Source organism: Piliocolobus tephrosceles, chromosome 17 (assembly GCF_002776525.5).
Source record: "Piliocolobus tephrosceles isolate RC106 chromosome 17, ASM277652v3, whole genome shotgun sequence".
NCBI classification, from domain to species: domain Eukaryota; kingdom Metazoa; phylum Chordata; class Mammalia; order Primates; family Cercopithecidae; genus Piliocolobus; species Piliocolobus tephrosceles.
The window spans coordinates 40,266,993-40,400,577 of record NC_045450.1 but is presented as its reverse complement, the minus strand read 5'-3'; the positions used below and the strand labels follow the sequence as shown (position 1 = coordinate 40,400,577).

General features: G+C 40.4%; 3 protein-coding genes and 1 long non-coding RNA gene across 10 annotated transcripts; all 4 read right to left on the bottom strand.

Annotated features, from left to right (window-relative positions):
• Nucleotides 1-12,041: 12,041 nt before the first annotated feature.
• On the bottom strand, nucleotides 12,042-18,584 carry LOC111541255. 4 transcript variants are annotated; one of them, XR_002731234.2, is made up of 3 exons: nucleotides 13,582-18,584; nucleotides 12,613-12,938; nucleotides 12,042-12,334 (listed from the first exon to the last, which is right to left on the bottom strand). It is a non-coding gene; the product is annotated as an uncharacterized LOC111541255 (long non-coding RNA). The 4 variants fall into 4 exon arrangements; XR_002731233.2 differs by having other exon boundaries at nucleotides 12,042-12,938; nucleotides 13,582-13,741; nucleotides 16,416-18,584; XR_002731235.2 differs by having other exon boundaries at nucleotides 12,042-12,938; nucleotides 13,582-16,442; nucleotides 16,571-18,584.
• Nucleotides 18,585-19,145: 561 nt separating this feature from the next.
• On the bottom strand, nucleotides 19,146-95,513 carry LPCAT2 (lysophosphatidylcholine acyltransferase 2). The gene is made up of 14 exons (XM_023209959.1): nucleotides 95,159-95,513; nucleotides 79,174-79,313; nucleotides 75,919-76,136; nucleotides 74,545-74,657; nucleotides 72,532-72,592; nucleotides 71,634-71,692; nucleotides 70,036-70,070; nucleotides 66,851-66,905; nucleotides 58,669-58,751; nucleotides 55,012-55,137; nucleotides 53,477-53,630; nucleotides 30,024-30,122; nucleotides 25,196-25,331; nucleotides 19,146-21,539 (listed from the first exon to the last, which is right to left on the bottom strand). The coding sequence occupies exons 1-14, from the start codon at nucleotides 95,327-95,329 to the stop codon at nucleotides 21,355-21,357; spliced, it is 1,635 nt and encodes a 544-aa protein (XP_023065727.1). The 5' UTR covers nucleotides 95,330-95,513; the 3' UTR covers nucleotides 19,146-21,354.
• CAPNS2 (calpain small subunit 2) lies at nucleotides 37,114-38,344 on the bottom strand. Of its 2 annotated transcripts, XM_023209961.1 has the most exons (2): nucleotides 38,150-38,344; nucleotides 37,115-38,023 (listed from the first exon to the last, which is right to left on the bottom strand). In XM_023209961.1, the coding sequence occupies exon 2, from the start codon at nucleotides 37,760-37,762 to the stop codon at nucleotides 37,292-37,294; it is 471 nt and encodes a 156-aa protein (XP_023065729.1). In that variant the 5' UTR covers nucleotides 37,763-38,023; nucleotides 38,150-38,344; the 3' UTR covers nucleotides 37,115-37,291. The 2 variants fall into 2 exon arrangements, with proteins under 2 accessions (XP_023065728.1, XP_023065729.1); XM_023209960.1 differs by having other exon boundaries at nucleotides 37,114-38,344.
• Nucleotides 95,514-97,780: 2,267 nt separating the features above from the next.
• On the bottom strand, nucleotides 97,781-125,472 carry MMP2 (matrix metallopeptidase 2). 3 transcript variants are annotated; one of them, XM_023209957.1, is made up of 13 exons: nucleotides 124,608-124,665; nucleotides 121,532-121,758; nucleotides 120,503-120,651; nucleotides 119,252-119,380; nucleotides 118,902-119,075; nucleotides 115,994-116,167; nucleotides 114,883-115,056; nucleotides 112,468-112,623; nucleotides 110,836-110,971; nucleotides 107,071-107,207; nucleotides 105,667-105,826; nucleotides 101,308-101,417; nucleotides 97,781-99,142 (listed from the first exon to the last, which is right to left on the bottom strand). In XM_023209957.1, the coding sequence occupies exons 2-13, from the start codon at nucleotides 121,681-121,683 to the stop codon at nucleotides 99,039-99,041; spliced, it is 1,755 nt and encodes a 584-aa protein (XP_023065725.1). In that variant the 5' UTR covers nucleotides 121,684-121,758; nucleotides 124,608-124,665; the 3' UTR covers nucleotides 97,781-99,038. The 3 variants fall into 3 exon arrangements, with proteins under 3 accessions (XP_023065725.1, XP_023065724.1, XP_023065723.1); XM_023209956.1 differs by lacking the exon at nucleotides 124,608-124,665 and adding an exon at nucleotides 122,782-123,097; XM_023209955.2 differs by lacking the exon at nucleotides 124,608-124,665 and adding an exon at nucleotides 125,026-125,472 and having other exon boundaries at nucleotides 98,241-99,142.
• Nucleotides 125,473-133,585: the final 8,113 nt, after the last annotated feature.

Here is a 133,585-nt window from a genome sequence, read left to right as displayed (position 1 = left end):
CTTCCTCTTCCTCCTCCTCCTCTTCTTCCTTTCTCTCTCTCTTGTTCTTCTCTCTTTCTTTTTCTTTCTTTCTCTCTCCCTCCCTCTACCCTCCCTCCTCTCTCTCTTTCTCTCTCGCTCCCTCTTCCCTCCCTTCCTCCTTCCCTCCCTCCTTCCTTCCTTCCTTCCTTCCTTCCTTCCTTCCTTCCTTTCTTCCTTTTAGTATAGATGGGGTATTGTTATATTGCCCAGGCTGGTCTCATACTCCTGGGTTCAAGCAATTCACCTGTCTCAGCCTCTTGAAATGCTTGGATTACTGGCATGAACCACCAGGCCTGGCCTCAGTTTCTTCATCCGTGAAATGGGTAAGATGATGATGAGGATAAGGGCATTTAGCTCATAGAACTGCTGAGAGAATTAAATGAGTAAATACATGTAAAGCACCTAGACAGTGCCTGTATCACATACATGTTACTTCTTATTGTTGTTGTTATCAAAACATTTAATTTCTCTGTGTCTGTGGGAGGCAGGGATCTTCTCCAGAATTTTAATTTAGATTTGTCTAACTTCAAATGACAAGACTGGGTATAACTATTACAAGTGTGGCCTTTGGACTTACAAAACAAAAACTGGGTTGAAAGCCTGATTTCATTACTTGCTGGCTAGGTGACTTTTAGCTTCTAAGCCTTAGCGTTCCCACCTATAAAATGGGGATGACAACACCTGTGAAGATAATTAGTGGGTAGCACTGTATGAAGGGTCACATTTCTTAAGGCTCTACGATGCAATGGTAGTTGTGTCCTCAAAGGTCACTGTTTCTTCCTAGTGACCTTTTGCCTCTTTTCTGCTTTTCCAGCTCAAGCCTCTGGCAGATTTGTTAAAAGTGCAGATTCCTGGGCCCCACCCCAGAAATTTGAATTTAGTGGGTCTGCAGTGGGAGCCAGGAATCTGCGTGTTAGTGGCATGTTTATTCCTGTTAAAAAAATAACTTGAGCTTTCAGATAGTTGAACATGGGGAGGTTCCTGGAGGGTGGTGCACCAGGGAGAGCATGGAAACTCCAACCCTCTTCCCCCAAAAGCCACCCTACTCATCTCTTCATCCATATCCTTTGCAATATCCTCTATAATAAAATGGAAATGTGAAATCACAACAGAATCTATTCAGTAAGGTAATGCCCAAAGCAAAGAAATCATATAGCCAGCACCCACGATGGCTCCTCAGTGATCTGCACTTCCCAATACTCAGGCCCCTGTGGAATGCCCTCCCACACCGAGTCAGGGTTGGCCTTGTGTGAATAGTGGAATGTGTTAGGAATAATGCTCTGGGACTTTCCAAGTGAGGTAAGTAAAATAAGCCTTGCAGCTCTGCCCACAACTCTCTTGGAACCTTCAGTCTCCATGTGTGAAGTCCAACTTCCCTGAGGGTGCCATGCTGGAGAGATCACAGAGAGAGGCTCTGAGACCACAGAAAGAGAAAGAAATGTCCAGCCAGCCCCCAGTCATTCTAGCTTCAGCCAACCAAGTTATCCCAGTTGAGACCCTTGACATCATGGAATATCAACGAGTCATTCCCTTTAAGCCCTGCCCCGAATGAAGACTCATGAGTAAAATAAATAATTGCTACTCTTTAAAAAAATAGTAAATCCAGTATTAGTGACGTGTTTCATAACCTTTGTCCCAAGTTGAGAGTGACTGTGGCAATTTGTGGGCAATTCAGCTCCCTCAGACTGGTGTGTCCTCCTTTTGCTCTGACCACTTGGCAAAAAACAGCCATTTCCTGCCTGGGCTCTCTATTCCATGAAGACATGAATGGGTCCCTTCTGAAACATGGAAGGGAAAAAAGCTGCCTCACGTTCACTGTCTAGGGGACCATCTAGGAGGTAGCAGGAGTATCCATCAACCCCCTAGAACAGGGGCATGGAAGGGTGAAGGGACAGAGGTGTGAACTGCACCTCAAGGGAATCATGAGGCCTTAGCTCAGGGTTTTCTGCAATGAAGCCAAGGCCTGGGGGATGCACCTAGTCTGGGCTGGTCCTGCTCTGCATTCGTGCCCAGGACCCTGAACCTACTAAATTATTTAGTGATGGTGGTACACGCAGTAGTTCACCCTCTGTGGACTACATACAGAGAACACCTGCCTGAAACATGTTCTTAAGGAGTCTGCCTCCTTCTCTGTATTCTTAGCCCTCAAAATGAAAGCTGGGTAGTATTTGGGTAAGGACAGGGGAACTAAGAGGTAGGGTACAGGGTAACGATTTGCTACCCCTCTTTCTGGTAAATACCACCACCCTCCCTTCCTAGTTTTTTAGGAGGCCCTTGATCTCTGGATCCCTTAATGTGATCAGCAGGAATAGTGGCACTCAACTTCTGTACTGCCTGGGAGTTCAAATCCTGGCTTTCACTTAGCAGCTTTGCTACCTGGAGCTGATGTGTGCCTCAGTTTTCTCACTTATCAAATGGGGCTTAGGGCTGGGTGTGGTGGTTCTCGCCTGTAATCGCAGCACTTTGGGAGGCTGAAGCAAGTAGATTGCCTAAGCCCAGGAGTTTGAGACCAGCCTAAGCAACATGGCAAGACACTGTCTCTACAAAAAATACAAAAATTGCAAAAATTAGCCAGGCGTGGTGGTGCACACCTGTAGTACCAGCTACTCAGGAAGGCTGACATGAGAGGAACGCTTGAGCATGAGAGGTCAAGGCTGCAGTGAGCCATGATCGCGCCACTGCACTCCAGCCTGGGTAACAGAGTGAGACCCTGTCTCAATAATAATAATGATAATAAAATTGGGCTCATTATAGTATCTATCTATTGGGGGAGTTGGAGGGCTTAATTGCATCAGCAACTGCAAAGTGCATCAGCAGTGGTGAGCACGTACTATAAACACGATAGACATTTGCTATACACTTGGCAGTTCTATTCACTTAACAAAATGGGTGAGGGTACTATGCTAAGTATCATTTCATACGAGACGATCATTGTTCTCATTTTGCAGATTGAAGACAATGCTGAAAGTGGTTAGATGTCCTGTCCTGGACTGCATGGCTAGAGTGGGACAGAGGGTGGGGTTTAAGCCCCGATCCCGGCAGGCTCCAGGACACACACTCTCCACCCCTGTTCTATCTCCATGGCTCAGCGGTTGCCAGTTTGGGCCTCACTTGCCTCACTCCATCTCTCTGCTTGAGCTCCCTGTTCTCAGCAGGGCTGCTCACCCTTTTTGGCTGGGAAACTTGAGGCCATGGCCGATGCATTTCTGAACCCAGACATTGTGGTTTGTCAACCACCATCTCCTTTGACCCTTTCCCCTCAAGCAGCTAGAGTCCTTCCCTCTTCAAGGCTCACCTCCCACCTCAAGCTCTTAGATCCACCCCTCCCAGCAGTTCTGGGATCTGCCCCAACCCCATTTTGTTTCTCTTCTATTTTTCTTCTCTGCCCCCTCTGCCTTTGTCCTGCCCACCTTCCAGGTCTTCAGCATCTGCTGCCAGTCTCCCCTTACTGCTGTGTGTCATGAACTTTGCCCTTCCTCCCAGGTAGCTGGCAGAAGAACCCTCCACTTCTTTGCCCCACTTTGTACCTCCCTGCCTCACTTCCATGCCTGAAATTACACGGGGTAGTAGCAAAGCAAGAGGTCAGACCTGACTCCAACACGTGGTCCCAGGGTCTTCCCACACCTACGTCCTCTCTATGGAATATTTCTCAGAGCAGGTAGTTGAACATTGCTCTGGCATCACTCTGAAGGAAGGAGATGTACAAAAGATAGTTTTGATGAGGAGGCTGGGAAGAGTTGGAAGTCCAGGTAGGGGTGGCAGTGAGGGGAAGGTCCAGGCTGGAAAGGATCTTTGGTGATAACAGAGGTGGGGAGAGGTCATCATGAGGCCACTCTGCCTGTTCCAAGTGCCACAGGAATCCTCACTGAGTCCTCCAGCACACGCTGGAGGGAACTCTTGTAAGGGGACTGGCAGCTGGTCTACACTGCCCACGTGTGGATGCGAGCCATGGAGCTGAAGCTGAAGTGCATGTCCTGGGGAGAGTTAGGTCAGGAGTTGGTGGAGAGACTTAGGCCTTAGGAGAAGACTAAGGGATAGACCTGCTGGCCTCAGGAATGGACATGCAGTCACCAGGGGGTGCTACACATATATTCTGTGTGGCCCAAGAGCAGACCCAGAGCCACAAACATGTGCTTCAAGGAATCAGATCCCAGCTCAATGTAGCCCAGGAGGGAGGTGGAATGGCTGTGTCTGGGAAGGCTGGGGGCTGCCCTCCGAGGATGGAGTGCCTGCCTGCCCCTGCCTCAGGCTCAGGGAGAACCAGTCCGGGTAGCTGGAGAATGGAATGGGGCTTTGTTTCAAACTTTTCCAATTTTGCTAATAGTGTCCCTCCCTTTTTTTCTCCCTATCCTCCAGCCCACCTGTAACAAGACCTCTCGCCATGCCCCCATCCCTTAGAGACCATGATGGTCAGAGCTTAGAGGGACTTTGCAGATCTCTCCTGAAGTAGAGAAGTGCAGCCCCAAGGAAAAGGGGCAATGGCTCAGGGCTGTGCAGGCCCTGCTTTGAGTGACTTTGAATCACAGAGGGAGAAAGTTCCACTGCTTTTCATGCGTTTTTAGCCCTGATTACGAAAGGAGTGAGTTTCAATCTGGTGTTCATGTGTCTGTAACGACTTTCACTTACTAATCGCCAGTTCAACAGAGGGAAGTCAGGCTTTGGGTCAGAACTTTCAGGCCCAAACCACATCAAACTAGAATCTCCTATCAGTGATTTCTTTTCATTGCTTTATTTTTACAGTTATCTATTTATGGCATGTGATGTTAGTGTTTTATTTATTATACGATGACAATATAAAATTTCTTTATTTCTTACTGTTAACTTAAAAAATATGGATTATTCCCAAGCATGTCTCTACACTGTCGCTATAGAGTATTTCTGCTGTCACTAGATACCTGCTCTGTAGTGTTCATAGATGCCAGATAGTGAAAGCTTAGATACACGTTTGGGAATAATTTGTCTTATCTACATACATAATACTTACCTAATAGCATATATTAAATATACGGTATACATATATATAATGCATAATTATACAACAATATGTATTTATTATTAAATGTAAATATATATTATTAGGAATAATCGATATACATACCATATACACACAAACACACATATTCAATATATACACATACTGTATATGTACCTATGTATGCACTATAGGTATATATTATTACTTACAATTACACATATACATTTACATATAACTAAAATGTTGTGTATATCCCTAAAATTTTATACATATAAACTATACATGAAAACATATATATAAATTTTTATATATAAAACATATATATCTTTGCATGAGGCTTAACACACAGAAAATTGAAGTAATTATAAATGCACTTTTTACATAGTGAAAACACCCACGAAACCATATCCAGGACATTAAAAAAAAGAAGAAGAAAAATTACCCAGAATCTGAGGAGTCCCCCTGGTTGCCCCTCCCTGTCAACATCTCCCTCCTCCCCAAAGGTAACTGCTATCTGGACCTTGAACCTCATAGATTTATTTTGCCTGTCTAAACCATTTTATGCATCACTTTTGTGCATGTTTAAAGTTTATACAGTTGGCCTTATTCCGCATGAATCCTCCTGCAAATATTCTTGAGGTTTTTCCATGTTGATACTTGAGCTTCCTTTTTAAAACAAATGTATTTAATTAAGAAGAATGAGTTGATTTAAAGGAAACATCGAATTCATACTAGGACAAGTTGATCAGGGAGTGCCAGAATTCAGGCAACACTGGCTCTAAGCCCAGTATCTTCCCCTTTTACAGGCGTGCAAACCGAGGTCAAGGACCATAAGAGCTGTACCGCAGGTCAGTCTGCATGTTCACGACACAACTGGGATGAGGTTCCAGCCCAAGTGCCTGAGGCCAGAGATCTTTCCTACTACGTCATGTTGGCAAGAACATTCCCCTCCGCCTTACCCTACCCCACAGCTCTATTTCCTAGCCAACGTTGGCTCTTAACCTTGAACTGCAGAAAGTAAGCTGTTTTTGTTGTGTTTTATTGATCATTTTAGAATTAAGCCGAGAGTCAGGGTGGTGTGTTATTGGGGGACCAAGTCCCACCAAGGCAGCTGTCCAGCCTTCAAAGTTATGACAGGCCTTCCACTTGGCAGCCCACCTCGGTGACCTATATTTTAATATGTGCTATTAGATTATTGCTAATGAGACATCTTAGGGATAAAAGAATTATGCTCGCTGCCGGGCTATGGTAAAAGTACAATTGAATTAAAGGCTGAAATCGTTTAGGACTCTGCTAGACAACCTGTCCCCCAGGCTGGGCCTGAATGGAGATATTAAGCTTTGGAAATTACACAGGAAAAATAAGTATAATTGATCTAAGGTAACTTCACTCGTCTAAATTAAATAATGTGATTGTTACAGGCAGAAAGGCTCAGGATGAGGAGCCGGGCGGAAAAGGCTTGCTATCTGCAAACAAAGTTATAAGTGAAAGCCCCAGGGAATTGACTTTCCCCTGATGAGCCGAGCACCCTCCTGATGGCTTCTGAGAGTCCACTTGGGCATCAGCAGGAAATGGACCTGGTCTGAATGTTATAGAATCTGAGGTTTACCAGGCGCCTCTGACCACCATCCTCACCAGCCCCTTCCCAGTGCCCTAGCGAGCTCATGTCCCACCCGGCAAATTGTCCAGTGCTGTGTGCACAACTCTCTTGCTTAGAAGAGATTTCTCTATCCCAGCACTTTGGGAGACCATGGTGGGCAGATCATCTGAGGTCAGGAGTTCGAGACCAGCCTGGCCAACATGGTGAAACCCCCGTCTCTACTAAAAATACAAAAAAATTAGCCAGGCGTGGTGGCAGGTGCCTGTAATCCCAGCTATTTGGGAGGCTGAGGCAGGAGAATTGCTTGAACCCAGGAGGCAGTGGTTGCAGTGAGCCGAGACCATGCCATTTCGCCCCAGCCTGGGCAACAGAAACGAAACTTTGTTTCAAACAAAACAAAACAAACAAACAAACAAAACAAGAAGAGATTTCTCTGCTGGTGGCTATAGCTGCTTTTGTTTCCATCCACAGGAGTCTTGTGCTCTGCAAAGCCTAAGGTCCGTGCACCCTCATCTCCCTGGAACCGGCCTCCAGAACCCCATGCCATCATCTATAAATTGCACAATTGTGTGCAGAGTGCCAATTACAGACCAGTCTTTAAATGAAGATATTGTATTTGCAGAACTTCAGAGCTCTGTCTCCAAGGCGCTCCCTTTCTCTGGCCCAAATATTTGCACTCCACCAACCCTCTCATTGATTCCCGGTTCTTTGGGGCAATGCTAGTCCTGATGCTGTTCATTGAAAGGCAGATGCTGGAGTCTCCCAGGCAGGAAGAGGTCCTGCAAACCTATGAGGGCTGAGATTTCCCAGGTCCTCCACTGATTTCCTTCTGCCCCCACTGGTGGCTCCCTTTGCTTTCACTAGCATCTGTCTGTCCCACCCCTAGGCAACACAGCTGACTGCCAGCAAGGTGAGACTTGGGGGTTCCCCAGCTATTCTTACCTTGTCCCAAGCATTGCTGTTCTTAGGCCATAAAGCCCGTAGTTAAGCCTCATGTTTTAAGTATCACCCTTCTCTGGCTAAAAACCAACTAGAATATGTTAAAAAAAAAAAAAAAAAAAAAAGAGAGAGAGAGAGAGATTTCCTCTCTCCCTCCAGTCTTTCTTTTTACCTCCTTCCCTTCCTCCCTCCTTTCTTTCTCCCTTCTTTCTTCCCTCCTTCTCTCCCTTCCTTCCTTGCCTCTCTTAAACATTTCTTGAGTCATCCCTATGTATCAGGAACAATTCTATGAGCCAGGTTTATAGTGGTAAACAAGACAGGTGAGTTTCCTGCTTAAAGTCAAGCCAGGAGAAAAGTCTAGAAACAAATAAACAAGGAAATAAGTAAGATGTGGATAGATCTTGACAAGTTCCCAGAGTGGTAAGTTAGACTCAGACTGTATGGGAAGGACCTGCTGCCGGGTGCTCAGAAATGTCCTCTTCAAGGTCTCTTGGGTTGAGCCCAGCCCTGCAGAGAGCCACGGAGGAGTGAGTTAGGAAGAGGCAGCACCAAGTTCAAAAGCACTGGGGAGAGCTGGAGGGAGGCTGAGCAGAGAAAGAAGGGCAGTGCCATCCAAGTTGTGAGTAAAGGGAGATGAGAGTGAATGAAGCAGTGGGAGTGACCTGATTTTTAAGTCACCTTTTGACCACTGTAAGGAGGGTGGCTTTTACTCTGAACACAGTGGGAAAGCCATTGAAGGCTTCATAGCTCAGTAGTGTGATCAAGTTTGTATTTTAAAGGGTCTGTCCTACTGCTGTGTATAGAGTGGTGGGCAGGGGTGAAGCAGGGACTGGTCAGGAGGCCCTGGAGCCACCCAAGAGGGGAGAGGGTGAGAAGAGTTGAGGCTCTTCATCCAGGCAGGAGGAGAAAGATTGGCCGGAAAACAGAAGTGGTTGTAATGACTTTCTAAAGTCCATCACACAAGGACCGTCTGGGGACATTTTCTGATTCTAAAAAAATATAAAGAAATAAATTTAAAGACTAAATGAACATTCTCTCTCTAGTTCTTTACAGATACAATTGCCCTGGCTCAGAAACTTGCTAACTTGTCCCATCCTGCTGGGAAACCATCTTTGGGCCTTTCTCTGCCTTTTAAAATCGGACAAACAGAAGCAGCTTCAAAGGCCGCTGGCTCTCTTGATCAGTCTGTGAATAGGACAGAACACAGATTATGGTGGTTCTTAAGTACATCCTCAAACCTCACCCTGTCAATGAAAAGGTGGGTTTTTAGAATGTGGAACATGAGAAGTCTCTGTTTCTTAAAAGCCAGTTATTGAGTTCGAGAGACTGTCCACATTCATCCCTAGAGATGATGCTTTTTAAAGCAGAAGCACAAGCTACAGCTCTAACTTTCCCAGTATGGGCCTTTTCTGTTAATTCAGGAGGGAAAAATGAATGGAATCTCATATACCTCAATCCTCCCCATTGCACTTTGCACAGGATCCACTCTGGGCCTCAACTTTTCCCTCTGTATAATGGGTGAAACAGTTCCCAGCATTCACACCTGCTCTGACTTTCTTTGTCAGGGGGAGACAGATTCTTACCAAGAGGGAGTGAGTGGTCATGATGGACTTATGGACCCTGTCACTGGCAGCACTACCCGAGAATGCTTTGAGTGAATGGTGACCCCCCACCCCTCTAATTGTGTCCTGGGGCGGGGAGCTGCTACTGACCAGGCAGAACTCGAGTGAGAGGGGAGGGCCAGAGGCAGGATGGTCTGGCTCAAAGGGCTCACATCAGTGTTGTAATTACGTTTTCCAGACTTCTCCTGTTGTTTTGGCCACCTGGGGTCTTTACAAAACCTTCATTACTTTCCAATTGTCTGATTTTCTGTTTTTCTGTTACCTTCAGACTTTGAAATTAGTTCAGTGACTCAGCCATTTGACTTCTTATTAATTCCAGGCTCCTGTATCCCATCTGTCCATTCCCCTTCCCGTTTTTCAGAAGCCTGGCTTGATAATACTTTAACTCTTCCCAGGCAGACACAGATGAAGCCACTGCCAGTCACTCCCTGGTACCTGTGCCTCTGAAGTATCATGGTTCTGGGTTACCTCCCACTTGTTATATTTTATGTGCAGAGAGTCTCATTTCCAGAGTAGAAATTCTGAAGTTTCTGCACATTTTCTTAAAATAAAAAGTCAAGACCCCAAATAAACGGGTCAGTTGAATAGCACAAAATATTGCTAATAAGATAAATCACAAAATTTCTAGGATAGAAAGGACTTCAGAGTTTATCCAAAACAACCCTTCTCTTTACCATTCAGTCCCAAGGGTGGTCATTTCCCATGTGCTTGAAGTCGTCCCATGACGAAGTGTTTGCTACTTCCAAACACAACTGATTCCACCTTCAGACATCTCTCATTGTTAGGGAGTTCTTTAGGTCAAGATCTGCCTCCCTGTAGCTTCCATCGGCTGGCCCTGGGTTTAGCTCCTGGATTCACACAAAATAAGTTTGTCCTCACCCTTCTACATAGTAACTCTGCAGACATTGAGGACAGGAACGACCACTCCCTCTCCCCACCCCCATCACCACCACCCACCCTGGGTTTGCTCTTCTCTGGGTACTCCCTGCCTTTAGGTGGGTCTTAAGAGACTGGCTTCAAATCAAAGCCACTAGAATTGCCTTTGGAATTCAACAGCTGCCAGGGACATCAAAGCTAATTGCTTAAGAGGCCACAGGGACACATTTCATCCCTGCCTCAGCCACTGACTTTCTCTGGTTTCATTTATCTGGTTTATATGGATTGCATCCCTGAGAAATGCAAACATTTGTACTGCTTCACTACCCTCAAGAGACCTGCCCCTCCTCTCTCACCAAGGACAGGTCATAACTATTTGGAATCACTCAAGAAGGTGCCTCCCAAGGGTCACTAGGGAAGCTGTGGCATTGCAGAGCCCAATGTTCAGGGCAGATCATGGAAGGAGTTACCTCTATTACCGGGAGTCACCACCAACCAGCGCGTTGTAGGCCAGCTACAGCCCCCAGTGGTGTTTGTTTGGTACACCCAGTGCTTTGCAATCCAGGAAATTTCACATAAAACCTCTGCAATTCTGGCTCCTCATAAAGCATCAGGAGCTCTGACCACTGTGTGTGTGTGTGTGTGTGTGTGTGTGTGTGTGTGTGTGTGTGTGTGTATGTGTGTGTGTGTGTGTGAGAGAGAGAGAGAGAGACAGGGTCTCCCAGGCTGGAGTGCAATGGTGCAATCTTGGCTTCCTGCAACCTCTGCCTCCCCATTTCAAGTGATTCTCCTGCCTCAGGCTCCCAAGTAGTTGGGATTACAGTCATGTGCTACCCATACCCAGCTAATTTTTGCATTTTTAGTAGACACCGAGTTTTGCCAGGTTGATCAGGCTGGTCTCAAACTCCTGACCTCAAATGATCTGCCTGCCTCGGCCTCCCAAAGTGCTGAGATTACAGGTGTGAGTCACTGTGCCTGGCTGTCTGGCCACTCTTGAGTTAGGAGAGGGCACAAGCTCTTCTGGTGGGCCCCAGGCTCCTTATTTCCTACCTGCCTTATGTTTCTGACCAGCCTCTGTGATGTTTGGAGGTTTGTAATCCCTGCCCTGGACACTTCCACCTCTTTGCACCAGCACTGGCCTGATGGTGGTGGAAAGGGCTATCACTGTCTGGGAAAGGGCTATCACTTTGCCTCTATATGAACACCCAGGATTCTCCATTCCCACCAACCTCCTTAGCCTTTGCTGGCCATCCACCTGAACTCCTACCTGTGGGAGTGTTGCCATTCATCTTTGCGCATACCATTCTCTCCACCTAGGACACTCTTTCCCACCCCCGCAACCTTACCCCACTGCCTACCCCATTGTCTGATAAAGGAGTATCCATCCTGCAGGATGTTTCTTTCTCTGAGTGCATGGTGTTGTGGTGTGAACCTTCATTTCCCTGGGCTCCTTTAGCATACTTTTTTGTTTGTTTGTTTTTATGCGTTTGCATCTTTTTATGCTTTAGCATCTTTCCCATGGGAAAGAAGAAAAAGCAGAGCTCCTGCAGGCAGTATGATCTCAGATCTACACACGTGAAACAGAAGATTATGTAATCTGATAAAATCATGGTTATTGTTACTCTCAAAGGACTGTAGAATCTCAATGTGTGTTCACATTTATGGTGTCCTAGATGAACCAGAAATAAACTCCAGAGTGACACCACTCAGGGTGGGGGCATTGTACATCACTGTACAAACACCAGGCAAACCTGGTGTTTGGAGTGTAAACCAAAAATAAAATTCTAAGCCTCCCAAACTACTAAATAGAGCCCCCACTCTTGGCCAAGGAGATTCCTAAGTAAATCTGAAAAACTAGTTTGGGCCGTGATGGGAAGGCAGGGGTCAGGCATGTTTTATCATGTTAGCAGCAGTGAATCTGTACAGGTCTGCAGCAACCTCAATTCTTGCCTCCTCAGAAGAAAGAATTCAACTGAGGGGCATAAAGCAAAATAAGAGACCAAGGCAAGTTTTAGAGCAGAAGTGAAAGTTTATGTTAGAGCAAGAACAATAGGAAATAAAGTACACTTATAAGAGGGCCACACAGGCAACTTGAGAGACTCAAGTGCATGGTTTGACCTTTGACTTGGAGTTTTATACATTGGCATGCTTTCAGGGGGTCACATCTTTTCTCCCCTGATTCTTCCTCTGGGCTGGGCAGTCTGGCCTGGCAGCACTTGGGAGGGACCATATGCACAGTGCATTTAATAAACTTGTGTGCATGCTCACTTGAGGTGTTCTTCCTTCACGAGTTGAGTGTTCCTAGAGGAAAGTCATATACCAGGTTAGCTCTGCAATTTTGCCTGTTAGTGTGCATGCTTAAGTCCACTTGTCCAGCTCCTGAGATCTTATCAGAAGCTGCCAATCAGCAGCTTCATGTGTTTTCTATCTATTGGGAAACTGCCTTTCCCTGGCTCCAGCTGCAACCAATTATTATTCTGGAAAAACAGTTTAACAATCACCTGACTATCACCTGATGATCACCTGACATTCCTGGTAGGGAGAGGACTCCCTTGCCCTGCTCATGTCTGACTACCTACCTAATGAAACATTTCCCTTTTCAAGAGTCCAAGACCCCAGTGCTTTGGGGAAAATGGATAAAGATCACTTTTCTGTAATTGCTTCCTGGTGATGGAGGGATAGTGGTGGTTGTTTTGTGGGTCTTGGCCTCTTGCTAGGTGTCAGGGCAGGGTGGCTCTGTAGGTTGGTGGAAGTGGTATCCATTCAGGTCCAACGCAGACAAGGGCAGGATTTCACCTTTGTCATGTTCCTCTGATGGGCAGTCTAGGAATTCTCTGTAGAAGAATGACTCTTGAATATTGAGAGTATGGCATCCCTCACTGAGGATCATCTAGAGCTTGATGGCCTGAAGGTGAGAGGCAAAATAAAATAAGGGGTTGAGGACAGCTCCAAAAAATCCTGAGGCTGCCGACATGCCCAGGTAGCTGGTGACTATAGTCACGCTTGCTAAGACTTGGGTGCGTGGGGTTGCTAGCCAATTCCAATATGTGCCCAGAATTAGAATATTGATCCCTCTTGTTTCATCTGAGCTGCAACCAGAGATCACTGGTAGGTTCCAGGAATAAGCAAGGTTAATCTAAATTAGAGACAAAAACTCAAAAACAACTGATGAGGTTAGAATCTAATAACAGGCATACCGTGGTCATTAAAAAATAATTTTTCTCTCTCCAGTCCTCATTTTTATTAAAAACAAATTATGATAAGACTGATTTGTTTGCAAAATAAGCTTTCATCTTGTTATACTTGGCCCAATTATTTGCATAAAGGGCAGCAAGAATAATTATCTGCCATATAGGCTCCTTTTTAAATTGGCTTTGATGGAATTTCATTTCATAGGACATCTTAGATAAGATTTCTTTAAATCCTTAAATCCAGCCATTGGACTGTGCCATCAAATATCTGTATAAATTGGGTAAATTTCTCTTCTCTTGAGGGCCCAAGATAACTTGGCCTCCTGGGCCTGTAAAAAACTGACATTCTTTACTTACCACGAGTCAGGAATTCTGCACAGGGAGTGTATAGGCAAGGTATGAGGCCAGTTTTCCCAAGGGGCTTTATTGGCGCTATAAGTCAAATTTGATTCTTTAATGGAAAGCATGTCATTCCACTTAAAGCCTTGGTAAAATAACCAGTGTCTCCAACTGTGTCCTGCCACAAAAGAAAACAGATTCTTTCTGCACTTATGCAAATAACTATATTGCCATAAGTTAAGAATACTCATAAATAGTTTCCAAATTTTGGAGAAATTTCTCCAAATTTTGTTTATAGGAGTACACTTTACTCTATTGTTAAAAGCTGTAAAAAGCTCAAAAGAAAAGTTTTCTTGGTTTTGAAAAACAAAGGATTACCAACATTTTAAGCAAAAATTCATGAAAGTGTTATTTTAGTCTTCTATTATTTAGTCTTGATAGTCATAAACATTTCAGCTCTCCATGAGGGTCCTGAAAATTTTTCCCCTATTCTGATGTCACAGTCTCCAAAATTATCAGAAACCTGCATTTAAGAGTACCTGTTCGAGTCCTATAGCTGATTAGAAAACCAGCTTTTAAAGAGGATGAAAACATCACAATTGTTCATGGATGACAAAAAGTCTTAGGGTAGCCATAGTCAAAGATAAAATTGACAAGGAAATTTGTTACCTCGGTATCACATAATAATTTAACATTGACAATTATAATTATTATTGGTAATGTATACTAAGTCATATCAGAATTATAGGAGTTTTTCATAATTTTGGAATGTATACCAATAACACATTTATACCAATACAATCCTAAGAAAGCCAAATTTTACCTTTGCATTCGTGTACTATTGATGTCAAACCCAGTTCTTAATAAAATCTTATAGAGAAATCTATCCAATCTTAACCAGTTTGACCATAAGGTAAGATTCTCATAAGCCTCTTACAATTTTATGTTAAAGAGTAGAATAATGCTTTAAGAAAAATCAAGTTGTGCTTTTATTTCAATGTTCAATTTATGGATAGGCTACATAATGCTCCTTTAATTTTAGCTAGTATGTTCACACACATAATTTCTTTTAGAAGATTAATCTTTTATAAATCTTTCACAACTTCCTCAAATCTTCAGCTTTATCCTATCTAACTTAAAACAATCCTTTAACCCTCTAAACTAGGCCAAAAAATTTATATTCCATGCCTTTTTATTATCTTTTGCCAAAAGCACAGTCTACTTTCCTTACATGCCTTGCATGTAAAACTGTTTTTCCAGTAGCCTCAAGTACATGTTACACTGTTAACTCTTAACCAATTTAACTTTTGGTGAAAACTTGGTAAGTAAATAATTCTAATTATGTACTAGGTTTGGAGCCAAGGACACCAGATAAAGTGCAGATAAACTCTGACTCTTTCCAGCATAGCTAAGGGGCATGGCTAACTCTGTATGTTCTTAGGTCTTACCTAGCTTTAAAGCAGGCGAGTTGTACAGTTAAGAGTCATAGTAGCAGTTTATGACCGTAAAGCAGTTAGTAGAACTAATAACCTTTAAAATTGTATAACATTTACTTTATAAATTCCTTTTCACAAACCTTTTTATTACTATCTATGGCATACTTGGACTTTCTTATTCTAAACATCTCTCTTTTTTTAAAAAACAGTCATTTTTACTTTAGGACAAGAACTTATCATTTTAATATTATATCGATTTTCTTTATAACCTTCCTTACCAAAACTATCTCTTTACCTTTATAACCTCTGGATTAGACAAGTCATTTTCCTTCTGTTAGAAAGTCAAGATTTGTATTGCATGTTGCTGTGTGAGTCCTGTGAAGGGGGTGCAGATGAGGAGGTTGTGTGTATACTGTGAAAGTTATCCCCCTCTCAAAAGATTGTTCAGTTAGTTTTGCTAGAGTTTGTCTGAACAAGTGTGGGCTATTTCTAAACCCTTGAGGTAGGACTGTCTAGGCTGAAGTTATTGGTTAAAGATTTAGGTAGCTTTCCCAGGACAAATAGGACTATTAGAAGGAAAGATGAATTCAAATGTTGGGTAAATGTTAAGTAGGTATCCATCTTGAAAGTATATTTTTGCCTCAAAGAGGTGTGTATAGACTTTACCAGGGACTGGTGGGAGAATGTTAATTGGTCCCTTAAGTAATATAAAGGGGGTGTGAATCTTTTTTTTGAAGGGAAGGTATGACATTTGCCCCCATTACCCAATAGGATTTGGAGGAGAGTTGCTTAGAGAAGGAGATTAGCAAAGATTAAGTAGCACATGAGCCCAAAAGGGAAATTTATCATATTACTTGCTGACTCCAGAGTTGCCCTTGTCCTGTTAATGACAATGTCTGATTTGGAAGCCTGCTGGAGTGCAGAGCACCTTCAGCTCAAGGCCACCAGGGGTTGGGATTCTGTCCTGGAGAACATTCAGCCTTCAGGACAGTGCTGATTTCTATGTCCAAGCTTGTGGCACAGGGGGCAAGCCTTGTGGGCCTTTCTCCCATTTATCCCACTGGGGCAGTTTGCTTTCCAGTGGCTTGGCTTCCTGCACTGATGGCAGTTACCTGGGAGGGTATTCTGAGGCCAACCTGGAGGGGGTTGGTAGGTTTGCAGAGAAGCCAATAGTTGAGCCTTCCTCTTGTTCCTGCATTTCTCCTTTTTCTTAGCCCTGTTCTGCTTTTCCTGATCTTGGTTATAAAAGACTGAGGAGGCTAATTTGAGGATTTCCAACACTAAATTCTAAGGCTGACTATAATTTTCTCCCTGTTAATTTTTAGGCCAAACAGTATTACAAAGGAAACCTAGTTTTTTAAGACTTTGGGGATCAAACTTTTCCCAGTTCTTCAGGATGCACCCAAGGGGCATTACCTGTGGCAGGGAGACATGGTTATCCATCTGCAAAAAAAGAGAACAGAAGAGAAAAAAAGGAAAAAGGAGAAGATGACATTCCCTCTTACTTTCCTATGATCCTGAACAGGGCATCCCCCATTCATCCTTAGGGTTATAGAATGAACTGATCTTACCATGTACTTAACCTAGGTCCCATCTCGTCACAATTACCCACCTGAGAACAGAGGAGATACTGGAGTGAACAGGAAGGCCCCTATTCATCATTGGGGTTCTGGAATGAACTGGTATTGCCATATACCCCTAATCTTGCCTCCATCTCTGTTCAAATAGTAATCTGTTAGCCTGGGCTCAAACTTCATCTCTGTCCTATAGGTCTCTTGTACCTGAAGCCTTAGGCCAGCCTATATCCTTATCTTCATGACATTACAGTGACTCTCACATGGAGCATTCTTGCAACAAAATGATTATCTCTTTTCTCAGATTCCCATTTCTCATGTTCTTTGGGTAAACAAGAAGCCTGTTTCTCAGCTAACTGCTGCAAGAGGCATGGACTTCCCTCCCTTTGAATATGATCTTGAAGATCTTGATGCATAATGAGAAGGGCGTGGAATTGATTAGAGAAATAGAGGCTACAGGAGGAAGTGGGAGGAAGCAAGAGGAATGCTCATGAAAAGCCTTCATATACTTATAAAAATAGCAGCCCTTGGATTCCAGAGGGTAACATTTATTTACCCTGTTGACATCAAGAAGGAACCTCCAGAGGACTTAGGCCCTGGGATAAGGGCTCACAAATGGCAAAGGAAGAATACCCCTTCTCCCAAAGGAGTGGGTGCTAACTCAAAAAATCCAGGTGGGGGTCCTCAAAGGACCCAGAGTGAGGCCCTATTCAGTCATACAAACTGCTTCGAAAGCCGCAGGAGAACTCAGCCCTGATGTGTAACAGAACAAAAAACATATGGTAAGTAAGTCATAAGGAGCTGGCAGAGCTGGGCTTCTGATGAGTATCTGTCCCAGCAATATGCCAGCAGACAGGTGAAGGGTTGGAGGTCATCTGAGCTAGGGTAAAAATAGTACAAGTCTCAGGGGATATCTGCAAGGGAGCCCACGTCTTTGCTGCCATGCAAATGCAGCAAGAGCCATAAGCGCAAGCATAACAGAGAGTGTTTTTAGGGCAGAGAAGGAAGTCATGCAGCATGCGAAGTGAAAACAGAAAAGGCAGACTTGCCCCTGAGGTGGACAGTCTGGTGGGTGTGCAAGGCCATTTCGGAATATATTCAGAGAAAACAAGAGAATAGGCAAGGCAGGTTTTTGGGAAAGAGCTGATTTCAGCTGAAAAAGCAAGGGGAAACCCCACACATTGAACAGTTTTAGGCTTTAGCTCTGTCATTTGTACAAGCCTCCTGTACAGGAGGGCCATTAGTGTCTCCGGTCTACTTGGTGCAGATTCCAAGGTCATTCCCACCCTTGTGAGCCACCCATCAGAGTGAGCTGAGAGATCAGCTGGGGGAAGCAGAGCCACTGGGGTTGAGAGGAATCATTCTGGGGGTTGGTTAGTAAGCAGGAGAGTGACTAGGGAGAATGAAACTGCATACAAGGGTTGAATGCCTCCAGACATGTATGGGCAACTTGAGAGATTCAAGTGTGTGGTTTGACCTTTGACTTGGGTTTTATGAATGGGCATGCTTCCAGGTGGAAGGGGTTACATCTCTTCTTCCCTGATTCTTTCTTTGGGGTGGCCTGTCCACATGCGTGTGTGTTACTGAAGTTGTGCACATCTCACTTGAGGTGTTCTTCCCTTACCCGTTGAGTATTCCTAGAGGAAGGTCATATACCGGTGAACTTCACCATTTTGCCTCTTGGTGTGCATGCTCCAGCTGAAGAAGGTGAGGCATAGAGGTATCTTACCACCAGGAAATACATCCAAGTCATGCAACACCAAAGTATGTTAGCAGTGGTGAGTCTGTAGGAGTCTGCAGCAACCTCAATTCTTTCCTCCTCAGAAAAATGAATCTGACTGAGGGGCATAAAGCAAAGTGAGAGACCAAGGCAAGTTTTAGAGCAGAAATGAAAATGTATTAAAAAGTTTTAGACAGGACTGATAGGAAGTAAAGTACACTTGGAAGAGGGCCATGAGGGCTACTTGAAAGATTCAAGTATGTGGTCCAATTTTTTTTTTTTTTTTTTTTTTTTTTTGAGACGGAGTCTCGCTCTGTCGCCCAGGCTGGAGTGCAGTGGCTGGATCTCAGCTCACTGCAAGCTCCGCCTCCCGGGTTTACGCCATTCTCCTGCCTCAGCCTCCTGAGTAGCTGAGACTACAGGCGCCCGCCACCACGCCCGGCTAGTTTTCTGTATTTTTTTAGTAGAGACGAGGTTTCACCGTGTTAGCCAGGATAGTCTCGATCTCCTGACCTTGTGATCCACCCGTCTTGGCCTCCCAAAGTGCTGAGATTACAGGCTTGAGCCACCGTGTCCGGTCAAGTATTTTTTTTATATTATTATATGAAACCATGGTGCATTTAACTGACTTAATAAAATGTAATTCTTACTTTAAATCTTAAGAGGAGAAAAGCCTCTGTGAAAGAAATCTTTGTTATTAGCAAGGCATATAAGCAGAGTCCTGGTCTGCAATAATATTGATGATCATGACTTGTGTTACTATATAAAATTCAACCAGTCAAAATTCAACATCTTTAAGAATATTGCTACTTTTGGCAAAATGTGAGTTTTTCATTAGAGTAAAACTATTTCTGACATTTCATAAAGCTTAATGCAAACAAAAATGATTAATCATATTCATAAATATGTAAACATACTATAAAGGTATATTACATTCAAGACAAAATGGCAGAATCAGAATTTTTTTAATTGCTAAGAATTTTACGAAGCAAGTTTGTTTATTTAGTAACATAATCACAAAATAGAGATATCACATTCACAGAAATGGAAATAAAGAGCATAAAATATTATTCTAAAACAGGAAAGCAATGGGATCACTTTCAAGAGCCTCATAGAAAACCTTTAACTTACAGTGTTATGCTTTCATGATTAATAGGATTAATGTGTGGTTTTTCTTTGATAAAAGTCATGATTTTTTAGTATTACGTAGATTCATTGCATATGACAGACACTATGATAAAGACTTAGTGTTCTAATTACTTAAACAATTGTTTTGGCTCACTGAACACCTTGTTTTAAATAGCTTTAAGACATATAAGAGGCAAATAATTACATACACCTAGGGATAAAATTTTCAGGTATTTAATTATCCAAACACACATTTACCCATTAAATTAGAACACTAACTGCTTAATATGTAAAACTAGTTTGAAATCATGACTCTTGATTAAACACCTACTTCAACATCTCTCATGAGACTTCCCAACTTCAAAAATGACTTTAAAAAATTAGCTTGGGGATGAATCACCAATACATTCAGAAACACAGCCAAAACAAGGAGTTTTATTTCAAAGACTGAATTCAGAAAATGAGCCAACTATTTTTGTACATTATATTAATAAATTGGTTCTTTGTTGAAAATCTCAAACGTGAATGATATTAGCAATATGCATGTATGAGACCCATTAAAAATGGCAATTCAGAAAAATTATTGCTTAACCTAAAGGAAAAATGTTGCTGTTGGATTCCTGCCTGGGTCTTAAATTGTGGTCTTGCATTAATAAAGTAGGTTTTTTGATTCCCTAGCTTTGGGTGATACTTTGAAACCTTTTGTGTTTTCTGTGGAGATACTTCACATAAGCTCTAAAATTTGAGAGTCTACTTAACAAAATAAAATTCCCACTTGGACGATAATATATTAATTCTAATATTATATAAATAGAATAAATCTGATTCATTTATAGGGCAAGTGCTACATTCTGAACTATCTAACTCAAATTAAATTCAACTCTGTGGCAAACAATTCATTTTCTCATTAGCCAATCAATGTTACCTTCAATAAGGCAATTCCCATTTACCCTCTGGCCATAGCAGTTGTCTTAAAACCAAGTTCTAAACCTGTAGTTCATGTAAAAGGATATGATTTCCTTAGCAAGTAGTTAAGAAAATCTACAACAGGCCAGGCACGGTGACTCATGCCTGTGATCCCAGCACTTTGGGAGGCTGAGATGGGTGGATCACCTGAGGTCAGGAGTTCGAAACCAGCCTGGCCAACATGGCAAAACCACATCTCTACTAAAAATACAAAAATTAGTGGTTGTGGTGGTGGGCACCTGTAATTCCAGCTACTTGGGAGTCTGAGGCATGAGAATCACTTGAACCCGGGAGGTGGAGGTTGCAGTGAGCCAAGATCGCACCACTGCACTCCAGCCTAAGTGATAGAGTAAGACTCCACCTCAAAAAACAAAAGAGAAAAAAACTACAATAGAGATGTATGTTAAAGAGAATATAAGTTCTTAAGAAGTTGCATCTAATTAATGAAGCTCTCCCTTCCCATATTCAGTGATCCAAGACACTGAAATTTAAATGGAAAATGAATCTTTAAAGTTATAGATGTAAAATTCTCAGATTCTTCATTCTTATTTCCCAAATGGAAAAGGATTAGAAATAATAGAATATTACTGATTTTTAGAGGAAAGTAGATTAAAAAGTGTTTATATTTTTAAAACTTTATATGAGGTTGCTCAGTCCTCACCAATAGTAAGACCATTACATTCATTTGTATATGCAAATTAAACTGGAAAATCCATAAAAACATATGTATCACCAGTAAATGAATCAGTAAAGTACGATATAACATAAAAGAAAAAGAAATATTGCTTGATTTTTTCCAATAAAAGCAAGGTTAATAAAAACATTTTTAGTAAGAAAATCTATCATTTTTATTTAAAAAATCTTTCAATTTTAAACATCATTACCAACACATTAAAAGTATTATCAATAAGTGCCTTTATAATTTCAAGCAAAAGCTACTGTGTTTTCCTTATTGGAAATACTGCTTTCAATCATCTTTTTTGTCTGAGGCACTCTCTTCATGTTTTTCAGGGCTGACTTTATTACTGGCAATGGAGGGGGTTATCTGGACTTCTTTTGGTAATGAAAACACATGGCACGTCTGGAGGTCTAGGTATGTTGTAAATACCTTAGCATATTCTGGATGCCTTAAGGCAAAACTTTTAAATTCCTCTAGAAGAGAAAGAAAAAAAAAAATCCAATAAGTTGGGGTGAATCTTCTTTTGACATGATGCAGATTAATAAATGACTCTAATGCAATTATTACAAAATTCTACTACTCAACACACAAACATTGCTGATGAAAATAAAAGTTGTACAACCACTTTGGGAGATAGTTTTTCCATTATTTAGTCAAGTTGAAGATATACATACTCTTTGACCCATTAATTCTACTCTGAGATATATATCCTAGAGAAATTTTGCATATTGTACTCTGAGAGACATGCATGAGAATGTTCACAGCAACATTATTTATAATAGATAAAAAATAAAAACAACTTGGATGTCCATCAACAGTAGAAATGCATAAATAAATTGTGTCATACTCATGGAACATAAGGCTATAAGGCAATGAAAATGAATGAACAGCTAGTAGTCACAATGTGGATTAATTTTAAAGCCATAATGTTGAATGAAAAAAGCAAGATATAAAGTAACACATAATTGTATGAGTCTATTTATATAAAGTTCAAAAACTTAGACAAAACTAAAATTTAATATTTAAAGAGACATACTTTAGGGGTGAACTGTTAAAGTAAAATAAAGCAAGGCAGAGATTCCTTTTTAAGTCAGGATAACAACCCTCTTCTTTAAGAGAGAGGTGGAGGTGTTGTTGGGAAAGGGCACACAGGGGTTTCTGGAGTTGTGGAAAAGCTCTATTTCCTGAATGGTAGTTACACAGGTGTTCACTTTATAAAACTTCATTGTGCTTTATATGTTTTATTTAGTTTTCTGTATTTTTGTTATTTCTAGCAATTTAAAAAATGTTTAAAAAATTCTATTACCCACCACTTTCTATAACTGGTTTTTAAAATTATTTGAGCCCTTAACTCTGGTACAGAAAAATATAGTCTTAAAAAGCTGAGCCTTGATTTATAATCAATAATGGATAGGAAAGTGTACAATATATAATAATCATACCACAAGACCTCCAAGTAGAGGAGTTATTTTTATCTCAAGTGTTTTAGAAGTTGGGATAGGGCTATAAAAGGCTTACTCAGTTAATTATCAGGATTTGAACCTCAATCCTCCAGTAACTTGGAGTTTCTGAAATATTATTCTGTCTTCTATTTTTAAATCCTTCTACTCTCTACTTTTGGGTGGATAAAACTTTATTGAGCTTATTACAGCAAAGACAGCATGGTCTTTGGATTAGTTGCCATTTGGCTCTATAATAAAATAATTTTAACTCAATGCCCTATTTCTATCCATTTACTTTTTAAAAATCCTCTGATAAGCAAGGGTCTGCGTCATGACACATTAGACTACCTTACTCTTGAATATAAAAATAGGTCTTAGTCTGCAGTGACCTGTGATCATGCCATTGCACTCCAGCCTGGGCAACAGAGTGAGACCCTATCTCAAAAAACACAAATATACAAACAGATCTTAGTGATGAGGAAGTCACCAGATTGAACCCAAATCATTATTTGCAATTGCAATGTTGTTTTGCATTAATAAACCACTTTTTATTTCTAATTCAGGCAAACTACTAATTGTTCTTTATTAACTTCCAAAATAAAGTTTCTAGTTTCTAGGGATACATTATAGAAAAAAATAAAAATAAAGTTTCATCTACATGAGTCTGTTTCAATGACAGAGACACATAGAAGACTTAAGTGACTTCGAAGATAAGTGAGCATGACAGTTGATCTACTGAAACCAAGAACTTTAATTTCAAGACTTGTGCTATGGCCAAAAGATCAAGATCCTCTGTTGAGATGTCAGTGGCATTAAAGAGTAACTCATTTCTGGAAGTCCCATGATTGACTCTACGTGGAATTTCAGCATTAATTTAGATAACGGAAAACTGAAAATAAAGTAATTTAAGGCAGCAGTCCCCAGCCATTTTGGCATCAGGGACTGGTTTCATGGAAGACAATTTTTTCCATGGATGGTAAAGGGGATGGAGGAGATGGTTTCAGAATGAAACTATTCAACCTCAGATCATCAGGCACTGGATTCTTATAAGGAGCATGCAACCTAGATCCCTCGCATGTGCAGTTCACAATAGGGTTCATGCACTCCGACGAGAATCTAATGCCTCCACTGATCAGACAGGAGGCAGAGTTCAGGCAATAATGCTCACTCGCCTGCCACTCACCTCCTGCTGTGCAACTCTGTTCCTAACGGCCACAGATCAGTACCGGTCCATGGCCCAAGGGTTGGGAACCCCTGATTTAAAGGATCACATTTAAACAATTTAAATGGTCACATTCATGACAGATATCAATATCTACTTTTTAAACAAAATTATACTTAAATACTTCAAACACGCTTGAAAAAAATAGCAGATTTGCCTATTTGCAGAATAAGGGGAGATATTCTGTATTCTGCAAAGAAAAAGGTTGAACTCCAAAAAACAAAGCAGATTTCCCTGCAAAATTACTTAAATCAACAGGTTATAATGGTTATCTACAAATCATTTTTAGTATTAGCTTCCACTGAAGTAGTTATCCCAATAGTTTTTCAAAATTTAGTAGTTTAGAGTAATTGTCTTACTTACAAAAAGAAAATAGCCAGGGAAGAATTAGTACACATGAGTTTATGACTCATAAGTTTCATTTCAGTATTTATACTTCCCATTTTATGCTATTTTTTCAAATGAACTCAATAGATTAAGTGCTGTAGGCATTTAATTACCTAAATGACAGTAATTAAAAGTAAGAGAAGTATGTGATCTACTTTTCCCATCCCATGAAAGTTAACAAGCTGAAACTCTTGAACACCATAAGGAAAGAGTAATTAAAGAGGAGTCTCCCTCCAGCCTCAGGGGAAAGACTGGGGAAGATAAGCCAGCTTGACATCCATGACCACATCAAACCCAAGATGGGGAAACAATTATCTTGGCCTCTCCATTGAGGTGTGTTTCTCAACAACTCCACTGTGAATATAGAGAAACTTCAGCCCAGTGCAACTTGTTTTGATGGGTGGACTTGAGCCATCAAGAGAAAAAACAGTTACTGATGGATAGACCTGCCACTTTGCCACAAGGTCTTTCTCCCTGATAGACCCTAACTCACAGGAGCTGTTAGCAAGATGGCATGAGACAAGGAATGTGAAAAGTTACATAGGTCACTAATAGTAAACATCAATAAATAGTTTAGCTACTATTATTGTTGGTGCCTCAGTCCATGTTCCTTTACTATAGTTGCAACCTATTTGGTTTACTTTTTCAGTTTTGCCTGGCCACACTGACAGCAGAGAGTACTAAAGTGTAGAGTCAATAGTGCAGGCTCCAAAGCCAAACTGTTTTGGTTTTTGAATTGTAGTTCTGATGTTCTTTAGTTAAATTATCTTAGATAAGTTACTTAAATTCTTCGTATCTTAGTAAAATAAGAATAATTAAGAATACCGATTAGATAGGCTTGCTATAAAGGTTAAATGGGTTAATATATATAACGTTTAGAAGAGTGCCTAGCATGTAAGTTCTCAATAATTAGCTATTACTATTATGCCATTACTACTATTATTACTGTGGTCATCATTATTACTATTATGTCTATTATTAATGTAATTAGTTAAGAGAAACAGCACTCTTGAGCATCAGTCCATAGCCTGGATGCCCTCCTTGTAAACTAACTCAGGAGGCCAAATTGCCTACTCACCATAGGAAATTGAGTCCCCTTGGGCTATTTCCTTGAAGAGACCAGAAACATCAAGGTCAGGCACTCCAAGGGAAGCCTGTAGAATGGTAGAGAACTCTTCCTCTGTTATGTAGCCATCCTCATCAACATCAAAGAGCTGAAGAAAATAAAATGTAAGAATTAGTTCCCTCAGGGTCATAGTAGTAGGGAATAATCTTAGAAAATAAAGTCTTTAAGAATTCAAACATCTACTGTGGCACAGGCTAGAAATATGTATATTAAGAAAGTATCATCTCTGCTACCCTCACAACACCTGTAGCTTGATGGTTGAGAGAGACAGGATTAAAACAGGAGCTATACCGATGGTACATAACAGGGGAGCTCCATGGGGAGCATAATGAATCCTACCCAGAGAGGTCCAAGAAGGCTTCACAGGAGTTGACATTTGAGTTGGGTCTTAGAACATTAACAGAAGTTCCCAGAATATACAGGGAATGGCAAGTGATTGCTTCGGGCTCCAGTCAGGAGATAGAGACAAACAGGAATTAGATCATGGTGTGTATATAATTCCTCACCAAATCCTGTAGGATTATAATGGGAGTGGAGGTGGTGTGATCCTATGAGAATTGAGAAAACTTTGAGGCAGAGTATGGAGGATGAATTGGGAGCAAGATGTTGATAAAACCAGAGGCATGAAAACCAATTAAGAGTCTGGGTTTGAGATGTAGGAAGGATAGGAAGGGATAGAATTCATAAAAAGCAAAGACAAGACTTGCATATCAATAAGGGGTCTGTAGTGATAGAAAGGACAGAAGTAAAAATGATATTTTCTAGCTTAGGCAACTGGGTGAAAGCTGATTACATTAACCAAAGTGGGAAAACAGAACAAGTGCCAATGAGATCAAGAATTAGACCTAGATAGGTTAAATTTGAATCAGAGGTGCCAGGAGTAAATAAGAGATTCAGAATATCAGTTTAGGAAACTGAGGAGTCTTGAGATATGAATTTGGGTAAAAATGGAAACTATGGGCATGTTTGAGCTTATCTGTAGAGAATGCACAAAGTAAAGTAAGGCCTGGGAACAGCAACAGTTGAGGTGTGAGTAGTGAAGAGGAACTGACAGAAAAGGCTTAGAAGCAGCAGCCAGACAGGAGAACCAGGAAATAAGAGCATGCATCTTAGAAGCTAAGGGGATGTGTTCAGGAAAGAGGAAGAGATGCTAACAGTGGTAAGGGCCAACAGAGCAAAATGCCATAGGAAGGCCAAGCAAGAAGCAAAACCGTTTGTTGGATTTGATTATCAGAGGATCCTGATGACTTTAGTAAACAATTTCAGGGGACCGGAAGCTAGATGGTAATGGGAATCAAGAGATGAGTAGAAGTGAAAAGCAGAGGCAAGAAGTATGGACTCTTCATTTTAAGAAATTATGAAACAAAGGGAAAGAGATAATTGGGGTAGTACCCAAGCACAAAAGAGGTTATTTTAGGAAGGGAGAGACTGAATATGTTTTAGGAGAAGGGGAAAAGGCAGTAGAGTGGAGTAGACTGAAAGTCATGCAGCAAAATAAGGATAACTGATGGATAATAATATTCCATATTCAAAATCTTCTCCTGGGTCTTAAGAATTTTTAATTATATGAGTACTTACTTTTTATAAGCACTGATCAAAAGTGTTCAAATCACTTTACATATATTAACTCACTCAACCCTCACAATAGTCTTATGGTAGGTGGCACTGTCAGTCCTATCTTACAGATGGGAAAGCTGAGGCACAAGGAAGTTAGGTAACTTTTCCCAAGGTCACACCACTTGCAAGTAGTACAGGGGGCATCCAAATCCAGGCAGATAATATCTAGAGTTCCTGAGGTTGAGATTTCTACTTTTGACCAAATACAAGATCAAAAACGGAGAAAAACAGGTATTAGATAAGGGGTGATAACCATGAAAAAACTAATAAGCAAATACTGAATCATGTTTTAATGGTCACTAAAGGGTAGGAGGATAAAAAAAATATAACTTGAAATTGAGATTTGTTGCCCCAGCAGACAAAGCTCTGGTCTCAATTCCATTTCTTACCACTCAGTCCCTAGTTAGGGGATACAATAGTTGAAAAATGAAAAGTGAATCGGCATCTGTTTTCACAAACTGTAGACCTCAGGCTCTTCATGTGCCTTGGACTTCACACAGTAATTGCCGGGACTCAGTCATAGCTCCCTCCTCACAAGCTCTAAGCTTTCTTCAGAGGCCTTCCATTTCTAAACAGTTTATACCAACTCATCTGAACAGTCTAAATTCTTGCCAGGTTTGGTGCTTTGGTGTCTCTTACTTCTGTGTATGTTCCTTTTACATGGTCCATACTAAAGACTTTTATTCCTTCTATATGTGTCCTTTGCCATAACTCCCCTCACTAAACTCTTCAATTTCCCTCACTTGCTCGTCACTACCCACTACAAAGTTCCTAGATCTAAGGTAAACCACATGCATGATCTGGACTCTGGTAGAAAGTTTAACACCTCAGTTTCCTTTGAAATGGGGACTGATATCTCCCCATTGCACAGAATAATGTGGAATCTTAATGAAAACATTCTGTCTTTCCCATCAAGCACATGGCCCAAGACCAGCTGGACCCTCCCTGAAATGTGTATTATGAACAGAGTTGAAGTTTGCTCATTTTACCTGCAGTGCCCAGGGAGGGTGTAAGGCTCTTCCTGCAGCCAGGACCTCTGAATCTGCCTGGCTGTGAGTTTTCCCTTGAGTCTACTCCCTGGCCTTACAAATAATTCCACTTTGGCGTCAGTCAGCCAGTCTATCTTACTGCTTGCAAGTGAAGAATCCTGACTACTATTCTAATTCTAAGTGTCACTGTGAAGGTGAAATAAGATAAAAGATGGGAAATTAACTGTGAAGTGCTATCCAAATAAAAGTATGTAAAAGAATCCTATATATAAAAGGATACTACTAAATAAAAAGTATGCAAAAACACTTCCAAAACATAAAACACATTTGAAAAGGAGGGTTAAAAAATAACCAATATAAAGCATAATTCTTGCCTTACTGAAAAAAAAAGGTAATTATAGTTTTAAGCCTTCCTTTCTTCCCTTCCCCTTCCCCAAACCAAGGTCTAAGCTAGATAAAAATCTCACAGCTTCTTTCAAAACGTAATTACTGTGATTAAGGGCCAAATTTTATATCAGGTCTTTCATTGGTAAACCAAAAATGACCATTTGCTCAACTAAACTTACAATTATACATACAATCCCCAAACAGAAACAGAAATATCTAGATCAGAATAAGTTAGCTATGTGTGTAATTTTAGGTTTTATGATGAATAAGTCTGTAAAAGCTGAAGGATTTAAACTTTGGAAAAAGTCTGGCCCTTGCCTTATGACCATCTGCTAAGCATCAGCCATTTAGGTTCTTTACAGGCCTAGCAGTTAACTCAGTTTAAACCAATCTGAAATAAAAAGTAAACTCAGGGGCTCTTCTATCAATGATAGTGCACATGAAAATTCCTAAGGCTTATCCCAAGTGGCCTCTAAGACATAAGAAATGAACTCTTGGAAGAAGAAAGTCTTTCTAGATGATAGAGGGGGAAAACACTTCTTGGAATTGCAGGGAGACATTCTTCTCCAAGAAAGTCAGGAAAAGATGAGTAGAAAACAGAAACAGAAGGCAGGTGCGGTGGCTCACACCTGTAATCCCAGCACTTTGGGAGACCGAGGCGGGCAGATCATGAGGTCAGGAGATCAAGACCATCCTGGCTAACACGGTGAAACCCTGTCTCTATGAAAAATACAAAAAATTAGCCAGGCATGGTGGTGGGCACCTGTAGTCCCAGCTACTCGGGAGGCTGAGCCAGGAGAATGGCGTGAACCTGGGAGGTGGAGCTTGCAGTGAGCCGAGATTGTGCCACTGCACTCCAGCCTGGGCAACAGAGTGAGACTCCGTCTCAGAAAAAAAAAAAAAGAAAAAAAGAAAACAGAAACAGAGAAGGTCTGCAGCTCTCCTGCTGGACAAAAGCAAGGGAACTACGTGGCTGTAAAACAAGGGCAAATATACACAGCTTAGCAAGACAAGGAGATAAATCAAGTTTCTCTTTTACTTGAGAGATGACCTTAGAACTAAAAGGGCATATCATATTTAAACATATTGATTAGATGAAGCCCCTTTACTCTCAGAACAGAACCCACATTTTGGGAATGTATTCTTCCCTCTTCTTTTGCACTTGTAAGTAAATGGTCCTCAAAATTCAAAGTTTCATCAAGCTCTGTGGGAACCAGGGATATGACTTTTATTCATCTGCTCCCAATTTAGATTCCTGTATTGCTGTGAAAATATACGTGATACTACAGGAAGACATGAGGGGTAGGAACTTGGAACATTTATGATGGTGTTCACCTGATGCCACAATGACAAAACAAATGTCATTTTAAAAAAAGTACCACTGAAAATATCACGAACATACAGAATGAGAAAATAAGGATGGATCAGAACTTTCCAGAGTGAATTAGGATGACTAGTGACAGGTGGTGTTTATTTATAAATTTCCCCTTTGGGGCTTCAAAATAGGGAAGCTGAAAAGAAATAATTTTTTAAGTTAGCTTGTGAAATCTCCTGCTCTTCAATCTTCATGCTATTAATTAGGCTACTTCTAGAGACCTTTTGCTTAAACAAATGCTTGTGTTTTCTTTATTCTCAGTAGCAACTGACTTAATCACATTATTGTCCTGTACATGTCACAGCAGATCTATAAAATCATGTAATAGATTCACTGATTTCCAAATAATACACTTAGAGTCAACACTTGTTTACAAGGCAGACCAAGATGCTTTCAATGGGGCTGACATTACCTTAAATGCCACCTGGATGATCTCCTCTGTGTTGGCAGGGTTGCACAAGACAGCCAGGCCAATCACATACTCTCGGAAGTCGATGCTGCCGTCATGGTTCTGTGAAAGGATGGGAGAAATCAGGAGGGCCACTAGTGGAATTACTATTAATCCTACTACAAGGTGAAATTCAGGTATGTCTTATAGCTCAACATCATCATTCACTGTTCCTATTTGGAGAAAAGTCTCACGAGAAGGAACAGCAAGCAAGTAGCCCAACTATTCCCAAGAAGGAAGAAAAATATATTTTCTGTTTAGCAATAAATATAAATTATTTATGACTGGGGCCATTTATCATGGCTCAATGGCACCCAGTGTGGGTTCTTGAGCTCAGCTTTGCCATGACTGGAGCCCCTCTGGGAGGCAGGACCTGTGAGTTTCATCCTTTGTGGAAGTGAAGTGTTCATTCCACAATTACTGGTGGTCCTGCCATAAAGACCAACATCAAAGGGTCATTAAGGGTCCTAAAGGGTTACTAAGCAATCTTCCACATGTGGAAAATGGAAAGAAAAGAAAAAGGGCAATAATCACAGCTACATTTTTTTCTTTCTTCCAGGCTTAATCTGAAGTAAACCAGGAGCAACTGAAGCAAACTTGGGCAACTTTAATAGCCCTGGGGGACATCAATCACCCCAGAAGATCTTGCACTTCTAAGCCAATGAAAATAAAGCATAACTAGTATAATGCACCTTAGGAGGCATTTTCTGACGGCAATATAAATGAAGAAATTGATCATTGTAATTCGGGCTGATTAAATACAGAGTTTTCCCTGTATATTAACTGTTTACCTAGACAGGAGCACTAAGAAGATGAAAATGGAGAGAAGAAAGCTTAGGAGAAAAGGAAGAGAGAGAGAGAGACAGAGAGAGACAGAGAGACAGAGAGAGAGAGAGAAGGCAGACAATAGGGAGGACTGATGGAAGAGAGACCAGACAGAGAACTAAAAAAGAAAGACGGAGAAGAGGAGAACAGACAAATGAGACGGAAGTGTTAGAAAAAGATAGAGAGGTGGAGGGAGTGTAGGAGGAGGGAGAAAGAAAGAGAACTGTAAGTACTTGATTATAATACCAGGTGTTAGAATCATTTTGGCAGCAAAATTTTCAAGTGATACATTCCCAGATAAACTATGAGCTAGTAACAACAAAGCTAGGGCAGCACTTAATTTGATAGACTAATAATAATATTTGACACAACAAGAGTATGATAATCGTCTATGATGAAGTATCTACACTTCAATCAAAAGTTTCTTAAAAGCAAGGGCTGTTTTCTTTGTGTAACAGTGTATTCTCATTCCGCGGCACAGAGAAGGGGCTAAGGAAAAAAAAAAAAAAAAAAACAAGAATAAACTTTTTCTCATCTACCCTTACCTACTACTCTAGGTTCATAGGACTTTCCCTTCAAAACACTAAGCCAAGAATTCTTTGCTGGAGTTTCATGGATGAATTTGGGGAAGGGAGGGTTGTGAAGCCCCTGAAATGGTATGCAATTTTTATGACATCTTTCTAGAGAAAAATGTAGCTTTTATCAGCTTCTCAGAGCAACCCAAACTTAAAAAGTTAAGAATCATTTTCACCATATTACTTTATCTTACTGCAGGGCGGAAACTAAAAGGAGCAATAATTTAATCTCACTTCCCCACCAGAGAAGGTAGAAACAGAGGTTTCGAGATTTCCCTAAAGGAAAAAGGTTTATTCCTGAAACAAACATTCAGGTCCTCTGACTTCCTTTTGTCTGATTACCAGTTTGTCAGAGAGCTGTTTTTTCTGTTTGTTTGTTTTCTGTTTTTCCTTTTCTTTAATCAGCTTTATTTGTGTTGATTACATTTACATTCAACAGAATGCATCCATTTTAAATGTAGAGTTTGATGTGTTTTTCGGTTTTTGGTTTTTTTAAAGACATGCTCTTACTCTCTTGCCCAGGCTGGAGTGCAGTGGCTATCCATAGGCACGATCATAAGTGCACTACAGGCTCGAACTCCTTGTCTCAAGAGATCCTTCCACGTCATCCTCCAGAGGAGCTGTAACTACAGGGGTGTGCCACCACACCCAGCTTAGTTTGATGTGTTTTGACAAATGTATACACTATGGTAACCAGCACCACAGTCAGTATCTACATTTTCATCACTCCAGAAGTTTCAGAGAAGGCAGAGTATTAAAGGAAATCTTTTCCATCTTTGCCACCACCATTTAATTTTCTTATGCACTCTGGAGGGCTGTTTTTACTGAGCCTTAGAGGCTGAGGAGCTTCTTGAAACATGGCTATATTGTTCAACATAGATACATTTCTTCTGCAATTAACTTTTTCCACTAAGCAACATAGAAGTCTTAAATAGAAGTTCTTAAGAACAGATCCAAGAATGATTTATGGACACCGAAGTTACTATCACAGATTGTCTGAATAATTGGAAATACTCCTTTGAATTTATGTTGTATCTTTATTGTGAGACATTCCATTTTTATCTATACTACCAAACCCTATGTGTAACACAGGTCAAGCATCATTAAGTCATTTTGCAGATAGAGAAATAGCAATGTGGCAAACTCTTAACATTACCACTAGTCACAGAACAAGGTAATATTCTGGACCTCTAATTTCATTAACATATGAGTGGTTCTGAATGACAAAGAATGTTAAAACAGAATCTTGATGATCACAAGAGAAGGTATATGAATGTTTTCATCCTAGTAATGTGAAGGAAAAAGCAGCATGGAAATTATTCTGAGAGATTATATTATTGGATTAGTAAATCAATACACTGTTAAGATTCCAAATTCAGAATAACAAAATTTAGAACTGGAAGGAATCTTATAAATCATCCATTCAACTTCTTCATTTTTACCAATGAAAAAAATGAGATAAAACTTTCTCTTGAGGTCACAAAACTAACTACTGCCATAGCTGCAATTAAAATTTAGTTAATCTGGCTGCTTACTACAGCAAATGGCTTGATAAAACGTACCCCAAAACAAATAAAAATTATACAGCAAAATATACTATTTTTAATTCTTAAATGTTGAATTAGTATCATGGTAAGAATTATTCCACAATCTTTGGTTCTTTTCTTTAAAAACCTACTGAGGTCCCCAGGAAGAATTATAAACTTAATAAAAAAAAAAATCTAGACTTGAAAATATTTCAGGGCCACATTTCAAAGGAGACCAGCTCTTTGGAGGGAGGCCATAATCCCTCCATAACCTGTCCTAATCTGGAGCCCAGAGAAGTCCAGAGTTGGAACTAAGGACTTGCATTGGGTAAGCACAAATAGAAAAGATAATGGTCTCATGGAAACTCCAGAGAGTGGGCCCCATCCCTTTCCTGGAAGTCAGCAGGATCAGAAAAGCATGGAAGTGTGTGTGAGGGAAGGTCACTGTGAGCTCATGGCCCCCCAGCAGCTTTCATCTGCTCAGTCACACACCACCAGCTTTCAGGGCCAGCAGGAAGCTCTAGGCTACTTGTTCAAATATTGTCCACTTAAAACTCTTGAAAAAATAAGTGGTGATTCTCATGTGTCTGATTCTCAAGTATCAGTTCCTTCCAGTTGTTTCACCATTGAATTTATCCAACATCTTTATTCATGTGGAATTAGATACTCTATAACTTTTCATGTTCAGCAAAATGTAAGGATATGGTTTTGAATACATTTTGCAATGATAAATTCCCAAGAAGAGGGACTATTTTTCTTTGTTGTGTTATAACTGATATATATCATCCCTGTAAATGAGAGATAATCAATGTCGTCAAAATAATTTTAAAATGTTTACATAAAACAGAATTTACTTGGCAGCAACCAACAGAAAAAAAGTCTTCACATCTTGAAAGATACTCTATAAATCCAAAAGAGTATTAGTATTAAAATACAGTAACTTCTCAGTTATGCAGAAGAGTATGGGAAGAAGTATTCTATTTAACTGAATATTCTGATTAAGAGCATATTTCTAACCATATAAATTGTATCAATTTTCTAGGAATAAAATTGTTTTAATATACTTAAATATTTTTAAAAAGCAATTCAGAAGGTTCTTCAAGATCAGTAGGCATATTAAATATCCATACGTCGTAAGTGCCTCCACAAATATTTTTTAAGTCCCCACTAAGTGTGTAGTTGTGTAATACTACTGATAAGATTTTTTTTAATAATTGTTTTTTCAAGACAGGGTCTCCCTTTGTCACTCAGCCTGGACCCCCCCAGGCTCAAGCGATCCTCCACCTCAGCCTCCTGAGTAGCAGGGACTACAGGCGTGCGCCAACTTGCTTGGCTAGTTGTGGGGATTTTTAAATTTTTTTGTAGAAACAGAGTTTTGTCATGTTGCCCAGGCTAGTCTTGAACTCTTGGGCTCAAAGCGATCAGCCTGCCTCAGTCTCCCAAAATGCTAAGATTACAGGCTTGAGCTACCATGTCCAGCCAGTACTGATAAGATTTCTGACTGGGGTAGCTAGATAAACCAACTTTTAAAAACACATGCACCACTACCTAAAAATGTTTTTAAAGTGACCTTTAAGATCACATACAAATTTTGAATGGTTTTGGAAGTTTGCTGTTCATAGTTACAGAGCACATGGTTCTTTTCCTTTTTTAAAGGTTATAAAATTTGGTGGATTATATCAAGATAAAGTTACTTTTCAAAATCACATGGGATATTTTGAAATTTAAAAATGTAGATTTATAATTTCACATATTTTTATCACTGAGTATGATTTTTAATTTACACTGATTAAATTACTTAATGTTAGAAATTTGAAAATAATGGCATGGAGTTATATGAATTATCTTATATAAATCTTAGGCTATAAATAGTCTTGCCTACAGAACAGGCAAATTTTTAAAAAGGTGTCAAGTATTGCCTCTAACATTAAAAATGTGCCTTTACAAATATTGAATGAAAACTAAGAAATTCAATCACTTGCTGGTTCTGCACAATGCTACATATTTGGTTACTTGGAAAAAGTTCAGATTTTTTAGTTTCTAGTATCCACTCTGATGTCTGAGGTTACTTACACAAATTCAGAAGAGAACAGGAGAGAAACTTAGGTAATTTCGGGATGTTTTTCCGTGAGCATGCTAGAAGAGAACCGTAAAAGTAGGTAATCCTTTAACTTAAGGAGCAAGGGCAATAACACCACTCCTAGTGTGAGATGATTGTTTTAACTTTTATGAAACATTTACAATAAAGTGAGGAACAAAAATGTGGTTACATTGTTCTTTCCACAACCATCCTGTGGAAAGGTTAAATTATAAACCTAATATTCTGAGACCTTAAAGGATGTCTGGCAGCTTTCCCCTTTCTTGGCTACTTTACTACATCCATGCCTAACATATTCCTGGACTTATTCTAAAATAGAGAGATTGATATTAATGTGTGGTTGCTGGCAGCAGCCTCCTTCTTGTGTAACCACACCTGGTCTAAGTAGAATACCAGACCAAGGTCAAATTACAAGTCCCTTGAGGAAAGTGGATGTGATCTCTGTGCTTGGCTCCATTCAGAATTATATGTGTGTGGTGTTTCATAAATATTATATGATGGCGATGATGGTGAACACAAAGGCCAAAAGCCAACCTCTCCACATTTCACTAGGGATTTTTAGCAGGAAGTTGAGGATGTTAACAGGCTAGTTACATCATTTCCATAGTTACAACTTTCTTCTAAATGAGTCCAAAGAGGAAGGAAGAATTTATCTGCAAACTCAGGATGACCCTCCAAAGTAGCCTGGGATAGAGACAATGCATTAAAAATCAGAGAAGCAGAATGGGTGGAGATCAATTAAATAGCAGACAGAGGAACTGAGCACTTAGAAATGCAGCCTCTCTAGCTGTGTCTACTGGCACCAGGATTCTGGATTCTGTTTGCTCTGCGAGCACAGCCTGTTATCAAAATTATAAAGCCAAACCAAGGTCTGTACACAAGAAAGGCACAACTACGCCAGCTTTTGGGTGGCAATTTCTTGGTATTTCTATCTTCCTTCTCCTGAATGCTAGCAACACTGACTCTCCTGTTTGGCCTTAGTTTTGGCTGAGACAGGCTTGAAAAATACTGTGAGGTGGCCCTACTTTAAAGCAATCGAGGCTGTCAACCTTGGCTGATCATCAGAATCACTTGGGGAGCTTTAAAAATATTCATCTCTGAGCCCCACCTCTAAAAAGTCTTATTTAACATATTTGGAAACTCAAGTATTAGTATTCCTAAAGAGCTCTCCCAGTGATTCCAAATTGCAGCTAGGGCTGAGAACAATTGCAATAGTCAGTAATATTTGTTCTCTATATTGGTTTACATTGCATTTAACTGATTACTGTTCATGTGTTTTTCTTTTTTCTTCTTTGCTTGCTGCTTGTTTCCTGCCTGTAGTTTCCAAAGATGAACGGAAGAATTTTCCTTGCTCTAAGGCAGGACAAGACACAACAAGAGCTGGCTAACGTCAGCAGGGCATGCCTGATTTTGTATGAAGTACGTGTAAGAGCGAACATTTTGATTCATTAAGGCAGCTAGAGACATTTTTGAACTATGAGTATACTGTTTTATTCCCCAATGTCTTTGACTCTCTTTACAAATGTATCAAAGCAAAACAAAATTGCTATGTGCTTTTTTTTACTAAAGAAACAGAATTAAAGAACTTTAGAATTTTAGATAGTAGCTCCATCATTTTTAAAAAATGCTACCCTTATATAAAACTGCTTAATTTCATTGTCTGAACCTGTTTCTTTACGGTTAAATAAGTTTCCTAAAAAGCACTTTTCATTTTTTTACATAATGGAAAGACCAGGTATAAAATTACAAGAAAAACAGATTTTGAACCTCTCTCCCCAACTTCTTAAAATGGAAAATGTATCTCCTGAGGGCTTTCTTGATTTATTCTAGGATTTAAAAAATTCATTCTTAACAACAATAACAACAATAATAAAGTTCCTACTCCTTGGAATTTATTCACCAAATAAGCAACACCTTTTAAAATCTACTCCGTTAGAACTCTACCCCACAACCTCCCCATCATATATATGTAAGTCTATATAAATCCAAATCTCAAAAAGCTGATATACAAACCACTCAGAACATTTTTCATGAAATATCTGTTTTAATTCAGCAGTAATAGGCAGCATACAATCAGAAATACGTAGGGTTGTGAAAGAGCTCGCCAGGAAATGACAGCTGTTGCACAGAGTATCAGCAACTGCGTACAGCATGGCAAGGTTTTCAGTCCTGTCCTCCAGGGAGGGTCTTGACTTCTCAGTGCCCACTTCAGGAATACATGGTCAACTGCAGCCATTCTTTGATAGACACTTGAATCAGGCCATCTCTATCTCTATCCAGAGACTTGAAGGCACGAAACATGGCATCCAGGCGGACCAAGCAGCTGATGAAATTGTTAAAATCCATATCTCCATCTTCATTAGCATACCGGCGGACAATCATTTGGTAAAGTTGTTCGTTTAGCTGGAAGCCTGCGGCCTGCAGAGCTCCCCGCAGCTGAGAACTTCCCAGAGACCCAGAATGGTCCCTGTCATACTGCTTATAAATACACTGCCATTTCTTGATGTTGTTCCATAGATACTTAAATTCTTCAAAGCCCAGCTTCCCAGTCGTGTCACTGTCCATGACAGATACAATGCTCCGGCAGGTGTCAAGACTAAAACCGTCGGTCTTCAGATCCTTGTGCTTAGAAAGGACTTTGTTGAGAATATTCATCAGGTCAGTGGCACCCACCTCCATATCTGGTCCAGCCAGCTGTGTAAATTGTTGCCGAAATCGCCTAACTTCCTCACTTTCTGAGGCCTCCACATTGGTGAAATGCTGTTGAATGGGAGGCGGTTCTGGAGTATACTGAGCTGCTGCAGCCTCACTGATAAAATTCACAATTCCTCCAACTATCCCTCCAATATTTCTTCCTCCTCCTTCTATTCTCTGACCACCTCCTCCAAAGAGGCCTCCAAGAGCTTCTCCAAGACCTCGATCTGCTCCTTCCAATAGAGCCTTTGCAAGAAACATGCTTTCAGTTTAACAAGCAAATGTGAAAGCTGCCGCAATCTTGGGAATGGTATGAAAAAAGATGAAATGGAGTTCAAGTGTTTACATGTAGAAGAACTGGCTTTTCTTTACCTGCTCACACTGCACCACGCCCCACGCTGTGATGTTTCACATCCTCCTGAAGATACCTGAGTTCCATGAGGTCCTAGCACCTGCCATATTTTACAAGGCCTCAATAAAATTGTTTTCACTCTTCCAGATATTCATAAATTATAGTATGTATGACACCTTAGGATAATAGTTTTAACGAAAAAATATTAAACTCTGCATTTTTATGTCATCGATTTCTTAGTCCTGTGTCTCAGCACCTAAAACATGATGTGCATTTTCCTAACAGGAAGAAGGTAAATGATGCAAGGAAATCAAAAATTTCTTTTCTAAGAAATATTTATTGTTAGAATAGAACTGAAGAAATCTTGGGCATTGGAAGAATATTTATCTAATCCTCTTCCTTTAGCAAAGATTCTCAAAATCAAGTAGTCCTAAGAAAAACTTAGAAGGGAGGTTTTTAAAATGCAAGGTCCTGAGTTCCCACTCCCAGATATTCTGATTCCATAGGTCTGCTGTGGGGTCTGTGATCGACATTGCTAAAATCTTTTTTGAAGTTAATATTCATGTAAAAAATGTATCATATAAATCACAAATGGATAGCTCAAAGAATTTCACAGACTGAACACATCCATGTTATAGCATCCACATCAAGAAATAGAACATCACCAGCACCCCAGAGACCTCTTCATACTTCTCTCCAGTTACTTCCTTCTTCCAAGGATAACCATTGTCCTGACATCTAACACTATAGATTTATTTCTGCACCTTAAATAAATTAAATCAGAAAGTACAGACTCTTTCATGTATTCCTTTTTCATTATAAAAATTCTAAATATTTTAAAATTGTGATAAAATATACATACCATAAAATATACTATTTTAACCATTTTTAAGTATAGAGTTCAGTTTGTGAAACCATCACCACCAACTATCTTCAGAACTTTTTTCATCTGGCAAAACTGAAACTGTACCCATTAAAGAATAATTCCCATTCTCCCCTTCCCCCACCCCGGTAACCATCACTCTACTTTCTATCTCTATGATTTGACTACTCTGCATGCCTTATATAAGTGGAATCGTACAGTATTTGTTCTTTTGTGACTTGCTTATTTCAATCAGCATAATTTCTTCAAGATTCATCCATGTTGTAGCATGTGTCAGAATTCCCTTCCTTTCTAATGATGAACAATATTATATTGCATTAATATACTCATTTTGTTTTTCCATTATCCCATTGGTGAATACTTAGGTTGCCCTTTTGGCTATTGGGAATAATGTTGCTATGAACATGGGTATACAAATATTTGTTTGAGTCTTTGTTTTCAATTCTTTTGGGTATATACCAAGAAGTGGAATTGCTGAATCATATGATGCTTCTATTTTTATCTTTTTAAGGAACTACCATATGCTTTTCCATATTGACCATACCACTTACATCCCCACCAGCAACACACAAGAGTTCCAATTACTCCATATCCTTGCCAACACTTGTTATTTTCTCTTTTGTTTTGTTTTGTTTTCTAATAATGGCCATCCTAACGGCTGTAAAGTGGTATATCATTGTAGTTTTGATTTGCATTACCCTAATGATTAATGATGTTGAACATCTTTTAATGTATTAATACTTACTGGCCAAAGAAGATCTTTGGAAAAATGTCTATTTAAATCTTTTGGCCATTTTAAAATCTGGTTATTTGTTGGGTTTCTTGTTGTTGAGTTGCAGGAGTTCTTTAAATATTCTAGATATTAATCCCTTATCAGATATACAATTTGTAAATATGTTCTTTCATTCTTTCATTCTGCAGGTTACCTTTCCACTCTGTTGTTAGTGTCCTTTGAAGCATAAAAGTTTAAAATTTGTATGTGGTCATATTTATCTATTTTTCTTTGGCTGCCTGTGCTTTTGGTGTAATATTCAAGAAATCATTGAGAAATCCAATGTCCTGAAGTTTTTCCTCTGTTTTCACTGAAGAGTTTTATAGTTTCAACTCTTATGCTTAGATCTTTGATCCATTTTGAGTTAACTTTTGTATATGTGTAAGGTAACTTCATTCTTTTGCATGTGGATATATAATTTTCCCAGCACAATTTGTTGAAAAGACTGTCCTTTCCCCACTGAATGGTTTTGGCATTCTTGCTGAAAATCATATGACCGTATACACAAGGGTTTATTTCTGGGTTCTCTATTCTATTACATTGGCTTATATGTCTTTCTTGAAACCAGTGCTACACTGTTTTGATTACTGTAGGTTTGAAGTAAGGTTTGAAATGAATAAATATCAGGCTTTCAACTTCGTTATTCCTTTTCAAGATTGTTTTAGCTATTCAGGGTCCCTTGAAATTCCCTATGAATTTTAGGATTGATTCTTCTATTTTTGTAAAGAAACATTGGGACTTTGAAAAGGATTGCTTTAAATCTGTAGATCACTGTGGGAAGTACTGACTCTTAATATTGTCTTCTAATCCATAAATATGGAATATCTTTCCATTTATTTGTCTCTTCTTCAATTTCTTTTAGTAGTGCTTTCAGTGCACAAGTCTTTAGCTTCCTTCTTAAAGTCTATTCGAAGTCTTTTAATTTTTTTCTATGCCATTGTAATGGAATTGTTTTCTTAGTTCCCTTTTCAGAATTGTTCATTGTTGGTGTATAAAATGCAACTGATTTTTGTGTGTTGACTTCATATCCTGTAACATTGCTAAGTCCCTTAATTAGTTCTGTTTTTTGTATGTATGAGGGGGGATCTTTAGGGTTTTCTACAAATAAGATCATATCATTTGTTAACAGAGATAATTTTACTTCTTCCTTTCTAATTCATACGCCTCTTACTTCTTTTTCTTGCCTAACTGTTCTGGTGATGATTTCCAATACCATGTTGGTAGAAGCATGAGAGTGGCATCCTAGTCATATTCCTGATCTTAGAGGAAAAGCTTTCAGTCTTTGATTACTGCACATAATGTTAGCTACCAACTTTTCATATATGGTGTTTATTATGTTGGGGCATTTTCCTTCTAGTTTGTTGTGTGATTTTGTCAGGGAAGAGTAATGAATATTGTCAAATGCATCTTCTGCATCCGTTGAGATGATCATGTGATTTTTCCCCTTCATTCTGAGAATATGCTGTGTTACATTAATTGATTTTCATATACTGAACTATCTTGCATTCCAGGAATAAATCCCACTTTATCATGGTATATAATACTTTTAATGTGCTGTTGAATTCTGTTTGCTAGTATTTTGTTGACTTTTGCATCCATGTTCATACGGCATATTGTTCTGTGGTTTTCTTGTCTCCTAGTGTTTTTATCTGACTTTGGCTGTTGAATTCTGTTTAATGTGCTGTTGAATTCTGTTAGACAATATTTTGTTGACTTTTGCATCCATGTTCATACAGCATATTGTTCTGTGGTTTTCTTCTCTCCGAGTGTTTTTATCTGACTTTGGCCTCATGGAATGAATCAGAAAGTATTCCCTCTTCTTTAATTATTTGGAAGAGTTTGAAAAGAACTGGTGTTAGTTCTTCTTTCAATGTTTGGTGGAATTTTCCAGTGAAGCCAACTGGTCCTGGGCTTTTCTTTGTTGGGAGGTTTTTGGTTACTGAATCAATATCTTTGCTAATTATAGGTCTATTGATATATTTTACTTCTTCATGATTCAGTCTTGGTAGGTTGTGTAGGAATTTGACAATTTCATCTAGCTTATGCAATCTGTTGCATACAGTTGTTCATAGTACTCACTCACCATCCTTTTTATTTCTGTAAAATTGGTAGCAATGTCTTCTCTTTCATTTCAGGTTTTATGTGTCTGGCTTTCTGCCCCTCCCCCCTCAACATTGTATTTTTGAGATTTGATTTTATATTTTTAATAAGCATCTTCAGAAGTCAGTCTGTAACAGGTAGCTCAGATAATACTTTGAGAAATCCTACCTTTAATACTAGTTACAGTCAGAGTACAAATCCTCCAGAGGTTGTTGGAAGTTCTATTGGTGAACTTGGGGAAAGTAACTAGGACTTGATGATTAAGTCATTATATTACTTAGCATTTGGGGTCTCAATTTCAAATCTACAAAATGATAATAATAATAATATGTGCCTTGCTTACTTTAAATGATTCAATCTGATTTATTATGTATCAGGACTTGGGCTCAGTACTGAGGTTACAGAGGTGAATAAAGCAGGAGGGCTGTGCTCAAGAATCAAGTAGAACTATAGGAAACTGTTATAATATGAAGTCTATGTTCACATTTCTACTATTAATACTAATCTATTGTATTTGTATATAATATGTTTTAGTATTTAGGTTTGATTGAATTCCTCTGAAAGATACAAATGTATTTCAGATAAGGTAAGAAAAATTCAAGAAAAGTTAAGCTAGTTGTCCAAGGTCATGTAGCTAGTGCAGTGTCCTATGACATCAAACCAGTATGGGCACGCAAAAAGGAATCAGTGAATTCTACTGAGGTAAAGGAAAGGAGAACATTTACCTATAGAAGAGATCATGTGTAGGCCTGACTAGAGACTGAGTCAGAGTTCTCCAAATAGATAAGGGATATAAAAGGACAGTCTAGCAAAAATACAGAGGAGCTAAAGGATATGAGGTATTCAAGAGATGGTGAACAGTACAATGTAATGAGACTCTATTGCTAGGAGTGATGAGAGATAAAGAGATCAATAAGATGGAATCAAATTGGAAACGGCTTTGAACTGCTATGTGGTAGAGTCTCTCTCACAAATAATTGTAGAAACTACTGCCAGCTCAAATGTAAAGTTAAAAGGAGATTAGATGTGAAATTACTTTGGAAATTATGTAATTCTAGAATTGAATAATGATTATTCTAGCTATTATTAGGGAGAGAATAGTAGCAAGGGGACATCGCTCTGTCCAGGACATGAGAGCAATGTCCTGTGTTCTGCCACACTGAGTGGTTTGTATAAAACTTTCCAACAACTGATTTTATTTCTCATGGGCACAATGAAATGGCCTCTGTGAACACCAAAAGCCAAATGTCTTCTTTAACTACTCAGCAAAAGTATCACAAAAGAACTGTCTTCCTTTTAGGGAATCACAAGGGGCCATCTGGCTTTAGACAGATTTAAACACATTCATATAAGCTTCTCTCAGAGAAAATTACATGAACTTTGTTTTTATAATATTGCAAATTAACTTGATAATATCGACTGTCACATAAAATGTGCCTCCTTGTGCCCGTCTGAAGTGTTTTTTTGCTGTGGTTTAAATTCAATTCTTCTCATTTATTTTCTGTGAAGATGGAGGGCATTTGGCTAACAATTTCTCATAAGCCATCATAGAATAAAAGACTATTATTAGATTAACAAGCTTTTTCTCCTCTGGATGATTTAATCCCCTATGGCTATTTATTAGAACATTAATAGCAACCTTAATTTCTGTCTGTGGGAACTCTACCATCCATATCTGGAAAAAAAAAAAAAGTGTAGGAGGGGAAGAAGCCACATCTGATGGATAATTTAGTCCCAATTTGGGGAACCAAGTTATTAGACTTAAGTACACACTGAGACACAATGTTATTAAAAACATTTTTCAAAATAGTCCAAAAGTGGAAGCAACCTAAATGTTCACCAACTGGTGAATGGATAAGCAAAATATGATATATCCACATAAAAGAATACAATTCAGCAATAAAATCATGACTGATATATGCTACAAGATAGATAAACCTTAAAACATTATGCTAAGTGAAAGATGCCAGACACAAAAGACATACATTATAGGATTCCATTTATATAAAATGTCCAGAAAAGGCAAATCTATACAGATAGAAAGTTGACTGGTGGTTGCCTAAGGCTAGGGGATAACTAGGTGACAGGAACTAACAGTTAATGGCATAACAAATCATACTGGGGTGATAGGAATGTTCTAAAACTGATTGAAAGTTGATGACTACACAACTTGGTAAATTTACCAAAAAAATTATTGAATTGTATGCTTGGGTGACTTATGATATGTAAAATATGCCTCAAGAGAATTATTTTTTAAAAAGTCAATAGTGACAGTTTGTAGTAAAAAAGAATACCAAACTAGGAATTCTAGTCCCAGTCCTGCAATTAACTAGCTTGTGTGGCCTTAGGCATGTAACTTTCTCTCTTGAGCTGGCAATCTTCTGCAAAATAAAGAAGATGGGCAATTTGATACCCAAAGGTCTGTTTAGCTCTACAATTCTGTGAATCTAGATTTGTGACAGCAACATCATTCTTGTATTTAGTTTCCTTCTGGCACCTAGACATTTTTATGCTATATATTAATTTAATTTAATCTTTCTTTATCTCAGTCTGGTTCCACAACTTTTAAAGACATGCTCACTTACCCTTATTCCCACTTTGATATATTGTCTGGTGACTGCAACCTATTAAGTATGTTGCTTTCCAAACAGAATTCCAAGGGGAACTGAACCTCATCTAGAATAACAGAAGGAATCACAACTCCCACTTTAGATGAAGCCTTTCTGTCAAGTGGGGCTTTCATCTAACTGCAACGTGATCTGGACCAGACTTTCCTAATTTGTTGATAAGAATGTCATGTTGGATGAAATCAAAAGCCTTTCTAGAGTCCATATAGATGAAATCTATTTCGTTTTCCTTATCATCTTGGACTGTCACTCTGTCACAGAGGGAAATTGAATTGATCTGACACAATTTTCTCTTTACAAAACCTTGTTCTTTACTTCCTTGTGCTCTTGGAGGAGGCCAGTAATTACTACCTTGCTCTAGTTTAAAAACTTACATTTTAATTTTACAGTCTCCTTTCTGTTTCCTCTATGCATCTCCCAAGTATACTTGCATTGAGAAGCCAAAAGTAAAGCATATAATTCTCATGTCTAAATGGACATTTTAGTTAACTACATTCAGACATAGAAAATACTATGACGGACTAAATGGAGGAGCTAAGTGAACCTCAGAATTGAATAGGGAAATACTCAGACATGTAGAACCAAACTTTCAAGGCATGTAACCAAATAGAAAAGTTTATGTGTCCCACCCAGAAAGTTATAGCCTTTTTTTTTTTTTTTTTTTTTTGCAAACTATATCATATAAGTTGTGGAGTAGACTTCATATAGCAAATCCTGATTAACTGGGATTGGAATCAAAATGGTTCTTTTCATGTGAATTATGAAATACTGTATTACATATAAAACCTTAACTTGAAACTTAAAAGATAGAAGACCTCACTGTTTATTTCCAGTCATTTAAGCCACCTAAGTGCCCTGTCCTAACTGTCAGCATGAGCAGAAAACCTGCACACTACAGTACCCTACCTTCTCTAACAGGAAGGAGCAGGCAAGAATGTTTGTTATTATTGGCACTCAAGTTTTAACATTTGAACCAATACCAAGAACAAGAACAGGGCAGACAGGAAAAACTTGGAATAAAGAAACACATTCATTCCACATAATGTGAAACAGTAATAAAACATCTACAGAAGTTTACAATAGCCAAGAAGGCTGGATTGCCAAAGTGCTAAAGTATACACAAACTTTTCCTGTCTAATATTTAAACAAAGTACATAGTAATTCCAGAAGAACTAAGTACTTGTTAGGAGGCAGAAATGGGAAAAATCATGACCGTTGTTAAATTTTTTACAGAATGGAAATCATAACCATCTATCTAAGTTTTACTAAGGAATAATCTATGATGCATATAATGGTGTTGGTAAAAAGAGAAAGTGAGCTCATGCCAGGCTACAGCTGAGAATTAGAAATCAGTTTCCTCACTCTTTTCCTCTCATCTGTGAAGAGGAATGATACACCACTACTTACAACTATGGGAGGATAGTAACAAGAGCTAGACAGATTAGTCAATAATAAAGAGTCTTAGTGATCCCTTTAAATCAGATGTAGAATACCCACAAATTAATAACAGTCACTATAAGTCAGACTTATAGTGACTTATAGTAATCCTTCAATCCAGTTCTTAAACCTACAAGCATGCTTTGTTTTCATCAGCTTAGGAAATACAGTAGGGACCAGCGAACTACAGCGGGAGGGGCAAATCCAATCTGGTGCCTGTTTTGTAAATAAAGTTTTATTGGGACACAGTCATGCCATTCATCTATGTATTTTTATGGCCATTTCTGCACTATAATAGTGGAGATGAATAGTTGTAACAGACACCATATGGTCTGCAAAGTCAAAAATGTTTTCTATCTGGTCCTTTGCAGAAAAAGTTTCCTGACTGAAATATAGCTTTGCTGCTAGTGAGTATGGTGACAGTGTTAGATAGAAAATTAAGATGAATGCATCTTGAGATGTAGTGTGGAAGAGATATGACTTGCTTGTGGTAGGAGGTAAGAGGCGGATAATATGGTATATTGGCAAGCTTGCAAAAAAAATTATGTGCTTACACAAATATGTGAGAACTGTTTTATAGGTACAGAAGATACTGCTGCCAGGGCAGCACACAACTGCTGAATAACACCATGCTGAAGGAGGATGAAATGAAGAATGATGTTGTTATGGACATTGCAAGACATTGTTATAACTGTAAAAATGATTGTGTTGTAATTAATTCTGATTTAGCCAGTGTAAAACTTTCCTAATCTTGTTAAGTGTCTTTGAATCCCTTCAAGTGTGCTGGCATAACATCTACTCTTAATCTGAATTATAAACATAAAAAATGTTGAGAAGCCACTGTTTTAAACCATTGTTTAAGCCCTTAGCTCTCACTCATCTGGACATTTAACTAATCCCCAATGAACCTCTGAACCAGAGTTAAGAACACATTCTCAAAAATAAAGAAGCTAACTTAAACCTAAAGTTGAAAAGGGTCTTTTTTGTTTTTCCAAGATATGAGACCTTTCCAAAGGAAATTATCCCAAACTAGTGAACTATGCCATGCTTTGGATCATGAATACCACATTTCTGTTGGACCTTGAAATTGTCTGCCATCAAATATCTGAGAATCTAAAGACATGTTAGAAGGAGCTAATAGCATATTTTTGTAGGATAAATTGAGACAAAAAACATTATGAAGTTTTTGTAGACTAACCAAGAATGTAGGTGGGAAGAAAAAGTAAGGGAGTGGTGGAGAGATATTGAGGTTTTCCCTCCATCCCCCAAATGCCAACCACAACAGCATTAGACTTGAGAAAAGATGAGATAAAAAAAGAAGAAAGGGAGAAAGGAGGATAAAGTGTGAAGGGAACATGGGAAGGGTGTATGGGAGCATTTTCCATTGCAGGAATTTCTACCTGCTGAAAGAGCAACAGGGACACCTTACCTTTTCTCTTTCCCATCCTTCCTCCCTTTCCTCCCATTGTGCACTTAGTTTAGCAAGATAAACTACCCTGAGAGAAACAAGCTATGGAGCTGCTGAAATTTCTTGCCTTTCCCATCAAACGTCCCTCTACTAAATCACTTACAGAGACTGAGAAAACAAGCCTAGCATGGAAAATGGGTATGTGTATAAGGTGTGGCATCAATTGCACAATTCAGCTTCTCAAAACAAAGTAAATCTTCACAGGCACAGACATTCAGGTGTGTTCAGAACAGAAAGAGAGAGAGAGAGAGAGAGAGAGAGAGAGAGAGGAAAAAGGAAGGAAAGAAAGGTGAAAATGCATTAATCATTAATTCTCCAGACTATTTTCTCTACCTTCCAGTATGTTGGAGATCAAAAGAAAAGTGCTTTGAAGAACAGTTATGGTTTATATCTAAACCTCAGACATATCATACAAAGAAGCAAAACAAACAAACAACAACAAAAAAACCCCCACGATTATAAAATAATATGTCAGCCTACCAAATCAGTTCATGCGATACTGTGGTAACCAAATAAGCTACAAAGGCTCACCAGTCTTCCAACTCCCTGGGCCAATTGTTATCTCTGGTCTGAGTTAGTCAATCAGCTAGCTGGCAGTTATTTTAATCTTTGATTTATATCGCCTTCCCCACTCAAATCTTCCTATACTCAACAGTGCTGTACAAACAATGAGGGTGTTGGCAGGTATCATCAGTCATCAAAACACAGAACTGGTGTCATAGCAATTCTGTAACTGCTAGTGAGTTTGACACCTGAAGGACAGGGCAAGCTCTACAGATATTATTTTTAATTTTGATTAAAACTCCTTATGGGCACAATGTCTAAGATATGCTATAAACTTCGTCCTTTGTCCCTGTTTCATGTCCCTTCCTATTTCCCTATCTCCTGTCCTGGTTTGTAGGTCCCTGCCATATTCTTTCCCATTACTAGTTTCATATATATAGAAATGTTATTTAAAATTACTCACATAGTTTCCAAAAACATAGTGGAAAATTCTATATAAATCTCAGAAATATTAGTAATCATACAAGTAAAAAGGTACCTCTAATTTTCCAACTTGCACAGTTACGTCCAATAATTTACTTGTGGCCAGTGCAGTAACTCATGCCTGTAATCCCAGCACTTTGGGAGGCCAAGGTGGGCAGATCACCTGAGGTCAGGAGTTCAAGACCAGCCTGGCCAACATGGTGAAGTCTTGTCTCTACTAGAAATGTAAAAATTAGCCAGGTGTAGGAGTAGATGTCTGTAATCCTAGCTACTTGGGAGGCTGAGGCAGGGGAATCACTTAGACATGAGAGGCAGAGGTTGCAGTGAGTTGAGATCATGCCACTGCACTATAGCCTAGGAGATAGAGTGATACTCAGTCTCAAGAAAACAAACAAACAATAATTTACTTATTTCTTCCCCTAAATCTTCATTGCACTTTTTAGTAATACTGCTGCAGTCATACATTAGTATTTAATACATGAGAACAGATTATTTGTATGCTGCATGCAAGCCCAGAAGAGAGGTCCAGGCACTACACCTAAAAGAAGGTTGCTTAACAGCATCTTGTTAAAGAATAGTTCATCTATGAGATCACAGAATAAGTCATTAGAAGAATGTACTGCGCTCTGGGAAAAAAGAAAAAAGCCCTGGTTATTTTGGTCATCAAGCAATGTTTTCTTTACAAACTACTTTTTTTTTCCAATAGTAAATATAAAGCTGGAATTTTTGTTACATGCCAAGATGGATGGAATCTTTAGCCAGCCTATCATTCTCAACTACAACTAGAAACTTTGAACAAAATACAAAAAGCAACTACCTCTGGACAAAATGGCATAGGAGGAGGATTGGTGAGGAAAGTCAAAACTTGAAGAACAACTAGTAAGGCTGCAAAACCATGGAGGCAACTTAAAGTAGGACATTATTAAACTGTTGAAAGAAAAGAACAGTCGACTCAGAATTTTATATACAGGCTTATCTCATGTTATTGTTCTTTGCTTTACTGAACTTCAAAGATAATGTATTTTTTGTAACAATTTGAAGATTTGTAACAACCCTGCATGAGCAAGTCTATCAGTGCCATTTTTCTAACAGTACCTGCTCACTTCATGTCTTTGTGTCATGTGTTGATAATTCTCCTAATATTTCAAAAAATTTTGTTATTATAATATCTGCTATGGTGATATATAATTAGCAATCTTTGATGCTATTTTATAATTATTTTGGAGCACTACAAACTCTGCCCATGTAAGATGGCAAACTTAATTGATAAATGTGTGTGTTCTGATTGTTCCATAAACTGGCCATTCCCAGTCTTGTTCCCTCTCCTTGGTCCTCCCTGTTCCTTGGACACAACAATACTGAAATTAGGCCAAGTAACAACCCTATGATGGCCTCTAAGTGTTCAGGTGAAAGAAATGATTGCACATTTCTTACTTTACATCAAAAGCTAGAAATGATTAAGCTTAGTGAGGAAGGCATATCAAAAGCCCAGACAGGCCATAAGCTAGGTCTCTTGCATCAAACAACCAAGTTGTGAATGCAAAGGAAAGTTCTTGAAAATTAAAAGTGCTACCCCAGTGAACACACAAATGATAAGATGGTGAAACAGTCTTATTGCTGTTATGAAGAAAGTTTGAATAGTCTGGATAGAAGGTCAAAGCCACAACATTTTGTTAAGCCAAAGCCTAATCCAGAATAAGGCTCTAACTCTCTTCAATTCTGTGAAGGCTGAGAGAGGTGAGGGAGCTACAGAAGAAAAGACTGAAGCTAGCAGAGGTTGATTCATGAGGTTCAAGAAAAGAAGTTGTCTCCATAACATAAAAGTACAAGGTACAGCAGCAAGTGCTGATGGAGAAGCTGCAGCAAGTTATCCAGAAAATCTAGCTAACATAATTGATGAAGATTTTCAACATAGATGAAACGGCCTTTTAATGAAAGAAAATACCATCTACGACTTTCATAGCTAGAGAGAAATCAATGCCTGGCTTCAAGGCTTCAAAAGACAGGCTGATCCTTTTGTTAGGGGCTAATACAGCGGGTGGCTTTAAGTTGAAGCCAATGCTCATTTGCCATTCTGAAAATCCAAAGGCCCTTAAAATTATGTTAAATCTACTCTGTCTGTGTTCTATAAATGGAACAACAAAGCCTGGATGACTGCACATTTGTTCATAGGATGATTTAAAGATTATTTTAAGAACATTGTTGAGACCTACTGCTCAGAAAAAAAAGATTCCTTTCAAAATATTACTGCTCGTTGAGAATGCACCTAGTTACCCAAGAGCTCTGATGGAGATATAGAAGGAGGCTAATGTTGTTTTCATGCCTGCTAACACAATATCCATTCTGCCACCCATAGATCAAGGAGTAATTTCGACTTTGAAGCCTTATTAAGAAATGCTATAAGGCTATAACTGCCATAAGAAATGCTATAAGGCTATAGCTGCCATAGCTAGTGATTCTTCTGATGGATTTGGGCAAAGTAAATTGAAAACCTTTTGGGAAAGATTCAGCATTCTAGAAGCCATTAAGAACAGTCAAAATATCAATATTAACAGGAGTTTGGAAGAAGCCAATTGCAACCCTTATGGATGACTTTGAGGGGTTCAAGACCTCAATGGAGGAAGTAACTGCAGATGTAGAAATAGCAAGAGAGCTAGAATTAAAAATGGAGCCTGAAGATGTGACTGAATTGCTGCAATTTCTTGATAAAACTTGAATGGATAAGATGCTTCTTATGGATGAGCAAAGAAAGTGATTTATTGCAATGGAAACTACTCCTGATGAAGATGCTGTGAACATTGTCAAAATGACAACAATTGATTTAGACTGTTACATGAACTTAGTTGATAAAGCAATGACAGGGCTTGAGAGAACTGACCGAAATTTTGAAAGAAATTCTACAGTGGTAAAATGTTATAAAATGGCATCGAATACTACAAAAAAACTTTTGTTTTTTGAGAGGGAGTTTCGCTCTTGTTGCCCCAGCTGAAGTGCGATGGCATGATCTCGGCCCATTGCCGCCTCTGCCTCTCAGGTTCAAGCAATTATCCTGTCTCAGCCTCCCAAATAGCTGGGATTACAGGCAAGTACCACCATGCCCAGCTAATTTTGTATTTTTAGTAGAGACAGGGTTTCACCATATTGGTTAAGATGGTCTCAAACTCATGACCTCAGGAGATCCACCCACCTTGGCCTCCCAAACTGCTGGGATTACAGGTGTGAGCCACTGTACCCAGCCTACAAAGAAATCTTTCATGAAAGGAAGAGTCTATCAATGCAGCAAACTTCATTGTTGTCTTATTTATTTAAAGTACCACAACCAGCCCAGCCTTCAGCAACTACCATCCTGATGAGTCAGCAGGCATCAACACTGAGGCAAGAGAATCCATCAGTAAGAAGATTACAAGTTGCTGAAGCCTCAGATGATTGCTCACATTTTTTAGCAGTGAAGTATTTCTAAATTAAGGTATATACATTGTTTATTTAGACATAATGCTATTGCATATTCACTAGACTACTCTATATTATAAATAAACTTTTCTATGTACTGGGAAACCAAAAACTGCATATGGCTCACTTTATTGTGATACTCCCTTTATTGCAGTGGTCTAGAACCAAACCCTAAACATCTTTAAGACCTGCCTGTACAACAAAAATATCCTTCAGAATGAATGCAAAATAAGGTAATTCTCAGATAAGATAAAATAAAGGGTTCTTACTCTTAAGTATTTACCCAAGTGAAATGAAAGGAAAACCTACATTTATATAATAACCCATACACAAATGCTTAGAATGACAGCTATAGTCATATTTGTCCCCAACTATATACAAACCAAATATTCCTCAACTAGGGAATAAAGTAACTATGGTACATCCATACAACTGAATACTACTCAGCAGAGAAAGGGAATTAATTATTGATCTATAAAACACCATGCCTGGATCTCAAATGCATTATACTCAGTGAAAGAAGCCATACTCAAAAAAACTATATACTGTATGATTCCATTTATACGGCATCTGGAAAAAGATAAACTATAAAGATGGAGAACAGATCAGTGGCTGCCAGGACTTAAAACTGGGGGGAGGGCTTGACTACAAATGGAATAACTGCAAGAAAATATACATATATTTTCAACTGTTGTGTATCTTGAACGCAGTGGTAGTTACATGCTTCTGTGCATTTGTTAGAACTCATAGAACTGTAACCAAAACAGTGCATTTTACTATCTTTTTTTTTTTTTTTTTTTGAGAATAGGGTCTTGCTCTGTTGCCCAGGCTGGAATGCAGTGGCATGATCTTGGCTCATTGCAACCTCCGCCTTCTGGGATCAAGTGATCTTCCCACCTCAGCCTCCTGAGTAGCTGGGATTACAGGTGTGCACCACTATGCCTGGCTAATTTCTGTATACTATCAATTTTATACATTAAAACACAAATTAAAAAATAGAAAACCTGAAGTCATGATACAGTTTTCCTAGGGAAACTTTTTGACAATTCAGTTATCTAATTGCATGTACTTAAATATTCATAAGCAGCAAACTGTATCCCCAATATAATGGCAAATAGCCAGATTTTAATTAAAATCTTTGTTACAAAACGTCACTTGAAAATAAAAGTCTATTTGGTCTTCATCCAGGTTTGTGGAAGTCTAAAACCTTCAGAATAAAATACTAACATGCATGTCATCAATACATGAGTTTTGATATAAATTTTAAAATTTCTGCCAATTATATAAACTCTTTCAATTCCATACCACAAATGTGGTTATATGGCCACAATATTTATTTCTGACCTGGTATTTAAAATCATAGATATATTATATTATATTATATTACACTAAAATAATAGATACATATATTATATATGACCCTATAATAAATGTTACAATACACACACACAATTATTAATATTGCGATGAAGGAGAAAAAAACAAAATCATGCAATTAAACCATAGGCTCAGCCTTGATTCTTCTAACACTGAACTATCAAGTTTGTCAAATTGTCTACCATATTGATTTATTCACTGTAGGACTGACAGAGTAAAAATGTGAAAGATTAAATTTTAACATACCCTGTCAAAGAGTGCAAAAAGTTGTCTCAAGACATCTGAAACAGGCAACTTTAAATACTTGGCGAATTCGTCGATTCCAATTCTTCCTCCTTTTGAGGAACTCGCGATAGATGCATATTCATCCAATTGCTTACGAACACCATCCCAATCTAATCTAAACAAACAAAGAATTATAGATACATGTTATTAGCCCTTTACAATTCACATGGACATTTTATGGGCATTATTTTACTAATGTATCTGAGAGAAAAATATTTTAAGTGTTAAATTTGTAAAGGAGAATAAAACAGGTACTTAAAAGCACATATTGAACATATATGCAGGCATTTAATCTTTTAAAGGATACTTCTGTAACTGACAATTATCTCAAACATCTCAGGAAAAGAAAAGTAAATAAAAAGAACAACATTGTAGTGGAGTAATAAATTATTCATGAGAAGAAAATAAGAAAGCAAGTATTTTAAATCTAAACATTACTTAGTGAATCCATAGCATGTATTAAGTTTTTAAAGATGAAATAACAATTCTTGCTTTCAAGAAGCTTTCAGGCTGATAACGAATTCATATTTCACAAAATGTTATGATAGGGGGATTCATTAGACTATACACATGTCCTCCAAGATTAGTTATGAAAAACCACTGTAATAAAACACTGGAAAATGTACTGTAGCTTACATCATACCCTATCTCTGCTTTGTTGAATTAAACAAATGACCTAACACATACTTCTTAGCCCAATTTCAGTGACTATCTAACCTTTTTAAATCTACAGAACATTGGACTATAATACGCAAACAAAAGCAAAAAACATTTTTATCTTACGATATAAATAATATTTTCTATACCAGTTATCAAAATATTATACTTTAATACTGAACTTTGATATAGTAACTGGTTCTTCATCTCCTTCATAGACAGGATGTTAATAAATTCTGCAAATTCCAGATAGGGCTGAGAACAGAATGAACTGCAATAAGGGTAGAGGGAGGTTTAGGGTTACACCTTTTACAGCAAATAGCTCAACAAGAAAGTTCTCAATGGTTTAAACTAGATCATAAGAGCACAAAGAAGAATTTTTGTCTTTTTTAAAAAAATAGGTATCCAGAAAAAAAGGTAGATCTAGGGCAAGTATATAATATTCAGTGATGGTAAGAATTGCAACTATACAAATCAATTCATATTTCACATGCGAAGTTCTGACTACCACATGCCAGTATCATCTAATGATCCTGTCCTTGTAAGAAGGTGACAGGACTAACTTCTCTGAGTCACTAACTCCTTCTGAGGAGGGAGGCAGATCTGTGTGGATCCACATTATTATCCCTTGGTCTCCTCCTGTGACCAGTGCACATATCTCTGAGTTAACTGTTCTTGAAAAAGCAAAAGTAGATGAATAAAATGTGAAATAAATTCACAACTCTGACTTTCCTAATAAACACCAAGTGGGAACTAGAGCAGGAAAAAATAAACAGATAGGATTTCAGATCCCCTTTGAACAACTTTATGAAAGTACAGTCATTTTAAAATACACTTACTTCAATTTACGGCTAATTTTAGTAAATTCCACCAGCCCAGCTTCCATAGGCAATGTTAGCTGTCCTGCTGAAATCATCAATCTGCAATCTTCGTAGGTATGATCTGTTACTGGTATTCCCAGAGCTCTGAAAGTATTAAGAAGCAAACTAAAATTCATTTTTTTAAAAAAAGTAATCATATTTCATTAGGCTTTAACTGGTTCCAAACAACAGCAAATGAAAAAGCATTTACTACTTTTTAAACCAGTAACTCTCGCTTTTCTTGACAAAGAGACATGTTTCTCCATTTCTTTGCAGACTTACTATGGATCAGGTTAATCTCCTTATATCTACATGCTTCTGTCTGTGTTGCTGATAATTTTTGTTTTGTGTTTTAACTATAATGATAATAGTTGCCTTCAGTCCCATCGAAAGTAATTAGAAGACTTAGGTTCGAGTCCTAGTGGAGTTTTTTTTACCAGCTGTGGATGAAGCTTCACTTTTCTCATCTGTACATAGGAATGAATTCTGTCCTTATTCCAAATGGTTACTGTAAGGACAAAAAGAGAATGCCTGTGGAGGGTACTGTTTAAACAGATAAATGGAGCTGAACGCAGTGCCTCACGCCTGTAATCCCAGCACTTTGGGAGGCCAAGACAGGCAGATCACTTGAGGCCAGGAGTTTGAGACCAGCCTGGCCAACATGGCGAAACCCCATCTCTACTAAAAATACAAAAATTACACGGGCATGGTGGTGGCACACCTGTAGTCTCAGCTACTCAGGAGGCTGAGGCAGGGGAACCGCTTGAACCCAGGAGGCAGAGGTTGCAGTGAGCTGAGATTGCACCACTGCACTCTAGCCTGGGTGACACAGGGAGACCCCATATCAAAAAATAAATAAAATAAAAGAAACAGATAAATGGCATTTGTATATAGTGTAAATAAACAGTCTATCCAAACTGCTAGCTGTCTATGTTTTTCATCTTTTACAGCTAGAGATCATCTTCTTGCTACATAGCAATCTTCTAAAAATACTGAAGCAAATTGATAATAAGTTAATATTTCTTCTAAACCTAAACATCCTCCATCCTTAAGGGAAAGTATAGCTCCTAGTTCCTACTTCACTACTCACAGATTCAATGATAGTGAATTAAATTTGAAAAAAAATACATATTTATAAGAACTGGAAAAACACTGAACACCAAAAACAAACAAACAAAAAAAACAAACAAACAAAAAACAAACATGCAGTACATGAGATAAAGATTCCTTTTCACTAAATTTTTATTCACAAATATTCAGTAAAAATCATAATATGTCTTTAAACCGTACTGGATTTTGTTGAATCATTGCTAGAAACATTAAATTTTGAATGAATACAATCAGAATAAAACATTTTTTTCAGCTGGGTGCAGTGGCTCAAGCCAGTAATACCAGCACTTTGGGAGGCCAAGGCAGGCGGATCACCTGAGGTCAGGAGTTCGAGACCAGCCTAGCCAACATCGCGAAACCCCGTCTCGACTAAAAATACAAAAATTAGCTGGGCATGATGGTGGGCACCTGTAATCCCAGCTACTCGGGAGGCTGAGTCAGGAGAATCACTTGAACCCAGGAGGTGCAGGTTGCAGTAAGCCAAGATCGCGCCATTACACTCCAGCCTGAGTGATAGAGCAAGACTTTGTCTCAAAACAACAACAACAACAAATTTTTCTGTCTAAAATATTTTTTTCTAAGCTCTTTGAATAATAAGTGTTTTGGTATAAGAATATATAAGATGTAAAATTAAATTTTAAAATATTTTGGGATTTATAATAATAAATGGTATAGTATAATAGTTAAGAGCTTGGGCATTGGTAACAGGAAATGTGGATTTGAGCTCTAGCCCAGACAGTCACTACCTAATGTGACTTTGGGCAAACTACTCACCTCCCCGAGTCAGCTTTCTTACTTGTACTATAGAGTTGATGTAAGGATAATGTTAAATAAGTTGAGGGCTTACCACAGTACTTGTGTTTTCAAATGCTTTTATCATGTACTTTCCTACTTGAGTCTCCTAATAATCAAAACCTTGAGAAAGACAAGGCAATGATTTTAACTCCCATTTCACATGTGAGGAGAAGGGGATTTGGAGGAGACTTGTCCAAGGTTGTGCAGCTAATCAAGGTCTTTCTTACTCTTTATCACAAGTCATTATTACCTCCACACCTTTAAATTCAGAAAAAGGCTGTCTAAACAAGTCCCTTCTCTTGTTTCTAAGCACAATTTGGGAAGCCAAAATATCTGATATAAGTTCTCTCATTTTTTTTTTCTTTTTTGAGACAGAGTTTCGCTCGTCGCCCAGGCTGGAGTACAGTGGCATGAAAGCTCACTGCAACTTCCGCCTCTCAGGTTCCAGCAATTCTCCTGCCTCAGCCTCCTGAGCAGCTGGGATTACAGATGTGTGCCACAATGTCTGGCTAGTTTTTGTATTTTTAATAGAGATGGGGTTTCACCATGTTGGCCAGGCTGGTCTCGAACTCCTGACCTTGTGATCCACCCACCTCGGCCTCCCAAAGTGCTGAGATTACAGGTGTGAGCCACCATGCCCGGCCCAGTTCTCTCAAATTCTGATAATTATCTTGCTTTCTACCTTTTGGATATAAGCTGGCATGAAAACATAAGAAAGGAAGAGAAGAAAACAACATAAAAACTAACTTTGTAGCTGATATAGAAACTAGATAAAACAACCCTATCTATATACATTTAATAGCAAATTTTTTGCCAAACATTTATTCTATTTTGAAAATAGTTATTCTGCAGAAAAATATTAAGAAACATATATTAGAATAAAACATAGAGACACATACACATACCTATATACATGGCTGGTTATATATACGAAATCTGGCTATAAAGCTAAATTCAGCTATGAAGCTAAATTCAGAGTTCTCATTGAATTTTTACTAAGAGAATAAACACTGCTGGTCTATTAGCTCCAAACTTACTACTGGGAATGACGGAGGTGGTATGTGGGAAAAGGGTGCACACCTGGAGGGCTCTGAGGCTGCCTGGGTGGTGGTATAGTATAAAACATTCTTTCATTACAAGATAGGGGTTGATTTATCTAGTCAGAATAATGGCCAGTTACAACTCTCTTACGTGCAGGAAAATATTAACCTTATGTTTTATAGTTTCTAAATCCTAATTTATAGCCATCCATGAAGAGGTGACTTTTTCCCTCTTTTATGTATCTTTTTACATGGCAAACTTTCTCCTTTTTGGTGCTACCATCAGTAACACCTTAGAAACACTCAGCCTTGGGCAGCTATATGAAGGTCGAAGGAATAGAAGGTGGGCCACGTCAGGAACCACTGAGGTCATCACAAGGCTCATTTGACAGTGGCGGGCCAGCTTAGGAGAATCCACCCTGTGCAAGGCACTGACTGGTCTTTTCTGGTTATTGAACCCTCCCCAGTCTTTCCAGTAAGACGTATTTCCTTATTTGTGGTATGCAGCTAGGGAAAATATTTATAGATTGTTATACTGACCTCATCCCTGGGCACACTATTTTATGTATCAAAATGAGTTAGGGAACGAGGCCTTCAGGGGTTAAAAAAAAAAATCCTTAAAACGAGTTAAACAACATGTACAAATAATTTTCAAATTATTTACAAATTATAATCAAATATAGACACTTACTCTGCCATTACATTCCGGACTTTATTAGCAAAAAGGACAGGATCATTTTTTTCTTCATCATTTGGTACTTGAACTGGCATAAACTGAAAGACAAATGTACCTTTCCATAACAATGTCTTAAGCCTAAGACATTAAATGCCAAGTAAATTAATTTATACATTATCAATATATTAAATCATCTACCTTTCTAGAACATAGCTTATATGAGGTAATGGGGCACTGGGCTTGGATTCAGGAGAACTGTTTCTAAGCCCTGGGTCTGCTTGTGTGTTAACTAGTATGTCATTTAACTTTGCTGAACCATCTCCTCAACTCTGGAAAGAGGGCTACGATCACTACTTCCCTGGTGACTGTGAGGGTGAAACAAGCCAGTGTCTGGAATTCTGGAAGTGTAAACTATAGCTACTAAAATCTTTCTCCTCGAGCTGCCTTTTCAACTACTTCCATCCCTTTATGTGAAAAAAAAATTGTTTTTTTCTTTTTGTCTTTTATCTTCTCTGTTTATTCTAATGTCAACCATATTTTTACTATTTGGTTGAACTTTATGTTTAGTCATTTATTCTGCTTTTTAAAAAAAACTCTTAGTATTGGCTTTACAGCTTTTTGCTTACCACCATTTTTTGCTTTAGCATTTTTAATTGTATTTTTTCTCCACTTGATGTTCTGTGATGCCTCAATTGTACTGCTCTTGTTTTTATTTATGGTTTTCTAACATTAACAAGGTTTTATACCATATTCAAGTTATTACATATTTTTCAGCACCTACTATATACCAGGCAAGATTAGTAGGACCCTATTGCCTGCTCTAAAGAAGATCAATATTTTAATAAGATAGAACAACACATTAATAACCCCATAGGCTAAGTGTCATTACCTCTATTGCCCCCAATTATAGATGGGGCTCAATAGCTTAATTAACTTACCTAAAGGCATACAAGTCACATGGCCAGAATTCAGCCCAAGATTTGTCAGATTCAAAAAAACCTTGTTTTCTCCACTAAGCATACTTCCTGGGAGTATGAGAGCAAGAGGTAGGAAAGGATTAATTTTGTCAGGGGCCAAGGAAATGCAGCCAAAGAGGAAGGTGGTGCCTAGGGAGAGAGTGCACATAAGAAAGCTAATTCTGTTAAGGGTGCTCTACAGAAGAACTAATACCTGATGGTGGCTTTTTAAGGATAAGTGAGATTTTTGCCAATAGTTACTGTTTATTGAATTATAACTAGAAACCGGGCATCATGCTAGGTGTTTTACATACATTATTTTATTTCATTAATTTTTCCCCAAAATAGGTGCTCAGGTGCTGCACTAAGCCCTAAAAACATGACAACAAAGTCCCTGCCCGCAAGAAGCTCTCCATTCAGTAGGGTAGAAATTTATGAAACAATGAGCTAAATCCACCAGTAAGAGTTACCATTCATTAAACATCTACTGTGTGCCGGGTATTTTATATTAGGGACTTTACATGATTAACTCTCTAAACAATTCCTTGAGGTAAATCCCACCACTTCCATTTGATAAATAAAGAATGTAACTAGAAGTAGTTGAAAATACCATTTTTTTCCAAATGGACCTGTTTTCAAGTCTTGTCAATCATATTAAGAAACCTGTGAGCATTGGTATCTCACAGGTGACATTTAAGCAAGGGAATGACATGACCAGGTCCAAGTTTTTGAGTGGTAACTTCAGCAGTAAGGAGTGGATGCATCAAAGAAGAGACTAAGAGTGGGGAGAATGTCTGGAAGCAGCTGCAATCGTGGGAAAGACAATAAGACCTTGAGTAGAGGGAGTGAGGATGTGGAGGATGACATGGATGCAAGTGGCATTTTTAAGAGAAAATGTATGGAATTATAGAATAATGTGCTATAGGACATTTTTACTTTTCACATTTATCTGATTATTTCCTCTCTGAGGGGGCAGCTGCAAGTTGCAGAAAGAGTTCTTGGACTGGGTTGCTGCTTGAGATCTGCCGTGTGATCTTGGAAAAGTCATTTAGCCTTTAGGAGCCTCAGTGCCTTCTCCTGTCAAATGAAAACATTTAACTAAATGATCTCTGAAGTCCTTCCCATTGGAATTCTGTGTGTGGCTCTCTATTTTGCATAGATGTTTTTTAAGATGGAAAAATAAACTAAGCCACCAGAGGTCCCCACATCCTTATATATTTAGAATAACTATCTTTGCAAAGAAATATTTCTAAAAATTCCCTGCATCCTGATCTAGTAAAATTTCTCGAACTTTCTTAGTATAAAATCCAAGAAAAAAGCAGTAAGTTGAAATTAATGTCCATAAAATCTCTAACAAAACAGTGTAAGAAATTAAAGTTTTTAATTGCCATATAATTCTTCATCTTTTAAAAAAGCCAAACAACCATTTGTAATACACTTGATTTGTAGGTCGTAAAAGCACATACTGAAAACCTTGAAAAATAAATTGCTGCTACACTGTTAACCAAACATAATACAATGAAATACAGGTTTGGTTTCTATTAGTGCAGGTAGTATTTTTCATAAAATGATTTTTAATAACTCTCATATTGGCATGGCATCTTATTCTTGAGGAATAAAGATCCACTGAGAGTACAAAATAATTAAAATCCTAAATTTGACACCCATGGGCCTTGGAGGCCCTATTCCTCCTAAGAAGCAATTCATTGGAAATTCTAATAAAAAGTCACCTCTCCTAGGATAAGACCTTGCCCTCTACATCACATTTCCATTTTGTATAGTCATTCAAGACTCACAGTATGAATGTATCATTTATTTGGAAAGGAAAATCAATCAAAGAAAGGGGAACACGATTGCCACTATCTTTTATGGTTCCCAACACACACCTATATACCCTAATGACTTCAAGCCCCAAAGTTTTCCTTTCTAACTTCATCTTTTCTCAGTATCCTCAGTACTCACATTGACGACTCACGTGACATCTTGGCCACAGATAGTCTTCTAGACTCTACCTCGGCCATGGAAACAAACTTATGACTCTAATTTCTGATAAGTTCTTCAATCAGTTTCCCCTCATTATCCATTAGTGTTTATTTCTCCCCTAATCTGGTCTTGCATAGACCATGACAACCTAATGGTCACATCTGGATCTAATCATCCCTCTTTAATCATTCCACTCCCTCTGGCAACATCTCCCTGCCTATCTACACTGGACTTGGGAGTCGGATACTTCTGTATGACCTGTTACTTAGAATCTTTCACTTCTGCCATGCCCACAGTGCCAATCACACATCCTCAGCCACCTCTCCTGATCTTGCCTTCATATTCCTGTTAGGGACCACTCAGAGATGCTAAAAATGTTAAATATGTTCCATGCTTGTCAACTTTTACCTCACTCTCCCTGGACAAATGGTATTTCACTTTCAACTTTATAAAGAAGACAGCTCATGTGAACTTACTCCCTTCTTTTGCACCTGAAACTGGCTTCATATCTCCACTCCCCTCTCCTTTCAAATACAGTATTCTCTGTACCTTCACCATACTTAACTTTGCACCATCCTGTCCCAGATGAGGAGCAGACTAAGTGACATGCTTCTCAGATTAACATCTCTTGTTTGTGCTTTTGGTCCCAGAGTCCCCCACTTCCTCTTGGTCCTTAAATTGCATACAAGCAAGATACAAAATTCTTCAGCCTACTATTTAAGACATCCATCAACCAAAGCCAGTCACTTACATAAATGCTCCATATCACTAAAGCTAGTTTATTCACTTGACCACATCAAGCACATTCCTTTCTACTAAAAAAAAAAATGATGAGGAACATTGAGGAATTATGACACTATAATCAATCTTTTATTTTTTCCTTGCAAAAGAAAAAAATTTTAAAAGGACAATCTTAACAAATGTGCAGTTCTAGTTCTTTCTATAATTCTTCTTTTAAATCTTTGAAGAGAAAAAAAATACAAAATAAGGAAGATATTTATAAACAATGCTTGCTGCTTCCTTCCCAAAAGAACAGAAACATCCAGATGAGACAGAAAGTAAAAGTTAGTGCTTACTGAACACTTACTATGTGTCAGCACATAAGTAACCTTATTACTCCTCAAAACTCTATAAATTAGGTGTCATTATCCCCATTTTTGTCAGTGAGAACGCAGGCTTAGAGAGGTTTCATTTTCTCAAGCACATACAGGTAGGTAGTAACAGGATTAGAACAAAAACTCTAGTTAATACCCTTTTTATTTCTCTATTAGTATTCACACATTCCAGAATTTTACCAAGTTCCAGAAGAAATTAGCTTTGTTAGAACAAGTATATATATGGGTGTGTGTGTGTGTGTGTGTGTGTGTGTGTGTGTGTAGTTGTGTGATTGAAGTTTTCCAAAAGGCTCATTTTAGATTAAAAACTACAAATAATTGTAGTGCATTTGGATACTTAAATAAACTATATAAATGTCTTTGAATCCTCCCAAAGTAATTAACTCTCTACAGATCTTAAAAGTGATATATACATGTAGCTGTTGATCATAATACTCATCATTAATTGCAATCTTTCCCTACATCAGAAATTCTTTTTAAATAAAAAAACCTTTCTATTATTTTAGGGAAATGAATTGCCCACCACAGAGCATTTTAGGCCTAAAACTAGCTCCTATAAGCTCACTATAAGCTTTGTAAATGAATTTTCCTAATGAAAATACAGTAGTCTCCCTTATCTGGGATTTTACTTTCTGTGGTTTCAGTTACCAACAGTCAACCATTTCTGGAAATAAACAATTCATAAGTTTAAATTGCATGCCATTCTGAGTAGGGTGATGAAATTTCATGCCATCCTGCTCTACCCTTTCTTCATCACAAGGAGAAGAGGGATGAGTATAGTACAATGAGATTTTGACAGAGAGAGAGAGAGAGAAAGATCATGTTCACATTCAACTCTTACCTATATTGTTATAACTGTTCTTATTAGTTATCACTGTTAATCTCTTATTGTGCCTATTTTATAAATTACATTTTATCAGAGGTATGTATGTTTAGGAAAAAAGTGAGTATATATAGGGTTTGGTACTTTCTGCAGTTTCAGGCATTCACGGGGGTTCTTGGAACATATCCCTTACAGATAAGGGGGGACTTATTATATGTTTAATATGCCCACTGCAGACAATTTTTGTGTTTCTATAATATATACTAGATGGCTTCTAAAGTCAACATGCTTTGAATACAAACTGAGATATAGCCTATGAAGGAAACTGACTGCACAGTCAGTGTAAATGGCTTGTTTCCATTCATAAACTAGCAGAGGCCCACTTGATGCTTTATAGTGTGACTTAGCATGTATTCTCTCTCATGAGATAAACTGGCAGACTCTTAATTCATGTCACATTTTGCAATGTTTCCTACTAGCTATTTTATTCCCTATGCCCTAAGCCATATCCTTATAAACATATACTTGTGAAGTAGCTGGTTAATAAAAGTATGACTAAAAGATACTTTAAGAACACCCATTATGCCACATTACAATTCAAAGAATAGCTTTTAGTAGAACCATACTGTAGACAGATGTCTTCATCATTGTTCAAGGATGCCAGCAGAACAGTTACACAGGACATGAGGTTTAGAACTAACTATATTTTTAAGATCCAAGAGTCGAGAATATAATAACCTTTTCAAAAACACTGTATGTCTCTATGTTGGGAAGCAGAGAGGGCTGGGAAGAGGTGGTAAGAAAATATTCCTAAATATTAGATTCATTACATCTTAGATATCTAATGATTTTGGTAATTAAAGAGTTTGGTAGTCATCATTACTGAGGGGAGATGTGTGAAACTAAAGGATATGGCAGTCAACATAATGGGGTGTCATGTGACTCACAAAAGCAAGAGTGTCTAAAAGGGCACTTTAATAATTCATTCAAAGTTCATTTGAAAAACCATAAAATTAATACCGTATTCTTGAATAATACATCTTACATTAGGTTTACCTAATATTCAAGAAGTTCCAAAACCATGTTTAAAATAAGATAGTAGCAAGAGTTTCCATCAATTTTAAAGAAAAAGAAAAAGAAAAAAGGGGGTTACTTGAGAATAACCCAAACAATTGAAACTGGAGCAACTAAATGTGCTGAGACCACAAACCAATCTCAAGCGGGGCCTCGTCAGACGTAGTGGAAAAGCTGGAACCTCAGAGATGGCCCAGCTCTTACAGAGCTTCAAGCCAGGGTGTGGTATACTTAGTGCCTGAAGGGCTGCTGGGATACATTTTGGTTAAATCCAACAGTGAGTATTAAAATATTAAAATATCATAAAGTATTCAGGAGTCACCTGGGTGAAAGGTGGAGTCATAAATTTAAAGTAAAAGTAATTAAAATAAGAATATCTGTACTAAATTTGAAGTCCACAAATTCCCATCCTCTTGTTCTGCACCGCAATTCTAATTCATCAAATCTCTGTGGATGCGGCTATTTTCAAGCAGCTGAAAGTCATTTTATTTGTGAAGTTACGGAACAAATAATACATTGTTTTCTTTGCCAGAAAAATATGATCCAAACAGGTCTCAGAACTGGCTGGAGAATGCAAATATTGTAATTATTATTTTTTTTTTTTTAAAAGAAAGAAAGAAAGAAAAAAGAAAGCCATGACACAGAAAGGAAATGTGGTAATAATGGTCATGACAAAAAAACAAAAAAAGGACTCTGAATACCTCTGTTGTAATGCAGTTTCACCACTGACATGCTACGGCAAAAAAGACAGCTTTGTGTACATTTCTATATGTGTTGTTAGATCTTGTTTTAGCTACAGAGGGGTACATTGAGAGGAAGAGACAATATCTTGCAGAGAAGATAGTATGGCTTTTTTAAAGTATGAGTTTTCTTGTTTTTTTTTTAGAAAAGTAAAACAAGCCTAGACTACCTGAGCAGCTATTGAAAAAGCAAGAGCAGTGCTCAAAGTATTTAGAAATATTATGATATAAGGCTTCCTGAAGTGTATTCTATAGAACACTGGTTCCGGGAAATATCCAGAGAAAAAGGTTCTGTAAGTCAGACATTTCAAAGGTACTGAGTAGTCTTGAGAAAAAAAAAAAAATTCATTTTCTTTACCTTGATACTTCCTAAACTTATTAGTTTTTGTTCCCCAGGAACCTCTAAGAAAAACACAAGAACAAGTGTGGGTTTTTTTTTTTGGGGGGGGGGGGGGGGCACAGTGAGAGATACCGAGCTGGTTTTAAAAGTGGGGAGGTGTGAAATATAATTAATAAAGAGATATTTTCAAGACAGGCAGAAAACATGCATATCTCAAGAAAATTTCACTAAACTCATTCTGAAATGTAATTTGCCCTCCTAAATCATTTGGTATTGCTGACAATCTCTAAATGGCCAAATCACTAAGCTATCCAACAGAGCAAAATAGTATTCTTGTGAATTAAATTCCACAGTCCTGTCACTTAGGCACTAGACCCCACTCAGAACTCTGCATGACACAGGCAAACTTAAGGTTTTCATTACACAATCCATGGATGCAATTAGAAAATCCAGGAGACCCATGATCAAATCATCTCTCTTCAGAGACTACCTGAGGGTATTGCTAAAACCCAATGGATTCTGAATTCAGGGGTCCATTCTACATCATATCTAGAAACTAAGAACAGCTCTGGAACCAACCTTTAGAGCCTTAAAAACCTGGTCGAAATTTTCAGAATGCTATAATAACTCCTCTCTCACTACCTGCCACTGTAACTCAAACCAAAAGACTGTCCTGTGAATGATAATACGTGCTGCCTCCCAGACAGAATTTCCTCGGGCTTTTCATGTGCAGGGTGATTTCACAGTGAAGTCTTCTGACGTCTATGTCTCTCCCCTAGACCCAAAGTAGCATCTCTTAGCTTTCATAAAATATTTTCTTTAAAGAGGTATGGGGCTCTATCAGCTACGCACAGCTCCTTTTGTCAGGATGTGAAAATACATCATTCAGTTTGGCAGGTGTCAGCATTACAGGAGTAAAAAGATGAGAGCAAGGTGATGCCCCTCTGGCCAGCCAGGGTGGTTACATGTTTCAGAATCTACAGGTGTTTTCTAACATGATTTCAAGGGCTAAATCTGACAGCCTAGGTTTATATACACAATTTGTAAAACACCAGGGTTTATGTTATGGGTGATGGACCTTTATGTCTGGTCTCTCTAGACTAGAAGTTCAAAATTAAAGGCAAAGCCAAATCTCAAGTTCCAAGGCTACATTTTGAATGACTTACTTCAACTTCTACCTTTGTGAAGAGCTGGCAGAAAGTAAGCATACAAAGCTGAAAACTGAAAAGAAAAAAGAAAAGGCTATTTTTATACAGTAATGCAAGTATCATCTTACATTATTCAACAACCATTTCTTTATACACAAATACCCCCGCATCACACTTCATATATATTTTGCATTTATAAATGCTACACTGCAGCTATAACACTTTTTGGGCCTAGACAACTAATCTTTTTTTTTTTTTTTTTGAGACAGGGTCTTACTCTGTCACCCAGTCTGGAGTACAGTGGCATAATCACAGTTCACTGCAGCCTCAACCTCCTGGGCTCAGGTGAGCCTCCCACTTCAGCCTCCCAAGTAGCTGAGACTACAGGTGTGAACCACTGTGCCCAGCTTAGACAAGTATTCTTCACAATTATTATTCAAAAGTTAAATCACCAAATGAATACCAAATATGTATTTGAGTCAGACCCTCAGCTCAACAGACTAAACCACAAATTTAAAGTTTCCTTTACAACACAGACTCAAAGGCCCAAGTCCCTAGAGAATATACCCAAGGCCACATTTTAAGGTACGTAAATGTGTTTATAAGAAAACTCCTAGGTAGATCATTACATTTCTGAACTCTTTTTTGACATTAAATCAATGGGCATTTCTGTAAAAGCGGAAGCTTTATCAAAATTGTCCCAGTTATTAATAAATGTTCTAGTTATGAGGAAATCTGGAAAGTTTCAAATTTCATTGTAAAGGCAGGCAAAGGCTGTCTTTAAAGTGGTTAAGCAACCCTCTCAAAGATAATGTTTGAAATAGCTGTTCCTACTTATAGCTTTCCAGTACATATTTAGACCCTCTGGATGAGATTTCTACTGGATTTTTAGTTTAGTCTCATTAGACAATTGACCCAGAAACTAGGCAGAATGGATTAAACTACACATTTAAGAAAAGAACCAACCAATCTCTTTTCACTGTTAAGAAATTAAAATATAATTTATCTGTAAAAATTACCTGAGGGGACTTATTCAAGGAATTTAGGAGCTTAAGAATTTAGTTAAAAGAAAGAATTTAGAAAGTAGATATATCACTTTCATAATTAATTATAAATTGTTAATGTGTCAGTTCACAAGTCTTCCATTTGAAAGAAAAACATCTTTTACTATCTATGAACTCTAAAGTCAACCCATACTATCTTGCATAAACTGTTTTTAATTATTTAAATGGAGCTGTGGAATTCAATTACTTTAATAGATGCATATTCTATTCTGAAACTTCTGAATACTTCTGAATACAAAATATGAAACCACACATAAAATCTAACCTGTCTTGTCCACCCTACAGACAGACCAAATACTTCTTAGACTGATACAAAACTTCTCTAAGTTTATTCCAAGTCTCCTTTCCCTTGGGATATTTGTTTTGGTATAAAATCTGTTTCTTAGAATCCGTATCTGGAGTAGCACTTTGAGCAAGGGCAATTGAGAAAACAGATTTAGAAGTAACAGACACAGTGCTAACAATATTAAGTAGATGAGAAGACAAAAGTGGATGTGAGATTTGCAATAGATAGGTGCAATGTGACATTTGAACAACACAAAGCTGTGCCTTTTAAATATTTTGTGTTTGTTTAAAAGTCCTGAAAAAGTTTTGACTTTTGAAAAATTTTTTCTCCCTTTCATTCCTGAATTCTTTCTCCTAATTTCCTTTTCCTCTTCTCACATACTTCTCAGTTGAGAAGGCTAGATTAACTAAACCCGTCTATTATATTTTCTATTCTCAGTTAATCTAGAAAAGCTTTCTCCTATTTGATCACCACATTAATCTGGACTGCTGGGCAACCAAAAAAAGTCTTGTTGGCCACATCACTATCTCTGTAAGGAACCTAACCTGTAAAAGCCCAAAGGATGGCACACCTCAGGAAGTGGAAGTATGCTACGCATCCATTGTTAAGGCACTTCGTTTTTCCAAATACTTTCATACTACCTGTTTCTCCCAATTATCCCATGTCTAAAAGCAATCAGGAATTCAAAATAAGTAATGGCATGAAACATGTATTTTAGTTAAATGAATAAATTGATTTCTTGGTAAGTGAAAGATAATATGCTGTTTATATATCCTTTACAATTTATGTTCATTATTTTTGGTGTTATTTGCTTATCTTCAATTATCAAGGACTGAAGCATAACAAGAATATAAATGTTTCATATGTGTTAATATTTATTCTATTGTCCCATCAGTTACATATTCTGATTGAAATTTATTATTTCAAAGCAATGTATATATACACAAAACGGAGAAATTATGCAGTTTTGATTTCAGAAGTCGGCTGGATTATGTTGAAGGCATCTAAAAAAAGCCCACAGTGTGCTTAAGGCAACTGATGATTTCCTTAAATATTTCCAAGTGATTGTCACCTATCCATCAACAATGTTATCTGAGCTTTGTGCTTAACAATATGAAAACTGGGTAAGACCCTAAAGGAAGTCTTCGAATCCAGGTATTTCATATGGCTCTCACCAAAATTTAAACAGGCTCAGACTTATTCAGAGGGCACTAAACAAACGATCTTGAGAGAAACCAAGTTTCTACATGTTCTGTTCTTTTTAAAGGCCTACTTCACATCAGCTTGCTTAATAATGAAACTGTATTCCTCTTCTCTCTTAAGTAAAGTGCTTATAGAAACTGCTGATTCCAATGCTTTTCAAATCCAAGAACAGAACTGAAATCTTGGTTAGCTATTTTTTCAACTCATATCAGACACATCATAGCTATTTCAGGCCATATGACTAAATTTTTCTGAATGGCTTAAACCAACATAGTAAGTAAGGATAGAGACACTGGATAATGCCAAATCTGCAATGGAAATAAAACTGCAAAATTAAAGCTAACTATGATGCAAACTAGGTCACTTACAAACTAGCAGACAAACACTTGAGACCCATTTGAATGAGACAGATGACTAGAATTTTGCATACAGGGGACTTCAGGGATTAGTGGTCAAGACAGTGCAAGACAGTGATGCTCTCTACAGAGACTTATCAGTTATAAGACTTAGGGCTCTGATCAGAAATCTTTATGTTTTTAAATATAATAAGAATTTAAAATAACACTTTTTTAAAGAATGCATAAATGATCTTTCTTTTTCTTCACTAAAATAAAATGTATATAAACTAATAATGGACATAAGTGACTTACAATGTATATCCTTGCCATGTCCAGGTCACAGTATCCTATAATAACAAAATTATTTTAGCTGTTAGTCTTGGAGGAAAAACACTAAATAAAATAAAGATCTTATTTTAATATGGGGATTCATTTATTTTTTTCTGAAACTAAAAGCAACATGTTGAGAAGTAAAATAAATACATTATTATTAAAGAACAGTGAACTGACCTATGAATTCTTGGATTACATATCTGCATAGCAAAGATCTTCCTAATGTCAACAACTTTTGATGAAATGACTTGCTCTAATTTTTTAAAAACTATTTTACATGCTTAGCCACTTTTCTCCTAATATGAATATATATGGATAATTAATTTGCTTACAAAAAACTCAGAATATATCAGTTTTCAAAAAAAAGTTTATTTGGGGGAAATAAAATAATATGAACACACAATAAATCAAACCTATAGGCAGAAGTACAATGAATAAAATTTTTATAGATTTTAATTTTTTTTTAACCATAGATGTCCAAGGTTGAAAAACCAGCCTCTAAATACAAAACTGATTTGATCAATAACCCTTAAACTTACATAGTAGAGATAACTAATAATTATATCCTGGCTTTTAATATAAATTCTCTCATAAAAAAAGGTTCCTCTCAGAACCAAAACATCCCCTCAAAAATCTTTCTTTAGGAAAATGGTGGTACAATCAATATCTAGAGGACAACAATGTACCCAACTGGAACAGAAGAGACTACTTCCTGAATCAACTCTGGACTTTATATAAGATGTTAAGTTAGGCCAGGCGTGGTGGCTTATGCCTGTAATCCCAGCACTTTGGGAGGCCAAGACAGGTGGATCACTTGAGGTCAGGAGTTCAAGACCAGCCTGGCCAACGTGGTGAAACCCTGTCTCTATTAAAAATTCAAAAATTAGCTGGGCATGGTGGCACATGCTTGTAATCCCCACTACTCGGGAGGCTGAGAAAGGAGAGAGAATCACTTGAACCCAGGAAGTGGAGGTTGTAGTGAGCCAAGATCGCACCATTGTACTCCAGCCTGGATGACAGAGCAAGACTGTCTCAAAAAAACAAAAAAACTCAAAAAGCAAACAAAAAAAGATGTTAAGTTTTCTCAGGTATTTTCTTATTTAATTAAGCTACTTATTACCAAGGCTCACACAATTAGTAAGTACTGAGGCAATAATGAAAGACCAAGCCTCTTCCATATTTATCCTGCTATTTCAATACTTCTTCACTAGCAATGAACACTGAATCAAGAAAAATTTCCTTCTAGAGTTAATGAAAATCACAAATTTGTAACTATTCATTCTAATGAGACCCTAATCTGGGAATTAATCACACCAACATGGTGACAACAGAGTAGAGGCTAAGAAAATATCTTCCTGAAGTTCAGTAATAGCAAAATAATATTTAATATTAGTATCAATGGATATGTGCCTATCTTGCAAAATTTTAAAAACTAGATGTGGCGAGCAGAATGAGCTCTCCCATTTGCTTCCACCATTTATCTGTTCACAGCCTTATTTATATATTAAAAGGGGTTCCAGAGAATCTATGCTACTTGGAATACTGAAATTCTTCCTGTGGTGAAATACTATGCTTACCAGCTTGTTTGGGTATCTGAGGAGGACTGGCTGCACTGGAACTCCTGGAATGAAGGCTCCTGCAACCATGTTGAAATTTTATAATGTGTTTTTATGTGAATAAAACTTTTATGATAAAGACAAAATTAATAAATAGTATACATAGACTGAATATTTTAAGAGTATGTATAACAGAAATCATTTACTAAATGTTGATAAATCCCTAGTACTTACCAAAATGAGGGATTTTTTTAAATTAAGAACTACTGAAACAAAATATTAAAGCTGTGCCTATGCCACTTAAAATATTTGTTTATGTATTGATTTGTTTCTCCACTTTTTTCATTTTCTAAGTGTTAATATTCAACAGAATTTTTTAAGTAATGATAAAATCAAGACAAAGAAAAAATAAGAAAGTCTACATTAAACCAAATGCTTGAAGCAAGAACTACCATACTTGCTAGAAGTGAGTCATAACTTTGCTGCTGAGCATTCTAGCAGCTAATACAAAAATATTTTCAAGTATTACAAATGATAATGAAAGCTGCATTCACTGACTTCCAATGTTAAAAAAGAAATGAACCTCAGAAAGCAACTAAAGACATTATAATGATAATGAGATAGGTTTTCTACTTGATGGCATAGAACCTCACGTGTCTGTGAGGGTTCCCAAACATACACACAGCCACACATCCTAAGCATACATGCATGGAGTGGACACTCCAAGGAGAGAGGAATTATGTCACCAAAAGAGAAAGCAAAGCAGTAAGTTCTGTGGATCCACACTGTTAAAAAGTTGCAATCAGAAAAGAAAAAAATGTTCAGAGCAAGCTAAAGAGTTATTTTGTGTATTTCTATAAAATCATTTGTGAAATCTTCCATATTACTTTGTTAGAATACATAATTTAATTTTTCTCACCTGGTTTAAAAGTAATCAAACAGGAACGATTAGTACAAGTACCTTCTGGGAAAACTAGTATCTTGGGAAAAAAGGAATAGATTTAATATTTCAATCTAATTAATAAATTACCTCTTTACTTGCTTTCTTATGACTTCACAAACAGCTGCCAATGCTTAAAAAACAAAAATGAAATAAAAGGCTAACACTTGATTCTAATGAAAGCTACCATCAGATTATTCAATTTTCTTGTAAAGAAAGTGTTGTCTATTAATTTAATTAGAAAATGGATTTAAGTTTTAACAAATGTCTCTTAATGATAAAACTAATGATCTGAATAAACTTAAAAGATGTACAGCATAATTCATGGTCAAAGTGTGCATTAGGCTACATTAAATTCTTTCTTCTGGTATATATGCTTAACCAAATAATTTCCAACTTTGTTTCAGTTTTCCCATTAATATTTACTCCCACAACATATAGTTCAGGCATGTCTTGAGGACCAAGGAAAAAAGATATGTGTACAATGTGCTTTATGTTTACTTGAATTAGTTGACATGTGGAATACAATTTAATATCTTTTTTTCTTTTTGAGGCAGTGTTTTTAGCTTTTAACATACTTCTTCATGTTTTCAAAGTAAAAGATATGCAGTATGTTAGCTTCCCCATTAACTAAGTAAAATAGCAACTTAATTTTCTGATGCTTTTAAAATTTAGCCATGAATAAATTGCTAACTGAATAAAATAAAATAAAGTAAAATCCTGCACTCACAGCAGTTAGCAAAGTGTTTTTATGATAATTAGATAGGGAAAACATTATTGGGCTACACTGCCAGAATAACAGGTTATTTATAAAATAAAAATTATGAATAGATATAATTCCATTTTCCAATTTAAAAGTGGGTTTCCTATAACAATGGGATACAATATCAAATATATTTTATTCAGTGAAAATTCAACAACTAAACTACTAACAATTAATGGATATACAGTGAATTGTAAAATCTCAGAGCTGGAAGGGGCCATTAAAAGTCACCTAGCATCTCTAATGCTTTAATTCTTTCTACAATAGTGGTAGTTCAGCCAATGCCTGAAAATTCTAGAAAATGATTCCACATCAGACCATTCCACTTCTGGACAGAAAGTTCTTCCTCAAGATAAGCAAAATAAGCTGAAATTTATCTATTTGTTATCTCCCACCTACCAGTGCTAGATATATTCTTTGGATCCACAGAGAAAAATCAAACCCTACTCCCAGTGCCACCTATTCTCAATCCTCTTTTTAATCATTCCTTCCATGCCTTGGTTTCTAAAACAACCTGTTTGGTCACATACTTTCTCTTGGACTTTAACATCTTCATGTCATCATGTGTGGCCAGATAACTGTAGGACTATTAGTCTGCTAGAGATGAATTGTTTTCAACTGGGCAAAGATAAAGGGGTTCCTATTAGAATCACCCTTGGCTTATTTTGCAGTAAATGTTACCCCCCAACCCCTGCATTCAAGGGACGGGGGTGGTGAAATGGTAAAGTTTGAAAAACAGTTCTACAGGTGATTTTGATATGCCCCTTGAACTGAAAAGCACTATCTAAATATACTTCAGGTGAAATTAAAGATCTTAATCACTTACCCACCACAATATTGAGTATAACTGAGCTTATATAATTAAGCTTCTAAACCATGAAATAGGAGATACTTTAGTATAATGGTAATAGATACTAAGGTATTTCCTATCTCATCTTTAAAGTGCTAATTAAATTTAGAGTTAGAGAATCAAATTTTTATAACGCAAAGAGAAAATTGCTTCAAAGAGTTTGGAGAATAAAAAAGAATGATACATTTAATTCCATGGAGTATCTCATGGGGAAGAGGACTTCTTAATACTTGCTACTGTATTTATTCTGCACTTATGCTAAAGATACCTAGTATAGGTGTCCACAGATAGCAATATCTGTGGATCCAAATGAATAAGTCTACATACATTCAATTAACAAACTCCCAATATGTTTAAATTAACATCTACCATGTTTTACCTGGGGCCATTCTCCTCCTGATGTTGTTCGCTTTATTATTTCATTTATTGTGTTTTTTCGGGAATCCGGATCTACACGGGACACCAAAACTGGTTGCACAGCCCGTAACATTCCTTTAAAACAAATGAAAAGTCATAGGCAAGCCATTTTTTGGCTAAAGCAACCACAGCAATAATACTGGATATATAACACATTGTATGGAAAATTTAAATGAGTAAATCAAAGAGAACCATGAAAAAACAATTTATTAAAACTTAGCTTCTAATTTTGAAAGGAGAAGTGGATATTTACAACTAAAAACATTTTATTAATTTAACAGAAGCAAGCAGCAAAAATACAAAAGAAAGCAAATGTAATTTTCTCCCTAAAGGTCTCCTAAAGGTCTTCTTCCTCAATTGATATTAAACCTTTGGAATATGCTACAAGATTATTGTTTTACTTTAGGAATACCTTGAAAAGTGATTATGTGAATTCACAGTACACGTACACATAAGTAGGAGTAACCATTACTCATAATACTGCAATTTTCAGCACAACATTTTTTTGAAATAGCTTCCTAGCACATGAAAAATCAACTTCAATTTACCAAAAATCTATTGCTACACAATTTTTCAGGAAAAAGCCACATTACACAAAGCATGGAAGTTACATTAAAAAAAAAAAAAAAGTGTCTTAGCTGAATGACAAAGCTGCAAGAACTACTATTACTTTTCCAGAGCACTGAGGCAACATCAGGGAACTTTCACACTCTCTCATCATCTGATGTTTGCAATAACCTTGGGACAACAGGGAGTAGTTACTTGGAGACAATTCTTGAGGGAGACCAAAGCATGTGGTAGGAAAAACACTTCACTTGCGTCATTATTTTTTATGGCAGGAAGTACCTATTGTTCCACATCATAATTTTCAAAGAGCTACACATAGGTCTCTCACGGAGATTTTGGGAGCATTAATGAAGAAAACAGAGTGAGGAGAAATCACTTACTGTATTTAGCAGCCTAACATCCTGAAGATAAAGTCATGAAACAGCATATACCTGTGTTTTCACAAATTCTCTCAAATCAAACATGGGTTAAATTCTCTCAAATCAAGCATGAGTAGTATCTGAAAACTAGTCTTTCTGGCTATATACAAGAACAGAAAGACATAATGATATAGTGATATAAAGTTTTAAAGAGTTATGAAGCTATAAAAGGGAAGTCTAATCTTTTTTCATAAATATACTATTTCCATGTAGTAACTTATTACAATAAAGTAAATATGTTTGAAATGTTTAAACTTTTTAAAAAGTTTATCAATAAACTATATATGATTATTTTAATTTAAAGCATGAGCATGAAAATATTTTATCTACGTTACCTTACAAGTACTTACTGCCAATCAGAGGGACTTGTGCATTCTCATTTCGAGATACCATAGAAGGTAACCCAGCTACAACACAGGCAATTCCATCAAAGAATGTTGAATGAGGGGCAGCAACAAAAACCGGTGCTTCCAAAGGACTTGCAATCTTTCCTTTTACAGAAACTATAAATCCCATTGAAAAGAACATAGCACGACCCAGAAATTTCAAAGCTGTTTGAGTAATTTTCCTTTGAAAATATAGAAAAGACATAATTAGCTTTGTTAACTAAAGCTAGCAGCAAGGTTTTACTCTATAATACAATAAGAAAACCAAAATATGTCAGAGTATTTCATATGAAAATATGAGCTGAGGAGAATAATAGCTAACACTTACATGGAGCTCTTTCTGCCAGGTGCTAGGCACTATTCTAAATGCTTTACATACAGATTAATCTCTTTAATCCTCAGCCTAATCTTTTGAAGTAAGTATTTTGAAATTATTACTCCCATTTTGTAGATGAGAAAACTGAGGCACAGAGAAGTAATTTGCCCAAGGATATGTGTGGCTAAGAAACAGCTCCATCATTCTGAGACTATAAAGTGTTAAAAATGAATTTTCAACACACATCCCCTACTGAGATATCCAAATCAGTACTGTCCTTCAAAGTGGTTATCTTGGGAATCCATATTTGTGTAATAAAGATGCTACTATCTCCTAAAACATTTTTGGAACTCTCACACTGAAACTGTTCTCAGAATTATTTTAGGAATTTTTTTTAAAAAGACTTGTAATCCGTATTGTTACAGTTTTTAGATATCATCAACAATCATCCGAAGTGAGTTCATCATCTCACTTCCCTGGAACAGAGATGCACTTAAGCAATTCCAGAAACTACTTTTTTAAAAAAACCTTTAAAAAAGATTCTGCCATTATAGATTAGTTAATTTATCAAACTGTGTCAGGAACTATGCCAGACACACAAGACAAGTAAGATCCAGTTGAGCAGGGAAACAAAAATGTATTCCTAGAAGTGCAAACACAGGAGGGATATCTCGGTATGTGAATAAGCACATAGCTTTTTATGAAAAATAAAATATGTACATCATCCAGGAGGTATCTAATGAGAGTTTTTCTTTTCTTTTTTTTTTGAGACGGAGTTTTTCTCTGGTGCCCAGGCTGGAGTGCAGTGGCACAATCTTGGTTCACTGCAACCTCTGCCTCCCAGGTACAAGTGATTCTCCTGCCTCAGCCTCTCAAGTAGCTGGGATTACAGGTGCCCACCACCAGGCCTAATTTTTGTATTTTTAGTAGAGATAGGGTTTCACCACCTGGTCAGGCTGGTCTTGAACTCCTGACCTCAAGTGATCTGCCTGCTTCCGCTCTTTTTTTTTTTTTTTTTTTTTTGAGATGAGTCTTGCTCTGTCGCCCAGGCTGGAGTGCAGTGGCGCGATCTCGGCTCACTGCAAGCTCCGCCTCCCGGGTTCACGCCATTCTCCTGCCTCTGCTTCCGGAGTAGCTGGGACTACAGGCGCCCGCCACCACGCCCGGCTAATTTTTTTGTGTTTTTAGTAGAGACGGGGTTTCATCGTGTTAGCCAGGATGGTCTCAATCTCCTGACCTCCTGATCCACCCACCTCGGCCTCCCAAAGTGCTGGGATGACAGGCGTGAGCCACCGCGCCCGGCCTTCAGCTTTTAAAAATAGGATTCTCGTCTAATTCTCTCCACATTTTTGTAATAATATAGTGAGGAGCTATTAGCAACTAGCTCCAAAGAAGTTTCTGTGACTTTTATTTCACAAGAAGGAGATAAAGAAGACCACAATACTTTTCCAGAGGGCACAGAAACTGTACCTCCCTTTCTTCTCCTTTAGTTTAGAGATGAGATTTCTGCTAATGTAATGAGACAAAGTATATTCCTTTATCAAATTTTCACACCTCTTATTTTTTATCCATAGTGATGTAGCTTCTGATAACTATATTTATCCCATATTCTGAGCCATTAAACACTCCTATTTAACATATTTAAAGAATGGCTCTAAGTCTGGTCCCACATAATAACTTCGACATTACCTGTTTAAGAGGAGAAAGAGATACTGCTTTAATTGACAAAAGTAAAACTTTCTTTTCTAACATTTATTATATCTATTGTCTGGATTACTTAGACTATTCCTTCTATCATCCTACGTTTTCATAAGCCACTGACAATAAAAACCAAAGAGGTAATCTGAAAAGAATTGGTGAGTCATAAAAACATCCCTTGAAGCATTGTTTTATACTACACAACCTTGAGTTATAAAACAAAGGAGTATGATTTGCAAGAACTGAGATTTCTCTGGGGCATTGCCAGCAGTGAATCCATTTCCACTTTGATAGTGACATTTGTTCACTGGAACATGAACTGAACAGCAAACTACATATTTCTTTAAAAGTTTCTAGAACAGTCCTTCTCAAAATTTTTGGAGGATGCATTCACATTTGAGATTTAAATACAAAAATATTCTTGCGTATAAAAATTGGGCAACAATTTCAAAGAGTGTGACAATGCCCTAAAACCCATGTACAGATTTGGAATTCACATGGAATCCGTGGAGTCCACGTAAGAGGCTGCACTTTTAAGGCATACAGATCACAACAATTTGGTTCTGTTCAGTAAGAATAAACTTTTACCAGTAGCTTTGTTAACTCATGATCAGTTTCTCCTCTATTACCATCTTAACTAGATAATGCCTGAAAAGCAGTTCCATTCTGCCTCATCCTAATGTTTAAAATAACTAGACTATATTGGTTAATAATTATTATTAATAATTGTTATAATAGAAATTACTACTAAAGTAATTAATAAAAATAATATAACTAATCCACTTATGCCACTGCAGAAAGCTGTAGAAGGAGAAAAGCAAATGTGAAAACTGAGGAAGAACAGAAGAGAGCAAGGTATTTTGTAGCTTCAGTGGTTTCAAGTACAGTAGTTGGGTATCTTTCTGAACTAGGGATGTATCACATTTGGCAATAACTCAGAAAACAAAATATTTTAACATTAGGAAATTACAACTTTTAGGAGATTATCATAATGTAGTTGGCATTTGGGCAGTAATTTCTACATATTTCATATGAGAAATAAAAATAAATTATTTATTATTGAGTAGGCAGATAAAACTGTAAAATTTATTATTGAGTAGGCAGATAAAATCACTGACTAAACTATGATGAACTCTTTTTACATTCATTTAATATATCTTAATTTAATATTATGTCCTAGTATTTTGGACAAAATCATTTCTTACCTCCTCCAACCAGTTACTGGGTGGGTCGGCTTTTCAGGACAGCATACTGTTGAAATTGCAGCAAATGGCCATGCAAGTAATAAAATTAAAGCAATCAATAAGACACGAATTGGAAGCAGGATAATCCCAAGGAGGAAAATCTGAAAGTCAAAGTTGGTAAAAATAAATGTATGGACATTATTTTAATTCATTGCTATCAAACAGAAACATGTAACAGGAGACTTTTATGGTGTTCATGCATTTAGTCAAGGATGAATTGACTACTACCCTCTACCAGACAAGGATTTAAGCACAAAGAAAAAAACAAATTATATCTGACTTCACAAAGCCTACTGTGTAGCAAGAGAAACACTAAAGAAAAGCATAAGACAAAGGATCTGCATACCCATGAAAGCGAATAGAGAATGTTGGGGGAACAAAGAAAAGGTGTATTTGATTTAGCAGCCAGGGAAAGCTTCCTCCTGGAGGAGTTGTAGCCTGAACAATCTTGCAATAAGTAGGAGCTAGCAAGGTAAGAAGGAGAAATTGCTTTTTGAGAGCTTTAGGTAGAAGAGTGAAGGCATCAGAGTGTGAAGAAGTAAATACATTGTTTTATATACCTGCCAGAACTTTATAACTAATAACAATAAGGAGATAGATTCGAAAATAAAAAATTAAGAAGAAATGAAAAGTAAATAAATAAGAAGAGCAAATAATACATGAATGCTTACTAAGTAATATACCAGCCATTCTAAGCACTTGGCATGTAGTAACTTATTTAGTTTTTACAACCTTAAGTTTCAAATTTTACACACCAGAAAGGAGTAACACAGAGGAAGTTAAATTGCTTAAGATCACAAGTGGTAGAACCAGGATTTGAACTTAGTTTGGTTATAAAGTTTGTGCTCTTAATTCTTTTATTGTACTGCTGTTTGAGTAAAATAGATTGTGCTTATGTATGACACATTGTCTTTTTCTCTATGAGCTAATTATATTACTCAAACAGTAGCCGTCTTTTTCTGTCTCTACTGGCCCTTAAATGATTCTGAGCACCATCAAATAATTTAGAAAAGAAAATGCCAAAATATTCTAATTATCTGATCTTTAGAATATTAAACAGTAACACAACAAAATGTACAGATCTAAAGTATACAATTCAGTGAGCTTTGATAAATATATACTCATGTAACCACCACCACAATTAAGACACAAAACATATTTACCACTCCCAGAAAGTCACCTTGTGCCTCTTCTAGTCAAACCCTATATTCTTAGGCAACAAATGCTAGATTTCTATCACCATAATTTAGTTTTATCTGTTCTTAAATGTCACATAAATGGAATCATACTTTATGCATTCTTCCACTTAATACTTTTTATTCTACTATGTTGTTTCATACATCAGTAATTCATTCTTTTTAATTGCAGAATATTATTCTACTATGTGACCATATGACAATTTGCTTATTGATTATCCTACTGATTAACATTTGAGCTGTTTCCAATTGTGGCTTATTATGAATAAAGCCACTATGAATATTCTTGTACAAGCCTTTATGTGAATATGTTTCCATTTCTCTTAAGTAAATACCTAGGAGTGAAAATGCTGGCTCATAGATGTTATTTAACTTTATAGCAAACCACCAGTTTTCCAAAGTTGTGTCATTTAAAAGTATCAGTGGAAATGTGTGAGAATTTTCAGCTGCTGTACATCCTTGCCAGCATTTGGTGTTGGCAGACTTTTAAAAAGTTTTATTAAGGTATAATGTACAAAAAAGAAAAACCATCTATTTTAAGTTTATAGATTACGAGTTTTTCAAATGCATACCCCTATGCAATGACCACCACAATTAAGATATTTACATCATCCCAAAAAGTTTTCTTTTGCCCTTTGCAATTAATACACCCTCCCCAAACCTAAGCAACCACTGATAGGCTTCTTTCACTGTAGTTTTACCTGCTGTAGATGTTCATATAAATAAAATCACATAGCATTTATTTACCCTTTTATATCTGGCTTGATCACTTCATATTTTTGAAAGTCAACCATATTGTCATATATATCAGTATTTACTCTTTTTAATTGGAGAGTACTATTCCATTGTATGAATATATTACAATCTATTTATTTACTTGTTCATGGACATTTGGCCTATTATAAGTTCTCAGCTATTATAGCTCATATGAACATTAATGTTCAAATCTTTGTGTGACCATACATTTTCATTTCACTGAAAATAAAATTATTGGGTCATAGGGCATGTTTAACTTTACATAATACAATAAAACCGTTTTCCAAAGTGACTTCACCAGTTTATATCCCGAGCAAGGTATGAGAGTTCCTGTTGCTCCACATTCTCACCAACATAATGGTATGGTCAGTTTTTTTTATTTTTAATGTTAGCCATTAAAGTGGGTATAAAAGAATATCTCATGTGGCTTTAATCCGCATTTCCTTGATGAACAATAATGCTGAATACATTTTTCATATACTTATTGGTCATTCCTTTAACTTCTAATGTTAGTGTCTGTTCAAGTCTTTGGCCCATTTTTACTGGTTTGCTAGTCTTTTTCTTATCAATTTGTAAGAGTTATTTATATAAATGTATACAAGCCCTTTGTCAATATATGCATTAAAAATATTTTTTTCCTCATTCTGTGGCTTGCTTTCTCATTTTCTTAGTGGTATCTTTTGATTAAAGCATTTTAATTATGATTAAGTTTAATTTATCAACTTTTATTTTATGTTTAATTCTTTTCTGTGTCCTTCTGAAAAAATCTTTACCTCAAGTTCCTGAAGATACTCTATAATTTTTTCTTCTAGAAGCTGTATGATTTTCACTTTTACATTTCAATCTATGGTCAATCTTAAATGGCTTTTTTTGTGTGGTATGCAGTGTGGATTAAGGTTCATTTCTAACCATAAATTTATCCAGTTGTTGCAGCACCAAAAGACTTGACATTCCTCAATGAATATTCTTGGCAACTTTGCAAAAAATCAATTGAATATTAATGTATGGATTTTCTTTCTGTTGCATTGATCTGTTCATCATACTTCTGTCAATACTCTGCTACCTTATTTACTACAGTGTTGAAGTAAGTCTTGAAATCAAGTAGTGTGTGTCCGCCCATACATTCTGCTTCATCATTTTTCTGAAAGCATTTTAGATACTCTGCATTTCCATATAAGTTTTAGAATTGTCAGTTTCTACACATACACAAAAGCCTGTTAGGATTTTTACTGAGATTTCATAATGAATCTATAGAACAATTTGGAGAAAATTGTCATCCTAATAATATTGATTCTCCCAGTTCATAAACATGGTATATCTCTCTATGTAAGTCTTCATTAATTTCTCACAGAAATATTTTGTAGTTTTCAGTGTAGTGGTCTTACATGGTTTTTCCTAAGTATTGAATGCCATTTTATTGCTGTTATAAATTAGATTACTTGATCTCATTTTGCAATTGTTTGGTCCTATAGTATATAAATGTAAAATTGACTTTTGATCTTTCATCCTATGACCTGGTCAAGTTCACTTATTGGTTTTCGTAGTTACTTGTTCTGTTGATTCCTTAGGAAGTTCTTCATATACAGTCTATACCATTTGTGAATACGACAGTTATACTTTTTCCATTCTAATCCATATGTCTTTTATTTCCTTTCTTATCTTATCGCACTGGCTATGATCCCTAGCATAATGTTGAATAGAAGTGGTAAACAAGATATTTGTCTTATCCCAAACCTTTGAGGAAACAGATTCAATATTTTACCACTATGATATTAATTGTGGGTGTTTTGTAGATGCCCTGTACCTGATGGAGAGAGTTTCTCTTTATCTCTATCTTACTAAGAAAGTATTTTTATCACCAGTGGGTATTGAATTTTGTCAGGTGAACTAATGAAATTTCTGTGTCTATTGAGATGATCACAGGCATTTTATCATATGTTCTGCTTATATGGTGAATTACATTGAAATTGGAATTTTATGTTACATCAACCTTATATTCTTGATATAAGATAAACTTGGAAGTGATATACAGTATCATCCTTTCTATACAATGCCATATTTGACCTGTTAATATTTTCTTAAGAGTTCTATGGCTATGATCATGAGAAATATTGATCTATAATTTTCTTTTCTTATAATGTCTTTTTCAGATTTGGTATCAAGGTACTGTTAGCCCCATAAAACTAGTTGGGTACTGTTCCACACTTCTCTACTTTCTGAAAGAGCTTGTGTGAGTGATTTTATTGTATTCTTAAAAGTCTGACAAAATTTACTAGTAAAATAATCTTGGTGAAATGTTTTCTTTAAATGTATATTTGTGGATACAAAATAAATTCAAATTCCTTCATAGATAAAGGGCTATTGATATTTTCTAGACCTTGTGTCTATTTTTGGTACACTGATTTTTGTCCATTTCATGTATGTTTCAAATTTACTGGCATAAAGTTGTTAATAATATTCCCTTATTAGTCATTTAACCTATAATGATATATGCTGTTTCATTCTTGATACTGGTAATTTGTATTTTCTTTCTTGTTTTCTTATCAGTCTTGGTAAGGATTTATCAATTCCATTAATCTATTCTATTAATCTATTAGACAAATGTTTGATTTTAATTTTCTATGTAGTTTTCTATTTCACTGATTATTGCTCTTATCTTTATTACTTCCTTTCTTTGACTTACTTTGTGTTTAATTTGTTCTTCCAGCTTCTGAAGGTAAAAACTTAAATCATTAATTTTAAACTTTTCTTCTTTTCTATGTATTTAAATGTATTGGTTTACTGGCAAGCACTGCTTTAACTGCATCCTACAATTTTGATACGTTGCATTTTGTTCACATTTAGTTTAAAACATTTCATAATTTCACTCATAATATATTTTTGACCCAAGGACTATTTTAAAGTATATAGCTTGATTTCTAAATATGTGGATTTTTATCAGATATATTTGTTATTGATTTCTAACATAATTTATTGTGTTCAGAGAACATGCTCTGTAATATTTCAAACTTTTGATATTTATTGAGATTTTTTATGACCCAGCCTTTGGTCTATGTTGGTAAGCATTAAATGTGTACTTGAAATTATATTCTGGTACTTTTGGAGGTAGTGTTCCATAAATGTCAATTCAGTAGGAGTGGTTACCAATGTTCAAATTTTCTATATCATTAATCTTTGGTTTGATTGTTCTGTCAATTACCAAGAAAGGTGTGTTACCATCCTCAATTATGTTTTGTTTATTTCTTTGCTTAGTTTTCTCAATTTTAGCTTCAAGTTTTCAAAGTTCTGATATTAGGTACATAAACATTAAGTGCTGCTAAGTTTTCCCACTGACCTTTTAAAGACATGTTCCTCCTTATATCTGATGTCATGACATGTCGTGAAGTCTACTTTATCTGATATTAATACAGTCACATCAGCTTCTTACACTTACACTATTTCCACATTATCTTTTCTTCCTTCTTATCTTCGTATTTACATTTATAGTGTATGTACTGTGGATTAAAGTAGAGCTGGGTCTTATTCTTTTGTCCAGTCTGAAAATCTTTGCCTTTAAGTTAGGATGTTAATTAATGTATACTAAATGTAATTATTGATGTATTTGGGTATAAATCTACTGTTTTGCTATTTCTTTTCTATATATTCCATCAGTTCCCATCAGTTTCATGTTTCTGTTTCTCGTTTTCTGTTTTCTTCCTTGAGTTCATGAAATTTTTCTTTAGTGATTCATTTAAATTTCTTTAATGGCCCCTTAGCTATACCTTCTTGTACTTTTAGTCAGCAGTTGGTCTGAAGATTACAATGTGTGCTTAGCATAAGATGAAGTACTCAGAGTTAATACTGTACCACTTCACAGAAAGTGTAAGGAAAGTACAATTCCATCCCATCCACTACCCTTTCAGTATTGTTATATGTTTTACTACTAAATATATGTAAGCCCAAGAAAACAATAATTTTTGTATTAAATGGTTACATTTTCTAGCTCTTTGATGAAATTAATATAAAGAAAAAAGTTTTATATCATTCTTTTCATATTTACCATTTCCAGTGTTCTTCATTCTTTCCTGTATATTCAAGTCTCAATCTGGTGTTATTTTCCTCCAACCCAAAAAACTTTCTTTACCATTTCTTGAATGCAGGTCTGACAACAAATTCCCTCCATTCTTATCTGAAAATGTCTTCATTTTCCCTTCATTTCTGAATAATATTTTCATTAGATATAGAATTATGGGTGGATAGTTGGGTTGGTTTATCTTTTTATTGGTGAGTTCTAAAAGTTATTTATATGTTTTGAACACTCTACTCTTATCAAATGTATAATTTGCAGATATTTTCTCTCATTCAGTAAGTTATCTTTTCAATTTCATTGTAGTGTGCTTTGAAACACAAAGTGTTTTATTTTGATGAAGTCCTCTTTACCCATTCTTTCTTTGGTGGCTAGTACTTTCGTTGTACATCTAGAAAACCACTGCCTAATTCAAGGTCATGAAGATTTACACTTACGTTTTCATCTAAGAGTTTTATGATTTTAACTCTTACATTTAGTAGTTTAATCTGCTTCGAGTTAATTTGTATATGCTATGAGGTAAGGACCTAACTTCCTTCTCTTGCACATGTCAATCCAATTGTCCCAGACCATTTGTTGCAAAAACTACTCTCTCCCCATTTTATCGTCTTGGCAATCCTGTGGAAAATCAGTGGCCACAGATGTATGAATTTACTTCTGTATTGCCAATTCTATTTCATTGATCTAGATGTCTGTCTTTTTACTGGTACAATACAGTCTTGATTACTGTAGCTTCACAGTACGTTTTGAAAATGAGAAATGTGAGTTCTCCAATTTTGTTTTATTTTTTCAAGATTCTTTTGGTTGTTTGTAGCCCCTTGCATTTCTGTACGAATTTTAAAATTAGCTCATCAATTTCTGCAAAAAATAAAGAAGCCAGCTGATATTTTGATAAGGGTATACTAATCTGTAGATCAGTTTGGGGAGTGTCATTATCTTAACAATTTAAGTCTTCCAAATTTATGAACACAGGATGTCTTCCCATTTATTTAAGTCGTCTCTAATTTCTTTCAATGATATTTTGTAGTTTACAATGCAGAATTCTTCTGTTGCTAAAATATTTAACTCTTTTTGATGCTAACTTAAATTGAACTGTTTTTAAATTTCATTTTTAGATTGTTGCTTGTGAAAAAATATGCCATGATTTTTGTATATTGATCTTGTATCCTGCCACCTTGCTGAACTGATTTATTAGCCCCAAGTGTTTTTGTGCATTCCTTAGGATTTTCTATGTTTAGAAAACCATGCCATCTTGATGGTTTTACTTCTTCCTTTCCAATATAGATGTATTTTCTTTTTCTTGCCTAATTGCCCTTCCTAGAACCTCCAGTACAATGTTGAACAGAAGTGATGAGAGTGGGTATCTTTGTCTTGTTCCTGATCTTAGAAGAAAACTTTTTGGTGTTTCACTATTAAGTATAATGTTAGCTTTTTTTAACAGATGCCCTTTATAAGGCTGAGGAAACTCCTTTCCACTCTTAGTTTATTGAGTGGTTTTTATCATGAAAGTGAGTCAAATCATTTTTCTATGTCTATTAAGATGTTCTTGTGCCCTTTATTCAATAAATATGGTGCTCATGTTAATTTTTCTCTGTTGAACCAAAATTACATTTTTGGGATAGATACCACTTTGCCATGGTATAGTTCATTTTATTAGCTGATGGATTCAGTTTGCTAGCATTTTATTGTGGATTTTTGCATGTATATTCACAATGGATATTGGTCTGTAGTTTTCTTTTATTGTAATATCCTTTTTTGGTTTTGGTATCAGAGTAGGCCTGGCCTCACAGAATGAGTTGCGGGGTGCTCTGTCTTCTTTTATTTTTTGGAAGAGCTTGTGAAGGATTGGTGTTAATTCTTTGTAACCCTTTGGTAGAATTCACCACTGAAGTCATCTGGTCCTCAACTTTTCTCTGTGGGATGTTTTTAAGAACTAGTTAATCTCTACATATTATAGGTCTATTTGATTTTTTATTTATTCTTGAATTAGTTTTGGTATTTTGTGTCTTTCTAGAAATTGGTCCACTTGAACTAAGTTATTTGTTAGCATGCATTTGTTCATATAATTCCTTATAATCCTTTTTATTTTGGAAAGGTCAGTAATATTGGCCTCTCTTAATTTGAGTCATCTTTCATTTTTTTTCTTGGTCAGTGCAGATAAATATTTGTCAATTTTTTTTCAGAGTACCAACTTTTGGAGTTGTTATTTTTCTCTATTGTTTTATTATTACTTTGGAATCATTGGTTATTTAGAAGTAATTTAATTTCAACATATTTGTGATTTTTTTTCTGTTATTGATTTCTAGTTTCAATCTACTGTGGTCAAAGAACATAGTTTGTATTATTTTAACCACTTTATATTTATTGAGAATTGTTTTATTGTCTAACATACAGATCTACCTTGGCAAATGTTCCATGGGCACTAGAAGAATGTGTTTTCTGCTGTTGTTGAGTGTTCTACATACATATCTGTTAGATCTAGTCTGTTTATAGTGTTCTTCAAGTCTTCAATTTCCTGACTGATACTGTCTCATTGTTCTACGTTCTATCATTATTTGGTAATTGAAGTCTCTCGTTATTGTTGAATTGTCTTTCACCTTTCAATTTTGTCACTTTTTCCTTTGTGTATTTCTGGACTCTGCTGCTTGATGCATATATGGTTATAATTATTACATCTTAATGAATCAATCCTCTTATCATTATGTCTTTCGTTAGCAACAATTTCTGTCTTGAAGTCTATTTTATCTGATAGTAATACAGCCATTCCAGCTCTCTCTCGGCTACTGTTTGCATGGTATATCATTTTCCATCTTTTACTTCCAACTTATTTGTGTATTTGAATCAAAAGTGTGTCTCTTGACCAGGCATGGTGGCTCACACCTATAATCCCAGCACTTTGGGAAGCCAAGGTGGAAAGATTGATTGAGCCCATGAGTTCGAGACCAGTCTGGGCAACATAAGGAGATCCCAGCTCTATAAAAAATACAAAAATTTGTTGGGTGTGGTGGTGCATGCCTATAGTTGCAGCCACTCAGGAGGCTGAGATGGAAGGATCACTTGAGCCCAGGAGGTCAAGGCTACAGTGAGCTGTGATTACACCACTGCACTCTAGCCTGGGAGACAGAGTAAGAGCCTGCCTTTAAGTAAGTAAATGAATAAATGAATAAATAAAGTGTGTCTCTTTTAGGAAGCGCACAGTTATGTATTTTTATCAATTCTGTGAATCTTCATTTTAATTGGATTGTTTTATCAATTTATATTTAATGTAATTACTAATAAGGTAGGATTTATATATGACATTTTGCTATTTGTTTTCAATATGTCTTAGGTCTTTTTAAATTTCTCTATGTCTACATTGCTGCCTTCTCCTGTGTTAAACATTTTCTAGTGTATCATTTTAATTCCCTCATTCTTTCTTTTGCTATATTTAAAAATGTATTTGCTTAGTGATTGTCCTAAGTGTTGCCATGTTAACTTATAATAATTATCTGGTTCGGATCAACAAACTTAATTTCAATAGTATACAAAAACTGTGATCCATTCCCTCCTTTCTCCTATTTGCTATTATTGTTATACAAATTATGTCTTTATACATTGTATGTCCATCAACACAGATTTAAAATTATTGCTTTATGTAGATGTTTTTAAAGTTGGATAAGAGAAAAAAAGATTTACAAACAAAAAAATTACATTTGTACTGTCCTTTACATCTACCCATGTAGTTACCTTTACCACTGCTGTTTATTTCTTCATGTGAATTTGAGTTACTGTCTAGTATCCTTTCATTTCAGCCTGAGGGACTCCCTTTATTATTTATCTTAGAGCATGTGTGCTAATGACAAATTCTCTCAGTTTTTGCTCATTTATAATTCATTTTGAGGATAGTTTTCAAGCTATAGAATTCTTTATTGACAGTCTTCTTTCAGCACTTTGAATATATCATCCTGCTACTCCCTTCTGGTCTCTGTGGCTCTTGATGAGCAATCAGTCATTATCTTGTTGACGATTCTTTGTACATAATGTACATAATGTATCTGTAGATACAGGTATATTTGAGTTTATTCTTAGAGTTCCTTGAGCTCCTTGGGAATGTAGATTAGTGTTTTTAATCAAATTCATTAAGTTTTTGGCCATTATTTCTTCTAATATTCTTTCTGCATCTTTCTCCTTTCCTGAAACTCCCATTATGAATCTGTTGGTAAAGCTGATCCACAGGTCTCTGAGGTTCTGTTCATTTTTCTTCATCTTTTTTTCTTTATGTTCCTCAAACTAGATAATCTCTGTTGACCTGTTTTCAAGTTTGCTGATTCCTTTTTTGTTAGATATAGTCTGCTGTTGAGCCCCTCTAGTGAATACACACACACACACACACACACACACTGCATCTTTATTGATATTCTCCATTTGATGATACCCTGCTCCATACTTTCTTTTAGCTCTTCACACATGGTTTCCTTTAGTTATTGGACCATATTTTAAATATCTGATTTAAAGTCTTTGTATAGTAAGACTAAAGTCTGGGCTTCCTCAGGGAAAGTTTGTATTGACTGCTTTGTAAACTACTTATAAGCTATACTTTGTTTTTCTTTATACACCTTGCAATTTTTAAATTAAAACTAAACATCTTAAATAATATAGCAATTCTGGAAATGATTCTCTTCCCTTTCCAGGGTTTGTTGTGGTTGCTGTTTGTTATTTGTTTATTTAGTGTCTTTTATAAACTAATTTGTAAAGCTTGTATTCTTTGTCATTGTGGCTACTAAAGTTAAAGTCTCTGACCAGTTAGCTTAGTAATCAGCTAATGATTACAGATTTTCTTAAGCACCTGAAACCAATAAGTTTCCTGATGCTTGCAAAGGGTCTCTTTGTACACATAGGGGCACATCATAAACAGTCAGGTGACAGATGACAACTCTGCCTTAGCCTTCACTTTCTGCTTGTACAGTCCCTCAAGGTTAGGCAGAGGTGAGAGCTTCGGGTATTTTTCGATATTTTCAGGACATGTGCATAGCCTTGAGCATGAATAAAGCCTTACTCAGGTGGACAGCCTTCTAGATTCCTAGGAATATGTCAAAGCTTTTAAAGTCCCCTATGATCATCTCATCCCTTAACTTTTCTTTTAAGGTTTTTGGCTAGCCTACTGTTTGCTCCAACTGTTACTGTCTCAGGCAGCTGTGATGTTAAGCAATTGCCTTTGATTTTTTTATTTTTACTTTTTAAGAAGCAGAGTCTCCCTATTTTTCCCAGGCTGGCCTTGAACTTCTGGGCTCAAGCAATCCTCTCACATAAACCTCCTGAATAGGTGGAACTACAGGTGTGCACCACTGCATTCGCTTTCCTCTGATTGTTTTTGACAAACACCCTTGAGAAAAGGCTATTTGCACTCTGTAAGCACCAAGACAAATCAAATAAAGACAGTCTCGCAAATGAGGCCTTCCAGGCAGCCACCAGACTGGCCAATAATGACAGTTCCTTGGGAATGGGGCTTTGAAAATGCTCTAACACTATTTTTCCCCCTCTAGTGGCTGACAGGTTGCTGGTTTTCATTATGACTGTAGGACGTTGGTTTTTAAGGCTACTGCAGAGCTGAGGATGAGGGATGAGAATAAAATTAAACTGTAACAAAGCCTACTATTTTAACTAAGAGTCAGCACTCTTAAATAAATGCTCCTTGGATTGTTGAAAGCCTTTGGTTAATTTTCAGAGCTAAGACAAAGTTGATTCTGATAATTTTTTTGTGTTTTCATTGCTTTATGGAGAAGATAATTTTCAGAGGCCTTTACTTCACCAGTTTTGCTGATGTCTCATCTCAGTTTTCTTCATTCTGCTTTTTAGACTGAATAATTTCTAGTGACCTATCTTCAAGTTCACTAATACTTTCTTCTACCATCTTCAATGTGTTGTTGAGCCCATTCAGTGAATTTTTCATTTCAGATATAACAGTTTTCAGTTTTAAAATATCCATTTGGTTCTCTTTTACATTTTCTATTTATCTGCTAAGCTCCTTCCAACTATTCATTCATTATGCCACTCTTTACTTTTAAGTCCTTGAGCATTTTTATAATAGCTACCTTAAAGTATTTTTCTGCAAAGTCCTACATTTGATCATCTTAGGGTCTATTTTTATTGCCTGATTTTTCTTTTGATCATAGGTCACATTTTCCTATTTCTTTGAATGTCTAATATTGTTTTTATAGTATTTTGGCCATTTTGCGTGATATATTACAGATATTCTGGATTCTGTTATCCTTTTCTCAAGAATGTTGATTTCTGTCCTAGCAGGTAGGTAAAATTCTGGCTGATTGCATTCATCTTGTGAAGGCTTAGTTTTATACTTTTAAAGGGAAAATTTGTTTGAAGCTAGTCCTTAGACTTAGATTGAAGCCTTAGTCCTAGGGTATAGGACCAGCTCTTCTCCTATGGTATAATCTTTGTGAGGTTTCAGTGTAAAGCCTGAGATATTTGCCAAGGTCCTCTTAATTTAGTGGGATTCTAACTGTGCCTTCCCTATGGTGTCTATCAGTTGAAATGTCTGCTCAGTTTCTTCTTCCTTCCAGCTGTTACTTTCCTCCAGGGCCCTTGAAGGCTCCTTTGTAAATATACAGTTCAGGAATTGATCAACGTTTTGAGATAATTTATATGCCAATTTAGGGGCTCCCTCATTTCTAGCTTCCTCCTTTCTGGGACTTCCTCCTTCAATTTTTAGCCACTCTGGTAGTCTTGAACTTTGTGCTCTGATATATCAGGCCAATAAGACTGAAGCTTTCTAACAATCCCTTCACATGGTGTCAAGTGACAACCTTCAGGGAAAAAAGGGTTGGGGTAATGTTACACAGTACAGAACTATTATTTCAAGCAACAAATCCCCCCAGTTTCTGTCTGATTTGTGTTGCTCTATAGTGCCTTCATGAAGTTTTTCCTATTTTGACTACGGTTTATAATTGTTATGCATGGAAAGGTTTGTCTACATTAAGCTACTCCACCATTCCTGAGACTAAAACTAGTCCTGTTAAATTATTTTTCACTTGAAAACTGACTTACAAATATAATGAAACTTTGCTACCAGTCTTATTTCCTATAAAACAGAATATGTTTTAAGATGAGTAGGAGTTTCAGAACTATAATATAGAAGGGATCTTGGATCCAGGAGATTTTTCTTGAAGCTCTGTGTACATGGTAAGCACACTATTTTTAGATAATGTTATATTTATTTGAATGGTAGTGCAATGAAGTATGGTGGTATACTGGGGAAGAGTACTGTGGAGAAAGATGAGATGACTCAAATTCCCAAGTCACTTTGGTAGGTCACCGGCTGAGATTCTCTTTGAAGAGGTATCATTGTTAAAAGACCAAGAAATAATCTTGACTGAAAGAAAGGACCATATAGCATAGACCCTGAAGAAAGAGCTGGAAAGAGGTTAAAGTATATTAGCGTAAGAGTCACTCATATCTACACTGAGCAACCCATATGGATTTTAACTGAACAAGTTGCGAAATATTAGGCAGCTTTTTTTTTTTTCTGTGCTATCTTCAAGGTTTGCAACAAATAATAGTGCTTAATAGTAAATCAATTTTGAGTTAACTCATTGACAAATTAAGAGAATTCTCCATCATATTTCCATTTGATAATATGTCATCTCCATTGGGTGGCCTTCTCTCAGTGTTATTCTCTGATTTTCCTTCATTACACTTACTAAAACATGAGATTATATATTTTTGTACTTGTTTGTTTAACTTTCTTACTGAAATGTGAGGACAACAGTCCTTAAGCAAGACATTGATCACCATTAAAGATTAAATTTAGCCTAAATTAATTATACTAAGCCATACTTAAATGAAAGTATATCCATCTTTTAAACTGGATAATATGGACATTGTTTTTCTACCATGCCTATTCAAATCTTCCCTTTACCCAGACGACTCAAGCCATTGAAACCTCTTTGGTATCTCTGATCTATATAAATTTAAAAAGTATTTTTAATATCCAGACTTTGTTAAATTCCATTTAATCCAAGTAGTAAATTTTAAGTACAGTATATACTTTGTAGAAAATAAATAGGATAACTATCAATATTTTCAATATTAAGATCAACAAACAATAACAGATTATTTCACTTAATTTTAGCCCTCTTTTGAGTTATTAATATTCCAATGTAATAGACGAGAAAAGTGTAGTTAAGAGAGGTTAAGTGACTTGGCCAAAGTCACACAACTAATAAATGACCAGGTCCTATAATTGACTAGCTATCATTCCATTATACTACAGCTCTCAGAGAGTTATTTGGAAGAGATCTTTAAACAGTAACAAACCAGGTGATGGAAAAACTTAATAATTTATTATAGGTGCAATATAAATATTTATCAATATTCCATTCTGATTCTTTCCAAAATATGAAGTCAAATAGATGGGCATATTTTCATTTAAGTATGATTTAACTAAATCAGGCTAAATTTAATCTTGAACAATGGTCCATGTATTTACAAATGTTTCAGAATGTCGGGACACAAAAAGAATATCTATTCATTTAAAGACATGAAGATCACATTTTTAAACGTTTAATTTCCTCACAAAGCGGTATTACTATATTCTTTATCTTCTTCCTCTCTCACATTCCTCTTCAACCAGACACCCATTTACCATTACTCAAGCCGCCACCTGTGTTGCTTAGCTCTGCACTTAACCTTCCCCTACTGCAGAAGACAACGGTGTTAGTGCATACAAGCTGATTGCAAATATTATACGACTTCAAATCCAAAGTAAATGTGTGAGATGGACATGAAAACTTCAAAATTGTTCCCCCCACCCCCCTGCAGAACACACAGGACAAATGTGGTTAGCAGGGCCTATCTTGTTCTCTGATCACTAATTTCAACAAAGAGGAAGTCCAAAGAGTGCAACTGCCAATGGTAAAAGGAACCCTTTACAAGAAAAAGGAAAGGAAAGGAAACTTTCTTTGTGAATAACAGTATAGCCATTTTTAACAATGGAAAACAGTCTGGGCTACTACTTCTCATGCTTCTACTTAGGAAACGTTTTTAGGTGAAGACTGATTCTGGACCAAAACTTCTTGAACACCCAAAGCTGACTCAGTTGTCCCTTTTCTTTGATTCTGACTTCCCACCTTCCATCATGCTCCTGCTCAGCTAAATCTTTCCAGCCTTACCTGTTCTAATCACAGACCTGGGCTTTCTGCCTTCTGCCTCACTCTTATCCATCCCATACTGACTTCTCTCTTTCCCAAGGCAAAAAAAAAAAAAAAGCTTCTTCAAATCTACTCTCCCGTCGTAGATCTGCCTCCCACTACACTCTAATAAACTCAAGCTGAAACTTCGGTCACAGATTCAGATTCCTTCTCCCTTCTGGGGCATAGACTGTAGCCTGCGCCACCAGCCAGCTCTGTCTCTTCCTGTTTCGGATCCTCCTCTCAGACCCGCATCTTCCCTGCATCTTCTCTCCTCCTGTGCCCGCTCAGACCATCCTCTAAACGTACTCAATTCTCAGACGCACATCTCTGCCCCTTTCAGACTCACGGTCCCTCAAAAGTCCTCTCCTCTCAGATCCACTGCTCTTTCTTCCTCTGATTCCCTTGCCTCCCAGACCCACACACCCCTCAGACCCACGCGCCCCTCGACTGCCCTCCCCTGTCAGACCTACACCGGTCACCTGGACCTGCCTCAGACCCTGGCTCCCCTCGGGCCACCTCCCTCCTCAGACCCACGTCCCCTTCAGGCCACCTCCCTCCTCAGACCCACGCCCGCCTCAGACCACCTCCCTCCCTCAGACCCACGCCCCCCTCGGCCGCCCTCCTCTCTCAGACCCACACCCCTTACCTGGACCCCCTCAGACCTAGGCGCCTCTCAGACGACCCCTCCCCTCAGACCCACATCCCCCTCAGACCACCTCCCTTGTCAGACCCACGCCCCTCACCTGGACCCGCCTCGCGGAGCCGATCTGCGTCTGCTGCACGAAGGGGTTAGGCACCGGCGGCGGGAAGAAGGACGCCTGACGGGGCACCATGGGCGGCCGCAGCCCTACGTTCCCGACGCCGGCAGCTGGCACTGTGGCCGCCACTGCCGCCGCCTGGGCGCACCGGCTCATGGTCGAGCCGGGCGTGGAACCTGGCCGAAGCGACCTACTCCGGCGCTGCAGCCAATACTGAGCCGAAGACCCACTAGAGTTCCAGCCTACGGCTACACTGGGGAGCCTCTGCGCAGGCGCTGAAGTTACCTAGACGCCGGCTGCTGCCGCCCTGCCCCTTCGGCTCTGACAAGCCCCAGGCTCTGGCCACACCCCCTCAGGCATCTGGCCCCACCCCCTTGGTAATATAGCTCGTCTCCTCGGAGAGGAATGCTTTTCCTTCAGAGCCAAGACCTTGAAGGGTACCCAGGATCCCTAACACTCCACAGCGAGACACGAGGCAGAGTTCCCTGCTTTAGCGTCAGGCGGACCTGGATTTTCAGTCCCTTTTACTGGGCCTGTGACGTTGGCCAAATCACTATCTCCAAGAACCTCAGTTGCCTTCTGTAAAATGAAGATAAATGTATTCTCAGATAATCACAACTTGGATCCAGTAATGCCATTGAGCAACCACTTCCCCTGGGCTGTTCCATTAAGTGAACTAATATTAATACACCCATGATGGCACTAGGAGTGGAATTTGTTTCACTCAAAACATAATGGACTGACAGGGGAGAGATGGTCCTCCAAAGGAAAACTGAGCTACTATTACCGGAAAAGGCAAAAATTACAGTTGCCCTCCTCGCTAGATGAGGAACCTGACCAGAAAAGGGAAATGTATTGGGCTGTGGCTCCATTTCACACTGAGGAAGTTCAAGCCTGTTTGGACCTATGTAGGTGCTCGTGGGGGTGGGAGGGCAGGGGTTTGTCCCATTATCTGAGGACAGTTGATCAACCCTGAGTGGCTGAGAGTTAAAGGAAGGAGATGATAATCAACTCATCCCTACTGATCAACTCTGCTCACAGCAGGCAGGAAGGCCAGGATGAAAATCTGGGTCTGAGCCCTGGGGTTCTCCAAACTTACTCTCTGAATCTCACAATCTTCCAGCCCAACCACATAGAAGTGTGGCCTTGAGTCAGTCACTTAACCTGAGTTTGCTTCCTTGTCTAGGAATGAGAGATTTATTCTAACTCCATAGAACTGTAGCAAGGATTAAATAAAATAATGCATGTGTAGTGTTCATAGAGAAACACTGAAGAAATGGCATGTTTTAAGCATTATTATGCCACTGACTTTTCTCTCAATGTAACATTAATAACAGTGTATTACAGCCATGACAGAAGATTCCCCAGTCTAGGGGGTCTTCAAGTTGGGACTGGTAGACCCTTGAGACTCTTTAGACAGATACCTGCACAGAAAGATGTGTTTCCAACTGTCAACAACCTAAGCCAGGCCAGGTGTCATGGCTCGCGCCTGTAATCCTAGCACTTTGGGGGCTGAGGAGGATGGATCCCTTGAGCCGAGGAGTTTGAGAACAGCCTGGGCCACAAAGTGAGACCCCCCCCTCCCACCGTGTCTCTAAAGAAAAGTAAAAAGTTAGCTGGCTGTGCTGTTGCATGCCTGCAGTCCCAGCTACTCAGAAGGCTGAGGTGGGAGGATTGCTTGAGCCCAGAAGACCGAGTCTGAAGCGAGCTATGATCATGCCATTGCACTCCAGCCTGGGTGACAGAGCAAGACGCTGTCTCATAAAAGAAAAAAAAAAGAAGAAGAAGAAGAAGAAACAAAAAGAGTCTAAGCCAGAAGGGGCAGGCCATGGGAGGATAAAAGATAGAAAAGATGGGGCTGGGAGCGGTGGCTCACGCCAGTAATCCTAGTACTTTGGGAGGTTGAGGTGGGTAGACTGCCTGAGCTCAGGAGTTTGAGACCAGCCTGGGCAACAGGGTGAAACCCCGTCTCTACTAAAATACAAAAAAAATTAGCTGGGTGTGGCAGCGTGCACCTGTAATCCCAGCTACTTGGGAGTCTGAGGCAGGAGAATCACTTGAACCTGGGAGGCGGAGGTTACAGTGAGCCGAGATTGCGCCAGTCTGGGCGACGGAGATTCTGACTCAAAAAAAGAAAAACAGAGAAACAATGACATCAGGTTCACTGAGGAGGTCACCTGTAGAGTTCGCTCCTTACCCACCTTCCTCACCAGCCCCATCATAAGAGGCCAGAAGCAATATACTATCAATCAGACTATCGGAGCCAGAAAGGACCTCAGAAAAACCCCAGGCCTTCCATTTCTGTTCAGCAGTAGCTCCAGAATTTCTATATAGATTAGGGGTGGGTAGACTGGTAGGCAAGGAGTAAGGAGCTTGTCCATTAATACCAGTTGTGTTTAGAAGCAAGCACATTATTTCTCCCCTAGCTGTGTTTACCCAGCATGGTTGTGGGGGTGGGGGAGGGTAGCAGGAGTGGTTTTGAGGGTGGCAGAGGGTGGTGGAGATTCTGGTTTGAGGGCTAAAGCTCCTCTGCTAGGCTATCCTTTGGCCTTGTAGGTCCCTAATGGCTATGGAAGCCTGGAAAAATCACTTCTCTTGAGCCATCAGTCTCTTCATCAATAAGATTCAACTAATAATAGCCTCTTTCTATTTATGTGGTTGTAAAGGTTAAATTAAGTGATACAAGAAAAGTGCCTTGCACATAGAAAGCACTCTATTAATGAAGGAGGATATTATCGTTGCTGTTCATTGTTATTAGTAGTAGCATTAAAACTGATATGATTGCTAATGAAGAAACTGAGACTTAAAGAGGAAACAAACCTTGAACAGATGCCACAATAAAGCAACAGAATTGCTGTTTCCTGGGGGCTCTTTCTACAGGACAGAGGGACTAGAGCTTACTCTCCCTGAGGTTCTCTTGCTGTTTACTTTGGAAGCTCTGACCTTTCCAGCAGACACCATCACCTGTTCCCTGCAGGGAGCAGAGATTTGGACTTCTTAAGTTGTCGCTTCTGGCTGGGTCTGTGGCCCTTGTCTAGGCCCTGCTAAAACAGATGGCAAACACAGCCACTCAATAGGTGTCTTTATTCACACTTGTTGACATTTCCCATGGGGAACGGTTGAAGGGAGGGGCGGGGAGGGCTCAGCAGGAAGCCACGGCTTGGTTTTCCTCCATCCAGTGGAGGAAGAGACTCGGTAGGGACAGGCTAAATAGAGTGAACAGGGGAACGATCACTATGTGGGCTGAGATGCACTGTGCAGTGACTTCAGACAACCTGAGTCCTTCTGTCAGGAAATGCAATTTCTAAGTGGAAAAAAAACAAGACCCAAAGAAAAAACAAAGTGCATACAAAGCAAACTGCTAATGTAAGAAAGGTTCTAAGGCAGCCAGCAGTGAAAAGCCAGGGCTCTGGGGTGGCCACCTGGCCATGCCCCTATCCCACTGCCCTATACCAGGCTGTCGGGCCACCAGTGCCCTCTGGAGATAGTCTCCATTGGCTCCAAGGGTGCTGTGAGCCACAGAAGGTTGTAGAGGGAGAAGAGTCTGAAGTGTGGCAGCACCAGGGCAGCCCAAAGCAGGGCTGCATTGAAAATATCAACGTATCTCTTTAGGGGTGGCTCTGAGGGTTGGTGGGATTGGAGGGGGAAGGGGCACCTGGGAGGAGTACAATCAGCATCTATCTATTCTTGGACACAGGGAGGAGCCACTCTCTGGAATCTTAAATTACCAGGTAGGAGTAAGAATGCTGATTAGCTGTAGAGCTGAAGGCACAGCTGCCAGGCCCCTCTGGGTAGTTCTCTAGCACTCTAGGCCCGGTGTATGGAAGGCAGTGGAGAGGAAGGGCCTGTGGGAGCCGGGGCCAGCTCAGCAGCCTAGCCAGTCAGATTTGATGCTTCCAAACTTCACACTCTTCAGACTTTGGTTCTCCAGCTTCAGGTAATAGGCACCCTTGAAGAAGTAGCTGTGACCTGGGATAAAGAAGAGACTGTGACCCCCTTATCCTGACATTCTGGCACACAGAAGTTTCCCAGGAACTTTGAATTTCTGCCTGGCATAGGGAAGAAGTTTTTAAACCAGAAGAGAGCTTTGAAAGGCTGAGGCAGGAGGACTGCTTGAGCCCAGGGATTCAAGACCAGCTTGGGCAGCATAAAGAGATCCCCGTTTCTACAAAAATTTTTTTTTTTTTTAATTAGCTGGGTATAGTGGAACATTCCTGTAGGCCACGCTACTTGGGAGGCTGATGTGGGAGAGTCGCTTAAGCCCAGTAGTTCGAGGCTGCAGTGAGCTATGTTTGTGCCTCCAGCCTGGGTGACAGAGCAAGACCTTGTCTCTAAAAAAACAAAATTCAATTGTTTCAGCCTGAGCTGATTGAAGAAAAGAAAACAAAAACAAAAACAAAACACAACAAAAGCCCAGAAGAGCCCCCTCTGGGACTGGAAGAAGGGAAATGGCTGTGAAATAAGCTCTCTTATTCCCTGTTCACTCATTTCTAAGATGAGGATAAAGATATCAACCTTCTAGGGCTTGCAGTGAGCATTAAGTCAGATAACATATGCTATTATTAAAAACAATAACCCCACTTAACACAAACATCAAACTAAGCACATTCCATGTACCAGAGGTGGCAAAACTGGATACGTCCAGTCCTATCAGACCCACAGATGGCTTTTATTTGACTCTCACAAGTTTTTTTGTTTTATTTTGTCTTTAAATCTGAATAACTTGCCAACATGTAAACATCCAGAAAAGTCACACAAAAATACAGATTTCCGGCTTCTATTTAAAAAAATAGAATACCTAATATAGAATATCTAACAACACCAGACTCCATTCTTTTTTTTGAGACCGGGTCTCACTCTGTCACCCAGTCTAGAGTGCAGTGGCATGAACACGGCTCACTGCGGCATCAAACTCCTGGGCTCCAGCGATCCTCTCTGCTTACCCTCCCCGGTAGCTGGGACTATGGGACTATAGGTGTGTGCCGTCACGTGTAGCTAATGTTTTTTAAAATATTTTTTGCAGAGATAGAGTCTCACTGTGTTGCCCAGGCTGGTCTCAAACTCCTGGGCTCAAGCAATCCTCCTGCCTTGGCCTCCCAGAGTGCTGGGATTACAGGTGTGAACCATGGCACCTGGCCTAAGCCCCTAATCTTGCCCGCCAATAATTATGTGAAGGTGAGAAGCAACTGTCTCCTGTAAATGAGGCACGTGCTTTCTGATTCAGCACAGACTCCACAATTCCCCACTGTCTGCCCCTGCCTGCTTCACTCATTTGTGCTACCTGCCTGACCCATGGAGCTGTTGGAACTTATGACTCCTGACATACATAATCTCATTTACTATTAATATGCTAGCATGTAGTAGGTGCTCAATAGATGTTTATTCTTGAAGATAATCCCCAGTCTAGCATCTGATTGTACACTGCTTTTTCTTTGACATATAAGACCTTCAGCTACTGGAGGTCAGGACCTGTGCTTAGCATACAGTAGGTGCTCAAAAAAAAAAAAAAAAAAAAAATTCTGTGGGATTTACTTAAAATTCTCCCCCAAAAAAGCCAAACTGGATCCATTTCCAGGACCCTAGAGAGCTCACAGATGCCTCCTCAGGAGTATGACTTTCAAACTCCAAATTCTATCCCTCGCTGCTACTGGTTGTGTTTTAATCAGCAAGGGGCCAGGGGCAAACTGGCTGAGTAGGGGATCTTTGCCACATGAGCAACAGAGCATGACAAAGTTTGCCTTGTCTCAAATGGAGCCATCCTTCTGCTAATGGGAGGTGGTCACAGGCCTACGAAACCCAAAAGGGCTTGGATCAAACCCCAGAATGAATCCACAGCACAGAGCCCATGTTCCTTCCTCCTCCCCCAGCCCAGGCCTTCCATCCTCCCCTGCCCTGGCTCCAGGCCCTGCAGCTGTGAGAAGCCTTTCTGGGTCTTACTGCCTGGAACCAGGCCAAGGAGCAGAGGTCAGGGATCTGGAAACCTTCCCAGCACCGGGATGAAGGAGTTGATTTGTTTTCCCGGGCGCCGCCTGCCTGCCTGCCCTGCACAATGAAGAAGTGTGTGTTTGCAAGGAGCTGGGCCCTGGCTAGGGGCGGGGAGTCCTAGAAAGCGGAGACAGTCCTGGGTGGCTCACCGCTGCCCTGCAGGTCCACGACGGCATCCAGGTTATCCGGGATGGCATTCCAGGCATCTGCGATGAGCTTGGGGAAGCCAGGATCCATTTTCTTCTTCACCTCATTGTATCTATAAAGAAACAGACACAGTGAACCAGCAGGGCCTCTCTAAAAGACACTTCCCCCCCTAGCCTGGATGGGAGCACCCAGCTGATGGCTCCTGGGTAGGCCTGGGAAACCAGACCTAGCCGTTCAGGGAAGCAGCCAGCTGCAGTGGAAGGAAGAGCATGGAATCAGACCTGAGTCTGAACCTCAAATCTACCACTTTTAATTATATGACTTTGGATGACCCCATAAAAACAATCTCATGATTACTGCTAACATTTATAAAGCACTTACTACATGCCAAACAGTGTGTTAACCACTTTCCATACAGACTCAGTTTTACCAGCTGTAAAATGGGGTTGTGTCTAATTTCGTGTATTTAATTTAATGCATGCATTAAATCAAATAGCACATGCAGAGCCTCTATCCCGATGTCTCATAAATATTTAGTAGGTATTTAAGAAATGTTAGCTCCCTTACAAGCAAATCCCTGCTGTAATCCAAGGAGCGCTAAACTAGAAGCCCAGGGATGGGAACCTGCCCCACCATTCTTTCATTTGGTGGCTTGGAAAAATTGCTGCTTCTTCATCTATCAAGGGAGATGACAATCCCTGCCCTGGGAGATGATCACGGCTGGGGCAGTGAGGTTACAATGCAAGGTGGTAGGTACGTGTGAGTCCAAGGCCTGTTAGTCACAGGGTGCCACCTCAGTTCCGGCCACAGCAATCCTGGGCCCCGCCTTTAATTTAGGTAGATACTTTGGACGCCGGTTGGTATGTTCTTCTCCTGGCTAGCAACCCTTCTGCTTTTTAAGATTTTTGGAGAACTTTTTAAACGCTGCTGTCATGTTGATTCCTTTGCTTCTCCGCTTCATTATTCCATAAATATTTACTGAGCTCCCACTATGGGAGCTATGGATATCCTAGTAAAAAGATCAAGTCTTGCCCAAGTGGAACTGTTTCTAGACGGATCTGTTTCAATCCCATCCCAGCAGCAGCCACCCTTTGCTCCACAGTGCCTCCTAGTGGGTTCTCTTCCTCTCTGCAGCCAGCCTTGACCACCTCCACCCTGGACCCCAACAGTAGCTTTCCCTATATGCTCCCTTCTAGAGGGACCTTCTCCCTCAGCCATCACCCCAAATAACTGCCAGAAAAACCTTCCTTAATCCCAGCTGCAGCATTAGACTCGTTCTTACAAAACCTGGCCTGCTTCCTCATGGCCTGGGGCACCAAAACCAAGTTCCCTAGCTCAAAATCCCAACACTCCCATCCGAGGCACCTCCACTGAGCCCTCAAACTACATTCCCTAGTGTTAGGATGGTTTGGAGATGTGTGGCCCATGCTTGAACTTTATTTCTTTCTCATTCTACCCACAGAAGGTAGGGATGGCAGAAGTCAAGCCCACTTTTACAGATGAGAAAACTGAGGCTCAGAAAGGGAACTATTTTGCTTCCAAGTTCTTTTCATCCAGAAAGAATGCAAGCACTGTGGTGTCCAAAGATGTGGTACTTCTCTGCAGCTTTAGAAGTTGCCGCGTATAGCAGGTGTTAAGAACACAGACATTTGTGTCCCAGCTTTTTTCAGCCACTTTAGACTCAGTTTCCACACTTGGGAAAAGGAGCTAACAGTATCTACCTCAACTGAGAAATATAGGTGATATGCATAGTCTCAGGCTGGGCTGTGGTAGACGCCCCATACTGACAGCCATCATTATCCGATTCAAATGTGTTTGCATAATTTTCCCTCATTCTACTACATGAGGGCAGAGTGTGATGATTTCTTGACTCCGTCTCTACAGCAGCTAGCTAAGTGCCTGGCACACAGCAGATGTTGAACATATATTTGTGGCTTAGTGAAAGCTTCTATAAGCAGGGCCTGAGCTCTTCCTGGCATGCTGAAGACAGCTGCTCAGCCTCTGTCACTGTGGGGCTCTCTCTCCTTCTCCAGCAAAGACGCCTCTGGGGCCGCTGCAGACTCCTCACCACTTCTCTTGGAACAGTGAGCTGTCTCCTTTGGAAGCCAACCCAGAGCTTCTGATAGGCCTTTCAGCTCTGCCCCTTTTCAGGATGTCTCAGGGTGGTTCCTCTGTAGAGCAGGCTGTCTGTCCTGGCTCTGGCTCTGGGAGGTGGGCTTGTGTGGAAAAGGACTGGGAGGCAAATAACTCCGCCTGGAAACCCAGCAAGGCACTGCCACAACCTGCATGCCTGTGTGGGTGTGTGGGTGTGTGGGCGTGTGTGTGTGTGCACGTGCGCACATAATCATGTTCCTATATGCTGGGAACAGGACTGTTTTTGCATGTTTACATAGATACTGTGCCTGGGAAAGTGATTTAAAAAGTCCTTCCAACACCGTAATTTGAAAACATCAGAGCTTTAGGATTCTAAGATTCACGTTTCTGTGGGTCTGTGCCGCTCACCAGCCACAATTCTAAGATTTGGAGATTGAGGGCTCCTACAATGCTGAGATGTCATTCACAGTATGTGTGTGTGTGCGCGCGCGCGCGTGCACACGCGCCTGCTAGTGTCTGGAGCCTGTGGGTGGAAAGCCTGCTCTGTGGTTTCCTGCCTGACTGTTTTCTTTCTTGAGGCTTGACATATCAATCAGCTTAGGTTGCTAAGTGTCTTAGCAATATGTCTGGAATTCCGCCCTGACATGGGCAGGCCTGGGATATAAAGAGTTTCTGAATGCAGGGCAGCTGGGGGGCAGAAGAGTGGGGAGGAGGGAAGGGGGAGAAGACAGAGGTCTTGGGAAGTAAATGGGATTGTTTTGGGGATGGCAGACAAAGGCCTCAGGGATGCCCTCTGAAATTCTTGGGTAGAGCCCAGATGCAGTGGCAGCCACGGAAGGAATGTGGGGATACCAGGAGGGAGGGGATAGAAAGACACACCACAAGTCTTTGGGCCCCAACCACTCTTTCCCCACTAATCAAATGGACTGGCAGGTATAGTGGGGGGGGCACTCGGTTAGAATACAAGAGAAGTAGCTATAATCCTGGCGTTGTGCAAACACACATATCTCAATAGCTTGGACAAGTTATTTAATTTCTTTGGACCTCTGTTTCCTTTTCTAGAAAGTGTGAAGAATTACAGTCAAACTCCTGAGGTTTGGGCTGCCTCTCACCAGCCACTCCTGGGTATTAGGTTCCCTGGTCATGACCATAGCCCCTCAGAACTGGACTCTTCCCTGTAGATAACCTGGAGCACAGAACCACCTGCTTCCAAACTGTTCCCCTGCCAACCTGTACCCACAGCCATGGGCCTGCTGTGGCCATGCCACAGGGTGCCTGCTCCTTCCAAAGGGTCTGATTTGGATGCTGGTTTCTATGGATGACTGTTGCACCCATCTCTAAGTCTTCTTAATATTTTGTCCTCTGCCATCGTGTTCCCCCATCTCTTGGAATCCCCCACCCCCCATCTCAGGTACAGAATAGTAGTAAAGACTAACATGTTTTCCCAGGAGACAGAATGCCAGGGTTCAAATCCCAACCTGTCCCTAGCTGGCAGTGTGACTCCAAGCTGGTTACTTCACCTTTCTTTTTTTCTTTTTCTTTTCTTTTCTTTTTTTTTTTTGAGATGGAGTCTCGCTCTGTTGCCCAGGCTGGAGTGCAGTGGCATGGTCTCGGCTCACTGCAACCTCTGTCTTCCGGGTTTAAGTGATTCCCCTGCCTCAGCCTCCTGAGTAGCTGGGATTGCAAGCATGCACCACCATGCCCAGCTAATTTTTTGTATTTTTAGTAGAGACAGGATTTCACCGTGTTGGCCAGGCTGATCCGGAACTCCTGACCTAAGTGATCTGCCCATCTCGGCCTCCCAAAGTGCTGAGATTATAGGCATGAGCCACTGTGTCCAGCCACGGTTACCTAAGCTTCCTGAACCCAAGTTTCCTCATCTGTAAAATGGGAGGAGTGATAATTCCCACCTCACAGAGTCCTTGGGACAGTCTCTGGCACACAGTGTCCGTAGGAGCAGTTACTATCTTTATTTTTATTACCCTCTTCTTCAGTGAGTCATTTCAAAATGTGGGGGTCCAGACCAGACATGGGCCAATCAAAGGAATTCTGCAAAGGGAAAGGATGTTCCAACCAGAATTATATCAGCAATGTGACAAGAATGGTTCACCTTTGGCAACGTCTCAGAGGTATTAGAGACCAAAGAGGTTAGAGACCAGAGAGAGGGCATCCAGAGCCCACCGACCTCTGAACTCGACCCAGGAGGGACGGCTTCTCTGTCTCTCACAGCCAACTGTGCTGCTGTTCTACCCACCGCCCTCCCTTACCTCCAGAATTTGTCTCCAGCAAAGATGTATGTCTTCTTGTTTTTGCTCCAGTTAAAGGCGGCATCCACTCGCTGGACATCAGGGGGCAGTCCCAGGCTGGTCAGTGGCTTGGGGTACCCTCGCTCCAGGGTGCTGGCTGAGTAGATCCAGTATTCATTCCCTAGGGTGGAAGCAAAGGGTGTGTTGGCTGGTGCTGACATGCCCCAGGCCAGCCTGTTCCTCCCATCATCTGTCTGTCCTCGGGCCCCACAGCAGCCATTCCCAACAGAGTGCAACTTCCTGCTCACTCCTGGTTGCAGTGCCCAGAATCAGGGCTCACACAGAGGGCTTCAGAAGTCAATTACAGAAGGTGCCTGGTCAAGGACGTGAGTTGGGGGATAAATCCAGCTCACACTCTGCTCACCAAGTCGTGCACTCTAAGGGCCTTGCCTGCCATGAAGAGGCACCTTTTGCTACTTTGCAAAAAGGTGCCCTAGGAGCCAGCAGTTGTCCTGGCCAGGACCCATGATTATGGTGGGATGGGGGAGATGGGAGCCAGGTGGTGGAGACAGTAAGTACCCATAGTCTTGGCTGAGCCTTTATCTTCTCTAGGATCCCACCTCAGACCAGGGCAGGGACCTCCTAAGTCCTTCTTTACCCCCTCATAACAGCCCAGCTGTCTGTCTCCCCAAGTAGTTTATGAGCAACATGAGGGCAGAGCCTGTATCCCCAGGGTCTGGCAAAGCCCAGCACGTGGAAATGCTCCAATAAATGTTAAATGAACAGGGTTTCCCAAACCTTAGCCATACAGACCTCACCTTGATGATTTTACCACTTCTAGGGACTCCTTGTACTATTAGTTACTTAACATTTGGCTTTCAGTGAATTCATTTGGAAATCTTTAAAAACAAATTTATTAAAAAATATTTTTTGACTGTCAAAATATCAGTTACTGAATAATCCGTTTCTGTCCTGATTTGAAACTTCACCCTATAATAACTAACTACCTCTGTTAAAATCAATTTATGTTTAAAAGTAAAAATGAAAACAAATCTTTAAAACATTCAAACTAAAACTGTTACCTGCCAAAGACTGTATCACTACAAAGGTGTTAGGGACACACCAGCACTAAACTGAGACTTTTTTTTCTTCTAGAAAAGAAATGAGATGATTGAAAAGAATTAAGAAAATGAAATGTGTACACTGAGAGTTAATGCTATCTGATGTTGGGTGTCGGAACCAGTCTCCCAGATGAGTTGCACACTTTGGGAAATGATGTTGAAAGAATGAAGCCATAAAGGAGAGGGAGCACCCACGGGTGCATAGGAACTGTGGTTTGGGAGGGGGAGTGAGCCTGGGACATGTAGGAGCCCTAGTGCAGAGTCCTGTGGAACTGAGGGCCAAGGAAGGGTGCTTCCCACACACCTGCAAAGAACACAGCCTTCTCCTCCTGTGGGGCCTCATATACTGCATCAATCTTTTCCGGGAGCTCAGGCCAGAATGTGGCCACCAGCAGGGGTCCCATGGGCTTGTCACGTGGCGTCACAGTCCGCCAAATGAACCTGGCAGGAGGCAAGGGGGCACAGGAAACCACATCTTCAGTCACCCTGCAGCTCGAACCACACGCACCCCCCCAAACCCACCCAGAAACATCCCAGAGACGATTCCTTGATGGGAGTGGGAGGCAAGATCAAAGGAAGGTTGGAGAAGGAATGGAGAACGGGCAAAGATTCTGTCTGCAATCTGCTGGAGCTGAAAAACATCCTCCTACCTTGTTCTCTCCCTCTACCTCCTCCAGGAAGCCTTCCCTGACTACCTCTGTCCATATTGTGTTTTTCCTCTCTAAGCCTCTCAAAATCATCAACTCTGAGTGCCTGGAACAGTAGTGTCTGTTTGTCTTAACTCTCCTGTTTGATTAGAAGCCAATCGGGGCAGTAGCTGATGACACTCAAGTATTTCCTGAATTAAAATGAAATGAATTTGTGTACTTTGTCAAGAGTAAGAGCTATCATTGATTGAGGTCCTGCTAAGTGCCATGCGCTTTTTGTGCCTTGTAATTTAATCCTCACAATCTTATAAGACAGCATGCACTCTGGATGGTCTACCTAGCATTTATTATCTATTTCCCCACCATCCTTCCTCATAAAACTCCACATTTATGATCCAGCCTTCACCTCCTCAGACCCTGTGTCCCCAACTCCCATTCTAGGGGTAGATACTGATTGGTCTAAGCCACTGGTTCTCCAAGTGCAGTCTCCTGCCCAGCAGCATCTGTGCACCTGAGAACTTATTAGAAATGCAAACGATTGGGTCCTTCCAGAGATCTACAGATAAGAATCTCTGGGCTTGGGGCCCAGAATCTGTGTTTTAACAAGCCTTCCAGATGATTCTAATGCATGCCAAAGTTTGAGAACTGGTCTAAGCCAATCAGAGTTTAGCATTCCCTGGCACTGTTACTGATTCAGCAGTTGCCATATGACTTACAGTAGTGTTAAGACGGAACACACAGACTTATTTCACATCTGGGGGTCTGTGTGTGCGTATCTGTGCGTGTCTCTTTCTCTCTCACTTCCTGGGAGAGGGGATGGATTAGAGCCCCAATTGCCACTGGTAGCCTTCTTGTGACCATAAGGGGCAACCGGCCTTAGGATTAATTCAGTGCAGAGGCTTGCAGTGGACAAAGACATCAAGTCACTGACCTTCTCTCTGCCCCTGCAGGCAGTTCTACCCCTGGACTTTGTGCCATATGAAAGCAATTTCTTTCTACTGTTTAGGCTGGATTGAGTTTGCAGAGGGATCATCTCTGTTTTTGCAGCAAAACATCCTAACATAGGAAGGTGTCACAATTGTTATTTAGCAAATGAAGCTCAGAAAGGTTAAGATTCAGATTACTTAGTTATTACTACATCAATGACTAAGTAAATTAGTTATTACCAAGATTCAAATCCAGATCTGACTCCAAAGTCTGCGTTTAATCACCCTGTGATACTGTCCTTCACGACCCCCACCCTCACCAGCGTCTAGCAGCAATTTTTGTTCATGGTTGATGTTTAATATTTACTGGTTAATCAAACAAGCCCATTAAACATTCATCAAGTTCCTTTTGAAAGAAAACTGTGATGTGGTTGGCCAGGGATGGCTCCAGCCTGGGTCTGGGCTCTGCATCCTTTCCTAGGCCCCACACATCTGAGATCTGCATGTGTGGTCAGGGCTTTCTTAGTGGGAGGTGCTCCAGATGAAGGACATTGCCAGATCCTTACAATGAGGACTGCAGAGCAGCGCTGACATCTGCTGTTATATACCCTGGTTTGGGCATTCGAGGCCTGATGGGACCAGATTTCTCACTACATTCTAAGTCTCATCTCTCATTGCATTCTTGCCATTTCCCCATTGGCCAGCAGACCCTGTGAAGGGCAAAGCATCTGCACCCCAGAATCTGGCCCAGTGCCTAGAGTAGAGGAAATCCTTCTTGAAAGTTTATGGAACATCTTCTAGCTTCACCAGATTCTTGCTGGTTAATCCAGAAACTTTCACATCACTATGGCTTGGCTCTGCAGGTCCCTCTGTCTCAAAGAACCTCCTGACTTGTCACCCCCATCAGATTCTTGCTTCTCCTTTAAAGGCTCTGCTCAAATGCTGCTGCATCTGTGAAGCCTTCCTTGACTGGGATGTGCCCACAAAAGCACCTAATGCCTCTGCGATCACTTTTCTTTGATCCTGCCATGTCAGTTCTCTATATGCCTATTTCTCAAACCGGACTTGTGATGCACAGACTTCAATGTGCATCAGAATCACTGGGAGAGTTTGCTAAAATGCAGATTCCTGGGGCCTATCCCCAGAGATTCCAGTCAGGAGAGTCTGAAGCTGGGGCAGAAGCCCACCTTTTAATACTCATACTCTAGGTGGTTCTGTTATGGGAGGCCCATGCTCCTGTCTTTGAGAACACTGATCTAGCAGCCCCCAACCCCACTGTCCCAAGAACATCATTCTTCCTCCTCCAGCTACTAAAGCCTAGCAAAGTATTTGGCACAGTAGATGCCAAACAATTATTTGTCAATAATAATAGCTAATATGAATACACTTACTCTGTGTCAGGCATTACTTTTGCTCTCAGTGCTAAGTTCATCTAATCCTTACAACAGCCCTAGGAGATAGGTTGGAATATTAGCCACATTTTATAAATGAGGAAACCAAGGTACAAAGAAGATACTTAATTAACGTGGCTATGATTATATAACCAGTAAGTAGCAGGTACAGAATTCTAACCCAGACAACCTGGCTTCAGGGTCCATTTTCTCAACTACTACCCTCTATGAATGAATAAGTGGATGAATAATGAATAATGGATGGCTGGATCATAAATAATGGATAATAGATGGCTGGCTGGATGGATGGATGATGGATGGAAAGATATAGGTATGGATGGATAGATGGGTAGATGGATGGATGATAGAAGAATGGAAGGACAGACCCTTTAATGAGGTCCTAGATACTGCCTGCCATTCTCCAGGGAGCTAGGACATTATGGTAAACCTCAGCCTTTAGTCAACTGAGTGGTGATTTTTATCTATAGCACGTAGAATACCACCTCTTTCTGCTCTGCAGTCACTCACCACCCATACACAGAGTAATCTGGCCATTTGAGGGCAACGCCATTCTAGAAGAAGGCCTGTTGTAGACTGAATTATTGTTCCCAATTCTTCCCTCCATTTCGATTTTAGGATTATGCATTCATGTGCATTTCCATATGACTTTGCAGTACCACCCTCTAGGGTAGGTGTTGGGATTTGCCATGTGATTTATTTCAGGCAGTGGAATATTCTCAGACAAGATGTGAGCAGAGACTTTAAATGCACTTGTGTAGTTCAATTTGGCCTCTAGCACCATGTCATATGCATGTGTAGCTGCTAATCCCATGACAACAACAGGCAGAGCATACCTGAACCCAAACTGAAGCTGGAAGCCAAGATAACTAGTAGACCCACAGACTATGAGAGAGCAAACAAAATGCTTGGTTCAAAAAATCTACTGAAACTTGGAGGTTGTTTGATATACAGCAGAAACTGCCTAATAAAGGTCATTCTGCGAAGCACTTGGTGGGGTATTCAGCAAAGAGTGAGGGAAAAGAATAATGGTATAAGAGCAGAGGACAGGAGACAAGGAGGACAAGAAGCAAGCTCTTGCACTCACCGGTCCTTGAAGAAGAAGATCTCACCACGGATCTGAGCGATGCCATCAAAGACAATGTCTTGTTTGCAGATTTCAGGAGTGACAGGGCCCAGCGTAGGGGTGGGGCCGGTGCCAAGGTCAATGTCAGGAGAGGCCCCTGGGGGAGAACACCTGACCTTAGACTCTCTGCAGCTGCAAAGGTTCTCCCCACCAGGCTGAGCCCCCAGGGGTGCCCACCCAATCTGCTAAGAGTCAGAAGACATTGTCTTCCGGCCTTAGTGTAAGCTCTGTAAGATAACAAGAAGATGCCTGGACTTTGGGAGTCCTGGAGCCTTTTGAACTTTAGATATGCTTTTTACTGATATCACCCAAATCGGTCCTCTCTATATCCCTGAGAGTGGGGTATCATTATTGCACCATTTCACAGGTGAGGAAACTGAGGCTCAGAAAAGTTGAGTGACTTGCCCAAGGATTCAAACCCAAAGCTCAGATTCTTAGACCCACAAGAGTCAGAGCAGTCAGGGGGCCACTGGTGTGTCCAGCACTGAGAGTGGGGCACTCTTCATGATAAGCAATTCTTTTAGAGATGAGGAAACTGAGTCCGAAGAGGTATAAAGACTTGCACAATATCTTGCAGCTGGTGAGGGACAGAGGCCACGCTTGAACCCAGCACCCCTCACGGCAGACCTTGGGCTTCTTCCTGAGTCTAGCAGTCCCCAAACTTCATCACTCAAGCACCATTTTCACTATTTTGGCCTGACTCAGATATCACCAGGACCATTAAATATTTCTTTTTTTCTTTTTTTTTTTTGAGACGGAGTCTCGCTCTGTCACCCAGGCTGGAGTGCAGTGGCCGGATCTCAGCTCACTGCAAGCTCCGCCTCCCGGGTTTACGCCATTCTCCTGCCTCAGCCTCCCGAGTAGCTGGGACTACAGGCGCCCGCCACCTTGCCCGCGGCTAGTTTTTTTTTTTCTTTTTTTTTTTTTTTTTAAGTAGAGACGGGTTTCACCGTGTTAGCCAGGATGGTCTCAATCTCCTGACCTCGTGATCCGCCCGTCTCGGCCTCCCAAAGTGCTGGGATTACAGGCTTGAGCCACCGCGCCTGGCCGGCTAAATATTTCATTAAAAAAAAAAAAAAATGAACAGACTTTTTAAACTCTAGCCTCACTCTAAGCACCAACAATAAGTAAATCACTGGCTTAAGGCACTGGTTGTTCTGTTTCTATTACATACTAAAATCAAAGCTTATTATGAAAACCAGAAGCTTCCACCCGCCTGTTGTTAAGGTAATTCCACATGACGGAAAATTCTGTCCCGTACTTGGCTATTCTTCTGGATTCTAAACTCCACTGGGTTGCTCAAACCTGTGTAACCTTGCACCAGGTGACCTTACTCACCTAGAAAATGGGAGAAATCCAGAAATGGAGAGCTAAGAGTAACATGGATATCAGCATTGTTCAGATAGGGAAGAGTTATCCAAGTATCCCCTTGCAGAGCTGCTCTGCCTTCCCAGGACTAGGTCAACACTCCCGCTTCCTGCCCTTGTCTCCAGCACTCCTGGCTGGATGAGATCTTGCTGGTCCCAACCCCTGGGCCTCCATCCCAGGCTACATGACCTCCCCCTACCCTACCGCCCACCCGCCAAGGTTTACCGTAGAGCTCCTGAATGCCCTTGATGTCGTCCTGCGACAGACGGAAGTTCTTGGTGTAGGTGTAAATGGGCGCCATCAGGGCCCCAGGGTCCTGGGAGTGCTCCAGCCCCATGGCGTGGCCAAACTCGTGGGCTGCCACGAGGAACAGGCTGTACCCTGAGGGTTGCAGGGAGGGGAGAGGGTTGAAAGACAAGAAGAGAGATGAGAGAGAAATCAGGACCTGACCCAGTGAGGCAGACTTTTGAGGACAGCCCCACAGTAAGGCTGAGAGCCCTGGAAGCGGCATGTATTGATTTGTTTTTTCTGGGATTAATACACAATTTTAGGATCAGTGCCTACTGCCTCCAAGTGGGGTCAGCCAAAGTCCTCTTGTCTCTTTCCAGGTTAGTATCAGGACAGATGTGCTATAAAGGAAGAGGACAAGTAGTATCTGTGAATTTTTTATTTAAAACCCCATTCATTTTAAAATCCTGCTTCCTGGCTTTTTGTGTCTCTCTATAAAAGATGAGCTCTACAAACCCAGCTCCTCAGGTTCTCTGAAGAGGTGAGATAGTGGGGACAGGCTGGCCCCATGTTACCACCATTTCTGCCCAAGTGAAAGCAGTAGAAACCATCCCCGCTTAGCATGGTTGCACAGGCTGAGCCACAGCCAGCGAGCAAAACCTGTGTTACACCCTGTTGTGGTTAAATGTGTCCCCCTAGAAAAGATTTGCCCAAGTCTTAACCCTAGGGGCCTTTGAATGTGATCTTATTTGGAAATAGGGCCTTTACACATGTAATTAAGATGCAAGTTAAAATGAAGTCAGATTGGACCAGAGTGGGCCCTTAATCCAATATGGCTTGTGACCTTATAAGAAGAGGAGAGAGGCCAGGTGCGGTGGCTCACACCTGTAATCCCAGCACTTTGGGAGGCCGAGGCAAGTGGATCACCTGAGGTCAGGAGTTCAAGACCAGCCTGACCAACATGGAGAAACCCCGTCTCTACTAAAAACACAAAATTAGCCATGTATGGTGGCGCATGCCTGTAATCCCAGCTACTCGGGAGGCTGAGGCAGGAGAATCACTTGAACCCAGGAGGCAGAGGTTGCAGTGAGCTGAGATCGTGCCACTGCACTCCAGCCTGGGCAATAAGAGCAAGACTCTATCTCAAAAAATAAATAAATAAATAAAAGAGGCAGGCAGAGGAGGAAGACGGCCATCCATGTCATGACAGAGGCATAGACTGGAGTGACACATCCTTCAGAGGGAACATGGCCCTAATGACACCATGATTTTAGACTTCAGCCCCCAGAAGCATGAAAGAATACATGGGGTTTGTTTCGAGCCATAAGTTTGTGGCATATTGTCATGGCAGCCCTAGGAGACTATAATATTCACCGTGGGTGAGTCCCTGAGCTCTGGAATCTTGAACTACTCAGGAAGATGGAGAATCCCACCTTTAGGTAGAAGGCTGGTAAAATCAGAACGTGTCCTAGCAAGGAATTTAGCAGGGGATAAGAAAACCTCCTTTGGTCAGCCTCTGTCCACTGACATCTGCCAAGTTCCATCTCATGATGATTATAAAGAATGAAAGTAACATAAAGACAGGCTTGCCTAATTCTGACAGGCCCTGGACCTGCCCACTCACCTGGCCACTGTGGGCCATCAGGGAGCTTTAAGTAACCCTGTAACCCTGGGCCCTGCGCCTGGAGTGGGCACAAGGCCCCAAGCACCCTGCTCACTGCACCAAGCACACAGTGAGGTCACAAGCTGTCTCCTGGGCACTCTCTCCCCCAAGCTTGTGAGTCCTAGGAGGCAGAGAGTTGTCCCAGCCAGCTGCATCCTTAGCACCCAGGACTGACAAGGACCCACCATTTACACCTGCTAACAGATGGTGCTGACTGATGGGGCGGGGAGGGCTCTAGGGGCTCCCCCAGGGCTGCGTGGACCATGGGGTCAGATCAAGCATGAGGCTGCTCCTTTTTTCCTTTCTTCTGCTGCCCACCAGCTCCTTGAAGGCACCTCTTTGTGCAGTGGGAATGTCTCAGGAGAATTGTCTCTCTGGTAACCTGTGCTCAGAATTCAGCCCTTTTTTGGTAGTTACAAGCCCACCTGGAGGGTGGCTGAAGGGGAAGGCAAGAGCAGTGACTCCTCAGGAAGGCCGGTTCTTGCCCAGGAGGCAGGTAGCAGCATCTGGTCTACCAGGGTCTGCTTTTGGAGGCTGTGCCTCCACCTGGATGGGCAGGATCTAAGCGGGGACCTTGGCTCCACCAGAGATGGGCATTATCTCAGCCCAGGTGGGCGGGTCTGGGTAGGTGGGTGTCTGGGGCGCAGTGTCTATGCTTGAAGTGGGTGAGGTCTCAGGAAGGTTTTGGGAGCAAGTTTAGGGGCAAGGGCAATGTCCAGGGTCTCTGTCCAATGACTAGGGCCTTGTACCTTGGTCGGGGCAGAAGCCCCACTTGCGGTCGTCATCGTAGTTGGCTGTGGTCGCACACCACATCTTTCCATCACTGCGGCCAGCGCTGGTGCAGCTCTCATACTTGTTGCCCAGGAAGGTGAAGGGGAAGACACAGGGGGCACCTTCTGAGTTCCCACCAACAGTGGACATGGCTGTGGGGATAGGGATACAGGTCAAGGCACAGCAAAGAGTCTGAGGCTACCACCAGGAAGCAATGACATGATGCTGACCTTAGCAAGCCACACCTAAATCAGACTCAGTCCCGGGCACTGTATCTTTAGACTCATCTCACCCCACCCCTATCAGCCTTGTGCAGGAGGGACTGAATGGCACCCCCTGTTTCATGGATGGGAAACAGGAGATCAGAGAAATGATGGAATTTCCCTGAGCCAACACTGCTAGGAAGTATCAGCGGCAGTTCAAACTCTGGAATCTGGAAGCCAGATTCCAGAATGAGCCTCCCATGGAAAGGGGCAGATGGGCTAGGGGCAAAGGGAGTTGGATGAAGCTGATGGCACCAGCACACGCTCCTCAACTGTGAGCCCCCTTGGGCAGGGCTTTTCTGAGACCAACCTCTGCATCTGCTGCACAAAGCAGGCACTCAGTAAATTCCTGTTGGAGGAAGGGAAGAAAGAAAGGAGGGAGAAATGGAGAGAAGGAGGCAGGAGGGGGACAGGGAAGAAAGCAGGGAGCTCTTAATAAAAAACAGACTAAAAAGTGGAGATACAGACCAGGAAAGGCAGGGAAGAGAGACTGCAGGGTCAGAGAGGAGGAGAGAGAAGTATCTGTCAGAGAGTCTGAGAGAAAAGGGATGCAGGTCAGTCAGAGGATCCCGAGCAGGCCTGACATTTAAGTGTCACCAATTCAACTGTTGATACCCAATGTCTGTTCTGATTTCAGTGTCCAGACCATACCAGGTGACAAGTATCCTGACCAGCTGCACGGACATCTTGGGTGTGGATGTCATTCGCACAGATGACTTAGCATCCCTGTCTTGGGGAAAGGAGGTTGGCACAGGGAGTCTTATGGGTTTTTTAAATCAGACAGCAGGTGCTGGGCCCTGAGGGAGGGAGAGGTAGTGGCACCCACCGGTCTCAGGGCAGAAGCCATACTTCTTGTCGCGGTCGTAGTCCTCAGTGGTGCCGCACCAGCGGTAGCCATCTGTGCGGCCCTCAGTGGTGCAGCTGTCATAGGATGTGCCCTGGAAGCGGAATGGGAACTTGCAGGGCTGTCCTTCAGCATTGCCGCCCATGGTGAACAGGGCTAGGGGTAGGGGAGACAGAGAAGGATATGAATGAGACACGCCTCCATGGGCATAGGGCTGGCTGGCTGGCTGCCCATCTGCCGGTTCACATGAGTGAAGTTGATGCATTGTTAAAATATTAAGAAAACATCTCTACTGGTTGGTAAGGAGCTGCTTCTCTGAGCTCCCAGAGAGAAGCTCTGCTTCCCTGGTTATCCCAATCCCTCCCCTGGGATCTTATGGACCACCCAACAACAAAATGGTTGACACCTGGCACACAGCAAGGGCTTCTAGAACCCTGCCTCAGCCCCAAGGTCACTGTCCACACTGCCTGGTCCACGCCTGTACCATGCAAATTTCATGTAATAATGATGTATGACATGAATATATCAGTCATGGCAGGCAGGACCACGAGAATCTCTCTCCGTTTGATAGGTGGAGAAATCAAGGCTAGGACAAAGCTGGTTCTCAAACTGCTCATGGTCACATAAATGAAACAAGTGAATGAAGATTGTAACTAAAAACTACAAAACACACCAATCTCAATCTCTCTTGCTCAGTCTGTCACTCTCATACATGTAGATGTGTGTGTGCACACGCATACACAGAAAGAAAGCTTTACCCCCGTCAACCCCAGGCCCCTTCCTGGATGGCCTTGCTGCAGTCTCTGTGGGAGGGAGAGAAAGAGAGAAGAGGAGGAGGGAGGGAGAGGGAGGTGGTGCCTTCAGGTTCCTTTTACTAAACACTCTGGGCTTCTAGTTTGACCTCTTCAAGACAGGGGCCATAACTGGAAAGCTGGGGGAGGGAGTGGGGTTCAGAGCATGGCCTGTGTGTCTTGGATTCTCCCCGTCTTCCCCTCATCCACCCAAAGCTAAAAAATGGTGTGTCTCTGGAATTGCCAACTAGCAAAACCACAAGTCCATAACAAGGACCATCTGTGCACAACGGCGCCAGAGGTGACCTCACCAGCCCCCGTTAACTCCACCATGGCCAGAATGGAGCCCAGTCCCTGGCCTCCCACCACAGAACTTGGAGCCCTGTATCCTCACTGCTCCCCTCTCTACCAAAAGACTTTGTCCTGCAATGCCAGAAAAAAAATGTCACCTAGAGAAAAGGCAAGACTGAGTCCGGATACCTTAGTGGCCTCAGAGTTGAGAAAGGCAAAGTGTTAACTTTGACCAATACCAGCCCCCTGCCTCTGACCTCCCATCAGCCGCATTTCTACCACCCAGGAAGCCCCTGTCTCCTCCCAAATTCCCCTGACAAGGATGGCAAGAATCAGACACTGACTCAGCAGTCAGCAGGGGCTGAGTAACAAGAATCTCTGCCTCGAGACCCAGACACGTGCGTGTTGTGCGTACTTGCATCTGGCTAAGCACAAAGTAAATAACTAATGTACAATGCAGGGAATAACCCTTCCCAAACTTATGAAATACAGCTGTTTCCACATCTACCTATCATCAAAGCATTCTGTTCCTATCAGAGGGGTGACACAGGGAAGGGTTAATGCCACATGTAATCCCTACTGGGAAACGCAAGATACAAAAACTATTTTTATTTCAAAATTTCTGACTTATTAATGGTGAATGGCTTAAACTCTTAATATAAAGTTTAGCTCTGGTAATAAAAGCGTAAACAGGAAGAGAATTAACTAGTTCTTTCTTTCGTTCTGTGAAGATGGTTGGTGCTTAGTTTTCAGTTACAATGGGGTTAGGGAGATTCACAGACGTAAAATTACGGACAAAAAGACAGTCTTTAGTCTATGTAGATTAAAGAGTCTTTGTGAGATGGGAAAGAAGATAGTGTTAAAAATTTTTAGACTTTTTTCCGTTTTCCCCAGGTTTTCTGGGCTTTCAATCTGCAGAATTACCAAATATGATGACTTCATAGACTATGAAGTTACATACACCGTCATGACTATGAAGTGTGTTAAGGATATTTTTAGAAAGGATTGAGTGTGTATGTCAATATCTATACCCCATTTTAAAAGGTTTCCCCCATGTGGCTTCAAAATCTCTGAAAATGTTGTGTCTCAGGCACTGACAAGCAAACACAAATACTGAGTCAAACCTAAAGTATTTATCAAGACACAGAGATGCAGACACAAGCTACACAGGAGGCAAGAAAAGACAGGGCCCAAGAGAGGCAGATGGTGTAGCCCCTGTGCCCAGACACACACACACACACACACACACACACATGCATGCACGCATTAGCAGAGGCAGCATCAGGACCAAGGCTGGAGGAATAGGTGAAATTCCTCAGTTGGAGTTCGCAAACCAGGTTGAGTCCAGCCCTGGTCTGAGTCCTGCCTCCTTATCACACTGCTAGGTTTCCAGCTACCAGCAAGCCTTTCCTCATGCCCTTGAAGTATCAGTCTTGATTGAAGCATAAAGACTGGTTCTAGAGAGAACCACTGGGCATTGTAATAGTTCTAAGTTTACTCCAATATATGTAAGAAATAAATAATTAGCACATCAAATCTGTGACTCCTAAATGATTGCTAATGGTGAAACGTAAAAAAAAAATCGACTTGATTTAATTAAAGTATTATGCTCATCATGGTACTGGTGGGAGAGAAACAGCAATGGCTCAGATCAGGTTGGGGGGAACTGGGTGAAGGACGTTGGAGGGATGCTCATTGACTGGCAGTGCCAGCCAGTCCTGGAGAGTGCGGAGGGTGGAGCACAGTGGGGAGCCAGGGAAGCTGGAAGCTTGGGGTGGAAAGTCTTGGGGACTAGAGTGGATGCTCACCTTCGTGGGGACAGAAGCCGTACTTGCCATCCTTCTCAAAGTTGTAGGTGGTAGAGCACCAGAGGAAGCCATCGCTGCGGCCGGTGTCAGTACAGCTGTTGTACTCCTTGCCATTGAACAAGAAGGGGAACTTGCAGTACTCCCCATCGGCGTTCCCATACTTCACACGGACCACTAAAGGGTGACATGGAAGGGGGAAGTTGGACTTCTCCATGCCTTCTTTGGAGACCAAGATTCTGACTCACCCAGGTGTGTGACTTTCCTCCCCTCCCACCTCTCTGGTCCAAGCAAATGGAGTGGAGAGAGGACAGGAGAGAAGGTCTGGGGCATGCAGAGGGCCCCTTTCTCACCTTGGCCTTCTCCCAAGGTCCACAGCTCATCATCATCAAAGTGGGAGTCTCCCCCAACACCAGTGCCTGGGGCAAAGGCATGAGCCAGGAGTCCGTCCTTACCATCAAAGGGGTATCCGTCGCCATGCTCTGAAACAAACATTGGGTCTTAGCTTCTAGCTGTACCACCTAGACCTGGAAACCCCTCCTACCCCATCTACATGTGGAGCCTGTCAGCCCACCCAGCATCTGTCCCCTTCCCTCATCCCAGTGGGGTTATCCAGGACTGCGAACACAGGGGCTCGGTAGAGATCTGCTGACCCGGTTGTTACCATCCTATGGTCTACGCTGCTCTCCCAGGTTTACATGACTCCCAGTATCCATACCCGCTACCTTCATTGTCTACACTACCACTATGACACTATACCTACCACATACACACATTACCACACTAGTGTCCTCACCCCATCCTGATCGTCCCCAGTGTCTATGCCATCCACCCTCTTGTCAATACTGCTCTCTTAACCACAATCCTGCCTTCATGTCACACTATCACCAATATCTACAACACGAATCCTCATGCCCACCTTGTCACCAAGGCCTGTACCACCCACCCACTTGTCTACACTGTTTCCCATGCTCTTTACCTTCATCACTTACCACTCAGTGTCTATACCATCTACCTTTATGTCTGTGCTACTGGTAATGTTCACATCATAAACTCACATGGCCACCTGGCCCCGGGTTCTATGACCCTTCCTCTCATGTCTACACTGCTCCATTGTTTCCAAACCACTCTCATATATCTACATTTCCTCAGTATCTACCAGCATCATCCAACAGAGCTTTCTGTGATAAGAGGAATATTATTTGTGTGTGCTGTCCAATATCAATAGCCACTAGCCTCCTGTGTCTTTTGAGCACTTGAAATGTGCCCAGTGTGACCTGGAAACTGATTTTAAATTTTTAACTAATTTAAATTTAAATAGCCATGTATATTCTACCTAATGGCTGCCATATTGGACAGCATAGTAGACCACTTGCTTCGGGTTTAGACGGCCTCCAGGTTACACCACAGCACACCATCTGCCCCTATGTCAACGTGGCTCTCCAGTGTCCACTCCGGGTTGTGTTGCCCCCATCTAAACCACCCCCAGGGTCCACACCATCTACTGTCCTATCAAAGCTGCCCTCAGGATCCCCACACCCCTCTAATGTCCATCTTGCCCCTTCGTCTCGATGCTGTTCCCTCCTGGCCCCTCTTCTGCCTACCCCAGCGGCCAAAGTTGATCATGATGTCTGCCTCTCCATCGTGGATTCGAGAAAACCGCAGTGGGGTCACATCACTCCAGACTTGGAAGGCACGAGCAAAGGCATCATCCACTGTCTCTGGGTCCAGATCAGGTGTGTAGCCAATGATCCTGGAGGTGGTAGAAATGTATGTGAGTGTGTATGCATGGGCATAAGTGCGTGCATATGCAAGTATGTGTGTGCGCACAGATATGTGAAAAAGTTTGAGTGTGTGTGTATGTGAACATACAAGTATATGCACAAGCATGGGAAGGATGCACAAGTATGTGCATGTATATGTGAGCATGTGCCTGCACGTATGTGTGTGTAGGTTGGGCAGGGCTCGCTGCCAAGAACAAACTTCCCAGGATACCTTGAAGACCCAGGGAGTCCCAGGCCAGTCAACATTTTTAGGCCCCAGCTCAGGAGTTCCATCTGTCACTTCTGGCTGGTGGGGGAGGGCCATAAGTAGTGCATTACGGGGCATAAGGCAAAGATCTCACCATTGGAACCCAGCACCAGCCATAGAGCACAGCTCTCGGCCCAATTAGCAACGATTTATGACCCAATTGGGCTGCTAAACCCAATTGGCTACCAATCATCATGTTCCTTCTGCCCATCCCAATGACCTCATCTAAAAACAATAACAATGGCTAACATTACTACAATCTTGCTCTGTGTCAAAAATCATAGAAGTCGTTTATATTAGTTCAGTCTAGCTTAGTTCCCCAACCAACCATGTGAGAAAGGGCATTTTTAAAGCCCCATTTTGCAGATTGGAAAGCCAACATTCACAGCACTGAAAAGTAACCCAATGTCTGATGGCTAGCAAGTATGAAACTCAAGTCTGTCTGACTTCATTTTCTAAGAACTGTGTATTGAAACTCCCTAAGATGCCAAGCCTTCACAAAAGACACCTTATGGATCCCTTGAGTGGAGAGAATGCATGGGTCAAGGAGACTCGTGTCCCTCAGCCCAATGGCCCTGCCTCCCCAAGCCCTGCCCTGGCACCTGTATGTGATCTGGTTCTTGTCCCACTTGGGCTTGCGGGGGAAGAAGTTGTAGTTGGCCACATCCGGGTTGCCGCAGCGTGGCTTCCGCATGGTCTCGATGGTATTCTGGTCAAGATCACCTGTCTGGGGCAGTCCAAAGAACTTTTGCATCTTCTTTAGTGTGTCCTTCAGCACAAACAGGTTGCAACTCTCCTTGGGGCAGCCATAGAAGGTGTTCAGGTATTGCTGAAAGAAATGCACACCCCCAAGGCAAGCAGCCACATTAGGACGGCACAGTATTAACCAAAGCAGGCTGTAGCAATCAGCCTCCAACCCAGTGCCATAGTCCAGACAGGATATAAGCCAGGGGTCTCAGAGCACTGGGTAGAGTACCGGGTTCCCAAATCAGCACTGTCACCCATTAGTTGAGTGACAGGACATATAGCTACAGAGAGCATAGCTACCACTTGTTGGTGCTGGGTGCTGACTATATGCCCAGGCACGAAAGTCAGAATATGTTAATTCATTTAATGTTAAAAACTCTGTAATGTAGGTATACTATCCCTGTTATACAGAGGAGGAAATTGAAGCACAGAGAGGTTAAGAAACTTGCTTACAATCACACAGTTCACAAATGGTAGATCTGGATTTGGGACAAAGCAATCTGGCTCCAGAGCCTGTGCTAGGAAATGTGATACTCCAGCATCCTTCCTTTACCTCTATCAACTCATTTATCTACCTTGCAGCTGGTGACTTGGGGACTTTTTTCCTCCTTTTTTCTTCTAAAGAGATTCAATGACTATGTACATGGGCTCTGGCAGCAGACAAACCTGGGTTCAAATCCTGAATCAGCCATTTGCAAAAATAAAGCAGTCCTGTCCTTCAGGAGCCATACAACTGGCCTTGCCCAAACTGAGGCCAAAACTGAGCAGGTCCCTCCAAAGAGGTTCAGGGAGCAACGGACTCATTTATTTAGTCAACAAATACATTTTAGCACCTACCACGTACCAAGCCCAGTGCTACTGCTGAGGATAAATTGGTGAACAAGATAGACAGCTCTGTCTCTAAAGTTCAATCCTAGCAGGGAGGCTGATAGATCACAAATAAAACCAAAATGAAGTATGTGATAAGTGCTCCCGGAACGGTGAAAGGAGCCAGTAGATCTTCTGACAATGGTCCTAGCCTTGTTGGAAGTAGTTAGGAAAGGGGAAACCAAGGACATAATAATAATATAATAAGAATAATGGCTAGTGCTTATTGAGTGCTTACCATGTGCTAGGTAAGCACCTAAGATTGCCTCTCTTTTAACCCTGAGATACGAAATTTCCCAGTTTGCAGATGAAGAAACTGAGAAGTCACTTGCCCAAGATCATCACTAGGCCAGCTAGTTAGTTCATGCACCCTTTGATTTGAAGCCAAGCGGTCTAAGTCCAGAGCTATCTTCTTAAGCCCCCACTGCATTGCCTCTGGACAACACAGACTTCCATTTGTCAGTGGTGTTCAAACCAGGCACCTCCCTCTTGAGTAGGGGCTGGGTAAGATGAGGCTGAGACCTGCTGGGCTGCATTCCCAGGAGGGCAGGCATTCTTAGTCATAGAATGAGACAGGAGGTTGGCAGGACTGATTTCACAACATACAGGTCAGGTCACAAAGACCCCTATAAATAAATAGGATGCAGTAAAGAAGCTGGAGAAAGCCCACCCAAACCAAGATGGCAAAGCAAGTGACCTCTGGTCTGCTCACTGCTCATTATATGCTAACTATAATGTATTAGGATTTAGGATGTTAAATACGTTAGACACTCCCACCAGCTCCATGACAGTTCATAAATGCCATAGCAACATCGAGAAGTTACCCTATATGGTCTAAGAGGGACAGGAACCCTCAGTTCCAGGAACTCCCCACCCCTTTTCCAGAAAACTCCTAAATAATCCACCCCTTGTTTAGCATATAATCAAGAAATAACCATGTGTATACTCACTCAAGCAGCCCATTCCCTGGTCTGCCTATGGAATAATCACCCTTTTATTCCTTTAGCTTCTTAGTAAATTTGTTTTCACTTTACTCTGTTGGCTGGCTCTTGAATTCCTTCCTCTTCCACACCAAGAACCCATGTGGTCCCCAGGCTGAACCCCAATTTAGGGGTTCATCCTGCGACCCATTGGCTGGAAAAAGTGTAAGGAACCCAAGTAGCTTTGTCATTGTCCCACAGCTCCACCCTCAACCCCACCCAACAGCCACATCATTATGCTAGCCAGCTCCAGACCCCTGAAAAAAGTAGCCCTCTAAAAATGTATAGAGGTTTCCCAACCCATCTATCCAGAGGGGCTGAGACCTAGCTGCTTGGAAATGGTGAGAGCTGGGAGAGGGTAGGTGTAGCCTCCTGAAGGAGTTCCTAGGGTGACCAGAGGGCATGGGCGTCTTCTCCCGGACAGGTTGAGGGGGAGGCTGGAGGGCAGGGTGGCTGAGGCAACAAGGGAGCAGATATCCCCCGGAGTGGAAAGGGCATCTTGAAGGGTCCCTGGCTGGCCTCCCTCCTCAGGCCCTACTTATGCAACACTGTGGCCAGGCTCAGTGTCCCTCCAGCCAGGCGCGCGCACACTCACAAGACAACATCTGAACCGCAGTTTGGGAACCCAGCCAGGAAGGAGGACTCGCTGGCCGCTCTCCGACCTGAGTGGAGCGCAGTCCGCCCCCGCCCCACGCGCCGGGCCCTCTAGCGCCTGCCCCACTCCTCCTCCCTCCTGCCAGGCAAGCTCTCTCCTTCTTTCCTCTGACCCTTTGGAGAAGTTCGAGGAAACTTTCCGAGGCCCAACCCTTGACCCATTTGTCCATTAAGCCAGGTGAAAAAAGATGCGCTCTCTGCTTCCCTCCTGCCCCAATCACTTCCCAAATGGCCCCCTTGAGCTGTTTATTTAAAGGCCCCTCTCCGGATCTGTGCCGAAGGTTCCTAGAAGTTTGCCAAGCCCCGCGTTGGCCAAGCTCCCTCCCATCCTTATGCGCGCATAAGTTTACCCAAATTGTGTGCCAGAACCCCGTTCCCAAAGTCCTACATTAGCAAAAACGACCCCTTTAGCTGTTTGCCAAAGGCCTACCAAGACGCTTGGCGAGATCCCTTAGCAACTGCCCAGATGTGTCCAAAAGTTGTTTACAAAGACCGCCCCCCCTTGCCAAATGTCCCAGATACTAGAGGAGGTCCCCGCCATTTACATAAGAGTCCCTTTCCAGTAGCATGCCAGGTCACCACTCTCCGGCTCTCTGGCTTGTTTTTCGCCCCACTGCTGTATCCTGAAGGTTGCCAAATTGTTTATCAAAGGTCTTCTCTGCTTACAAAAGATCCCCCACCGTTTGCAAGACGTCACTCCAATAGCTTGCCAAAGACCCCCCAAGCTGTTTACCGAAGCCCCTCCCCCACACTGTGCCCACCGCCGAGGGCAGGGGGAGAGACACCCCCATCTTTTGCCTCCGAAGTTTGTCTAAACTTAGTTCCTTGAGGCCAGCGCTGCAACTCACCACTGCCAACTCTTTGTCCGTTTTGGGGGCAACATCGCCGGGGAACTTGATGATGGGCGACGGCGCGGCAGCGGCATGGCTCAGCAGGCAGCCCAGGAGGCAGAGCGCCCTCAGGAGACCCGTGAGCGCGCCCCGGGCCATTAGCGCCTCCATCCTTGCGCTCCCGGGCCCCGTGCGTCGCCCGGGGGTCGCTGGCTCAGTGCGTGTGGCCTCGTCGCCGCCTGGTTGGAGCCTGCTCTGCAGCTCAGGGCTGCGCTCTGAGGGTCCGCTGGCTCGGTGGCCTGGGTTTTGCCCCGCTCAGCGGCTCATGGTCCGGCCCCCGCGCCCCAGCCCCCGCCGCCGCCGCCGCCGCCGCAGGTCCTGGCAATCCCTTTGTATGTTTAAAGCCCCAGATGCGCAGCCTCCAGCCACAGCCTGAGGAAGTCTGGATGCAGCGGAAACAAGGGAGGGCAGCCGCCAGATGTAGCCGGCTGGGCTGGGAGGGAGCTGGCAGAGCCGGGCTGGGGGCGGGGGGCGCACTCGGGCCCTCCCCTCTCTGCCCCACCCCCTACTCGCCCTCCTCCACTTTTCTCCTCTTTTTCCCTTTCTCCACCTCTTTTCCCCGGCTGCCTGCTACTTCTGGCCTCCGCGTCCACCCTCAGCGCACGACCTCGTCACCCCACTTCCCTCTCTCGAGATCTGGGCGCACAGCCTCAGAACCCCTTGCTGGGAAACATCTGGCGCTGCCGCTCTAGGCCCTTGCTGTCCTGAAGTTAGAGAGCGGTACTACTTGGAGGAACGCCGGCTGGGCCAGGACACCCTGCACTCCCTGGGGTCAGGAACGAGAAGGAATGGTCAGAAACAGATGATCAGCCACATTGATAGATGGTCAGAGACAGAAATTTTCGATATTTAGAAATGGGGACAGAGAGGAATGAGATGAACAGAGATGGAAAGAGAGAGAGAGATGGAAACAGAAACAGTGGAACGTCCCAGGTTGCTTCGCTACCTCTTTGATTCTGCAAATGTGTAAGCGTTAACTTGGCCTCGCATAGCGCGAGATGCTAGATGCACCTTGGGAAACAGAGTACGGGCCCCGCGTTAGAGACGTTTGAACCAGAGCACTCCATCTTGAACAGGGGGCTGGGTAAAACGAGGCTGAGACTTGCTGGGCTGCACTCCCAGGAGGGTCTGCATTCTCAGTCACAGGATGAGATAGAAATTGGTCAAGACTGGTTTAATAAGATAGAGGCCACAAAGACCCCACTGATGAAACAGTATGCAGCGAAGAAGCCAGCCAAAACCAAGATGGCAAAGAAAGCGACCTCTGGTCATCCTCACTGCTCATTTTACGCTAATTATAATGCATTAGCATGTTAAAGGAAGCACCCACCAGTGCCAAGGCAATTTATAAATGCCATGGCAATGTGGGGAGGTTTACCCTATATGGTCTAAAAAGGGGAGGAGCCCTCAGTTCCAGGAACTCCCCACTCACTCTTGAATCCTTTCCTGCGCCAAGCCAAGAATCCATGTGGCATCTCAGGTTGAATGCCAATTTTGAGGTTCTCCCCGTGACAACCTTCTCTGAGGAGTGTCCTCTCCCTCTCTCAGGAAAGACAGTTGAGAGATAAGCTGCGATAGGAAACTCCCGCAGGCTATTGGGAACACCTGACTTCAGCCCCTAAACTAGCAAAGACAATCAAGGAAGGCTTCCTGGAAGAAGTGACTTCTGAGCTGAGACCTGAAGAGCTAAAGATGTGGAGTGCTGGGTGGGTAATATGGGAAATGTTTTAGGCACAATCTAGGGAACATTGACAACGGCCCAAAGATGAAAAACAGCAAGAGGCACTGGAGAAGGAAGTTTTTTCCATCTGAAAAAGGTGGGGCACAGGGTGAGGGGATGGAGCTGGAGGGGTCAGTAAGGACCAGCCTAGGAAGGGGGCAGATAGGACTGGGGTTCAGCAGGGAATAGTTTGAGAAGCAAGGTCAGGGGCTGAAAGAATCAGGAGCAATATGCTTGTGGAGGGCTTTGGAGGTCACGATTATGAGTCTTGATCATCACAGCTGGAAAAGTCTCTGCGGCTTGGGTCTCAGTGGGCTTCAGACAAGTTCAGGCTTGTCTGAAGGGGGGTGTGTGCTGCTGACTTGCCAGAGTCATTTTTAAAGGAGGCTCTTGGGAGGGACCTTGCCCCGCAGGAGGGAGCCAGGCCCTTCAGCCTGACCCAGTGAGAGACGTTGGCTGTTTTGTAGAGGGCAAGACTGAGGTCAGTTGGGAAGGGGGATTGCCTGCTGGCCCAGCCCCACTGGGCTCGTGTCCACGTCCTGTGAATAGCCAGAGAGCCAAGTTGGAGAGCTGAGAGCTGAGAGTGAAAATGGAAAAAGTTGTCTCACTAAAGCAGGGGCTGCAAACTCGTGGCCTGTGGGCTGAATCCAGCCTGAACAGCATTTTGAAATTTGGGAAACTTCATGTAAAAATCTGACTTTCTGGTTTTTTTTTTTTAAAAAAATTTCCCCAAAATCCGGCAATACTGGATGCCAGTTTCCATATGGCAGTAATTTGCTGAAGCTGAGTAGTGACTGCTCCCTTTAGATGGTTTGCCACAGTCCTCACCACTCTCTGTTGTGTTGCCTTGTATGTGACTTCCTTCACTAAGTGTTGCTCATTTACACTTGCTCAATTTGAGTTTTAACCTTTTCGGAAAATCTTTGGGGTCTACATAACATAGCTTTGGGGCTCCTCTGGCAGAGGGCAGCTTTGACTGTACCTCTTCACAGCCTCTGTGGTTATGGCATTCCAAGGGCATCGGTTTCCAGTGTACGGGCTTGGTGCCCATTCAGAGATGGCAATGGCTGCAGAAGCAGCATTCAGTGAGAGGCAGGCTTCTGTGCCCAGCAGTGACTATGTCAGAGGCATTGGAACCAGAGCAACTCCATCTTGAATAGGGGTTAGGTAAAATAAGGCTAAGACCTGCTGGCCTGCATTCCCAGTAAATTAAGGCATTCCTAATCACGAAATGAGATAGGAGGCTGGCATAAGGTACAGGTCATAAAGACCTTGCTGATAAAACAGGTTGCAGTAAAGAAGCTGGCCAAGACCCACCAAAACCAAGATGATGATGAGAAAAACCTCTGGTCAGCCTTACTGCTACACTCCCATCAGCCCCACGACAGTTTACATGTGCCATGGCGACATCAGGAAGTAATCCTATATGGTCTAAAAGGGAGAAGCATGAATAATTTACCCCTTGTTTAGCATATAATCAAGAAATAACCATGAAAATGGGCAACCAGCAGCTCTTGGGGCTGATCTGCTGATGAAATAGCCATTCTTTCATTCCCTTATTTTCTTAATAAACTTGCTTTCACTTTATGGACTGCCTCAAATTCCTTCTTGTGTGACATCCAGGAACCCTCCTTTGGGGCCTAGAATGGCCCAGGGGACAAGCAGAGAATAGGCAGTATCTGATGATAATGGGCTTGTTGGTGAGCACATGCAACATGCTCCAGGGCCCCTGTGCACTCCTGTAAATCTCTCTTCCCCTGCCATGGTAACCCTGGGAGCCCCGTGTTGATCTGGCAAAGTCATAAAGTGAAAGCAACTAGACCCACTACAGACTTCGTAAGTGAAAAACAAACTCTTATACAACGAACCACGGAGCTTTTGGGGTATGTTTGTCACTACAGCATCTTTTAGTCAATCTTAATGTAGAGGCAAAAATGCTGTTTAGTGGATAGAATTGTGTTCCCCAAAAAGATATGTTCACATCCTAATGCCTTTGCAGTTACAATCAAGTTAAGATGAGTGGGCTCTAATCCAATGCCTGTTATCATGATAAGAAGACAAAAATGTGGACACAGAGACACACAGCGAGAAGAACTCCATGTGACCATGGAGGCGGAAATCGGAGCAATGTAGCTGCAAGACAAGGAATGCCTGTAAGATAAGGAATTGCCTGCAACCCAGAAGCCAGAAAAGACAAGAAGGAATTCTTCCCCAGAGGCTTCAGAGGGAGCGTGGCCCTGCTGACATGTTGAGTTTGGACTTCTAGTCTCCAGAACTCTGAGAGGATAAATTTCTGTTTTAAGACACCCAGTCTGTAGTGTTTTCTTACAGCAGCCCCAGAAAACTACGCGGGCTGTGATTAGAAGACTTCGTGATTTGACGTGAATTCTGTCAGTTATTCCGGAAATTTTTGATGAACACAGTTTTTGGTGCTGGGGTACAGTGGCATTAAGATGGTATTTTATTGATGAAGAGGCAGAAATGACAATGCGGGATGCTAAGTAGGGGACAGAACATTGAGGGAGGTAGTGGCCATCTGCCATGTAAGCCTTCCCAAGACCCTGTCCTCCTACTTCTGCTTAGCTGCCCCTTAGTTTCCCATTGGGAAGCCACTTCTCCCGAACTCTAGGTCTGAGTTCAGCAGATGTGACCCACCTCCTGGTTCTACAGTGGCGATGTGACCCAGGCTGGGCTAAAAAGCAGATCCAGACATCTTGGCGAGGTGATGATTCAGATACTGGCTTGTGAATCCGTTGGAGACAAGGAAAACTAATTCTGGGAGTTTAGCTGGAGGTACAGGTTACCTCATTTGATTCACACTTTGCCCTATTGTGCTGTGCAGATATAGCATTTTTGCAAATTGAAGGTTTGTGGCTACCCTGCGTCAAGCAAGCCTATTGATGTCATTTTCCCAATGGCATGTGCTCACCTCGTGTCTCCGTGTCACATTTTGATAATTCTTGCCATATTTCCAAATGTTTCCTTATTATTATACCTGTTATAGTGATCTGTGATCAGTGATCTCTGATGTCACTGTTTAATTGTTTTGAAGTGCCACAAATATCAGGCCTCTGAGCCCAAGCTGAGCCATCATATCCCCTGTGACCTGCACATATACATCCCGATGGCCGGTTCCTGCCTTAACTGATGACATTCCACTATAAAAGAAGTGAAAATGGCCAGTTACTGCCTTAAATGGTGACATTACCTTGTGAAATTCCTTCTCTTGGCTCATCCTGGCTCAAAAGCTTCCCCGCTGAGCACCGTGTGACCCCCACCCCTACCAGCCAGAGAACAACCCCCTTTTACTGTAATATTCCTTTACCTACTGAAATCTTATAAAATGGCATCACCCCATCTCCCTTCACTGACTCTCTTTTTGGACTCAGCCCGCCTGCACCCAGGTGAAATAAACAGCCTTGTTGCTCACAGAAAGCCTGTTTGGTGGTCTCTTCACACAGACGCGAGTGAAAACAAACTGTCCATATACCAGGGTGAACTTAATCACCTTTGTAAATGTGTGTGTTTGACTGCTCTACCAAATGACGGGCCGTTCGTCCTTTCTCTCCCTTTCTGTGGGCCTCCCTATATCCTATGATCAACAATATCAACATGAGGTCAATTAATAACCATACAATGGCCTCTAAGTGTTCAGGTGAAAGGAAGGGTTGCACATTTCTCACTTTACATCAAAAGCTAGAAATGTTTAAGCTTAGTGAGAAAGGCATGTCAAAAGCCCTGAGACCCCGAAAACTAGTCCTCTTGCAACAGGTAGCCAAGTTCTGAATGCAAAGGAAAGCTCTTAAAGAAAAATCAAAGTGCTATCCCAGTGAACACACAAATTATAAGAAAGTGAAACAGCCTTATCGTTGATACAGACAAAGTTTGAGTGGTCTGGATAGGAGAACAAAGCAGCCATAACATTCCCTTAAGATAAAGCTTAGACCAGAGCAAGGCTGTAACTTTCTTCAATTCTATGAAGGCTGAGAGAGGTGAGGAAGCTGCAGAAGAAAAGTTTAAAGCTAGCAGAGGTTGGTTCATGAGGTTTAAGAAAAGAAGCCGTCTCCATAAGATAAAAGTGCAAGGTAAGCAGTAAGTGCTGATGGAGAAGCTGTGACAAGTTATCCAGACGGTCTAGCTAAGACCGTTGATGAAGGTGGCTACACTAAACAACAGATTTTCAATGTAGATGAAACAGCCTTCTATTGAAAGAAGATCCCGTCTAGGACTTTTATATCTAGAGGTGAGCAGTCAATGCCTGCTTCAAAGGACAGACTGACTCTCTTATCGGGGGTTAATGCAGCTAGAGGCTTTAAGTTGAAGCCAATGCTTGCCTGCTAATTCAAAAATCTTGGGCCCTTAAGAACATTTATTTCAAACTACTACTGCTTATTGAGAAGGCACCTGGCCACCCAAGAGCTCTGATTGAGATGTATGAGATTAATGTTTTCTTGCCTGCTAACACAACATCCATTCTGCAGCCCATGGATCAAGGAGTAATTTTGATTTTCAGGTCTTATTATTTAAGAAATGTATTTCATAAGGCTATAGCTGTCATACATAATGATTCCTCTGATGGATCTGGGCAAAGTTAATTGAAAATCTGCTGAAAAGGATTCACCATTTCAGATGCCCATAAAAACATCCACGATTTCATGGGAGGAGGTCAAAATATCAACATAACAGGAATTTGGAAGAAGTCAATTGCAACTCTCATGGATGACTTTGAGAGGTTCAAGACTTCAGTGGAGGAAGTAACTGCAGATGTGATAGAAATAACAAGAGAATTAGAATTGGAAGTGGAGCGTAAAGATGTGACTGAATTGCTGTAATCTCATGATCAAACTTGAACAGATAAGGAGCTGCTTACGGATGAGCAAAGAAAATGGTTTCTGGAGACAGAAATCTACTCTTGATGAAGATGCTGTGAACATTGTTGAAATGACAACGAAGAATTTAGAATATTCCATAAACTTAGTTGATAAAGGAGTGGTGGCAGGGTTTGGGAGGATTTACTCAAATTTTGAAAGAAGTTCTAGTGTAGGTAAAATGCTATCAAACAGCATTTCATGCTACAGAGAAATCTTTTGTGAAAAGAAGGGTCAATCGATGCAGCAAACTGTATTATTGTCTTATTTTAGTCAATTGCCACAGCCACCCAGCCTTCAGCAAGCACCACCCTGATCAGTCAGCAGCCATCAACAATGAGGCAACACTCTTCGTCAGCAAAAAGACGATGACTCACTGAAGGCTCAGATGATTGTTCACTTTTTTTTTTTTTAAAGAAATCGAGTGTTTTTAAATTAGAGTACGTACATTGTTTTTTAAACATAATGCTATGACACACTTAATAGACTATAACATAACGTAAACATAACTGGTTTTTTTTGAAACTGGGTCTTACTCTGACACCCAGGCTGGAGTGCAGTGATACAATCATGGCTCACTGCAGCTTCTACCTCCTGGGCTCAAGTGATACTCCCACATTCGCCTCCTGAGTAGCTGGGATCACAAGTAAGCACTATCATGCCCAGCTAATTTTTTTATGGAGACAGGGTCTCACTATGTTGCCCAGGCTGGTCTCAAATTCCTGGGCTTAAGCAATGCTGCCCCCTCAGCTTTCCAAATTGCTGGGATTACAAGTATGAGCCACTATGCCCTGCCCATAACTTTTATATGTATTGGGAAACAAAAATTGTGTGTGACTTGCTTTATTGCAATATTTGCTTCATGGTGGCTGCCTGGAATTGAACTTGCAACATCTAGGAGTTATGCCTATATTTGGGATGAACCTACACTTTCAGCTATAAATGAAGTTGGTTTGACCTAAGGGTGGAACTACCTTTAAGGTTAGAGGCTTCCCAAGGTTGAAGCTTCTCCAATGAGAACAGAGCCAAAAAATCAGTGGAAACCCTGGACCCAGCCCTGCCTGTAGCCACATGTATCCTTCATTTTCTAGTTTGTGAGCCAATAAATCTCCTCCTGTCAACCCTTGAGTTTTGTTTTGTTTTTGCTTAAAGTTGCCTGGGTTGAGTTTCTGTCACTTGCAACCTGAAAGTCTTGACTGAAATAGTGAAAGACTTTAGCTGAGAAATCTCTTAGCCGAGAAACCTCCCATCTTAAAGATAAGAAACTGCAAAGCTTCTTATCTTTACGGTCTCAGCTGCAGTGCTGCCTCCTCAGTGAAGCCTTGCTTGACTGATCATCCCCTAAAATGAGTCACCTCTGTGTTATTTCATTTCTGGCAGCTACTGCTGTCTTGAAACAGTCTTGTTACTTTAATTTCTGACTTCTTTATTGACTTCTGAACTAGAATGTCAGTTGTGTTTCCAGTACTTAGAACAAGGTTTTGCACATAGTAGGTGCTCAGTAAATATCTGTTGAACAAATAAATGGTTGAAGAAATGAATGATTCTTCCCTACATATGGGCAGATGGAAGGGCAGGCCCAGTAATCAGAGTTGGGGCTGGTGGGGTCATCCCCAGGGTAGAAGGAAAGGCCAGAAAGAGCATGAAGGCTAGAGAGACCCTCTGCCCGAGGTCCCTGCCCTCTGTCCTGCTGCAGGTCCCAGGTACATCTGAGAAGCATTCAAGGGCCCAAAAGGGGGCCAGGACACACAACCATTAAGGAGCAGAGGCAGGGCTTTCCCCAGGGCCACGGCCTCCCAGAACATTTAGGTTCTCTGCTGGTCGCCTCTCTCCAGGCTCATGGATTCCAAGCTCCAGAGGCTTAGAAGTCCTGGCTACTGTTCTTAAAACCCTTTGCCAACTTTGACTCACTCTTAAAATAAAACCACAA

Bases quoted from the DNA above. Each gene is read 5' to 3' on its own strand.
- CAPNS2 (XM_023209960.1), bottom strand. From the start codon at position 38,038: ATGTTTCTTGCAAAGGCTCTATTGGAAGGAGCAGATCGAGGTCTTGGA.
- LPCAT2 (XM_023209959.1), bottom strand. From the start codon at position 95,329: ATGAGCCGGTGCGCCCAGGCGGCGGCAGTGGCGGCCACAGTGCCAGCT. The intron at 79,314-95,158 runs GTGAGGGGCGTG...TTTGACTTTCAG, and splicing joins GCTCCGCGAGGCGGGTCCAG to ATTTTCCTCCTTGGGATTAT. The intron at 72,593-74,544 runs GTAAAACATGGT...TTTTTTCCCAAG, and splicing joins CAGGAGGAGAATGGCCCCAG to ATACTAGTTTTCCCAGAAGG.
- MMP2 (XM_023209955.2), bottom strand. From the start codon at position 125,178: ATGGAGGCGCTAATGGCCCGGGGCGCGCTCACGGGTCTCCTGAGGGCG. The intron at 120,652-121,531 runs GTGCCAGGGCAG...TACCACCTCCAG, and splicing joins AAGAACCAGATCACATACAG to GATCATTGGCTACACACCTG. The intron at 112,624-114,882 runs GTACAAGGCCCT...TGCAACCCTCAG, and splicing joins GGGCTTCTGCCCCGACCAAG to GGTACAGCCTGTTCCTCGTG.